Source organism: Zootoca vivipara, chromosome 7, assembly GCF_963506605.1.
Source record: "Zootoca vivipara chromosome 7, rZooViv1.1, whole genome shotgun sequence".
In the NCBI taxonomy this organism is placed as follows: Eukaryota; Metazoa; Chordata; class Lepidosauria; order Squamata; family Lacertidae; genus Zootoca; species Zootoca vivipara.
This window is the reverse complement of record NC_083282.1, coordinates 95,430,698-95,570,618: the sequence shown is the minus strand read 5'-3', so window position 1 is coordinate 95,570,618 and position 139,921 is coordinate 95,430,698. Positions and strand designations below refer to the sequence as shown.

The window sequence follows — 139,921 nt, the reverse complement described above, 5'->3', positions numbered from 1 at the left end:
GGAGAAGACATTGGCTGGGGGAAAGGCCCATGGCATGGGTGGGGGATACTTTGTTCAGAGGAGGGCGACCAAGGTGATCAAGGATCAGAAAGCCAAGCCCTATGAGGAATGGTTGAAGTAGCCAGGTATGTTTAGGCTGGAAAAGAGAGGGCTGAGAGATGATAGGAGACCCATCACAGACCCTCCAAGTGTCCCTATTAGGGACAGTCCTAGAGTTAGAGCAGCCGTCTCGGTTTCTGATTTGATCCCTGAATGTCCCGCTTTTCCATAGGATGTCTCTCTTTTCATCTGAGAAATGTTGGAGGGTATGCCACCTGGAGGGCTGTCACAGGGAAGGTGGAGCAAGCTTGCTTTCTCCTGCTCTGGAGGGCAGGACCTGAACCAATGGATTTAAGTGACAAGAAAGGAGATTCTGACTAAACATCAGGAACAACTTTCGGGTGGTAAAAGCCTTTCATCAGTAGAATGGAGAACCTCAGGAGGTTGTGGACTCTCCTTCCTTGGAGGTTGGATGGCCATCTGTCATGGGTGCTTGAGCTAAGATTTCTGCATTGGATTAGACAACCTTTGGGATTCCTTTCATAGAATCATAGAGTTGGAAGAGACCACAAGGGCCATCCAGTCCAACCCCCTGCCAAGCAGGAAACACCATCAAAGTGTTATAAAATCATATTGGGGGGGGGGGGTTTGCAGGACACCATTATTAATGAACAGAGAGGGGTGACAGAATTTGACAGCTGCAATACCCAGAATCCTGTTCAATGCCATCTTCCCTGTCTCCCCACCCCTCCAGCTAGGACTCGACCCTGCCTGAAGGAAGGCTTAAGGATCTGCATATGCACAACAGTTAGCATAAACTCACACATTTCCCCTCTCCACCTCCCCTCCGCCCAGAACAAAACAATGTTTCCAGAAGAAGGGGGGGGGGGAACCGCCCAAATCCAAAGTTAAACTTTTCTACTCAAGTTAATAATACAGCCTATTATATGTTCTCTTACCATGAAATCTCTATCCGCTGCCTCTGTATTAGAATTGCTGTTTTATATCTTAGAACTGTATATGTCAGGACTGCTACCTTTTAATTAGAAATCCCTGCATTAGGTATGTTTTCCAGGTATATTTTCTGTATGAACCCTGTATGATCCCAACCCACCTGAACCTTGCCCTACTACCACCCTATACCCATTCAAGGACACACGGACAATAGAGGGATTAGCTGGAACAACTTTATTCAAATAAATTGCCATCCTCAACGTAGCCCACCCTTCCATGGCCTGGAGGAAAACACTGCCGGGCGGACTTCCACCCCATGGAAATCGCCAGGAACTGCCCCACCTCTGCACCCATCTCGACTGATTGCCCTTCCTGCCAAACAACAGGGAGCACCATCAACGACAGGAGAAGAGAGATTGACATCTCTCCATCTGAAAGGAAAAGTCATCTCCGCACCCAGCTAATCCGATCTCCCACCCGTTGCCCTTGTCTCCCCCTCCCTCCTAGTCCAGAGATTTCCATGCATGAACAGGAGGGTATATAGGGGGACTTCACCATTTCCCGGGGTTCCTTCATTCTTTCCAGAGGCAGGGACCCTACAGCTGTAGCTTTGCATTCTGCAATAAAGGGATCAGTTTGTTTTTCCTGACAGCATCGTGTGGTCTCTGTCATTTTCCCGGCGGAGCTGAACTTAGTGCAAATTTTGGAGCTTCCGACCCGCGTCTGTCCTTCTTAAAAGGCAACGCATTTTGGGGTACATTTTTCATAACAAAAGCATCCCTGACAGATGGCTATCAAGCCTCCGCTTAAAGACCTCCAAAGAAGGAGACTCCACCACACTCCTTGGCAGCAAATTCCACTGTCGAAGAGCTCTTACTGTCAGGAAGTTCTTCCTAAGGTTTAGGTGGAATCTCCTATCTTGTAGTTTGAATCCATTGCTCCGTGTCCTCTTCTCTGGAGCAGCAGAAAACAACCTTTCTCCCTCCTCTATATGACGTCCTTTTATATATTTGAACATGGCCTTCAAGCCCATCATCCAAGTCATTGATAAAGATGTTGAATAAGACTGGGCCCAAGACAGAACCCTGTGGCACCCCACTAGTCACTACTCTCCAGGATGAAGAGGAGCCATTGATGAGCACCCTTTGGGTTCGGTCGGTAAGCCAGTTACAAATCCACTGAATTGTAGCATTGTCTAGCCCGCATTTGACCAGCTTCTTTACAAGAATATCATGGGGCACCTTGTCAAAGGCCTTGCTGAAATCAAGATAACTCTACAATCCTATGATTCTATGCAGACCTGCATAAACCTAAGGAGAACCACCTGGATCAGCCCAATGGCCCCGGTAGCCCAGCCTCCTTTCCTCACAGTGGCCAACAGATGCCCAAAGGGCAACCTGCAAGCAGGATCCAAGCAAGAGCCCTCTCTCCTCCTGTGGTTTCCAGCAATTGGTATCCAGTTGCATTGCTGCCTCCCCCTGTAGAGACAGGGCATAGCCCAGGCACCCCCAAACTTTGGCCCTCCAGATGTTTTGGACTACAATTCCCATCATCCCTGACCACTGGTCCTGTTAGCTAGGGATCATGGGAGTTGTAGGCCAAAGACATCTGGAGGGCCTCAGTTTGGGGGTGCCTGGCATAGCCATTGTGCCTCGGGGCCATCGAGAGCCTGCGAAATGTCTCTTGTGGCGCACCTGGTTTGCGACTGTGATGCTTTGCTGGGACTGGAGCACATCAGTCTGATTCCCAAAATGATTCTGACGAGGATTCACAGACAACTGGGAAGATGGTCAGGAGCAGCAGCCTGGGATTATGTCACCAGAAAATGTTTCTGCTTGATTTGATTGGCATAACAGACGGAACCCTGTGGAAACTGCCAGTCGGCAGCCAGGTCTCATTTATTTATTCGCCAAGCGACATTTTGGGACGCTTGGGAAGTTGCCCCCCCCCCACCCCCAAAGCAGATTTAGACGGAAGCATTTGAAGACTCCAAATGCAGGAGAGGAAGGAAATTGCTTTTAAATCTACCAGGCGCCCAGATTAGCTGCCTTCTGCACTTGCAGAAAAGGTTCCAGGCATAACTGGATGAAGAACCGTCTTAATCGGGCTAATAGCAAAAGATGGGGGGGGGAGTCTTAAGCAAGCAGGGGGGGGCAGGCCAGCAAAGAAGCCCCACAGAATCATAGGCCTGGAGTAGGGGAGGGGAGTTGGGTCCGGCCCAGATTTTTACTTAAAAGCAAAAAAGGAAAGACGAAGGCAAAGCAGCGAGAATTGTCCACAAAGGCCAACATTTTACAGAGACCACAAGAAAATGGGGCCTCTCCGTGGAGTCTATTGGAGCCCCCTTAGCAGCCTGAGCTGGAGACTTACAGGAAGCTCCTCAGCTTAGCAGCAATCTAAGGTGGCCCTGGGTGCTGCAGGCAGCCTGGGTGGCCCTGAGGGTGCCAGGACCGTAGACCCCCCAGGTAGGCGGGAGGGAAGCAGGGCTACTTCCCGAATCCTCCGCCTCTGCTCTTTCATGACAACTCACCTGTCAGTGAGCAATGGCCCTGGGCTCCCTCTGGAAAGGCCCCTTCCTTCCTTCCTTCCTTCCTTCCTTCCACCCATCTCTCGGATGTCTGCAAGAGAGGCTGCCTCGTGTCCTGCCATTGCAGTCAAGGAAAGCGCAGCCCTGCTCCTTTCACAATTTGCAGTCAATGGGATCCTGTGGAAAACATTATAGGGAGGTATAATTAGGGAGATGGGGGGGGGCTGGCCAGCAGAGCAAAGCACCAGCCGCCACTGGGTGGGTCCATCACTGACCATCTGCCTGATGGCAGCTCTAAGGTGAGGCCCTTTAGCCGCAGAGGAAACCTCGCTCCCGGACGAGGGATCTCTCTCGCCTATTTGGATTCCGGCAAAGCATTTGATACGGCACCACCTGGGAAATTACGGCTGGAATTGGAAAGGATGAGCATTTAATGGAGCTCCCGCCAAAGAGGCAAACAGGGACTGGGGGCAGAGGGGAGCAGGGAGCCTGGCCGGGCCAGAAAGGAGAGACCCTGGAGCCCCCGCGGGGGGGGGGGGGGAGGCACGGGCAGGGCTTCATGAGAACAGGACCTGAGCACAAGATCCCTCTCTCCTCCTGGGGTGTCTGGCAACACCTGCCTTTGGGAAGGAGGCCCCGAGAAGCAGCTGCACCTCCAGAGTCCAGGCCCTCCTCCCCTGGATGGGACAGGGACCCTTCCTATCCACCCCTCCCTCCCTCCCGTGGGCTGGTTCTCTTTGACCACTGGCTGTAGCCAGAGCAGGTGCCAGGCCAGGGCCTCCTCCCTGGCGCATGGGTGCCCTCCAGTGGCCGCCAGGACAAAAGGCTCCTTCCTTTGTTCCACCTCTGCCCAGCCAGGGACCTGCAGCAGCGACCCAAAATGAAGGGCAGTTTGTGGCCTGAGGTGGAAGAGCAAAGGACACCCCTCCCCCACCTAGTCAAGGTGCCAAGCACCCAAGGCCAGCCCAGTGCTTTGGGCACCCAAGATAGAAGAGCCACAAAACCTCCCCCCTGCCCCCACCTCCCCCCCAGCAGAGAGAATGCAACCCAAACACAATAAGGATATCCACTAGCGCCTGTTAGATTCACTGCCTCTGCCCATTGCTTGCTTATTGCATTATTGCTTATTGCAGTAAGAGCTGTTCAGCAGTGGAATTTGCTACCAAGGAGTGTGGTGGAGTCTCCTTCTTTGGAGGTCTTTAAGCAGAGGCTTGACAGGCATATGTCAAGAATGCTTTGATGGTGTTTCCTGCTTGGCAGGGGGTCGGACTGGACGGCCCTTGTGGTCTCTTCCAACTCTAGGATTATATAATTCTATTATTTGCCCCCCCCCCCGCCTTTCCTCCAAGCAGCTCAAGGAGGCATGCATGGGTGGGGCTCCTCATTTGAGCCTCACAACAACCCTGCTAGGTAGGCTGGGCTGAGAGGCGGCGACAGGCTTCCGAGGCCACCCAGGGAGCTTCATGGCTGAGAGGGGATTTGAAACCTGGTCTCTCCCGGGAGCTGAGAGCGACATTCTAACCATGATGCAACGCTGGCTCTCTAGTCACCCTCCGGGAACAGTCTTCTGGGAGCAGCAACAAAAAGGCACCCAGGATTTGCTGCCACGTCATTCCGAGCCACACCCCTGTCTTCCCCGCCTCTGGCCTTCCAGTGGGCCTGGAGGTGAGCAGCACCCAGGACAGGTGCCAGGAGGAGTCATTGGGAAGCCAGGAGCACTGCTGGGGTTGGACTAGATCAGGGGTCCCCAGACTACGGCCCGGGGGCCGGATGCGGCCCAATTGGCCTGCCAATCCGGCCCGCGACGCCCCCCGCCGCCCGCTCTTACGGCGCGCAGTGCGGCAGCGCTCTTCCGGGTCGGGGAAAAAAGCGCCGAAAATCCTTTGTGCGCATGCGTATGGGCCTCTCCCGACCCGGAAGAGGTAATTTCTGGTGCACTTCCGGGTTAGGGGAGGCCCATACGCATGCGCACAACGGATTTTCAGCGCTTTTTCCACCCTGGAAGCGCGCCGCCGCGCCAGTAAGCGCCCGTGCGCACTCCCCCGCCCACCGGCCCGCACAGGCGCACGCTCCCCCATCCTCCGGCCCGCCGCGCGATCGGCGCGGTGGGAACCGGCCCAAACGCCAGTAAGTCTGGGGACCCCTGGACTAGATAACCGCTGGGGTCACTTCCAACCTTACAATTCTAGAATCATAGAATCCTAGAGTTGGAAGAGGCCACAAGGGCCATCCAGTCCAACCCCCTGCCAAGCAGGAAACTATGATTCTTCAGCTGCAATTCTGGCTTCTCAGAGGGATAAGCAAGATGACCTTTGGGGTGCCTTTCAGCTCTACAATCGCTTTTGACCTTTGAAGCCTTCAATCTCCTAGGTGTGCAATACCTCCAGCAGCACCGCCTCTCCCCCAACACCCCCCCCCGGCACCCTGTGGTCAGATGATGATGCTCTTCCCAGGGAGGCTCACCTGCCGCCTTCCTTGCATATCTTTAGGTGCCAGGCGAAAACATTCCTCTATAACCAGGTCTTTGGCTAAGGAAACAATCTATTGACTTTTAAGGCGGGGGTGGGGGTGTTATTTTTTTGTTTGTGACTATGCTGTGTATTTTTGCGTTTCTATATTGTAAAGCACCCTGTGATCCTTGGATGAAGGGCAGTATGGAATGATAATAATAATGCCTTTCTGTGAGTCTGCGTGCCTGTGTGCGTGTGTGTGCATGGCAAGACTCGTGTGCAGCTGGGAATCCCGGCGTCCGCGCCGCTCTGCCATCTTGATCCCTTTTGCCTGCCTGCCTGCCTGCCTGCTTCGCTCCCTCCTCGAGGCCCGGATTAGAGGCGGCTGTAATTTGCTGATGACAAATATCCCCAGCAGTAAATATTTCTCCCCCACCTCCGCCTTCCTCCAGGCAGATAAGGTGGCAATTCAGTTAGTAACTCTTCAGCGGCCCTAAAAGTCTTTTGTGTCCCGGCAATTATTTACAGATAAACAGAAGAAAGCCAATAAGCAAAGAATGAGCCGCGGCGCCTGCACATGCTATAACTTATGATGCTGCGATGCTATCGCCTCCGCCGTGAGCAGCAGGCGGGGGACTCGCTGCAGCCCCGGCCAACAATGGAGCTTTTGTCCCGGCGCAAAGCTGTGCAGGCGGCAGGCTCAGCGGCTGCTGCTGGCGGTGCCAGGCGAAGCTGCAGCATCCAGGCGCCTGCAAAGAAAATCCCTCCTCCCTCCGACTTGGCAGGCTGGCTCACCGCTGCCGCTTCCAACCTGGGCGCCGCTTCCCTGGCTCCCGGCACTGTGCCCGACCTGCTGGGCTTTCCCCTCCCAGGAATGGGGGGTCGCTCGTCTTCTGAAACATCCCGGCCTGCTCCAACTGTGCAAGCAGAGCCCATGGGGAGCCAATGAATCCTGCAACCCAGAGAATCGCAGGATTGGAAGGGACCCTCAAGGGCCATCTAGTCCAGCCCCTCAGAAGTGCAGGAATTGCAGATAAAGAATCCATCTGACCTCTGCTTAAAAACCTTCAACCAAGAAGAGTCCCCGCCCCCCCGTTTGCAAGCGTTATAAGAATTCTAAGGTGCCATTAAAAAAATTTCGCATTCATTAAGTGCACAAGGTAATTGCACATTAGTGCATAAAGCACATGTCTGAAGTAGTACAGAGAGCAATGCAGCAGCCATGTGGAGCCCCCCCCTCAACCTCCGAGACCCCCTCAAGTCATGCAATGCGAAAACCTCTGGATGGAACACCCCTCTGCAAAACTGGTCCGGCAAGGATCTGTCAAAATTGCCAAGCAATCCTCTCCAAAGGGTTTATTCTCCATGAGTGAAGACAGGTCTTTGACAATGGAATCTGGAGTGAAGGTATTCACCATTTCATCAAGATGCCTCAGACAGGCCATGAAGAGCCATTATCAGGTATTGTCAGGCATCTTGATTGACAGACTTGTAAATACACTGGAGAAACATGAACTCTGAGCATAATCTGATTTGTGACGTAAATGTGGCGTTTTTTTTGGTATGGTCTTTCTGCAACAGGGGCAGGTACTATCTGAGGGTTTTAAAAATGGTCACCAGCTTTTGTTCTGGGCTCCCTCCCTCACCTCCTTGCACTGCAGAGGAGTCTAAACATCCCCAACTCCTTCAACTGTTCCTCACAAAGCTTGGTTTCCACACTGTTAGAATCATAGAATTGGAAGGGACACAAGGGTCATCTAGTCCAGCCCCCTGCAATGCAGGAATCTTAGCTAAAGCATCCATGACAGATGGCCATCCAATCTCTGTTTAAGTTAGTCCTGATGTTTAGCTGGACTGGATGGCCCTTGTGGTCTCTTCCAACTCTATGAGTCTATGATTCTATGAAATCCAGATCCTTCAACCGTTCCTCATAAGGCTTGATTTCCAGACCCTTGATCATCTTGGTTTCCAGACCCTCCTCTGCACAACTTCCAGCTTGCACATCCTTCTTAAATTGTGGTGCCCAGAGGGAGATTCTCCCTTCCCTGCCTCTCACACAGGCGCCTTCTCCAGCCCTCCATCGCCCCATCTGTCTGCAATCCCCTCCTTAACACAGAGAAAGGTAAAGGTAAAGGTAAATTGGGAAAGGAGTACGACAAGGTTGTATATTGTCTCCCTGCTTATTTAACTTATATGCAGAATTCATCATGCGAAAGGCTGGACTAGATGAATCCCAAGCCGGAATTCAGATTGCCGGAAGAAATATCAACAACCTCAGATATGCAGATGCATAGCTGCCAAGTTATCCCTTTTTTAAAGGGATTTTCCCTTATGCTGAATAGACTTCCTCGCGAGAAAAGGGAAAACTTGGCAGCTATGGCAGATGACACAACCTTGATGGCAGAAAGTGAGGAGGAATTAAAGAACCTTTTAATGAGGGTGAAAGAGGAGAGCGCAAAATATGGTCTGAAGCTCAACATCAAAAAAACCAAGATCATGGCCACTGGTCCCATCACCTCCTGGCAAATAGAAGGGGAAGAAATGGAGGCAGTGAGAGATTTTACTTTCTTGGGCTCCTTGATCACTGCAGATGGTGACAGCAGTCACGAAATTAAAAGACGCCTGCTTCTTGGGAGAAAAGCAATGACAAACCTAGACAGCATCTTAAAAAGCAGAGACATCACCTTGCCGACAAAGGTCCGTATAGTTAAAGCTATGGTTTTCCCAGTAGTGATGTATGGAAGTGAGAGCTGGACCATAAAGAAGGCTGATCGCCGAAGAATTGATGCTTTTGAATTATGGTGCTGGAGGAGACTCTTGAGAGTCCCATGGACTGCAAGAAGATCAAACCTATCCATTCTTAAGGAAATCAGCCCTGAGTGCTCACTGGAAGGACAGATCGTGAAGCTGAGGCTCCAATACTTTGGCCACCTCATGAGAAGAGAAGACTCCCTGGAAAAGACCCTGATGTTGGGAAAGATGGAGGGCACTAGGAGAAGGGGACGGCAGAGGACGAGGTGGTTGGACAGTGTTCTCGAAGCTCCCTGCTTATTTAACTTATATGTTCAGTTGTTCCATATCCAGTTCTAACTGTAGCTTCTTGTCCCACATAGAGATTTCTCAGGAGACAGATGAGGTGATCAGGCACTCCCATTTCTTTAAGAACTTGCCATAGTTTGCTGTGGTCGACACAGTCAAAGGCTTTTGCATAGTCAATGAAGCAGAAGTAGACGTTTTTCTGGAACTCTCTAGCTTTCTCCATAATCCAGCGCATGTTTGCTATTTGGTCTCTGGTTCCTCTGCCCCTTCGAAATCCAGCTTGCACTTCTGGGAGTTCTCGGTCCACATACTGCTTAAGCCTGCCTTGTAGAATTTTAAGCATAACCTTGCTAGCATGTGAAATGAGCGCAATTCTGCGGTAGTTGCAGCATTCTTTGGCACTGCCCTTCTTTGGAATTGGGATGTAGACTGATCTTCTCCAATCCTCTGGCCATTGCTGAGTTTTCCAAACTTGCTGGCATATTGGGTGTAGCACCTTAACAGCATCATCTTTTAAAATTTTAAACAGTTCAGCTGGAATATCATCACTTCCACTGGCCTTGTTATTAGCAGTGCTTTCTAAGGCCCATTTGACTTCACTCTCCAAGATGTCTGGCTCAAGGTCAGCAACCACACTACCTGGGGTGTACGAGACCTCCATATCTTTCTGGTATAATTCCTCTGTGTATTCTTGCCACCTCTTCTTGATGTCTTCTGCTTCTGTTAGGTCCTTACCACTTTTGTCCTTGATTATGGTAATCTTTGTACGAAATGTTCCTTTCATATCTCCAATTTTCTTGAACAGATCTCTGGTTTTCCCCATTCTATTGTTTTCCTCTATTTCTTTGCATTGCTCATTTAAGAAGACCCTCTTGTCTCTCCTTGCTGTTTTTTGGAAATCTGCATTCAGTTTCCTGTATCTTTCCCTTTCTCCCTTGCATTTTGCTTGCCTCCTCTCCTCCGCTATTTGTAAGGCCTCGTTGGACAGCCATTTTGCTTTCTTGCATTTCCTTTTCCTTGGGATGGTTTTCGTTGCTGCCTCCTGTATAATGTTACAAGCCTCCATCCATAGTTCTTCAGGCACTCTGTCCACCAAATCTAAATCCTTAAACCTGTTCCTCACTTCCACTGTGTATTCATAAGGGATTTGATTCAGATTGTATCTTACTGGCCCAGTGGTTTTTCCTACTTTCTTCAGTTTAAGCTGGAATTTTGCTATAAGAAGCTGATGATCTGAGTTACAGTCAGCTCCAGGTCTTGTTTTTGCTGACTGTATAGAGCTTCTCTATCTTTGGCTGCAGAGAATATAATCAATCTGATTTCGATGCTGCCCATTTGGTGATATCCATGTGTAGAGTCGTCTCTTGTGTTGTTGGAAAAGAGTGTTTGTGATGACCAGCTTGTTCTCTTGACAGAATTCTATTAGCCTTTGCCCTGCTTCATTTTGAAGTTGCATATAGAAGTTGTATATACCGTGTTTTCCACATTTTAAGACACCGTCTTATAATTTTTTTACTCAAGAAAATAAGCCTATGGCTTATTTTCGGGGGGTGTCTTAGTATGGTTCCTGCCTCCTCCTGCCGCGACCGGCGTTGCTGCTGCTGGGCTGGCAGCACCCTGCGAAGGCAGGAGAAGCTGGCCAGACCGCTGGGGGGTGGGGTAGAAAAAAGTTCAGAGCGCGTCCCAATGGCAGCACTCCTCATGCGCCACAAAAGCTACCAAACAACTGGGGGGGGGAGCTTAGAAAGGCGGCCAGAGCGCAGCCTGATGGCAGCGCTCTTCACGCACCACAAAAAGGACGCAGAAAGCCGGCTATCAGCTGGAGGGGGGTAAAAAGCAGTGAAGCGGCGGCCACAGCTTTAAATGGCTCACTAGGGCTGCCGAGGCTGGATCGCACCTTCCGTCCCGCGCCTGCGCTGCGCGCCAGGTTTTGCCCGATCCGTTGGGGAGCAGGGAGCACTCAGAATCCGGTGAGGGGGTCTTTCTTCCCATTCGGGTGCCCGAGCATCTGGAGGAGCGATCGCAAGCTCTTGGCTGGCTGGCTCGCTTTCTTTTTGTTGCTCACGGAAGGCGGAAGGGGCCAGCATGGCTCCCGCCACCGTCAGTCACCCCGCCGCCCCTCTGCCTCGGGCCATGCAGCCCACAACGTTCCGGCAGCGTGGCTCCCGCTGCCTTCAGTCACCCAGGAGGCGCAGAAGGGCCAGCGGACCTCCAGCCGCCGCTCTGCCTTGGGCCATGCGACCCACAATGTTCTGGTGGCGCGGAAGGGGCCAGCAGGGCTTCCACTGCCGTCAGTCGCCCCGGCGGTGCGGAAGGGCCAGCGGACCTCCGGCCGCCGCTCTGCCTTGGGCCATGAGGCCCACAATGTTCTGGCGGCGCGGAAGGGGCCAGCAGGGCTCCCGCCACCGCTCTGCCTCTGGCCATGCGGCCCACAACATTCTGGCGGTGTGAAGGGGGCCAGCAGGGCTCCCGACGCTGAGAGGTTTCCCCGTCCGGGCGCTCGGCCCGAGTGGAAAAAAGTCCTGGGAAGAGCGGGGAGGCTCCCAGCGTGGCTCACCTGGCGACGCGCTCAATTCATGCACCCCCTCCCATCTGGTCTCAAGCCTCTCCGAGGCTCTAAAAGAAAGCAACATGGTACGTCTTATTTTCGGGGTATGTCTAATATTTCGCGAATGCATAAAAACCCTGCCATGGCTTACTTTCTGACTACGTCTTAAAAAAGGGGAAACACGGTAGAAGTTGTATATAGAAATTTGAAGTATTTGAAATGTTCACTCCAGGCTGGTGTCCATGTTTTCCCAGTCTTCTAGTCTGGGTGTCCTTCCACACAAAAAGTCTAAGAGAGGTTCCCCAATTGCTATTATGGATAAAAGTCAACAATAGTCTTCCTCCCATCCAACATAACACCTTTACTTCCAATACTGAGAAACAATAAATCCTTGACCCTTATTCCCTTTTTGCTGTGGTCATATATTGAGACAATGATCTATGGTTATTTAAAACAAAATTTAAAAAAATCTTTCCAGTGGAGACCAATTAAGTTTATCATTGGTATGAGCTTTCATGTGCATGCACACTTCTTCAGATACACGAAAGCTCATACCAATGACAAACTTAGTTGGTCTCTAAGGTGCTACGGGAAAGAATTTTTTTATTTTGTTTCGACTACGGCAGACCAACACGGCTACCTACCTGTAACTAGAACTGTGGTTATTTACTTATACTTATTGTATAATTATTAATTCACATCCCAATTAGTTCCAGTTCCTGTTGGTCATGGTTTTCCTGTCTGTCTGTCTGTCTGTCTGTCTGTCCGTCCATCATCTATCTATATCTATCTATCTATCTATCTATCTATCTATCTATCTATCTAATCTATCATCTATCTATCTATCTATTAATGGCTTCTGTTTCCTCTTCCTCCTGGGATCTGGAGCCATCATGAATGAAGGTGTGTTTGTGTTTCTGCACTGGTGTGTGTGTGTGTGTGTGTATGGAGGAACTGGGCTGACTTTGGCTGCAGAAAGGTCCTGGGATGGGGGGGGGGGGTTGCCAGACTTGGGTAAGGGGAATACAAAGTTTCAAGGGGCAAAAGATCTACTTTTTATAAAACAACCAGCATAAAAGGTATCCCGGAATAGGTGCACCTGGGGCGGGGGGCAGAGTTCCCAGGACCCCCCTCCCGAGGACCTGGAGGACCCAGGAAGAGGCCAAGAGGCTGATTTTCATAGTGCTGGATAATTGCTCTGCCCCCCCTTCCCCCCTCCAGGCAGCTCAGCTTCTTTTCTTGTTTACTGTAATTACATTCAGAGTTGCATTGTGAGTAATTGCTTTGTGCGGTTAATGGGAGGGAAGGCGATGTGAACAGCTCGCCATGGGGGGATTATCGGGCAGGCAAGTCGGGTGGTGGGCACCCATCTCTTTGGAGACTGTGCTTACATCGTCCCCCCCCCAAAAAAAGATTCTCTTTGCACATCCTAGCGAGAAAGGATGGCTCCGTGGCAGGAGGCATCCTGACCCGGGTTGAACCCCAGAAGGTGGGGGAGGGAGGGGCCAGGGGAGCCCCCCTCCTGCTGCTTCCACTTGTTAGAAGAATTCTAAGGTGCCACAAATAAAATCCTGATGTGCACAAGGTAAACATTCTTCCGTGCATGAAGCACATGCCTGAAATAGGACACCTTGGAGTACCAAGTCACACAGAGGCAACCATAGTATCTGTTGAATGGCCAAGCTGACCTGGTCCTTGACAATGTCAAGATATTCCCAAGTTCAAAATGATGCCTCAGGAAAGGCCCTTATCAGGTACCCTGTTTCTCATATTTTAAGACATACCCATAAAATAAGCCATAGCAGGATTTTTAAGCATTCAAGGAATATAAGCCATACCCCGAAAATAAGACATAGTGATAGGCGCAGCAGCAATGCCGGCCGCAGCAGGAGGAGGAGGAAAAAAATAAGACATCCCTTGAAAATAAGCCATAGTGTGTTTTTTTGAGGAAAAAATAAATATAAGACATGTCTTATAATATGAGAAACACGGTAGTGACAGGCAACTTGATGAGAGGTGGAGTCAGGGAAGAGAGACCACTGGGAGAGAATCCGGCCTCAAACCCTGCAAAGCCTTTGCTGCCCGTCAGTGCAAGCAATATTGAGCTCGGTGGACCAGTGGTCTGTCTTGGTATAAGCTCCACCTCTCCCTTTGAGGGCTGCAAAGGTAGAGACCCCCCTCCTTCTGCCCCCCTCCCATCCCCACCTGCTTCTCAGCCCCACTTCCCCAACGCTGAGCCCCCTTTGGCAGCATCCGCCAGAGTCGGCTGGGGAGTTGAGGAAAAGGTGGAGGAGCAGCGGCGGCGGCAGCAAAGCTGGGGATGAGCCGTAATTTTTCATCGCTTCCTAATAACAGCCGGACAGAAGTAAGTGACTGGTCCGGTTCTCTCCCTCCGCAAAGATTTATCCAATCACTTTATCCGGTAATTGGTATTCCGGGGAGCAGAGGAGCCTCTGTGCCGCAACCCCCCCTCTATTTGTTTTCTGCCTGCCTCCCCCCTTTCTCGGAATGAGTAATTCTGTCCCTCACAATCCCATTTAAACAGAACATTTGCCGAGTGAATAATTAGTTACATTCAATTAGGTCTGGGCGCTCTCCTGCCTCATTCCGGGGCCAGGCCTGCCTAATGAGATGCTGCTCGCCTGACATGACGGAGCCGGCGGCCGACAGAGCCCTGGCCTGGCCCCAAGCGCTGACCGCCCCCCAGCTGGACAGGCAGGGCCTTGGATGGTCAAGGAGTGGCCCCTGCCCTCCGGTGGGACTGAGCTGCCCTCGCTCCCAGGGCAGACAAGGTAGGGCCCTGCAGCAATCCTTTATCAACCTCTATCTTGCCCCACCCCGTTGCAAATTCATCTTTGTTCTGAATTCAAAGGCTCCAAGTGCTGCAAGCTCTCCCCCCCCCCCCCAGGGGAGCCTCTCCACCCCTTGGGTCCTGTCAGAGGCCCTTTTCTGAACCTTCCCAGCTCTTTGACGAGAGGCGGCCAGAACCGCACTCAGTATTCCAGATGCGGCTGCTCCATAGATCTGCACAACGGCGTTCTATCGGCAGTTTTATTTTCATTTCCTAATGATCCCGAACATGCAGAAATCACAGCTAAGGACATCCCTGACAGATGGACAGCCAACCTCTCTTTATTAAAAAGGCACCACCTTCTGGGGTCAAAGAACCATGGAAATGTAAAAGGCTCCTCTAGTCTAGCCTAACTCCCTGCCTTGCAGGTAGCACAGCTCGAGAATCCCTGACCGGTGGCCATCCAACTTCTCTTTAACAACCTCTGGAGGAGGAGAAGCCGCCCCATTCCTTGGACTCTTGGCTTCTCTTGGGGGGTATTGTTTTTCTGAGGGGCTCCAAGAACCAGAGTGGGAGAGTTGGAAGGGACCCCGACGGTCATCTAGCCCAACCCCCGGCAATGCTGGTATTTCAACTGACAGCTGTCATTCCTGCAGGGCAGGGGTTGGACTAGATGACCCTTGGGATCCCTTCTCATTCTACGCAGCATGTTACAAATGCTGAATCTAACATTCAGTGCTAGGATTTTGCTATTCTTTACTCTGTTGAGCCCCATAAGTGGTGCAGTCCTCTCTCCGGTCCCATAGGGTTCTGCCTGGGCCAGGCCACAGGCTCCAGGGGCCAGAGAGCCCCTGAGGCTGGCCATTTCTCTGGCAGCCAGGAGGGATGGACTTCCCCTCGCCCCTTGCCAGGGCAGGCCTTGCTCCGAGGGACGTGATGCCAGCGCCCAGGTGGACCAGAGTGTTTCTGGTGGGTGCGGGAGAGGACTGCAAACACAGGAGGTTTGCAGATCCTCCAGGAAGGAGCCTGGCAGATGCCAGTTTCCAAGAGGACCCTCAGCGAGACGGGCAGGCGCTCGGCTTATGCAAACAGGGAGATGAGCTGCAGCAGAATTGACAATGCCAGGAAGCGCATAGGCTGCCTTGGAGGGGAGGAAATAAAAATGCAGGGCTGGAGAACCCCTTGCGCTCAATTCCCCCTGCTTCCCCTTCCCCCTCTCCTGCCTGCTGCCTCCAACAAGGACCCCAAATTCCCAGGCCTGGAACTACCCCAAACAGATGGGCACAGCTTATTTTGAGGCGGCTTAGAACAGATCCCCGCATATTGGAGCAGTTTGCAAAACAGACCCATTCTTGCCTTGTGGGTCTGCTGGCCTTGCCCACGTCCCATTTGCTTTCTTTGGGGAAGCGGACTCAGTCCAACTCTTAGAATTGTAGAGTTGGAAGGAGCCTAAAGGGTCTCCCAGTCCAACCCCAACAATGCAGGAATCTCAGCCAGAGAACCCTTAAGGTTGGAGGAAGTCTAGCTTTGGTGAGGTCCCTTGAGTGGGAGGGAGGCAGGGAAGGAGGGTCACTGTGGAATGACCCCCCCCCCAGGCAGGCAGTGTGGGAGACCCATGATGGCTCCCCACCCCTCATTTTCCTGCTTGGGCCCTAATCTCCAACCTATGTGCAGTTTTATCATGTTATGGAGTCGTGCAAGTGGCAGGGAGTTGCCAAGGTTAGCCAAATTCACAGAGAGGGCCATCAATAGCGACGAGGCATGGTGGCTCTGCCCTGCTCTCCACAGTCGGAGGCAGCGATGCTTCTAAATGCCAGTTGCTGGAAACCGCAGGAGGGGAGAGTTGCTCTTGTGCTCGGATCCTGCTTGTGGGCTTGGCCCTGTGAGAGGAGGGGACTGGGGGCTGGACTAGGAGGTGGCTCCCCTTGGCCAGGGGCTGCTCCCCTCTGGTCCCTTTGCTCCAAGATCTGCTCCCTGGTGGGCCCCTCCCCCATCTGTCTCAAGACTGTCCATTCTGTGCCTGCCCTTTCAGTTTTCTCTTCTTCCCCTTGGAGAAGGCAGGGAGCAGTGTTGAGGAGGGCCCAGAATATGGATTCATACGTTCTGGGAAAGGAGCAACTTTCTGACAGTAACAGGGGGTTGGGCTGGATGACCCTTAGGAGCCCCTGACAACCCTATGATTCTCTGTTGGGGCCAAGTATACTGGAGAGCCAGTGTGGCAGAGGGGTTAATATGTGGGGACTTGCCCCGAGGAGACCAGGGTTCCAATCCCCACTCAGTCATGAAGCTCACACAGCTTGATATTTTGGCCCCCCTGGGACTGCCCAAGGTCGCCTGCTCCAGCTCTGACCCACATAAAGTTCTTTCTGATGTTGAATCGGAATCTCCTTTCTTGCCATTTGAATTGGTTGGTTCTGGTCCTCCCCTCTGGAGCAATAGAAAACAAGCTTGCTCCGTCTTGCAAGCGATGGCCCTTGAGATATTGGAAGATGGCTCTCCTATCTCCTCTCAGCCTCTTCTGATCCAGGCTAAACATACCCAGCTCCCTCAAGAGTTCCTCACAAGGCTTGGTTTCCAGACTTTTAATCATCTTCGTCACCCTCCTCTGCACTCCTTCCAAATTGCCAGTATCCTTCTTAAACTGTGGTGCCCAGAAAGGGGGGGGTGACCAAAGCAGAACAGAGGGGCACCATGACTTCCTCCAATCTGAACATTAGACTTCGGTCAAGGCAACCAAAGGGCCTCGGTTTTAACCTTTGTGGTATAAAATGGAAATTATCCTTCCACACAGAACAGTGACCTGCATCTGTAAGAAACATGTGTGGGCCCAGCCCCAGAGGGGGCTGCTTGCATCTGGGGCAGGCCCCTGGGGGGGGGCTGTTTTTCTGCTTCCAAGCTGCTGTGGAGTCTGCAGAAGAAGGAGGGAGCCTTTGCAGGCTGGCCAGCGGCTTGCAACAGGATAATTATTGTTTAAATACCAGGTTTTTTTGTCACCTTGCAAGGAGGGATAATGGCACATAATTGTCCCTATTGTCAGGGCAACAGAGAGAAAGGACTGGGAGGGGCAGGGGGATGCCAAGGTGACAGTCTGGAGGCAGCAAATGCGTTGGCCAGTCTGGCAGGTTGGCGGCTGGGCAGAAGGACACAGCAGGAAGATGGGTTGGGGGGAGAGGAAGGCCCAGGCTGGGGGAGGGGGAGCACCAGGAAGCAAGAGCCAGCAGAGCCCCACCCCACTTGACCCAGAGGATCAATGGGGAAAGGAGATCATAGAATCGTAGAGTTGGAAGAGACCACAAGGGCCAGCCAGTCCAACCCCCTGCCGAGCAGGAAACACCACCAAAGCATTCCTGACAGATGGCTGTCAAGCCTCTGCTTAAAGACCTCCAAAGAAGGAGACTCCACCACACTCCTTGGCAGCAAATCGCCTGTCGAACAGCTCTTACTGTCAGGAAGTTCTTCCTAATGTTTAAGTGGAATCTTCTTTCTTGTAGTTTGAATCCATTGCTCCGTGTCCGCTTCTCTGGAGCAGCAGGAAACAACCTTTCACCTTCCTCTATATGGCATCCTTTCATATATTTGAACATGGTTATCATATCACCCCTTAACCTTCTCTTCTCCAGGCTAAACATACCCAGCTCCCTAAGCCGTTCCTCATAAGGCATTGTTTCCAGGCCTTTGACCATTTTGGTTGCCCTCTTCTGGACACGTTCCAGCTTGTCAGTATCCTTCTTGACTGTGGTGCCAACTGGACACAGTATTCCAGGTGAGGTCTGACCAGAGCAGAATACAGTAGTACTATTACTTCCCTTGATCTAGACGCTATACTCCTCTTGATGCAGCCCAGAATTGCATTGGCTTTTTTAGCTGCTGCATCACTGGAGAAGATGTGCTGGAGGAGACTCACTGAAGGCATCGGGGGCAGCAGGGCCATAGAGCTATGGAACTGTGGCATCAGGAAGGCCCCCCAAGGGCCCTCTAGCCCACCCCCTGCAATGCAGAAACCACAGCAGGGGGGGGGATTGTCAAGAGAAAGAGGACACAACTGGCCTCTCTCAACCCAAGGTGGGGGCTCTGGATACAGCAGGGTCTGCAGAGTAAAGCAGTTCCAAGGAGCCTCCCAAGGAGCCCAGCCTATGGGGCCACATTTGGCCTTTGTGGGGGCACTGCACTCCCCAGAGAGCGCAAAAACCCAGGGGGGGGGGCTCGGCTTTGCCTGCACAGCTGGAGGGAGCGATGCTTCTAAATCCCAGGGGCTGGAAACTGCAGGAGGGGGAGGGAAATGCTCTGGGGTCCATTCCTGCTTGAATTTGGGGGTGGGGTGGGGTGGGGTGGTGGAAAGGATGCTAGCTGAGATGATCCCTTGGCCTGATCCAGCAGGCTCTTCCTTTCACCTTCAGAGGGGAGGGCTGCTAGACGGCTCATCGGTTCTGCTTCTGTTCTTCTTGTGAACTTGGCATTCTTCTCGCTTCGGATTCAGCCCGCACTCAGGCGGTTCTTCCAGCTGCTGCCAAGCGGGAATCCAGACGCTGCCGCCGCCGCCATCCCTTGGCAAGCGAAGCTGCAGCGGGAGAGGCGCTTTCAGAAACGCGCACGCCCAGCAGCGACCCGTTCCTCGAGATCCGACGCTTTTCTTCCGGCTCTGGAAAGTTTACAGCACTTGAGGAGTCTGCAAATATTGCAAATCTGCGGCGCGGAGAAAGGCGCCTGCGAGTGCCAAGCAGCGAAGCGGAAGCCTCTGGCGCGCTCTCCCTCCCCAAAGGGGGTCCTGGAAGAGTCGAGGCGAAGGCACCCCTTTTCCCGAGGCCACCTGGCGCCGCGGGCCGCCCAGCCTCCTGCCCCATCGTGCGAAAGGGCCGGGGGGGCATGCAATGGTTCCGGGGGATGCCATGGCGCCCCTAAAACAAGGCCGTGGCTTTTAGCGGGGAGGGAGGGCTTGCTCAGTCAGGTGCGAAGAGAAGCTGCTTGCTTGCATACGAAACGGCCCCAGCCGCGTGCAAAACAAAGCCCCCCCCCATCTCTGCTCCCCGACTCTCCCCTCCCCTCCCCTCCCGCCCAGCGCCAGGACTTGGCGGCGCGCAATGGCCGGTCGCGTGACGAGGGCGCCACCTGGTGGTCAGAGCGACTCGTCGCTTCCAACAAGCGCCGCGGAACCGGCCCGTGGAGCGTCGAGATGCGGCCCGCCAAGCCGCCTTCTCGGAAGATGCGCCCCTTACAGGGGCCAAGCAGGCAGCCGCCGCCAAGGTCTACTTACTGTAGCTTTAAGGTCAGGGACAGCGAGCATCGGTGGTCTTTCTGAGGGTGTCGGGCTCCAGGTGCCACCAGCCCCAGCAGCCAGCGTGTCCAGTGGTCAGGGATGGCGATGATGATGGACCTTGGGGGTCCAGCAACGTCACGAAGAGCCCCACCCATGCCCCCTCCTCCTGCTTTTTAGGGAAGGTGCTCCAATCCCTAGGAAGGCTCATTCTCCCTGGCTCCTTATACTAAATCAGACCTGACAGTAAGAGTTGTTCGGCAGTGGAATTTGCTGCCAAGGAGTGTGGTGGAGTCTCCTTCTTTGGAGGTCTTTAAGCAGAGGCTTGACAGGCATATGTCAGGAATGCTTTGATGGTGTTTCCTGCTTGGCAGGGGGTTGGACTGGATGGCCCTTGTGGTCTCTTCCAACTCTATGATTCTATGATTCACTGGTTCATCTAGTGCAGTATTGTCTGCACTGACTGGCAGCAGTGGCTCTCCAGGCAGTCTGCCTGGAGATGCCCTCTGGGACTGAAGGCAGATGCTCTTCCTCTTGCCTGCCTGCTTGCCTGCCTGCCCACCGGCCAGGATATCTTCCTGCAAGGAGCATGGAACCTGTGGAGGTTTTACTTGAGGTTGTGCAAAGCACACAGCACACAACAGCCCTTCAAGGTAGGGCAGTGCCATGACTGGGGGCTGGATGATCGGCATGGGAGAGGCAGATAGGGCTTGGGAGATCTGGGTTCGAATCCCCACTCGGCCATGAAGTCCCCTGGGTGACCCTGGGCCAGTCACTGCCTCTCAGCCTAACCTGCCTCATAGGGTTGTTGTGTGGCTCTGGCAGGGCAAAGGGGCAAACTCTCCCTCACTGCCCCCCCTTCTTAGGCCCCCTCACTTTGCATTTTTTTTAAATATGCCCCTGGGTTGCATTCACACCCTCAGTGCCACATCCAGTCAGGCCCTCCATTGTTCTCTTATGACTGGCTGGAACTTCTAGATTTGTATTTCAGTTTTTTTATGGAGTTTCTATTTGTGTCAAATGCTGTGATTCTTTTTGGCATGAAGTGCAGCGTGGCACAAAAAACACCCTAAATGAACCAAGCAAGACCGGCTGCTGGGCGAGCTGGGGTGGGGTGGGGTTGTAAAGCCACCAGTCTCCAAGCTGGTGCCCTGCGGCGGTTTGGGACCAGAACTCCCACCAGCACCAACCAGCACAGCTTGGAGGGCTCCACGTTGGGGAAAGGCCGGCTTATGGGGAAACTGAGGAAGAGGCCTTTGGGGGGAACCAGGTCCATCTGGCTCAGCACAGGGTCTCTACAGAGACTCATTGCGTGCAAATGGGGGGGGGGTCTTTCCCAGCCCCTACTTGGAAATGGCGGGGATAGACCTGTGACCTTCTGCATGCAAAGCAGCTGATCTAAACTCAGCCTCATGGCCCACCCAGCAGGGAGCTGGGCTGCTGGGGGATTCCCAGCTCGCAACAAGAGCAGCCACTGATTTTCCTGCTCCCTTTTGAATGGCCCATTTTGTAGTTTTCTCAAAACAGAGACATGGCTTGCTAAGCTGCATAGCAGGAATGGAGGACCAAATCCAGCCCTGCAGGCCACCCAGTCTGATCCTCAAGACTCCTGCCCCCCAACCAGGCCACACACACAAGCCCTGATCTGCCCTCTCTAAATGGCCTTCCCTGTTATGCCTTTGCCAGCTCCCTCAGTAGCCGAGTAAGATGGTCTTCCATGAACACGGTCTTAACAGCAAGTCCATAAGTGACAGTGGAGGCCAATTCTGGATCCACACGTCCTTACACAGTGGGGACATTGGTTTCTGGGTGGGAGTTGATCACGGTGTGGATTTATAATATAATAATAATAAATTTTTATTTATACCCCACCCTCCCCAGTCAAAACCAGGCTCAGGGCGGCTCACACCAATAAAATTACAATAAAACATAAAAAGCAATTAATTAAAATACAGATTAAAATACAGTATTAAAATTTAAAATGCAGCCTGATTTTAAGTAGTCCATAAATCCAAGCCATGAGGGAGGAAAACACAGAGGTCAGACTAAGTCCAAGCGTGCATTCAAAGTCCAAAGTCCAAGGATTTGCCAAGCGTGCCTTCTCTTAGCGCATTTCTCCCTTGTGTCCTGAGTTCGAGTGTCTTCAAAGTCCATGACACCTTTGGTAAAGGCTGTTCTCCAATTGGAGCGCTCGCAGGCCAGTGTTTCCCAGCTGTCGGTATTTATACAACATTTTTAAAAATTTACCTTGAGGGAGTCATTAAACCTCTTTTGTTGACCACCAGCATTACGCTTTCCATTTTAAAGTTTGGAATAGAGTAGTTGCTTTGGAAGATGATCATCAGGCATCCGCACAACATGACCAGTCCAACCAAGTTGATGTTGAAGAATCATTGCTTTGACACTGGTGATCTTTGCTTCTTCCAATACACTGGTATTAGTCCCAGCCTCCAAACTCCCCCCCAGGCAGAAGTTTGAAATGCCCTGGCAGGGACTTCCACCTTGAGGGTAAGGCATGAAGTGGGCAGGGAGGGAAGGTTAGCCAGAACCCCCAAAGATCAGAACTACTTATATAAATCAAAATAATAATAAAATCCAGATTTATTAACAAACACACAGGTAATTCCTAATTGAAGAAGTCTGGAAAATAAATACAGGAAAAAAAGAACACACCCCACAGAATTGCACTGTTGGGTGGTATCCCCAGCGGTCATCTAGTCCAGCCCCCTGCACTGCAGGAATCAGAGTTTCCCTGACAGGGGGCCACCCAACCTTTAAAAACCTCCAATGAATCAAGAGAATCGTAGAATTGGAAGGGACCCCAAAGAGTGGTCTAGTCCAAGCCATGGATTCCCCCACCTTCCAGTGTGTTCAAAAGGTTCCTTCTCCTCCCTATCCGTTGCCCCAGCAGGCAGGTAGGTTACAGCTCACCTGGCTCCACCAGACAGAGCGCAAGCAGCAACCCTTGGGCAGATTCAGGGAAAACGACCCTCCTGCCAGTGGCTAGGAGGGAGTGACGGACCAGGCGCAGCTGCTGGGGCAACAGTTGACCTGCAGTGGCATAGCATGGGCAAAGTCACAGGGACGGCTGCCCTGGGTGCAAAATTCTTAGGTGCACAAAATTTCCAAAGGAAAAAAAAGTAAGTTGCAATAAAAAAGAGTGCACCCTCCCCCTCACACAGAAAATACTGTATCCCAGTCTTCACATAGGTGATGGCCAGTTGCCAGGATGCCCTCTGCAGGGCTTTAGAAAGATCCCGGCCAATCCCCCGTCCTGCTCGACGCTCGCAGGGTGCCACTTGGCAACCGCCAAACTATTGCCCCTACATTCCAGCCTATCGGCAGGCAGTGCCAAACACAATTGCCTTGGCCCGGTCACTGGCAACCCACGCTACATCACTGATGCCCTGTTAGGGGGCTTGAGGAGGTTGGACTAGATGTCCCTTGGGGTCCCTTCCAATTCTACGATTCTATGAAGAGGCATTCTGACTGGCCACCGCAAGGAGCAAGAGGCGTCTGGGTCACCCTTTGGCCTCTCCTGGCCAGGCAGGAACCCAAAGCCCACCCCCCACCCCCAGGCAGGAGACCCCAAACTGAAGACCCCCACACAAGGCAAGTCGGGTAGATGGGTGCTCAAAAGACGATTCAATTTCTGGGAGGAAATGAGAAGGGCAGTCTCTTTCCCTTTGAGGGTGGAGGTGGTTCGACCCACGTAGATTGACATGGCAGGTACAGAAATTGGGGTGGGCTTGTTGAGTATGGATTGCTGCTTCTGATATGAATAAGTCAAAACAATAAAATGTTTTGATTTTTTTTTTGCAGGGAAGAGAAGATGGAGGAATTGTACAAACAAGTTATTCTCCCCAACTCTCTGTGGCTGGAAGAGAACAGGAAACGTCTCCAACACAATCATATTAAAAATGGCTTATAAAAAATGGTTCCTATAAAAACCATGAATTTAGACTCTGTTTAAAGTGACACCTTTGCCGCTCAGGACAACCAGCCCAGAGCGTGGCTCCAGTAGCACCCAGAGAGGCAGAGGGCTGTGAACCCAATGCACCCCACACCCCGTATCTTTGGGGCTGCTTCCCCTACACTGCCGACCTCTGCTGGAGAAGGCCACTCTGCAAGGCTCAGGCCACTCCCCCAGCAGTCCAGTCTGCCCCCCCCCACCTAAGAGAGGGCAAAGCCCATTGAAGCTGCTGTCTGAGAGAGTGTCTGAGACCCCCAAGGGTCATCCAGTCCACCCCCTTGCAATGCAGGAATCTCGGCAAAAGTATTCCTGACAGGTGGCCACTCAGCCTCTGCTTAAAACCCTCCAGGGAAGGAGAGTTCCTTCCGCTGTGGAACAGGAGAAAGTGGGGGGGTGAGACCAGTGTCTTGGGGTACTAGGAAGAATTCCTGGTTGGCGGGGAACACACAGCTTTCCCCCCAAACCGGGAGTTTATTCAACTGCTGCACAGAAGCCCCTCGATGGTTAGAGGTTCAGGGTTTGGAGGTTCTGCTCAGCTCCAAGGAACCCTTTGGCTCACCACCAGGTGGAAGCTGCAACAGAAGCATGCCAAGGGCAAAGGGGGGCTTTGCTGCCCTAGAATCACAGTTGGAAGGGAGGGCCCCCGAGGGTCATCTAGTCCAACCCCCTGCGATGCCACCCCACCCCTCGCCTCCTGCCTCCCACTTTCTGGCAGGCAGGCCCTCTCCACCCCCACCAGGGCAACCCCCACCCACCCTGATTTTGAGAGGGGTCCAGGACAGGACAAAGCCCTGCAAGAGGAGGAGGAGGAGGGGGGGGTCCTGCAGGGAAGCAACCAGAGCCAGCAGGCGGCGTGGGCAGAGTCCAGCGGTGGGGGGCAGACACGACAGAGGCAGAGTGAGGGGGGGCTCAGCTCTGCTCCTGCTCAGCTAGGCAGCTCTCCTTGCCATCTTCCTGGGCCACAGGCTGGCCCCCAAGCAGCGTCTCTTGAGTGGGAAAGGGAGGGTCCTCTACCTCCTCAGGTTCCTGCTGGTCAAAGGGGGCCTCTGGCTGTGAAGAGAGAGGCAGGGAGGGGGGGCAGGTTCAGCAGGCAGGGACATGCAGCAGCATCCGGGACCAGGGCCTCCTGCCCGCCATTTCCCCTGCTGCCAACTGCAGCAGAAGCCCCCTCCCCAAAGGCCCTTTTGCTCACTCACAGACGCACATACCTGATTCAGGCGAGGCTTCCAGAGATCTAGGCAGGAGAAAGGGAAACAGTCAAGGCTGGATAGGGAGATCCCTGGCTGGTTCGGGGGGGGGGGGACAGGACGGGACACTACGACCCTCAGGGGAAGGGCAGCTACAGGCACTTGGGAGAAGGGAGCTCACCCCAAAGAGTGGGAAAGGAAAGCCCCCCCCCTTTCTGTTGCAGGATCCCGCTGCTAGGGGACCATGGCTGGGCTGCTGGTCAAAAGAGAGGCAGGCAGACCTACACAACACACAACATTGTTGTTGTACAGTATGTAGGTTTTATTTTACAGTGGTACCTCTAGTTACGAACGTCATTCGTTCCGGAGGTCCGTTTTTAACCTGAAACTGTTCTTAACAGTTGATGCAACTACAGTGCAAGTCATGGGCCCCGCCTGCTAGCCCGCTCCCTCAAATATCACGGGTTCTTAATTGCATTTCAGTTCAACAATTACTTTGATACAATACGTATTTTGTTACGTGTGAATGGCTTGAGACACCTATGAGGTCCAGAAATGACCATCTAGCATGTATTCAACACAAAAAAACAGCGACACTTTGTTGTTGACAAAGGACAGCTGGACATAGAAAGGGACCCGTGACCTTCAGGAGCTGAGGGCCTGCCCCCAGGGACCCCCCCCTTCAGCACTCCCTCTCAAGCACCAGAGGGTCCAGTGACTCACCCTGGCGACGCCGATGGTGGCGGCAGAAGAGGAACAGGGCCCCCGCCAGCAGCCCAAAGAGGGCCACCAGGGGAACTACCAGCAGTATGTGGGTCCTTCTGGCTTCTTCCTGGGGGGGCTGTGTCGGCAGGACACCTGTGGGAGGGTGCAGGAAAGGAGCCACATGAAACCCCCCCACCGCCAGGGCAACCAGGGCACACCCCTGTGGGCAGAATCATTATGAATCACAGAGTTGGAAGGGACACCCAAAGGCCATCTAGTCCAACCCCCTGCAATTCCCCCCCCCTCACAGTGCAGGAATCCTCTGGGACCAACCCCTCTTCCCACCCACTCCCCCCCCTCGCTGCCCCCAGCTTGGATTTGTTTAGTGGGTGCAGCCATGGAACAAACAGCCCTTAAATACTTCTGGGTCTTCTGCTCTGACCTCCTCTTTGTGCCCGACAGCAAAGGAAGACAATTAGGCGCTGGGCGAACAGCAAGGCGTCAAGCAGAGTTAAACCAAAACAAATTTAGCTTTTGCTAAAGGTTTCTTAAAGGCAGCCATTTAAAGAGTTATTGTGAAGGCTGGCTTTTTTCTTAAAGGAAAAACATCTTATTTTTAGAACACTGCAGAGTTAAAAATAAAGCGGCTGGTCCTGATCAGTGTTGCGTTTTTCATGGGAGGCCACTGCACAGCCTGCGGTGGGAGATTTGTGAAGCCCTGGGAGGGGCAGGACAGGGCAGATCCTGCCCCTCTTGATGCCCCAGGCGCACTGGGAGATCCCTGAAGTACCAGCAAATGACGGCTTGCAGGATCCGTCTCAGTTGATGCAGCCTGACCGTGTGGGCAGGTCTGCTGTTCTTATTTCTTTCTTTATTACATTCATATGCCACCTTTCAAGGGCGGCTGTGTGTGGGTCTCCCTCTCCCCGTTGAATTCGGACAACAACCCTGTGAGGTAGGTTGGACTGGCCCCTTGGGGAGGAAAGAACAGAAATGGAATAAATGATAATAAGAGTGTGGTGCAGTGGTTAGAGCATCAGACCAGGACCTGGGAGACCAGGGTTCAAATCCTCACACTTGGCCTGGAAGCTCACCAAGTGGCCTTTGGGGGCCAGTCCCTGCCTCTCAACCGAACCTACCTCAAAGGGTTGTTGTGGGGATTTAATTGGAAGGGGGGAAAACATACACACCAACCTGAGCTCCTTGGAGACAAAGGGGAGATATGAATGCAGTAAACACAAGAACAGCTGCACACAGCTTCTTCCTTCCTCCCAAGGGGGCTGCGTGAAGCAGGCCCTGCTAGCAGCCCTCCCCTGCTGCCTCCAGGCCATTCTGGATAAGAACTGAACTGTCTCTCCAGTATCACAGCTGACAAAAGGAGAAGGTATTTCCCCAGCAAGATCTCCCTTCATAGAACTGGAGAATTGGAAGGGATCCCAAGGGTCATCCAGTCCAACCCCCTGCAATATAGGAATGACAGCTGAAGAATCCTTGGCAGGTGGCCACCCAATCTCTGCTCAAAAACCTCTAAGGAAGGAGAGCCCACCGCCTCTCGGGGGAGAGGATCTAGGAGTCTTGGTAGATCACAAACTTGACATGAGTCAGCAGTGTGATGCAGCAGCTAAAAAAGCCAATGCAATTCTGGGCTGCATCAATAGGAGTATAGCATCTAGATCAAGGGAAGCAATAGTACCACTGTATTCTGCTCTGGTCAGACCTCATCTGGAGTACTGTGTCCAGTTCTGGGCACCACAATTCAAGAAGGATACTGACAAGCTGGAACGTGTCCAGAAGAGGGCAACCAAAATGGTCAAAGGCCTGGAAACGATGCCTTATGAGGAACGGCTTAGGGAGCTGGGTATGTTTAGCCTGGAGAAGAGAAGGTTAAGGGGTGATATGATAACCATGTTCAAATATATAAAAGGATGTCATATAGAGGAGGGAGACAGGTTGTTTTCTGCTGCTCCAGAGAAGCGGACACGGAGCAACGGATTCAAACTACAAGAAAGGAAATTCCACCTAAACATTAGGAAGAACTTCCTGACAGTAAGAGCTGTTCGGCAGTGGAATTTGCTGCCAAGGAGTGTGGTGGAGTCTCCTTCTTTGGAGGTCTTCAAGCAGAGGCTTGACGGCCATATGTCAGGAATGCTTTGATGGTGTTTCCTGCTTGGCAAGGGGTTGGACTGGATGGCCCTTGTGGTCTCTTCCAACTCTACGATTCTATGATTCTATGAGACCATCCCACTGCCCAAGAGCTCTTGTTATCAGAAAGTTCTTCCGGATGTTCAGCTGGAATCTCCTTTCTTGTAACTTGAGGTCGTACCCTCCGGGGCAGGAGAAAGCAAGCTTGCTCCCTCTTCCATGTGGCAACCCTTGGAGATATTTGACGATGGCTCTCCTATCTCCTCTGAGTCTCCTCTTTTCCGGGCTGAACATCCCCAGCTCCTTCAACCGTTCCTCATCAGGCTTGGTTTCCAGAACCATCCAGTTTGCCCACATCCAGACCTGGACACAGCACCTTCCAAGCTTGAGAGAAAGTCGCTCTCCCTTCTGGCAGCCCCTGCCAAGCCCACATCTCTTGCCGGGAGCTCACTCACTCACCGCAAACCACATCCGAAATGTGGGTCCCGTTTGCCACCCGGACCGTCTTTCTGTCCACACAGCTGCGGAGAGAGAGAGGCAGACTCTTCAGAAGGGAAGCCACCCATTGCACCACATGAGCATTTCGCAAGCGAAGCCCTGGCAGGTGCGCAAGCATGCGCAAGCCCCTGTTTCGGTTTGGAAGAGAGAAGCAGCGGTGCATGGAGGGGGCCTGACCGCTGCCCCCCCCCAGATGCAGATAAGCAGCTTGACTCCAAATCCCCCCACCCCACACAGAGAGCTGCTTTTCTTAAACTGGCATCTGGGCTCAGCTGCACACATTTGCATGAACCGCACGGTTAGCCATGCAGGCAACTTCCTTTCCCAGCAAGACCCGCTCACCCCGCTCCCGACTCAGGTCAGCTCACAGGGGCCCTGGAGAAGAGCAGGGGCGTCACGCAGATCCTGCCAGCGTCTCCTGCCCAACTGCAATGTGCCAGTGTAAGAAGGCAGGATGGCCGCCCCACCCCCACCCCCATCTTACCTGCTCCAAGGTTGGCATCGAGCTGTGGCAGAAGAGATGTTGGAGAAGGAGCCAGGAGGGCATGCCACGCAGACCGTGTCGTTCAGGTGGCTGGCTGGAAGGAACACGGGAGGCAGCGTCAGACGCCAGGGCCCTGAAGCATCGGGGGGGCTGGGGGGTCCATGCAGCTCCTGCAACAATGCCCCTCCAGGGCTGTCTGGGTGTGGGGAGAAATCCCACCGGCAGGGAAAGTCCAGCCGACTTCTGCACACCCCACAATCCCCAGCCTAGAATTGCACAGTTGGAAGGGACCCCCCAGGGGTCATCGAGTCCAACCCCCGGAAATGCTGGAATTGCAACAAAGGCATCCAAGGGACCCATATGATACCATGGGAGAGGATGTGGGGCTTCCCTCTGCATCTGTTCATGGAAAGGATTAGCTCGATTCATCCCTGGGATGCGAGTCTGCCTCTGAGCATGTGCAGTGTGAGTAATTCCACCACACGGCGGAGGGAGCCCAGCCCAGCCCAGCCCAGCCGCCCCTCGTGTTCCTCCTCCTTCTGGCAACAGGCTCTGCTCACCTTCGCGCTGGACGCCTTCGCCCGCTGGGCACACTCGGTTCACCCGGCAGGTCAGGCACTCCGGGCTGGAGCAGTGGGTGCCATTCCGACAGCGGCAGACGACGTTCCGCGTGGCGTCCCCTTCCGTGAACACAAGAAAACCGGCATCTGGAGGAGGGGGGGAGAAGAAGGAGGAGAGCCTTGGAGCTGAATCGGGCCCTTGTGCCATCTGAATCCGGCAGCCAAGCAGATGCAGAGCCTGGGAAACCCGCAAGCAGGGAAAGAGAGAGGGGAGGGTGGAGATCAAGGGCTTGGAAACCCAGCCTGGTGAGGAGCAGTTGAAGCATCTGGGAAAGAGGGTGCTGAGATGATATCTGAGACCCACCTTCCAGTATCTCAAGGGCTGCCACATGGAAGATGAAGCAAGCTTGTTTTCTCCTGCTCCAGAGGGTAGGACTCGAACCCATGACTTCAAGGGACAAGGAAGGAGATTCTGACTCAACATCAGGAAGAACTTTCTGGCCGTAAGAAAGTTTCAACAGTGGAACAGTCTCCCTTGGGGAAGTGGTGGGCTCTCCTTCCTCAGAAGTTTTTAAGCAGTGGTCGGATAGCAATCTGTCATGGATACTTAATTGTGAACCCTGCATTGCAGGGGGTTGGACTAGATGACCACTGGGGATCTTCCAGCTCCAAGGTTCTATGAGTCTATTACTAACTCTGGAAGTGTACACTCGATTCTGACCAAACTAAGCCTCCTGATGTATATTTTGCTCTATGCCTCTGGCCAATGAGTCCATGTGGCCCTAGGGGGCCATGAAAAAATGTGCCCTGGGCTTTGTAGACTCGGGCACCCATCTGAAACCCAAGGGGCTCGCGGGTTGCCAGGTGTGAAATATATGGGCCTTATTTCCATATATGAATTACGGTGCTGGAGGAGACTCTTGAGGGTCCCATGGACTGCAAGAAGAACAAACCTATCCATTCTTAAGGAAATCAGCCCTGAGTGCTCCCTGGAAGGACAGATCGTGAAGCTGAGGCTCCAATACTTTGGCCACCTCATGAGAAGAGAAGACTCCCTGGAAAAGACCCTGATGTTGGGAATGTTTCAATGGAGGGCACAAGGAGAAGGGGATGACAGAGGACGAGATGGTTGGACAGTGTTCTCGAAGCCACCATGAGTCTGACCAAGATAGGAGTGCCTGGCGTGCTCTGGTCCATGGGGTCACAAAGAGTCGGACACGACTAAACAACAACATTTTCCAGCTCTCCTCCTCCGCTCAGAGCCACCTCTGGAGGCAGCACATGACCAGAGTCTGTCCGGTGGTGAAGGGAGAAGGAGACACACACAGAGGACCCCTCTCCCCCCCACCCCGGGCACTTACTCTTGTCGCAATAGGCCTGTGGTGTGCAGTGCTTCTCCTTGGTCCAGCCGGCCTGGAAGTGCTGAGCCTCGCAGGCTACGCACTGCGTCTCAGAGCTCTTGGAGCAAAGCGCCTTCACCTTGGTGCCTGCAAACACACGAGGAGACCTGGTGAGCCCTGGCACCTTGGGCGGGGAAAGGGGTGATATGATAGCCATGTTCAAATATATAAAAGGATGTCATATAGAGGAGGGAGAAAGGTTGTTTTCTGCTGCTCCAGAGAAGCGGACAGGGAGCAATGGATTCAAACTACAAGAAAGAAGATTCCACCTCAACATTAGGAAAAACTTCCTGACAGTAAGAGCTGTTCGGCAGTGGAATTTGCTACCAAGGAGTGTGGTGGAGTCTCCTTCTTTGGAGGTCTTTAAGCAGAGGCTTGACAGGCATATGTCAAGAATGCTTTGATAGTGTTTCCTGCTTGGCAGGGGGTTGGACTGGATGGCCCTTGGGGTCTCTTCCAACTCTATGATTCTATGAAAGGGCCGTACCTGCAAGGGGGCAGACGCGATTCTGGCGGAGACTGGCATGGACTGGGGTGGGTGGGCAGGAAGGAAGGGGCCAGGGCTCAGCAGCAGAGCGACATCTGTTTGGCATGGGAAAATTCTTTGGAAATTCCACCTCCCTGGGAGATTCAGGATGCAGGAGAGGTGCAGTTGGCCTATGGAACTCCCTCCCACAGGAGGCAGTGACGGCCCCCAACCTGAATGGCTTTAAAAGAGGATTAGATGTTTTTTTGGAGAACAAGGCAGTTGATGGCCGCAAAACATGATGGCTCTGCTCTGCCAGAGGCAGCCGTGTTACTGAATCTCTCTCGCAGGCCACGACTCTCAGGTGAGAAGAAGCAGCTGGGAAGGGAGGAGCTGAGGGATTAGGAAAAGTAGTTTTAGAAGTTGTGTGTCTTTGTTTCTCGATTTCATCCTTTCACACTATTTTGTATATATTGTGGTACTTTAGGCACCACAGCATGTAGTTATTTTTATTGAGCCTCACTTAGTAAGTATTTATTGTAATTGTTAAGAGTGAATTTCTGTTATCATTTGCTGAGCTTTTGGGAGTTAATTTTATTGTGTACTATCATATTCTAATAGATTATTGAATATTCCTTTATTTGATATAAGTCTTTCCATTTCAAAGTTACATTTGATGATGACTGTTTGTATTAGATTAGTTTGTTATGGCCAAACTTGGCCCTCCAGCTGTTTTGGGACTACAACTCCCATCATCCCTAGCTAACAGGACCAGTGGTCAGGGATGATGGGAATTGTAATCCCAAAACAGCTGGAGGGCCAAGTTTGGCCATCACTTTAGTGTAAGGTGTCTGTTCTTTGTTGTATATTTTGAGGCTGGAAACTGCCTCAGGTACAGTAATATAGGAAGGGGATATACAAATTAAAAGTGAAAATGAAAATGAAATCCTAGTACTGTAGCTGGAAACCACAGGAAGGGAGAGTTGCTCTTGTGTTGAATCCTGATTGTGTTCCCCCCACTATGGACATCTGGTCAGCCATAGGGAGGGAGAGCAGGAGGCTGGACTTGGTGAGCCACTGGCCAGATCCAGCAACAGGCTTTTCCTCGGTTCTTAGGAGGGCAGCAAAAGCCTGGAGCCCTAGACTGAAACCCTGGAGAACCCCGGCCTCCCCAGACAGACAATCCAGAGCAAGGGAGTATCCCTTCTTCCCAAATCAGCGGGGAGGAAGCTCTGCCCTCCTCCAGCAGCCCTAGAGATGGCATCAAGCTGAGAAGGGTGGGCTTTCCGTAGCCCAAAAGTGGAAATCCCAGGAGGTCCCTTCAATTACGGAGTGGCAGACAAAGAGGTTAGAATATATGGAAATGGCCAAACTGACTTGCAGAATCTGGGATTAGGGTGATTCGAGATTCCATAAAGAATGGAGTAAATTTGTAGTGGCCGTAAAGGATAATTATGAAAATTTGAAGACACTAGCGGGAAGAAGATAAATCCTACATTGTTGTTTTTTAGTTAAAGTAGAAAAATGCATGAGTGGATGGGAGTCCAAGCTTGGCAAAGCTATTTGTTGTGTGATGTGTTGTATGATGTTAAAGAAATGAAAATGAAAATAAAAAATAAAAATTTATTTGAAAAAAGAGAGAGAAGGATGAGCTTTCCAAGGGAGAATCGGGTCCTGAGGGCTCCTTTCCCAGAATGAGGCATTCCCCCACCCACCCCGCCCCTTGCACAAGGAGGGAGGCCCACTTCCATCCCATGGCACCCCCTCCCCCCTCCCAGAGCTGCCCTGATCCTTTGGGTCCTCAGAGGTTGAAAGGGGCAGCACAGGTGAGCTTGGTCGTCCTTCCCACACCGCTCCCCCCCCCAGCGGAGACAGTGGTTGAGGGGAGAGAATGAAGGGGCAAAGGAAGCTTCTTTCTCTCCCCCCCCCTTTACTGCTGCATCTTAAGAGCCAGTGTGGCTCAGTGGTTAGAGTGCTGGGCAGGGACCTGGGAACGGAGCAGGGCTCAAATCTTCACTCAGCCGTGAAACTCAATGGGTGACCTTGGGGCTTAGTCACTGCCTGCCCCTCTCTCCCACCCTAACCTACCTCACAGGGTTGTTGTGGGGATTAACTGGGGGGGAGCCATGTATGTCACCCCAAGCTCCTTAGGATTGTTCCTCAGTTTCCTCCAGCTCCGCAAGGAGTTTAGACAGGTGGGCGGGACAACCCACCTGTAAATCATGAAGTCATAGTGACATTGTATGACTGACAGTTGGATAACCTTGCCCAGAGGGATCTGGCCCAAACAGCCCAAAGGGGTCCCCACCTCCCTCTTGTCCTGAGTGGCCCAGGTGTGTTGCTGGAGAGACAGGGGAAGGGCCTGTTTTGGACTGGGGAAGTTTTATTTCCAGAGACATTGCTGGGGGTTGGACTACATGACCCTTGGGGTCCCTTCCTATTCTGTGATCCCCAACTGGCTCAAAAGTTGTGAGAAAAAGTGCTATGGGGGGGTGGAATTTGCCCAGGTGGGCTATCTATGCAACTCTGATTTTCAGAGAGTCATTTGTATTCAAGAGAGTGTGGCACAGTGGTTAAAGTGCTGGACCTGGGAGATCAGGGTTCAAATCCTCACTCAGCCATGAAGATCTCGCTGAGTGACCTTGGGGACCAGTCACTGCCTCTCAGCCTAGCCCACCTCACTGGGCTGTTTTGAGTATTAAATGAGACGGGGTGAGTGGGGGGGAGAACCAAGCAGACCCCCTTGAAGAAAATGAGGATAGAAATGCAATAAATAAATGGGTATAAACATCCCCCTCAGCTCAAACTTCTAATCTTAACCGTATCAACTGCTTTTGAACTGTTTTAATTGGAAAGCCTTTTAATTGGCTGGTTTAGTTGTGTCTTTTAATTAAGGGGTTTTTAATGCGTGAAAGAAACACTATCGTGTGCTTTAATTACAGTACGGCTTTCCCCATTGACTTCATCATTGCAAACTGCTTCAAAGCCATTTCAAAGCACATAAGCGGCATATCACTTCATCAAGAAACAATGCTGTTGACACAATGCTGCCCGCCTCCCGTGAGAAGCCCCCCGCCCCGAGGGGCTCTTGCGCAAGGTGGGGGAGGGGGTGTCCAAGAGGAAAAGCAAGAGTTGCGTCGGCGCAGCTTATTACCTGGGCCACATTTTTGGCAGCACCTTCCCCCTTCCAGGTACTCCGTGGCAGAGCAGCTCGGGCCCTGCGGATCCAACGCCAGGCACTGCACCGCAGGAGGAGGGTTAGTCACAGCCCCATCGTCATCATCCTCACCCCCCTCCCCAGCCCCCCCCCCAAAGCCACAATCCAAGCGGCTGACCCAAGGCTTTCTCTCACTCCGGCGCTATGAGCAAAGCGCTCGTAAAAGCGCGTCTAGGCGCCGCTTGCCTTGGAAACCTCTGCCCCCCACCCCCACCCCGCCGCGTCCCCAGCCCTAGAGAGGCGGGAGCCGGCCGCCTCTTAGCCCACCCTTTGGGGTCCGGTTTCCGTGCCCAGAGAGACCCACAAGGGGGCAGCCCGCCCACCCACCCACCCTCCAAGCTGCAGGGGAGCTAAAGGGAACCTGCTTTTAATTCTCGGGGAAAGGATCATGGAAAGCCTGGCTCCAGGCAGGGTCGCTCTCTCGAGGGTCCCCAGAGCGCCGCGCTTGGGGGGCGGGCAGCGGTCCCGCCTCCCCGTCCCGTCCCCCAAGGACGCGGCTTGGCACTGCTCCGTCCAAAGGGGCCGTCAAGTTAGGGAGTGGCATAGTCGGAAGGGATCCCCAAGGCTCATCTAGTCCAACCCCCTGCGATGCAGGAATGCCAGCCGGGAGAAGAAGAGGACCGTGAAGTCCAGATTCCCCCCCCAGTGGCCAAAGGGGCGAGAGTGGTCGTGGAGGGCCCGCAGGGTTACTTTGGGGATCTAGGTTGGTGAGACCTGCGTAGCCTCCCGGGATCATGGTTGAGGATCGCTTCGGTAAATCGATCGAGTCACAACTAGAGTGAGGACCCCCGCCCGCCCCCGTCCCGGAAAAGGGCGAGGCAGCAGCTCCGGGACGAAGGGGATTCCCAGGCGCCGAAAGAGGAACTGGACCTGGATCGGCTTGGGGAGACTTTCGCCGGGACCGGCTTCAGCCCGCCCGCCCGCCTGCCCTCCCCTCGCCCAGGGGTCTCTAACTGGAAGGGAGGGCAGGGGTGGGCGCGGCGCCCTCCCTCCCTCCCTCCCAGTCCCGAATCGAAAGCGAAAGCGCCACTCACCGCCAGGAAGGCGCAGCCGCCCCAGACCGCCGTCCAGGGGACCAGGCGCCACCGCATCTCTGCTCTGGCCCGGCGGGGCGGCGCCCCCTTTATAAGGCCGGGCCGTGGGGCGGCGACGGAGGCAGAGGGGGCGTCCTCATCCAGCCAATCCGGAGTGGCGGAGCCCCTCCGAGGCGGCGCCCCCGCGCCCACGACAGACAGTCCAGGCGGAGCTCGCCTTGAATCTCCCGGCCAGGAGAAACGGAGCGGTGGAGGGATGATGGGACTCCCCGCCTGGATCCGAGGAGGGGGCGGCTCGGCGGTAGTCGGTCCCGGCAGCTTTCAGCCCCTCCGGGACATAGGAGCGCCCCTTGCGCCGCGCTTAGGGACCATTCGGAGCTGCGCCCAAATGATGCCCACCAAGCTGTCGGGATGCTTCAGCTGAGGCGCCTGCATTGCAAGCGGGCTGGGAACCCCCGCCCCGGGTTGACACCCGTCTGGCTCCGAAGACAAAGGAGGAGGGCGCCGTTGCGGGCGCAGTCAACCCCCTGGAGAGTTTGCAGCGCCTGCTGCGGTTGCAGAGATCGATGCGGGAGAGACATGTTTCCTTGCAGCTGGAGCACCTGAAGGCGCCCATCCTCACCATAGCTGCCAAGTTAGACAACTGGGCCAAAGCAAACAAGATGAATTCTAACAAGGAGAAATGTAAAGTACTACACTTGGGCAAAAAAGAAAGAAAGGCACAAATACAGGATGGAAGACACCTGGCTTGAGAGCAGTACATGTGAAAAGGATCTAGGAGTCTTGGTAGATCACAAACTTGACATGAGTCAGCAGTGTGATGCAGCAGCTAAAAAAGCCAATGCAATTCTGGGCTGCATCAATAGGCGTGTAGCGTCTAGATCAAGGGAAGTACTGTGGAACTCAAGGCTGCAGGACACAGCAATAGCTTCCAAACTAGAGGGAAATTGGAAAAATGCACAGAGGAAATGACTATTGGTGGCTACAAGCCAGGATGGCTGTGCTTTGCCTGCACCGTGGGAGGCAGCCAGGGCCAGCCCAAGACATCTGGGCACCTGAGGCAAACCACAAAATTCCCCTTGCCCTCCAAGGAAGAAAGGGTGAGTGCAGATCTCTTTCAGGAACCAGGGGGCAATTGAATCAACCTTAGATGGTTGAAGTGTCAAGAATCCTTTGATGGTGTTTCCTGCTCGGCAGGGGGTTGGACTGGATGGCCCTTGGGGTCTCTTCCAACTCTAGGATTCTATGATTCTAAGTGGCAATCAAATGCCATCGCAATCAAAGGAGGGTGGGGCAGAGAGCCTGCTCTGAATCCTGCTGGTTGGGTGCAGAGCCCAGGAGACCTCACAGGGCAGCCCCAAACATTTCCTTCCTAGGGCTGGACTAGACGGGGAGAGCCAGTGTGGTGTAGTGGTTAAGAGCGGTAGACTCCTAATCTGGGGAACCGGGTTCGTGTCTCCGGTCCTCCACATGCATGCTGCTGGGTGACCTTGGGCTAGTCACACTTCTCTGAAGTCTCTCAGCCCCACTCACCTCACAGAGCGTTTGTTGTGGTGGAGGAAGGGAAAGAAGAATGTTAGCCGCTTTGAGACTCCTTCGGGGAGTCATAAAGCGGGATATCAAATCCAAACTACTACTACTACTACTCCTCCTCCTCCTCCTCTTCTTCTTCTTCTTCTTTGGCTCCCTTGGGCTGCAGACTATCCTTATGTTCGTCTCCCCGCCAGAGTGCTCTGGAGGGAGCTGGCACCCTTGGCGATGATTTCCTCCAAGTGGGGCCCACGACACCTATCGTACCATGGACGTAGCCAAAGGGGGTGGGGGAAGCTGCCCCCTAAATAAATCAAAATCAATACAAATCTGAGGTTCCTTTCCCCCCCCCCAGCAAAAGCCTGCTTCCCCCAACAGAAATCCTGGCTCTGCCCATCATGTATTGTGCCGCTGCCTTTGGCATGAGAGACAGCATGGAAGGTGGCCTTTGGTACAGCCTCTTGCTCCACCCAACGGCAGTTGAGGGGAGCAGGGACCAATCCCCAGCCTCATGCCCTCCAAAGGGCTTGGACCCCCAACTCCGGGTCATGCTGCTTTGGGCAGATGGAAGGTGCCACGTTGGCAGGGGCTAAGGATTCCCCAGCAGAGAGAGAAAACTTGGAAGGCAGCATTGCAGGCGGTTGGGCTTGAATTGATGACCCTTCCAGCGCTATGATTCTGTGATCACTCACCCCGGCAGCCCCAGCCGGAGCCCCAGAGTGACTTGTGGGGAAGGGATTTCTGCCTTAGGGAGATGCTAGCTTTCCTCCAAATAATCTGAATTTAGAAAAGCAGGTACCGGTAGGTCAGAGTTGTATTCAGGGGTTTTCTGTTTCACTTTGGCTCACAATGGACCCCTCTGGGCAGCCTTAGGCTACAGGGCAGCCAGTTGCCCGCTGGTGCAGGTGGGGCCTCTGGGTCAGGGCAAGGAAGCCAGCTCAGCTGCCTCCAGGGCAGCAGGAGGTGAAGGAGGCCCAGGGCTGTGCAAAGGCATCAGCCACGGGGCACCATCCTCCTGGCAGGCCGCCTGAGCTAGCCTCTCTCCTGAAAATGAAGGAACGAACCAATGGGAGGTTTGCAAGAAGCAGATCCAGAAAACTGGAGGGAGATGAGCAGCAGGAGATTCAAGACAAACAAAACAAGGTCCTTGTTTGTTTATTTCCTGGGCAAGGATGGCTTGAGTCATGGGCGTACCCAGCGCGGGGCAGGGGGGACAGTTGCCCCCCAGAAGCAAAAAAAAAGCAAAAAAATTAAATGGTTATGGCCCGGACCTCTCCGCTGCGCACGGGAGAGCCCAGTGAGTGACGACGAGCGGCCACGGCCCTCCTTTGGCAGGACAAAATGGGGGGTGCCTGAGGAGCTGAGCTGCGGCGGCAGCGGCTGCCTTTCCACCCCGGCACGAGCATGCGGCGGGAGCGCGTGGAAAGGGGGAGAAGGGGGCGGTGGCAGCGGGGGATGGGAGGTGGGAGGTGGGGGGCATGCTCCCCTCACTCACTCGCTTGGCGGTGCCAGCTGCTGGATGGGTTGCGGGGGGGAGGCAGGCATGGAGGGAATGCACTCTGCTCGACTTGGTGCCGCTGCGGCGTGCCTGCTGATCAGACTTAGTTCATATCTGTGGGCGGGGCTCCGTAGCCCCACCCATGTTCCCACTTTGTGGCCCCTCCCCTCCCGTGCCTTGCCCCCCTAGTTTTGATCCTGGGTACACCCGGTCCAGAAAGAGACCGGTCCAGAAGTTGTGGAAACCAGGTTGCTGAGTGGAGCAGCTGGAGAGGCAGAGATGAAGAAAGAGTGCAGGGCCTGAGACTTTTTAGTTTAGACGAAAGGCAAGTGAGAAGAGACGTGCAAAGTTTTATTATTATTATTATTATTATTATTATTATTATTATTATTATTATTATTTGTACCCCGCCCATCTGACTGGGTTGCCTGGCATGGAGAAAGTAGACAGGGAAGTTTTTCTCCCTCTTTGCTAGCGCTAGAACCCACGGACATCCCGTGAAGCTGAAGGCTGGGAGATTCAGGACAAATGAAGGTCCTTCTTCATGCAGGACATAGTTAAGCTGTGGAACTCCCTCCCACAGGAGGCAGGGATGGCCACCAACTTGGATGGCTCAAAAAGAGGATGCAACAAATCCATGGAGGATGAGAGTAGCTCTCCGTGGCTCCTAGCCAGAATGCTCTGCCCCCACAGCTGGAGACAGCAATGCTTCTGAAGACCAGTTGCTGGAAGCCACAGGAGGGGAGGGTACTGCTCTTGTGCTTGGATCCTGCTTATATCTGCTTGGCCACAGTGTGAGAACAGGATGCTGGACAAGATGAGCCATTGGCCTGGGCTGTTTCTAGATCTGCAAGATCATTGAGGTCATCAGGGAGGTTTTTACTCATGGGACCAGACCCTGCAGAATATTGGGGGGGGGATTCAAAAAGAGGCACGGCTGGGGATGTCCTAGGGGAAGCACCTGCAGAGATTTGCTTCAGATAAGGACACACCTTCTTGTGCATTGGGGGGGGGGGAATCAGGTAGCATATTCTCTCTTGCACCTGACCTGCTGAATGTGCTCTGAGAGTGAAGGGGATCCGAAGGGCTCTGGACAGGCCTTGCCTTGGAGGAGGGGGCTTTGTGCGCCCCCCCCCCCTCCAGACAACCTGCTTGTTGACCATGCAACCTGATTTGCTTGCAGGAGGCTTACATGGAGCTGAGGTTACAGCCAGTCTTTATTGAGCATTCGTTCGGGTTTGTTGGTGGGGCAGTTACATGGCAAGGAGCTTTCGTCCCTCAATGCTTTGCCTCTAAATGTTCCGAGAGCCAGGGTGGTGCTTAGAGCTTTGGACCTGGGAGACCAGGGTTCAAAGCCCCACACTTGGGCATCACGAAGCTCCCTGGGTGACCTGGGGAGCCAGTTGCTGCCTCTCAGCACAGCCTCCCTTGCTGGCTTCTTGAAGGGATTAAACCAGGAGAGGGAGAAGCACGAAGCGTGGCTGCCACCTGGAGTTCCTTGGAGGAAAAGGTGGGATATCAATGCAAACAACATCACCATCTCACATTCTTCCTGGTTTGCTTGTGGGATGTTTTCACAGTCATATGTTCACTCCACACTTTCTGTTGCATTTCCTCAAAAGTTTCCAAACCTTTGAAAAAAGTGGCTTTGTTTTGTTAGGGCACAAAAATCCACTTTGTATGTGCAAACCTCAGCTTCTGGTATTCAGAGGGCTCCTGCCTGCAAAACCGTGACCATTGGGAGGCACAACTGGCCAGTGGCGTAGTAATAGGGGGCAGGGGGCAGCAGGCTGGACGGGGCTGCCGCGCGACGTGGAGGAGAAGCTCTGACTGCCTCACTCTGCAGCTTGCTTGGGGGGTTTGCTGCGGCGGCGCGGTGCATGCCTCCTGTGTGCACATGCGCTGTGCGCCGCGTGCCCTGCGCACTGTGGCACGTGCATCGTGCGGCATGGCGCATGCCTCCTTTGTGTGCATGCGCCGCACGTCATGACTCATGCGTCGTGCATCATGACGCATGCGTCTTGACGCGCGGCGCATGTGCACGACGGACACCCAGTCCGGTGGCGGGGTGCCTTCGGATTTGCCGCCCTGGGCAGCCAGGCAGCTAGCTACGCCGCTGCAACTGGCCACTCTGCTTAGGGGGAGTGACAGTCCCGACGCCTGGGAAGTCCTGTAGCCAAAGGGCCAGAGGCGTAGGAATGGGGTGCGGTGGGTGCAGGCCGCCCTGGGTGTCATCACTGAGCGGGGTGACAAATGGCAAAAAGATCTATTTCAAAAATAATAATAAAGATGTCCGAGGTAAGGGACGCCACGCTGTGCTACTCCTGCCTGAGCATGGAGTGACTGAGGGAGAGGCTGGTGGTAGTAGCAGTAGCAGGAGGAAGGCTAATAATAATAATAATAATAATAATAATAATAATAATAATAATATATTTATACTCCACCCATTTATACTCCACCCAATAATAATAATAATAATAATAATAATAATAATAATAATATATTTATACTCCACCCAACCACTCCTGTTGCCGTCAGGACACTTAGAGTGAGCGGCTGGAGGCCAGGGTCAGGGGGCGATCTCTGAAGGCTCCAAGTGGCCAAAGATGTCCTGGAAGAGAAGGAAAGTCCACTCCTTCCAGGGGGGGTCTCTGGGGGACAGCTCCGACCCCAAACACCAGGCTTGTCTTTTCCTAAGCCAGCAGAGTCCTCCTCTCCCGGGGATGCACAACCCTTCCCCCAAAGCCCCTCTCTGCCCCTCCCTCCCCACGGGGGTCCCTCACACCACCCACCACGCACAAGAATGGCTTGGGCAACCTCCTCCTTGGAGCGCTTTAGGGTTCAGAGCCCCCTGAGCCGAGCCGCCTGGCAGTTCTGGGTGACCTCCAAGAGGAAGAACTGATCTTCCTCCAGCAGCTGAAATGCAAAAGTCAGGCTATCAGTTTCATCTGAGAGTGCAGTGGGGGGGCAGGTCTGAGGGATCCAGTCCCTGCTCTTGTTTTCTCCAATGCTCACCCCTGGGGCAGGGATGTGGAACCGCAGTGAGAGCCAGTGTGGTGTAGTGGTTAAGAGCGGTAGACTCGTAATCTGGGGAACTGGGTTTGCTTCCCCACTCCTCCCCATGCAGCTGCTGGGTGACCTTGGGCTAGTCACACTTCTCTGAAGTCTCTCAGCCCCACCCACCTCACAGTGTTTGTTGTGGGGGAGGAAGGGAAAGGAGAATGTTAGCCGCTTTGAGACTCCTTCTGATAGTGATAAAGCGGGATATCAAATCCAAACTCTTCGTCTTCTTCATCATCTGCAAAGAGAAGGCCATGGGAAGAGGTGAGTTCGTCCCTGAGCCCCTGGCAAGGCTATCCCAAGAGTTTTCTCCTGGATTCCAAGTCCTACTACATGGGAGGGACACCCCAGGCCTTGGGGGGCAATCCTGGCCTCCTGCCCCCAGAACATGGCTCCCCAGAGGTGCCCCTCTAGCTGACAACTGCCCCCCCTGCCTTGCCCCGCAGCCCAGCCCCCTGCTACCTCCATTGGACCCCAAAAAACGGGGTGGTCACGGGGGGGTGGGGGGTGGTTTCCATACGCTGGGCCAGATGGGTCGTGGGTCGGATCCAGCCGTCTGGCTCTTTGCATCTTTGGACTGGCTGCCCCCCATGCCCATTCCTGCCCTCCTCTGTCTCAAAAAGGATAGGATAGGATAGGAGAGTTTATTGGCCAAGTATCAACCATACTTGGAATTTTGCTTTGACTACACTATTCCCCTCACAATACAACATCACAGCGAAAAGACCCCATACCACCAACTGGCTTCCCTTCCGCCCACAACTACAGATTCAACAATTTGATGGCACAAGGAAAAAAGCTATTCCTGTGCCTAGATGTTTTTGTATATAGAGTCCTGTACTGACGTCCGGATGAGAGTAAATCAAACAGGTGATGACCAGGATGCGAAGGGTCTACAGCAATTCTCTCTGCCCTCTTCCTGACTCAAGTGGCATAAAGTGTCTCTATTGGAGGCAAACTAGCACCAGTTACCCTCTCTGCAGTTCTTACTGCTCGTTGGAGCCTCTTCTTATCCAGCTTAGAGGCTGTACCATACCAGACAGTGATGGAATTACAGAGAACAGTTTCAATAGTACCTCTAGGAGGTACCCAAGGAGGGCCACTTGCTGACCTGATGCCCCGGGCTGCTCCAGGCCTTGCTGCCCCCCCCCCCGTTGCTGCAGCAGATCAGGAGCCTCAAGCACCGGCTGAACCTAAAAGAGATGAAGCAGAGAGAGCGACTCAGAAGCCGGCAGCTCCAATTCTTGGGGGGTGTCTGTGTGTGAGGAGGGGAGTCTGGCCCAATTCCTACCATCTCTCTGCAGTTCAAGTGACCTGAAAGGGCATCACCAGAGCTGGAAAGAGGCAGCCCAGAGCACAAAGGGCTGGCAGAGAGAGAAATAAAGGAAGGCCCCAAGTGCTCTGGGTTCAAGAGCTCCAGCCCAAAGGAAAGAGAGAAGCATTGCCAGCTGTTAAAGGGCTGCTCTGCCCTTCCTGGAGAGGGAGGAGACCCCTAGGAGGGACCCCCAAGCCTCAGGGTGTCCCAGAAGAGGAGCAGAACATGAGGAAGGCGGTGGAGTCTTCCTTGGAGCCAGAGAGACCCCCAGGAAGGGGGAGAAGGCTGATGTCGTAGGACAGCTGGAGAGATGCAAAATGGAGCCAGGCAGAGGTGTAGCGGTTGGAGGGCTGGAGTAGGGGGATCTGGGAGAGCAGGGTTCAAATCCCCACTCAGCCATGAAGCTCCCTGGTGGACCTTGGGCCAGCCTAGCCTACTTGGCAGGGCTGCTGTGAAGATAACAATTGGTGGCAGGGAGAACCATGAAGGCCACCTTGAGCTCCTAGTAAATGCAAATGATGAGAGGGGAGAGAAAAAGGAGAAGGCAGGGAAAGAGTATGGAGGGGCTGAGCTCTCTGGAGAAGATTGGCTGGGTCTATTTCCAGAGAGCCCAAGACTGTGCAGGGGACCCCAGGACTCACCCCCCACCCCCAGAGGACCAAGAGAAAGGGAAGGAATCCTACTTACAGTCTGCATATTTTGTTCACGAAAAATTCCCACCCTCCTCTCTAAGCTGGGTAACTATCTAAAATGCCCACCCAAGCCTAACTCTCACCCCAACCCCTACACTTACCCCTAACTACTCCTCTATGCACAAAATATATACCAAATGTGCACAAAATAAAAATGTAAAATAAAGAACAATAAAATAAAAAGTAAAATAAAGGTAAAGGGACCCCTGACCATTAGGTCCAGTCATGGACAACTCTAGGGTTGCGGCGCTCATCTCACTTTACTGGCCGAGGGAGCCGGTGTACAGCTTCCAGGTCATGTGGCCAGCATGACAAAGCCGCTTCTGGCGAACCAGAGCAGCACATGGAAAAGTCGTTTACCTTCCCACTGTAGCGGTTCCTATTTATCTACTTGCATTTTGATGTGCTTTCGAACTGCTAGGTTGGCAGGAGCTGGGACCAAGCAACGGGAGCTCACCCCGTCACAGGGATTCAAACCGCCAACCTTCTGATCAGCAAGCCCTAGGCTCAGTGGTTTAACCACAGCACCACCTGGGTCCCAAAAAGTAAAATAAAAGTGTTGAAATAAAAAAGTCAAATAATAAATCAAATCAAAAAGAAATAAAATCAAATGAATGGTCCATGGGGTCACGAAGAGTCGGACACGACTAAACTAAAATAAATCAAAATCAAAATAAATGAACACCTGTCCTGATTGTCTCCAACCACCACCAACTCCTCTCTCTACTACTCAACTCGCCTCACTACTAACCCACAATGGCTGCTTGCAAGTCTGTGGCTTTTAAGGGAGAAGCAAGAGATGTCACAAAGGAGGGCAGGTCCTTGTCACCGTGGCAACCCCCCCCCCACCTGGACCTGGCCCCTCCTGAGAGGTGATGCTCCTCTGTCGGAATTCAGAGGCACCTGCTGTTCTGCCTGCAGCCCCGTTTCCAAAGGGAGACCTTCCCCACATCCTTCGAGGCAGGCTAGGTGTCTCCATAGCGCAGGATTGGACCATCTGCTTGGCATGCAGGTCTTCTGTCCTGGGCTGCATCTCCCGGGGGGGGGGCTGGGAATGTCCCCCCCCCCATCTGAAACCCTGGAGATCTGCTGGCAGTCAGTGCAGGCTAGTTGAAGGAGGAGGATATTGAGCAGCTGGAAGGTGAGCAGAGGAGGGCGACCAGGGTGATGAAGGGTCCGGAAACCAAGCCTGATGAGGAACGGTTGAGGCAGCTGGGTTTGTTTAGCCTGCAGAAGAGGAGACTGAGAGGAGAGACTGAGAGGAGCCATCTTCCAATACCTGAGGGCTGCTAGAGGGAGCAAGCTTGTTTAGCCTGGAGAAGAGAAGGTTAAGGGGTGATATGATAGCCATGTTCAAATATATAAAAGGATGCCATATAGAGGAGGGAGAAAGGTTGTTTTCTGCTGCTCCAGAGAAGCAGAAGTTTAAGGGGTGATATGATAGCCATGTTCAAATATATAAAAGGATGTCATATAGAGGAGGGAGAAAGGTTGTTTTCTGCTGCTCCAGAGAAGCGGACACGGAGCAATGGATTCAAACTACAAGAAAGAAGATTCCACCTAAACATTAGGAAGAACTTCCTGACAGTAAGAGCTATTCGACAGTGGAATTTGCTGCCAAGAAGTGTGGTGGAGTCTCCTTCTTTGGAGGTCTTTAAGCAGAGGCTTGACAGGCATATGTCAAGAATGCTTTGATGGCGTTTCCTGCTTGGCAGGGGGTTGGACTGGATGGCCCTTTGTGGTCTCTTCCAACTCTATGATTCTATGATTCTGCTGCTCCAGGGGGGTGGGCAGGAGAGGAGATTCGGACTAAACATTAGGAAGAACTTTCTAGGACATTGGTGGACTCTCCTTCCTTGGAGGCTTTTAAGCAGAGGGTGGATGCCAATCTGCGAGGGATTTAGCTGCAATTTGGGGAGCGCATAGCACTGGCCTATTTTACAGGGTTGTTGTAACCACACAGGGCTGCTGAGCATCCAAAAGTGCCTGTCAATTAACAACTGCCGCAAGGATTCTAGTAGCAAGAAATTGGAAAAGATCGAATGGCAAACTAAATTTATAATAAGAGTATTTACAGCTAGCAAGGAGAACTGGGACAGTGAGAGGAAACTCAGCACAAGATGTTCATAAGGAATGGAAAAGAATTAAGGAATATCTCAAAGGGTGCTGTGATACTAAAGGTTTCCTGGCAGATATCGAATGAGTCTTGTGATAGAAGGAAGTATTATAAATAGTTTAAACTAAGATAAAGGAAAATATTAACCAGAAACTCTGTAAAAATTCTTGATTTTCATTCTATATGTTCTTTCACATACACCCCCTTATAGAATGTTTGTACGGTATGTTTGTTTTGTGTGTATTTTAAGGTATTTTCTTGTTTAATAAAGTTTATTTAAAAAAAATTAGAAAAAGTGCCTGAAAATTGTTGAGATTTCCATTTCATTGTGGGGAACAGCTACAGCGCAGCAGGAGGTGTCCCTCAACTTCCTTTTTCTCTCTCTCCTGCAGCCAAAGGGGCTGGATTACCAAATAGGCAGAACAGGCACCGGCCTCACACTTTTTCAGGGTCCCGCGACAATGGATCAAAATAATATTGATTTGATCTTGAAAGAAAACGACAATCAAGCTTTCTTAGTTCAATGTGATTCCAGCGTGCACACAAGGCCTGCCCCCTGCCCGGATTTTGACTGCCAAGGGGCCTCCACAGGGTTTAATCCGGCACTGCCCCGTGAACGGCCCAGTATACCTGAAGGAGCATCTCCAACCCCATCATTCAGCCCGGACACTGAGGTCCAGCGCCGAGGGTCTTCTGGCGGTTCCCTCCCTGCGAGAAGCGAGGTTACAGGGAGCCAGGCAGAGGGCCTTCTCGGTGGTGGCGCCCACCCTGTGGAACACCCTCCCATCAGATGTCAAGGAAATAAGCAACTATCTTACTTTTAGAAGACATCTGAAGGCAGAGGTGTAGGAAGGGGGTGTGGTGGGTGTGGTCTGCCCCGGGTGTTTTGTGAGCCCTATTTATTTATTTATTTTGAAAAAAACCCTATTTTTTGTCATTGTCACCCCCCTTAGTGATGACACCCAGGGCGTACTGCACCCCCACCTCCTTCCTCCACCACTGGCTCTTCTTGTATTTTAGGTACCGTAACTCTTTAAGAGTGGAGGTATATCTGCACTGGTGCTTGTTTTTTGCAGTTGTACTCACACAGCAACTCAGCTACCTGCAGTCCACATCAACAGTAGGCTGCAAACTAGCGAAATTAAGCAAAAAATAAAATAAAATCTAGGGGACGACAGAGGACGAGATGGTTGGACAGTGTTCTCGAAGCTACAAACATGAGTTGGACCAAACTGCGGAGGCAGTGCAAGACAGGAGTGCCTGGCGTGCTCTGGTCCATGGGGTCACGAAGAGTCGGACACGACTAAACAACTAAACAACAACAAAATAAAAATCCATTCATAAGAAATTCCCATCGTGAAAAACAGGTTTTAAGGGCTAATGCTCACAATGTTAAGTAAATAAACCAGAAAATAACACTTGCAACTGTAAGTATCTTATATTTCCTTCTTTGAATGATTTCAATGTGACAAGAAATTTTCCGCACCGGGTACCACCTGACCTTGCTACGCCACTGCGAAGGGCCTGGCTGTTCTTCCCCTGCAGGAGGGCCCGAGCACCCCCCTTGGCCTTTCCCCACAGAAGCTGTGTGGCTCTTTTCCCCCAGGGCTTGGGTGACGCAGCTCTGGATTTGCCCTGAGAAGCTTCTGAGGAAGGGAAACCAGACCATCATGCAGGGGGACAGGAAGCCAGCCGAGACCCAGCCCCAGGCAGGAATTTCCAGCTGCCTCTTTTGAGCTGAGTGAGCTGGGCTGAGCAATGATAGATGTAGCCCTCCGTGAGAGCTGAGGAACCCCGGACTGCCCCACGCCAGACAGCGGAGCTCGTGGGGTGGGGACCCCATTTTCCTGCTGGCCTGGCAGCGAGGAGGAGGAGGGAGGCCTGGCCTGCGGTTCTTCAGGTGAAAGCATGCCTTCGTTTCATGTGCACGCTGCTTTTCCACACAAAAAGTCGTATCCAGAGCTGAGTTTCAAAACCAGACACTGCAAAAGGCAACTTCGTAAAAACATAGCAAATAACAGGACATTCCAAAAGCATCGTTTTAGTGTTGTAAATATAACCAGAATGCATGAACATCATCCAGCACCCCCTAGCCAAAATAACAAGGGAGCTTGACAGTTCCCCCTCGCTCCGAGAGACACCCCTTCCCATGATGTGGCTCCAGCAAGGAAGGGCAACAACCACGTGCCCCCACCCTGCTCAGCAGAAAAGGCTGCTACCTTCCTCCTTCCTGGCAGCCTGCCAGGGGGTAGGAGGCAGAGGCCCAGGAAATGGGGAGGAATTTAAGTTAGGGAGCCAGCCGTTGTGTAAAGTTAAAGTGATGGACCAGGGTTCAAATCCCAGCTTGGCCATGAAGCTCAGTGGGCGATCGCGGCCGCCTCTCCCAGCCTAGCCTACCTCGCAGGGTTGGGGGACAACCATGTCCTTGCCACCTTGAGTTCCTTGGAGAAAAGGCAGGAACAAAAGCTGCAGTAAATAAAGCAAGTTGTGGGGGGTCTTCCTTGACCTGATCCAGCAGTAGCTCTTCGGAGTCTTATGTTTTGTGTGGGCTGCCTCAGAACTGGGGGGGGGCAGCAGCAGTGGCAAAGGTCGCCTTCTCCCCAGGCCACCCCCCTCTGTGCCCCTGCCTTGCCAGGTTCCTGCCCGCCTGGGCTGTGGCCTTGAACTCTGGCAATGCCTCTTGCTTGCCTGCATGGAAGACAAAGAGAGGGTTCTCCCCTTGCCAGGGCGTCCGCTCTTGCCGACTTGAGCTGGAAAGTGCTGGAGCTGAGGGCCCACTCCAAGCATTCAGCTTCTGTATATGAACCCTTTCAAAACATTAACCTTCCCAGGCCAGATGGAGAAAACCTGTGGGATAATCTGGATAATTACTATCGGATAGTCAAGTCAACATCACCTCCTGGCAAATAGAAGGGGCTCCATGATCATTGCAGATGGTGACAGCAGTCACGAAATTAAAAGACGCCTGCTTCTTGGGAGAAAAGCAATGACAAACCTAGACAGCATCTTAAAAAGCAGAGACATCACCTTGCCGACAAAGGTCCGTATAGTTAAAGCTATGGTTTTCCCAGTAGTGATGTATGGAAGTGAGAGCTGGACCATAAAGAAGGCTGATCGCCGAAGAATTGATGCTTTTGAATTATGGTGCTGGAGGAGACTCTTGAGAGGCCCATGGACTGCAAGAAGATCAAACCTCTCCATCCTGAAGGAAATCAGCCCTGAGTGCTCACTGGAAGGACAGATCCTGAAGCTGAGGCTCCAATACTTTGGCCACCTCATGAGAAGAGAAGAATCCTTGGAAAAGACCTTGATGTTGGGAAAGATGGTGGGCACTAGGAGAAGGGGATGACAGAGGATGAGATGGTTGGACAGTGTTCTCGAAGCTACGAACATGAGTTTGACCAAACTGCGGGAGGCAGTGGAAGACAGGAGTGCCTGGCGTGCTCTGGTCCATGGGGTCACGAAGAGTCAGACACGACTAAACGACTAAACAACAACAACAGTTAAGTCAACAGCGCTACTTTTCCAAAGTCCAACCACTGGCCTCTTTCCTACAAAAACACTGGGTGACAACCAAAGGGCAAAAGTACCTACATGACAGTCTTTCCTGTGCAGTCTTTATTATTATTATTATTATTATTATTATTATTATTATTATTACTGAGCAAAGGCAGAAATTTGCATTTTCTGCCCCACCCATTTTTGTCTCTGGCCCTGCCCCCCATGGATGCGGCCCTCAGAAAGTTGCCAAGGGAGGAATGTGGCCCTTAGCACCCCCCTGTGATAAATGAACAGACTTTCCAGTAGCACCTTAGAGACCAACTAAGCTTGTCATTGGTATGAGCTTTCGTGTGCATGCACACTTCTTCAGATGCACGAAAGCTCATACCAATGACAAACTTAGTTGGTCTCTAAGGTGCTACTGGAAGGCATTTTTTAATTTTGTTTCAACTACGGCAGACCAACACGGCTACCTACCTGTCACTAAAAATACGGAAGGGAAATCAAAGCACATCATAATTTCCCCAAACAGTAACAGAAACACTTCTTAAATCCAACGGGTTGCTGTTTGCAAGACAGAAGGGGGCTCACCCTGGGAATCCCTCCTGGCTTTTTTCTTCTTTCTTGGTGCTTCCCAGACAAAAGTCCCCCCCCCCCCCGGTTCTAAAGGTCTTCCCAGTCCATGTAGCTTAGTAATTTCCCAAAACATAAAAACCCACCCCTAAGATTGTCACAAATGAAAATCAGAGTTCCTCTTTGCGGCTTCAGCAAAGTATTGGTCTTTCTTGGAACTTGCTGGTGCCACAAGAAGACAGAGTCCCAGAATTTGGAAGGGACCCGAGGGGCATCTGGTCCACCCCTTGCCAATTCTGGAATCCCATGGAAATAATCCCTGGCAGGTGGCCACCCCTGTCATCCTCAGCCCCCCACCTCACATCTGCCATTGGTCATTTCCTTTGGGCGTGGGGAAAAGATATTTATATGTACAGTGGTCCCTTGGTTCCCAAACTTAGTCTGTCCTGGAAGTCCGTTCCAAAACCAAAGCGTTCCAAAACCAAGGCACGCTTTCCCATAGAAAGTAATGCAAAATGGATTAATCCATTCCAGACTTTTAAAATCAATCCCTAAAACAGTAATTTAACATGAATTTTACTATCTAACAAGACCCTTGATCCATAAAATGAAAGCAATAATCAATGGATTGCAGTCTCACAATCAAACCATCAGTAACTGAACTGGGTTCCACACAGGCACAAAGACAGAACAAAAAAGAGCCACAAAAACACAAAATAAATAGCAAAAACAGACAGACCTCAGAGTAACACTCAAATTGGAAACGTCACATTCAAAATGGAGCATGTTCTGAAAATAGTTTGCAAACCAAGGTTGAACTGTTTGAGAACTGCCTACCCAGAGCAGCCCAACATTTATTTTATTCCCTTCCTGGCATTTGTAGTCCATCCTTCCTCCAAGGAGCTCAAGGTGGACATTTGCAGTTGTCCCTCCCCATGGGGGGGGGAGGTGAGGCTCAGAGGCAGTGACTGGCCCCCAAAGCCCACCCCCAGTGAGCTTTGTTTCTGAGTGGGGACTCAACTGCCCAGCACTCCAACCATTAGGCCACACTGCCTCACCCGCCCTCCATGGCAGCTCTGGGGCTGGAGGTTTTGCTGCGTCCCCAACCCCCATCACCCCCTCCAGGAAACCCCCTCCCTAGGCCAATCTGGGCCCAAGGGGCCACCTGCACCTCTCTAGCCAGGGGGAGGTCTATCTATACCCCCAGCCCTTTCCTCAGAAGACGTTCAAGATGACTCACAGGCAGAGCAGTCGCAAGGTGGGGGGGATCCCCCGTTCCCCCCAAAACCTCACACTTTGGCGCTTCCGCCCCAGGGCAGCTTGCAGAAGAGCATCCCAGAATAGTAGGGTTGGAAGGGACCCCCAAGGGACATCTAGTCCAACCCCCGGGCATGCAGAAACTGCAGCCCAAGCATCTGTTTAGGGAAGCTTTTAATATTTGATGATTCTAGATTCAGGTAGGTAGCCCTGTAGGTCTGACACAGTCGAAATAAAGAAAGAAAATGTCCAGTAGCACCTTAGAGACCAACTAAGTTTGTTCTGGGTACAAGCGTGCACACTTCTTCAGATACCCTCTGATACTTCCTCAGATACTTCTTCTTCTTCTTCTTCTTCTTACTATTATTATTGCTGCTTGACAGCTTCAAGAAAAATGCAGAGAGCAAAACCAACCCCTGTATATGGCATTTATTGACCTGACTAAGGCTTTCGACACTGTAAATCGTAATGCCCTGTGGACTGTCCTTCTGAAAATTGACTGCCCAGATAAATTTGTGAACATCATTTGGCTCCTCCATGATAATATAACAGCAACAATCGCAGATAACAATGGCTCTCAAAGTGAACCATTCACAGTGGGATCAGGTGTTAAACAGGGTTGTGTTATTGCCCCATCTCTTATTTTCATTGCCCTGATCCTACACTTTGTCGACAGGAAACTCCCCACCGGAGTAGAAATCATATATCGAACAGATGGAAAGCTCTTCGATCTGAGCAGGCTGAAAGCAAAGAGTAAGGTTACCATCATAGAGCTTCAGTAGTAAGGTTACTTCCGTCATAGAGCTTCAGTATGCTGATGACAACGTAGTGTGCGCACGCTCAGAGGATGACCTCCAAACCATCCTAAATATATTTGCAGAAGCTTACGAAAAGCTTGGCCTATCACTCAACATCCAAAAAACCAAAGTGCTGCACCAACAAGTACAAAATAACCCCTTTCTGCAGGGCCACAAATCCAACTCAATGGTGTAACATTGGAAAATGTTGAAAACTTCTCCTACTTAGGCAGTTACCTTACCTTGTTTACAAAGCTATTGTACTACCAACCTTGCTATATGCTTGTGAAACATGGACCACTTATAAATGCCATCTCCAACTCCTTGAAAGATTCCAACAACGGTGTCTCTGAAAAATTTGACACATCACTTGGGAAAACAGGTAAACTAATATCAGTGTACTGGAAGAAGCAAAGATCACCAATGTCGAAGCAATGATTCTTCAACATCAACTTCGTAGGACTGTTGCAGGTAGGTAGCCGAGTTGGTCTGATGTAGTCGAAACAAACAAACAAAAATCCTTCCAGTAGCACTTTAAAAGGTAAAGGGACCCTGACCATTAGGTCCAGTTGTGACTGACTCTGGGGTTGCGCGCTCATCTCTCATTATTGGCCGAGGGAGCTGGCGTATAGCTTCCAGGTCATGTGGCCAGCATGACAAAGCCGCTTCTGGCGAACCAGAGCAGCGCACGGAAACGCCGTTTACCTTCCCTCTGGAGCGGTACCTATTTATCTACTTGCATTTTGACGTGCTTTCGAACTGCTAGGTTGGCAGGAGCTGGGACCAAGCAACTGGAGCTCACCCTGTCACAGGGATTCGAACCGCTGACCTTCTGATCAGCAAGCCCTAGGCTCAGTGGTTTAACCACAGCACTACTGGGTCCCCTGAGACCTTAGAGACCAACTAAGTTTGTCATAGGTTTGAGCTTTTGTGTGCATGCACACTTCTTCAGATACACTGAAACAGAAGTCCCCAGACCCTTATGTATAGTCAGAGGGGGGGGGGTATTGATGGACTGGTCATGTTGTGCGGATGCCTAATTATCATCTTCCAAAGCAACTACTCTATTCCAAACTTAAAAATGGAAAGTGTAAAACAAAAGAGGTTTAAAGACTGTCTCAAGGCAAATCTTTAAAAATGTAGTATAAACACGAACAACTGGGAAACACTGGCCTGCAAGCGCTCCAACTAGAGAACAGCCTTTACCAAAGGTGTCATGGGCTTTGAAGACACTCGAACTCAGGACGCAAGGGAGAAACGTGCTAAGAGGAAGGCATGCTTGGCAAACCCTCACCAGGATCAACTCCCACCCGGAAAACAATGTCCCCACAAGCAATGTGTGGATCCAGAATTGGCCTCCACAGTCACTTACGGACTGGACTCACTGTTAAGACTCGGCTACAAGTGATCGCCAAAGAAAGAAGAAGACTTATCTGAAGAAGTGTGCAGGCACACAAAAGCTTATACCCAGAACAAACTTAGTTGGTCTCTAATATTTGATGAATTATTGTATTTTAATATTTTGCTGGAAGCCGCTCAGAGTGGCTGAGCTGATAGATAGATAAATATTATTATTATTATTATTACTACTACTACTACTAAATCTCTAGCCCTGGTATGGCCTGGAAACACACGCTGTGTCAAGAAACGAGCTCCCAGCCCTGGGGGAAAAAAGGACAGGCAGCATTTTTCAAAAGGAAAAATCAGATTAAATCAGGAAATTACACTACACCCCATAAAGAAATTGAAGGCAGCAGGAGGAGGGCGGCCCGCGAAGGGCTCCCATGCGGCCCCCGACCCTCGGACGGGCCGCGGAAGGGAGCAGCGCGGCTCGCGCGCCCCCTGCAGGACAAGCGAAGCCGCTGCGGCAGAGCCGGGACGGGGCAAGAGGCGGAGAACGCCACTGGCTGGAGGGCCGGGGGGAAAGGCGGGACCTGCGCTCCCATTGGGTCGCTCGCCGCGAGAGGCCCGCCCTTCCCGCCGTGCTCTGCGTGCTCGCGTCTGGCGTGGCCCCGCCCTGCTCCGCGCGTGCGCTGTGAGGAGAGTATCAGAGGCCGTGCGCCACGCTCGCTTCGCCCGCTCGCCATCGTCGCGGCCGCCGCGGAGAATCCGGTGAGTGGCGCAGGCGGCGACCCCGACCTCCTCCCCCCAATGTCCCGGCCCGGAGCCACCCGCCCTTTTCGCCTCGTCGTCCTGGGGGGGCCCCGTTGCCTCGGCAACCCCCGCAGGCCCGCCGCTTGTGCGCGTGCGCAATCCGTCGCGGGAAGGAAGCGGGGGGAGGGGGCCGAGGGGGCGCGCGCCTCTCTCCGTCTCTCTCTCTCTGTCTCTCTTTCTCTTGCACGCGCATCCCGTGGGCCCCGCCCTCTTCTCGCGACGGGGGAGGGGAAGGTGGGGTCGCTTCTGCGGCTGCGCGGTTTTGCGGAGCCGGACTTTTATTCTGGTGGGGGGGGGGCGAGAGGAGGTGGGAGGCGCCAAGACGGTCACGTGGAAGTGGAGAGAGCGATTGCACCCCGAGGTCATCCAGCCTGGTCCCGTGCGATGCGGGAATCGGCAGCTCGAACTTTGCTGGCACGAGAACGGGAGAACAGGATGGGTGCCGACCCAGGAGGAATGGGTCTCTTCGGCGCTGGCACTATAAGGGAACAAGGCGATCAAAGACTGTGAAATGTTTTAAATATCCGTACAGTATAAACAAGCGAACTGATTAGCAGGACTTGAATAAATTCAGCAGCATAAGACGAAGTAGGAGATGGAGAGTAGAACTTGGAATATGCGGGAGAGAGGGAAAAGGAAAGATACCAGAGAAGGAGAGGAATGGAAGCCCTTAGGGCAGGGATCCCCAAACTTGGCCTTCCAGATGTTTTGGGACTACAACTCCCATCATCCCTAGCTAACAGGACCAGTGTTCAGAGATGATGGGAGTTGTAGTCCCAAAACATCTGGAGGGCCGAATTTGGGGGGTGCCTGCCTTAGGGTGTTCTGTGTTGAGCCCTTGGATTGTCGTGGTTTCATTTTCATTTTTCTCTTTTCCTTCTTTACTTTTTTTTTGAACTGTATGTAAAAATGCAAATGAAAAGGAATTGGGACTAAAGAATAATATAATTATTGAGTTGGGAGAGACCCCCAAGGGTCCTCTAGTCCAACCCCCTGCAGTGCAAGAATCTCAGCTCAAGCATCCAGGACAGATGGCCATCCAGCTTCTGCTCAAAACCCTCCAAGGAAGGAGAGTCCACCACCTCCCCAGGGAGTCCATTCCACTGTACAGCAGCTCTTTCAGTCAGAATTTTCTCCCACATGCCTATAGTCGGAATGTCCTTTCCTGCAACTTGCCTAGTCCAGCATTGGGTTCTCCCAGTGGCCAGATCCCTGGCAAATGCAGACAGCCGTCCCACCTCTCTGCTTAAGAGCCTCCAGTGAAGGAGAGTCCACTGCCTTCCCAGGGAGCCCCTTCCACCATAGAAGGGCACTTATCCTCAGGAAGTTCTTCCTGGTGTTTAGTTGGAATCGCCTTCCTTGCAGTTGGAGTCTGTTGCTTCAGGTCCTCCCCTCTGGAGAAGCAGAAAGCAAGCTTGCTGCATCCTCCAGGAGACAACCCTTCAGAGATTTCTCCTCCAGGCTAAACTTACCCAATTCCCTCAACCATTCCTCACAAGGTTTGGTTGCAGACCCTTGAGCATCCCACCTTGTCCCTAGTCCTCTTAAACTGGGGTGCCCAGAACTGGACACAGGACTCCAGGTGTGACCAAGGCAAAATAGAATAGTGCTAGATTCAGGTAGGTAGCCGTGTTGATCTGACACAGTCGAAATAAAAACTATTGTTTTTTCTGCCATATGCAGAAATACAGGATCTCAAAGCAGCTGTCTTATTACACAAGAATATCAGAAATAGACTTGAAAGAGAAATTGCTGAATTATTACTAAACTGAAAAGTATGGAGAGACCTGGTCTGAATAGAGCGTCTCATTACACATGGGAAAGCTATTTTTTGTCATTGAGTCAATCCCCTCCCCACCCTCCCACTATATATAAGGTTCTGGTGACTTCCGTTTCAGTGTATCTGAAGAAGTGTGTATACACACGAAAGCTTATACCCAGAACAAACTTAGTCGGTCTCTAAGGTGCTACTGAACAATTTATTTATTTATTAGACTAGTGCCATTACTTCCTTTGATCGTGACGTGAGACCTCTGAGGTTGTTGTTCTTTAGCTGTGATTCCTGCATTGCAGTGGGTTTGACTAGATGACCCTTGAGGTCCCTCCTAACTCTACAGTGCTAGGATCCCCTTTTCTACCCTAGTGAAACACTTTCCATTATTTGTGATGGAAAGGTCTCTGGTCCCCTGACATGATGCTCCATGTAGCTCTGGAGAATCTTGAAGCCTTTTGAAATCCCCATCCATCAGGAAGTTTGGCCTGTGATTTTTTGTTAGCTGAGGAAGGTCCTCCCTTATGTCTGCTTCCTTTGCTGCTGAGGTAAAAAAGGCGCAAATTGCTTCAGGCCTAGCTTGCAAAGTTACGTGGTTTTACAGAAATGAAATATTAATCACACTTTCCAATTAGATGAACTGGTTGGATTTTTAAAAAACCAAAAAAAAACACCCTTCAATAACAAATTCATGCTGTAGCAATTTTGGAATTAAAAGTCCTAGAAAAAACTAGAGATGTTAGTGTTAGACTTTTTCAAAAGAGAAGGACCAGGATGCAAGGTTGACAAATAGTTCTGCTAATTTCTCAAGCTCTGTGTGCGTTTTGCTGGTTGCTGGGCTCCCCTGGCAAAGTTCTGCTTTGGATAAGGAATTCCCAAGTTGTGTTACTTTCTTCGTTCACAATTCTGGACCCAACTAAATGTGACAATGGGGAGGTTTGACTAAATCTTGTCTTTCAGCATATGCAAATAGCATCCCGTGAGCCAAGTCAGAACTGCTGGGAGCTGAGCATTCCTTGGCATTCCATTTTCCATATCTCTGTCATCATGCCTTGTTGCAGTCTCAGTTGTAGCCTGTATGCAGACATTTTGCAAACTCGATGAAGAGATTTGGCAAAAATGGGCGGCCCCGAGAATGCTTTGTCCCAGAGGATGCATAGTCCGTTATTACCTGTTGGCAGGAGGCGGCAGAGAAGGCAAGCCAAGAATCTGTGACTTGGCTAAACTGTTAAAAGTTGCAAGTGGAAATGCTGAGCTGCACTGTGGTGAACAGAAGGAAGGGTGTGTCAGTTCTTTGCACAAATCATATCTAGACCTCACTATTGTGCAGGGACACCAAATCACATTTCTGTAGGAAGAAGGTCAAGATGAACATCCCCGGAATGTAGGCAATAAGTTGTAAATATTAAGGGCCAGCAGAAAAATGGGATGTTGGGCTGCCCTCATGGGGCTTTATTAGGAATAGCATTGTATTTTGTCATAGTCCTCACTATACCCACTGAACTGGGAGCTGTAATTTGTTGTGGAAAACGTTGTGTCTACAGAATTCAGGAGCTGCTTTGGGCTAATACTGTTGAGTTTCTTGTTTGCTTACCTAAAGAACTACTCTATTGAAATGTGCATTTGGGTTTCATCATTTTCAACATTAACTAGGAACATAAACATTCTGAAAAAAGCCAACATTGCCAGCGTACCTACTCTTTCTCCCCCATGTCCAATTTTTCTGCACTGGGGGAGGGAAGCCCTTTGCCATCTCTTGGACCCCCACCTCTGGAAGGCTAGAGCCAGACTCGGATCCCCTCACAAGCTGAAATCACTGTAGACAAGTAAGTAGCACGGCTTTTGACACAGAACATTTTGATGCGTCTGCAGCCCTTCAGGAGCAGAAGAAACACTCTTCTCATAAGCTGCCTGCCTTTGATTTCAGATGGGAGGCAGCCTGTCATCTTGCGTGGGTACGAAAGAGGGCAGGCGGGGCGGGGCAGGGGGGCTTTGTCTCTCTGGCGTGCTACTCAATAAAAGATGCTGTGGACCTTGACCTCCAAGAGTGTTTTTGGCTCTGCCTTTGTCATCTTTTGGCTGTTCAGCTCTCTCTGGGTGTCTGTCTTCAGTCCCCCCCCCCAAATCCACCCCAGCAGTGTTTAAACTTTGTGCCAGTATATTACACCGAGCCCCCCCAGTGTTCAGCCTAAGCTGCTGCCCTATCGTGGACTTTGTTTTTCAAATCCTGCATGGATTCCCCATGGAAAAGGCAGTTTTCAGATCTTCAGTGCCAGTCCTCACAGGTAAGCTGAGGCATGTGAGGCATGTTGGGGGGGGTCCTTTGAAGAGCCCTTGAAGAAGTCCCTGGACACCTTGTGCCACTCGAGTTGGGCGAGAGCCAGGCGAGAGTGTTGATGGAGCGGAAACGGCTGCCGTGTGATGACTGGCAAACATGCAGTTTGACCTGGAGGCTGGATTGCTGCCAGAATCCTCCCAACAGCTCCAGAGGTGGAAGGAAAGGAGGGGAGTAGCGAGCTCGGCCTGGCTGTGGAGCAAAGCAGGTTGCATGGAAGAACAAAACGTCCGCCAGCGGAAAGGCTGCAGCCCAGTGCATTGGATCCTATGTAGTTCCAGATTTGTACACGCTTCCCAGAAGGCAATAGGTTCTTCAGCCACTCAGTAAAAATGGAAGAGTGAAAGAGAAGATGCCAAGGAGGGTTTCAAAGAGTTTTTGCAAGCAAATTTCAGGGTTTCAATTTATGCCGTTCGACATAATGAGCAGGAAAGAGGTGAGAAGATACAGTTGATTGAGGGTCAGCGTACAAATGTGGATGCTTGAGATGTTTAAGAGAGATCTCATGATGGGACAGGAGGCAGCCTGGTGGTACGTTGAATGCGCAGTACACAGGGTTAGAGCGGTGTGTTAAAGGGCCCACTGAGGAGTAGCGCCTCCACAGGGGTGGTTCTTAATCGGATATTGCCATCGTCTTGCCTCGGGGCCCGATCCATCACTTTCTTTTCAGACCCGAGAGTGAACTGCGGCAGTAAACACATTAGGATGACATGGGACCCCAAAGCACAGGATCTCTTCCACCGATTATGTAAAGCAGAAAAGGCAAGTAGGCAAACTTGGAGGCACTCGCAGCCTGAGGGGCATGTAAGAAAAGGGGCAAAGGGACTCTTTCCAAAGCAAGGCTTTTGGTCTGACCGGCAAATGCACGGCACATTCAGACATTACTAAATTTAAGGGCTAGACTTGGCTGTGTGGAAATAGCACCAACCCTCTGCTATTACCATCTAATGCGAGGTTTAAAAAGGCCATTATTCTGAAGGGACAGCCATTTCCATAGGAAAATATCTACTTGTGAATGAGTGGGAGAAAGGGGTGACTGGATGCCTGGGCTTCCTTCCCCCACTCCCCACAAAAAGGAAAGTTGCCGTATCTTCAGGGTTACGTTTTCCTTTTGCTGCAGAAAAGCATTACAGGAGGGCTGGTTCTTCTTAGGCTTTGGGGAAATGGACATTTTACAGGGAGCTGGTAAGCTGTTGAAAGGGTTGCACCTCCAAATATTTTATTCTAAATATTTCCTATGTTTTCTTCGATGGTGCTATGCAAGTGATAGAAAAAATTGTAGGGATTGTTGGCTGTAATATGTATCTGATTTTCCCCCAGTTCTTTTTTAGAAGTTTTTTAGAGAATCTTGGCATGCAGGATTATAACACTGATATCTCACTCTAGCTAATCTAAATAAAACTATAAAACTATCAAGTTCGGATGTGTTTTTTAATTGTACCTTTCAGTGGTTAAAAATACAGAACGCGTTGATAGCCACACTTTTATACCCAACTCATCAAAGAAATGGGCTAAAGCATTTCCCCGTTTCCCAACGTGTGTGTGTGTGTTTTTTTTTGGGGGGGGGGGTAAACAAACTGCACCTGCTCCAGGGCTGTTTTCTTTCTCCCACCCAACTTTTTTTTGGGGGGGGGAGGGAATGTGTGTTGGAAGAAGGTGGCTTTTGACCCTGTGGACCCGCAGCCTCTCCTGCCCATCTCCTTTTCCGCGCGCTCTGACTTCTGAGATGCTCCAGCCCCAGGTGAGAGGGAAGCCTGTACGGTCGGACCTCCCTCTCTCGGGTTGGGCCTCTCTTGGTTTCTCCTGAGATGGTGCTTGCTGTGACTTCTGGGTGCATCGTCTAAAAGAAAAAAGAATGAAAAGGTTTCCCTCTTTTCAGAACATTGCTTTATGCATGTGTAACTTGATTCAGGTCTGGTTGACAGCCCTGGGCATTATCATGTTGCAGCCCAGTAGTCTGGTCTGGAGATGTGTGTGTTCTCTGCCCCCCGCCTTCATTTCCAGCACCTGCATTGGCCTTGTGGCGTAGCTCCAGCACCCTCCCGTCCCTTCGGATCCCTTTCTTCCTGAGCAGTTGTGTGCTGAGTGATGATGGCTTTGGGAGCCCAGCTTGCTTCACAGCAACAGGGGGCGGGTGGTTTGCCTGGGCTTTGGCCTGTTTCCAACCTGTGGCTCTGGGGCAGTTGGAGCAAAAAGCTGGCTCCTTCCTTCCTGGAGCTTGCAATTGGAGGATGCCGTCAGTCGACAACTTCACTGTACTGTATTCCTGATGCAATAAAGGATGTTTCCGTGATAGCACCTCGTGGCGTGGTCTTCCTTGCACCTTCTGGCCGCCTTTGAACTTTGATGCTTTCTTTTCAATATGCTGACGATCTTTTCTTTGTTCCATAGCATTGAACAGACGGGTTGATTATTCTTTTCAGATATTAATAAAGCAGCGGGAAGAAGAAATATGAATAAGGCTCCTTCAAGGTCCAGCCCAGCACGAAGGTAAAGTACCGAGAAGCATCAAGTTCCCCTAGGATTTTGGGCTCAGGGCACAAATGCACCTTCCTCCGCGGACGGTGGAGCTTCTCCTCGGAAGGGAATCCCACAAGGATTCTGCGATTCTTCCTGGTTGCAGCCTTCCAGGCGGCAAGACCGTTTTGCCGCCAGGCTCCTCCCAAGCTCGGGGCAGGGTTGCGGGCAAGGAGTGCTGCAGCCTGTGTGACCCCAGGGCGTCCCTGGCGAGCGCCTCGGAGTCGAGAGCGTCCTTCGGGCTGTACCACGAAGGAGAGGGCAGCAAGATTCCTTGCGCCCAGGGGCAGAGGCTGCATGCCGGGGAGCGCTTCCTCCCCCCTCCCCATGCTGGCATGCTTTTCCGTTGCATCGGCATTGCCCCCGAAGAGAGGGGCACAGATAACATCATCTTGGCAAGAGGATTTTCCTGTCCTCTCTTGGCACTGCGTCACTGTGTGCCCATCATGCACGGGCACTTCTCTTGGCATCAGTACGGAGCTGTGCACAACCCCCAGACCTGGCGGGCGCTTCTGCTAGTTCAGGAGCCGGGACATCGCTGGGGTGCCAGTGGCCAAGGCGCAAGCAGAAGCCGGAGCATCACCCTTGATGCTAGCGCGCTGGCGTGCACCAGGGCACTGCTTTGCTCTGAGCGCTGTGGGCAGAGCGCACGCGAGGGGCAGGCATGGCATTGCTGTGGGTGGGAGGAAGGGATGAGTGGAGAAGGGGGCCCATGGCCACAACTTGCCTGAGCTCTGGCACTACCAGAGGTCTGCCTGTACCTCTGGAGCCTGGCGAGGGCGTTCGCAGACCTACGTGGGAGGAGGGTACTGGCTTTCTCCCCAGGGAGGTGCCCTTTCTGGCTCTGTGGCATTTCTTGGGCTCCCCTGTCAAGAGCGCAGTTCAGCTGAGCTTGCTGAAATCCATTTCAAATGCCACTCGTATGAAGCCTGAAGATAACACGAGAAGCGATGCTGCCGTCCCTCAGCCTGGGGAGAACGAAGCTTGGGAACTGAAATAAAGAACCGTTGCGCAGTGCTTGAGTTCTTGGTAACTTGGTTGGCCCTGAGTAAAGGCCCTGCGTCCAAAGGGTGCTGGTTTATTGCGTACACATCTTCAAGAGCTCCGCTTGGCTCCAGACGAGTCGTCCTCCCGACTGACTGTCCCACTTCCTTAACTTCTCCCAGGCATTCTGCCTGTGCTCCTACTTACCGTCCACAAGGTTTGTTCCGTAAGATGCGCTGCTCTGCTGTCCGGGACCCCCTTCTTTTCCGAAACCTGAGAGCTCCCCTCCTGCTGTACCTCCACCGGCCGTCACTCACTTCTTTTGTTTCCTGGTCTTGTTACACCTCTGTGGTTAGAAACAAATCCCAAGGGAGCTTTCTCCCCTGACAAGCGCCGAGCCCAGCCCAGCGGTGGATGTGGTGGTAGAGCCCATGGTCATTGCAGGCTCACTTCAGACCAACACAAAGATGTTGGGAGGGGGGGGGGGAAAGCCCATCTAGAAGATTAAGCTGAGGGAGTGCTCGATGCTGATAGGCTTGTGCGGGAATTGACCAAGGCCCTGTTGTTCCTGGGGCGATAGAACGATCTGGGCTGCACCACTGCGAAGCCGCCTTCATAGGAATTCTTCCCTGCACACAGAAAGCTAGGTGTTGGAAAGGGGGGGGGTTGTATGTGAGGAGAGGATCTTCTTGTGGGAAGGAGTATTGGGTCATGCGTCCCCCGCCAGTCTTGGAAGCAGGAGGGCCCAGCTGCAAGTGGGGCGCTGGGGTGAGAACTGGGCCAGGATCCCTTTGCTTTGTGAAGCCAGGCTGCGGGCAGTAGTAGTAGTAGTAGTAGTAGTAATAAATTTATTACATATACCCCACCCATCTGGCTGGGCCTCCCCAGCCACTCTGGGCGGCTTCCAACAGAGTATTAAAAACACAGTAAAGCATCAAACATTAAAAGCTTCCCTAGACAGGGCTGTCTGTCTGCTGTTCCTCTCCAGTGTTCCTAGACTCTTGTTCCAGGAGGGGCCTTGCCCTGGCAGTTGGGGACGACTCCCGCTGTCTAAAGAACTTTCCCCGGTGCTTCTTGCAGAGATGCCTTGCCCTACGGAGACAGAGATGGACGACGCGACCGCTCTCCGAACCGCCACAGCCTTCCGAGAGAAGCGGACGAGAGCCGGAACGGCAGAGATTCCCGGGATGCGCGGGCGAGAGATGTGCGCAACAGTGGCAGAGAGCCGAGAGACTTCCGGGACCCCAGAGACCTAAGGGACCCTCGGGACACCCGAGAGCCGCTCTACGACCAGTACAGGGAGCCTCCCTACAGGTAGGCATGACCTGGGAGCCCCCTGGAGTGGCACAAGGGGGTGCAAGGGGTGGGGGGTGCTGTTGGGAGTGGCGTTTGGCTGCTGCAGTCGGAACATGTCTCCCCATGTCTGCTCTGCAGGAGAGAGGAGGGCTATGACGGCTATTCGCGCCCGGACGACTATTACCGGAGGAGGGATGACCAGTACTACGACCGCTACCGAGACCAGTTGAGCACCGAAGGTGGGTATTGGATCCGTCCTGTCCTGTGGTGCAGGCTGGGGGGAAGCGGGGTGGGCGGTCCTGCCAGGAAGGGGAGGGGGCCGGGCGAGACCCTTTGCCTTGATCCTGGTGTCTCTTCCCTCAGAGCGCAGGAAGCGGGAGGAGCGGCGCCGGGAAGAGCTGTATCGCCAGTTCTTTGAGGACATCAAGCGGCGCATTGATTCGGAGCGGCCTGTGGACTGCTCAGTGATTGTGGTCAACAAGCAGACCAAGTAAGAGCTTGTCGGGGGGGGGGAGGCACGGCCCTCGTGGCCCTCCCAGTTGCTGCTCCTGCATGTTGTGTGGCTGTTTCTAGGCACGTGGCATGACGCCCTCAAAGCAGGCACACACCATAAAAGCAGAACGAGACGCCAAAGCGCAGGCTCTACAAGTAGTAAACGAACCCAGCAGATTCTGACAGAATCAAACCGCCTCTACAAATGCTGAACGCAAGGGAGCCATTTCATCAGATATGAAGTAGATCTTCCCTACAGTGGATGCGGACACAGGAGGGGGCATGGAGTGACCCTGGGGGGCTGGGAACACTTTTGGCTTTGCTGGCCAGATCCTTGTCAGATTCTAACCTTGTGGGCCCCATGTGACGGGTGGACGGAGCCACCCAACTGTCAATCACCTGACATCACAATGACATTGGGTGATGGAGTGCTGGGACTTCAAAGCACCACTCTGAGCTTGCAAAGAGCACTTGAGGTTTCTGCTTTCCTGCGCATGGGCTGATGGGCAGTTGAGCCAAAAGCTGCTTCTCCAGTTGTTGGCTGTGTGAGTGAGCAAATTCCTCCCCCCCCCCCGGCCAAGCACTCACTTGCCCAGCTGATCCATCTGATGGGTAGCAGAGCCAAAGCCTGCTTTCCCTTGCTAATGCAGAACACGTCAACGCTCCCAGTGGCCCCTTGGCAGCCATGTGCCTACCTGCCAGCACACCTGACGCCACACGGGATGTCAAGTGTGGGGTAGGCAGGTGTGGTTTGGGGGAAAGGACCTTGCGGTCCAAATTTGAACCCCTGGCCGGCCATGTTTGCTCTACAATTGGAAGATTCCTTACTCCTCCAATGCCTGTACTCCACCTGGCGTATGATGAGGAAGCAGAGAGGGGCGCTGGCAGTTCAAGGCTCAGGCTCAGGTGCAGCGTCTTCTGTTTTGCGCAGGGAGTATGCAGAGTCCGTGGGGCGCAAGGTGCGCGACCTGGGCTTGATGGTGGACCTGATTTTCCTCAACTCGGAGATGTCTTTGCAGCAAGCCCTGGACGACGTCAGCAGAGGGGGCTCTGCCTTTGCCATTGTCATCACCCAGCAGCACCAGATTCACCACTCCTGCACTGTCAACATCATGTTTGGCACCCCGCAAGGTAGGGGGGCCAGGGAGTGGCTGCAGCTGCAGGCAGGGCTTTTCCAGGAGACACTTGGGCAGGTGGCTGAGAGCACAAGGGTGGCAAGCGAGGGGCCGCTTCTTCCCACAAAGGGGGCTTACGAAGGTGTCTACTTTGGGTCTCCTGGCTTGTGAGAGCTGGAACCTGTGTGTGTTTTCAGAAGAATCCTAGAACCGTAGAGTTGGAAGGGACCCCAAGAGGCATCTAGTCCAACCCTGCCATGTAGGAATCTTAGCTAAAGTATCCTGGATAGATGGTGTTCCAACCTCTGCTTTAAAACCTCCCAAGGAAGGGGAGCCTATTATTAAAAGGAAAGCCCCCCCCTCAAAGCAGGGTCTCTTTTCACTGTCTCTCGCACAAATGTGTTTCAAATTGAATTGAAACTTTGGAATTTCCTTTGCAAGAGGCAGGCAGACGGCAGAGTTCTCTCGAGTGGCAGGGGAGGCTTCCGACTGCAGGGAGAGCAGCTCTCGGGAGACCCGGCCGGGAGGAGGGCTTCTCCTGCCGCTGTTTCTCTGGCGCCACGGGTGTTGCTCACGCATGACCTTCCCCACCTCAGAGCACAGGAACATGCCACAGGCGGACGCCATGGTGCTGGTGGCAAGGAACTACGAGCGCTACAAGACGGAGATCCGGGAGAAGGAGCGTGAGGAGATCGCCAGGCAGGCCGCCAAGATGGCCGACGAAACCATCCTGCAGGAGCGGGAGCGCCCCCAGCAGGGGGAGGAGGGGTCCCGCGGGAGCCACCCCCCGGGCATCCAGACGCTCCTGAACTTGCTGTGCGACAACCGCTACCTGACCTCCGAGGAGACGGACAAGATCATCAACTACCTGAGGGAGCGCAAGGAGCGGCAGCTGAGAGCCACCACAGACTCCCCCCATCTGGGTAAGTTCTTTGCCAGGGAGATGAGAGGGACGCCTGCCCCCCCCCGTCTGCTTGAACCAGGGCTACTGTGTTTGAGCCCCCCAGAAGCACCGGGGGGGGGGCAGTTGGGGCTCCAGAGACTTAACCCGGCCTTTCCTTCCCCACAGCTTCGCACGCCCGGCAACCCCTCGGAGCCTCTTCCGGGTCCTCTCTGGGCACCTCGGCCGGCCTGAGCAGCACCCAGAGCTCACAGGCCCTCTCTTCGGCCCCCGTGGTCTCTACCCCACAGCAGGAGCTGCAGGCCAAGATCCTTAGCCTTTTCAACAGTGGGGCAGCCACGGCTGTGGCCAACAGCAGCTCGGCCCTGGGAGCCTCCCCAAACACCGGCTTCTCCGCAGGGCCCAGCACGCAGAACCGGCCCAGCGCCACCGGCAGTGGATTGGGCCAGCCTCAGCAGCGGGCCCCGGCCCAGGTCCCTCAGTTTTCCAGCCACGGGGGTCCCGTCAGGGGGGCAGGCCCTCGGGCCGCAGCTCCTCAGGCCTCGCAGCCGCTCTACCAGAACCGCCCGCCCGCCCCCAGCAATGCTTCCGCCTCCAGGCCGGCGCCGTCTTCCGGGATCAACTTTGACAACCCCAGTGTGCAGAAGGCCCTGGACACGCTGATCCAGAGCGGGCCGGCCCTCACGCACCTGGTGAACCAGACTGTGGGGCAGGCGCGGGCCGCCCCTTCCTCCCAGCAGCCGCTGGGCTCCTACCACCGGCACTACTGAGGCCAAGGGCAGCTCTCTCTCGCTCTCCCACCTCCTCTCCCCAAGGCTCCCCTTTGTGCATGCCCCTTCCCATGCCCACCCTCCAGGAGGCCCCCCTCCCTCCCTGGAGCTCTGCCACCCCCTCTCCTCCTTGGGCCGGAGGGGGCTGATGCAGGCGGAGAGCCAGAAGGGCTAAGGCGAGTGGAGTCCAAGGGAGACGAGAGATCTCTTCCTTCTTTGCTCTGGAGCCCCCTCCGTTGAGGGAAGCTGCCTGTGGACTTCATGAGCCAGCCCCCCCCCGAATTGCTTCTTTTCAGCAACAGCCATAAAAATGCAGCCCCAGGCTCTGCTGTGCAGCCCCAGGCCTCCCCTGGAAGAAAAGGGCAAAGGGATGTTTTCTCTATTGGGTGTTCCTGTTGCCCCCTTGATTTCATGTTGTACAAACTTGAATTTCCGTTGGAAGCGGGGTGTCTGTTCCTTTGCAGCCGGAGAGGCCTACTTGCGGGGATTATTCCTCCCCCCCCCCCCATTTCTGAAGCTGTAGATGTTCTGTTCTTGAATGGTTTTGTCATGTAGATTCCTCTGTATTGTTAACTGGAGGATGCCACTTTTTAATTAAAAATATATATATATACACACATATATGCATTAAAAGAAAATGCTTGTGGGTCTTTGCAGGCTGTTCCTGATGCCGCCGGGGGCCCTGAATGTGCCATGCCTGCGTTGGGCACCCATCCTCATGCCCCCGATGTCTTGGGCTTATTGCGAGAAGCGCACTTCTTTTCCCAAAGCGCCGCAGAGGAAGGTGTGCAGCTCAGGGGGTGTTTTCTCGTAGGTCAGGGCTCCCTCCCCCCAACCCCCTCTGGGGAAGAATGACAAAAGAGCCAGAGCTCAGGCTCCCCACGTCCACCTCCAAGACTGAACTCTGCATGAAGGGCCAGCGTCGCTCTGGGGCGAGACACCTGCCTTGAAGGCAAAAGGCCCTGGATTCGGTCCTTGCCAGCAGCATCTCCCCAGGGAGATCTGTGTAGAACCAAGAGCACCCTCACGGGGCTAAAGGCCAGATCCCATGTCAAGCGCTTCCTAGGTTCCTAATGTATTTAACGAGTGTGTCTAAAGTTTTCATAAATGCCCTTGGGCGTATTAACCTTCCTCAATCTTTCTGCCTTTCTTCCAGCGCATGCAAGCCAGATCAGGGGCTCCCAGTTAATTAGTTAGTTAATTACTGAGAAGCCCCTGTTTTTCAAAAGCCAAGCCACGGACCCTCGGCTTTTGAAAATGCCAATGACTATGGTAGAGTTACCTGTGCAAAGCAATTTTTTTGACGAAAATGTGGGGTGGCCCCTAATAAGCAAAAGATTGGGTGTATACTTAAAAACAAACCATACAATTTGTGATATTACCACAAATTGCCTATCCCCAAGCAGTAGGAAAAACTTCTCCATTGCTCCGCTACAACTGAATAATAATTTTAAAAAGCAATTGTGTCCCTGACTTGCCAAGTGTTCTATATGCCAAAGGCTAGCTATATATGAGAATATTCAAACATGCTATTCCTTACTTGCAATCCGTGATGCTTAGCAGCGTATGGTTCTGCTAACTGAAGGATCTTGCACCTTTAAGACATAGGTCAGGGCTTGATAAATTATTGGGGAAGACTGAGTAGAAAGCAGCTGGAATTTAGTGGCATTGATAGTTTTGTAACGTTGGCCGTGTCGCCAGCCAGGTACCCACACGGGAAACCAGCAAGCAGGATTCCAGCCCCAGGGTGCCCTCTGCTTCTGTGGCTTCTGATCATAGGCAGAGCGTGGCCATGATGGCTAGAAGTCCCCACCCCGCCCCAACCCTCTCCATGGACCGTCTAGGGCAGGGGTCCCCAAACTTACCCGGCTTCGGGCTGGTTCCTCCGGCGCCGATTGCGTGGTGGGCCGGAGGGCGGAGGAACACGCTCCCATACGCACGCACACATGCTTTTTCTGGTGCGGCGCCGGAAATGGCTTCTGCGCATGCGTATGGGAGCATGTTCCCCCGTCCTCTGGCTCACACATGTGCACAAGCTATTTCTGACGCCGTGCAGACCCAGAGATGGACAACCGCACCGCAATGCGCCAGTAAGAGCGGTCGGCGGGGGCCACACAATTGGCTCGCGCGGGCCGCATCCAGCCCCCAGGCTGTAGTTTGGGGACCCCTGGTCTAGGGACACAAGCTGGTCCCCTGCCTTGTTGCTACAGGGGCAGCTTCCTATATGTGGGCAGGTGGTTCTGTGTTGGGAGGCTGCCCCATTGCTTGGAAATCTCCTAGTGTCTCTCCCCACCCCCCTGCCTGAAACGGGCTCTTCCCCAAAGGAGGCTTGTCTTGCGGGGAGAAAGGCGCCCCTTCAGGTTAGCTCTGCCGTCTTGAGATCAAGTCCTTTGGGAAGAACGTGCACCGAGAGCCCCCAGCCCAGGATTTTCATTCTGCTTTTTTATTTATATGGCTTGCTAAAACGGTTTTCTAAACATTGGGCAATAATCGTCAAAGCTCCTTTCAGTGCTGGGGCGTGTGATTCCCCCCCCCCCCCGCCCCCTGGCATCAGCAGAGTCTGGGCTGCTCCTGCTGCTCCAGAGAAGCGGACACGGAGCAATGGATTAAAACTACAAGAAAGAAGATTCCACCTAAACATTAGGAAGAACTTCCTGACAGTAAGAGCTGTTCGGCAGTGGAATTTGCTACCAAGGAGTGTGGTGGAGTCTCCTTCTTTGGAGGTCTTTAAGCAGAGGCTTGACAGGCATATGTCAAGAATGCTTTGATGGCGTTTCCTGCTTGGCAGGGGGTTGGACTGGATGGCCCTTGTGGTCTCTTCCAACTCTATGATTCTATGCTCTCTAGGCTTGTTGCAGTGCCTGAACCCCACTCAAGAGCAGCTCCGTGCAGGAGAAACAGAAGCAATCCCTGTGGCACTGTGACATTCCCCGTGGGCAACGGCAGCCCATTTCTCCTCCGGTGGAAGGGAACAGCAGCATTTGCCCCAGCCAGGAGAGCCAGTCCCTCCCTGTGGATGCCAATGCAGAACGGCAAAGGCCTCTTCCGCCCCATCCTGCCCCCAGGCTGGAATGCCAGGTCTTCAGCAGCTGTATGTCAGTCCCTGCCTTGTCTCCCCTCCCTGGGCCTTGTGAGCTGGGCCAGCGCAAGCTGTCGGGAAGGCAAGTCCAGTTTCCTCCCAGGCCTGCTCAGCACCGGTTGACTACTTGTAAAAATGTAAGAACCTAAGGTGAGCCTGGCTCTTGGATCAGGCCAGTTGCCTACCTAGAACAGCGTCCCCTTCTCTTCCTGGCCTGTAGGAAACCCCCAAGCAGCACTCCAGCACAAAAGCCTCCCTTTCTGCATCTGCATAGCTCTCATGACTGGAAGCCCCAGGGGCCCCCCTCCTCCAGGACCTCACACTTCCAAAGGTATCTACAGTGAGGGGGGGGGAGTATTTGATCCCCTGCTAAATTTGCTCACTTGCCCTCTGACGAAGAAATGGTGTTTCCTGCTTGGCAGGGGGTTGGACTGGATGGTCCTTGTGGTCTCTTCCAACTCTATGATTCTATGACCAGTCCATAATTTTAATGGTAGGTTTATTATAGCTGTGAGAGGCAGAATAACAACAGGAAAAACCCCAGAAACCCAGAAGACAAAAGTCAGAGATTGATGTGAGTTATAATGAGTGAAATAAGTACAGTATTTGATCCCCTTTCAACCAGCCAGATGTCAACTACCTGGTATCTTCAGATTAGAAGCACCTGCTGTAAGGGAGAGGTCTTACCTGTAATCCCAGCTCGTTGCAGTACCTGTACAGCAGATTCCAAAGTAGCCCCCATGACCAAGACCAAAGAGCTGTCCAAGGATGTCGGGGACAAGATTGTAGACCTGCACAAGGCTGGACTGGGCTACAAGACTCTTATTGCCAAGCAGCTTGGTGAGAAGGTGACAACAGTTGGTGCAATAATTCGCAAATGGAAGAGACACAACATAACTGTCAACCTCTCTCGGTCGGGGGCTCCATGCAAGATCTCATCTCGTGGAGTTGCAATGATCAGGAGAATGGTGATGAAGGAGCCCAGAACTACACGGGGGAACTTGTCAATGATCTCAGGGCAGCTGGGACCATAGTCACCGTGAAAACAGTTGGTAACACGCTATGCCGTGAAGGACTGAGATATTGCAGAGCCCGCTGAGCCCCCTCGCTCAAGACAGCACATGTACAGGCCATCTGCAGTTTGCCAACGCACATCTGAATGACCCAGAGGAGAACTGGGTGAAAGTATTGTGGTCAGGTGAGACCAAAATCGAGCTCTTTGGCATCAACTCAACTCGCCGTGTTTGGAGGAGGAGGAGGAATGCTGCCTACGACCCCAAGAACACCACCCCCACCGTTAAACATGGAGGGGGGCATATTATGCTTTGGAGATGTTTTTCTGCTAACGGGACAGGACACCTTCACCGCATCGAAGGGATAATGGACGGGACCATGTACCGGTATCGTCAAATCTTGGGTAAGGACCTCCTTCCCTCAGCCAGGGGTCGAGGATGGGTATTCCAGCATGACAATGACCCAAAACACACGGCCAAGGCAACAAAGGAGTGGCTCATGAAGAAGCACATTAAGGCCCTGGAGTGGCCTAGCCAGTCTCCAGACCTTAATCCCATCAGAAATCTGTGGAGGGAGATGAAGGTTCGAGTAGCTACACACCAGCCTCGAAATCTTACTGACTTGGAGAGGATCTGCAAAGAGGAGTGGGACAAAATGCCTCCTGAGATGTGTGCAAACCTGGTGGCCGTCGGACATCTGTAATTGCCAACAAGGGTTTTGCCACCAAGTACTAAGTCAGGGGACAGCAAACTTTTTCAGCAGGGGGCCGGTCCACTGTCTCTCAGACTTTGTGGGGGGCCGGACTATATTTTGGGGGAAAATATGAAGAAATTCCTAAGCCCCACAAATAACCCAGAGATGCATTTTAAATAAAAGGACACATTCTACTCATGGAAAAACATGCTGATTCCAGGACTGTCCTCGGGCCGGATTTAGAAGGCAATTGGGCCGCATCCAGCCCCCGGGCCTTAGTTTGGGGACCCCTGTAGTAAGTCATCTTTTGCAAAGGGATCAAAGACTTATTTCATTATAATGCACATTCATCTCTGACTTTTGTCTTCTGGGTTTCTGGGGTTTTTCCTGTTGTTATTCTGTCTCTCACAGCTACAATAAACCTACCATTTAAATTATGGGCTGGTCATTTCTTTGTCAGAGGGCAGGCGGGCAAATATAGCAGGAGATCAAATACTTTCCCCCCTCCCTGTAGGTGGGTGACCATTGGTGCCTCCTGCAGCAGGGAGTTCCACAGGTTAACTATGTGCCGCTTGAAGGAGGACTGCGCACATGCAACATTATCCTCCAGGACATAAGCAGGCCGCCCGCAGCCAAGGAAGGGTGTAATAAAATCCTTTTTATTGCATTTTGTGCAGACAGGAATCTAGAAAATAAAATACAGTAGAAGCGTCAACACAAGCAGTCAACAGAGGTGGAGCCACGACCCCATGGATATCTATCGGCATAGAGAACAGCGCGGGGTGGGTGGGGGTGGGGCGGTAGCCAGGCAGCCCACGGAAACACTCGCACAAAAGTAGAGGCAAGCCTAAAACGCGTTCCTTTGGATCGGCAACCTGGTTTATTTACAAGGAGGAAACTGATCGGCATTGCTTTGCACACACAAATCCCTAGAACACAAAAGCCTACGATGGAGGAGCTCACGAAAGCTATCGAAATATTGCACTCGAATCAAGAGTCACTTGGATGGACGTAAAACAGGTTAGCTACGGTGATCGGATTATAAAGGTTACTGGATAAGCCGACTGGTGGGAACATTCATTAACAAAGATATTGCACATGGAGCATGGGGGGGGGAGTGTGTTTTAACCAACACAAATAGGGCCTCTGGGTCCTTCTCAGAAGCAGCATCTCCGAAGGACTGGGACTCCCCAAGGAGCGAGCCTTGGGCTGGAGAGCCCTTCTCAGTGCGCACATTGGGGATTGTTGAAAATTACTTCTTTCTCCTTTTTTGCTGTTTCTGAAGCTGGTCCCGTTTCCGCTGCCCCCCCCCAATCACAAGAGGACCCTGCATTCTCCCCGGGCGGACGGGGCTGAAGGAGGCTCCAGGGGAGAGCAGCACACGGACACACACACACACACACACGGGGGCCAAACGTGCGGGGTCAGAATGGGGGGTGTAAACTCGCATGCAGTGCCGTCTGCTAACCGTGGCCCTCTCCTGAGGGACTGGGATATATTGGGGGGGGGAGTGGGGCTGCTGGGAGGGGAAGGAGTTAGCCATGCGGCGGCAGCAGCTAGGAGGCAGCCGTGCTCAGGGGAGAAGAAGATACCTCCCCCAGGCTCTCTCGAGGTGGAGGGGGGGTCAGTCACACCCTCTGAACACCCCGCATGGAAAGTGCACCAGGAGGTGCAGGCGGCGGCGGGGGGGGGGGGGAGATGGAACCCCACCAGGTGGGTGGCGAAGGGGCAGCTGCTAGGGATGCAGGCGATGGGAAGCGGTGAGCCCTGCCTTGCGGGGGTGTGGACTGGAGGACCTACTGGATCTTTTCCAACGTGGGGGTGGACTCTCCTTCCTTGGAGGTTTCCCAGCAGTGGGCAGGGGATCGTCCGACAGTGATTCTCAACCTCTGTTTCCCGCACGCCGGGGGGTTGCCCTAGATGACCTTGGGGGATCCCTCCCAGCTCCTCGATTCTATGCTTCTCCAGCTACAGGCTGGCCCTAGGAGAGGAGGTGGGGAGGCGCATGGGGCCAAGCTGCCTGGTGGGGCGCAGGGCGAGGGGGACGTGGAGAGTTGGAAGCTTAGCAGGCTGCACTCGGAAGTGGAAGCTCAGATCGGCTGTGAAATAGGTTCAGGTGGTTCTGGCCCTTTTCCCTGATAAGAACCCGAAGAAGCTAAGAAGAGACAAGTGCACAAAGGAGGAAACAGCCGCCGGCGCCGCCCGGTCTCAGCGGAACTCCCTGCCACTGCACGGCACAGCGCTCGTGGAGAAGTGCGCAGCGCCCGCTCGCGAAGCCGGTCCAGGCCTGGCTCCTGGCCCCGCCTGGGGGAGGGGGTGCCTTAGCCCCCCAGCCCCCCACCCCACCCGCTGGATCTCTCTCTCTCTCTCTCTCTCTGTCTCTTTATGTATAGACTTTCATCTCGTTTCTGTTCCCCCCCCCACATAAATATGACCCCTTTAAAAATACATGTCCTGTGCTATTTACAATATATACAGCCCCACATCAGGCAGAGCGACGTCCCTCTGGCTTCGGAGGACTATTCACATTGGTTAAAAGCCCCACAGCAGACACTGGGGGAGGGAGAGGGAGAGGCTGCGTTTCGGGGGGGGGGAGGTGAGGCAAGGGAGGGAGGCTTTGTTGCGATTCCTGCATTGCAGGGGGTTGGACTAGATGACCCGAGGGATCCCATTTCAAACTCTACGATTCTAGGATTGGGGGGGACAGAATCCCCCCAAAAGCATCTTAGCCCTTTATTGAGCCAGATGAGAACTGGGGGGGGAGGTCATGCAGGCAGGTGGGGGGGCATTAAGTGCATCCGGCTGAGGGAACCTGCCTCCCCCAAGGGAGAGACTGCAGTCCCAGAGGGGGCATTTGGGGAATGTCAGTGGGGGGAAGGGGCCACAGAAGCAGGAGGGTGGCAAGAGGGGCCCCCGCCACCACTGTGGCCCTTGGGGGGGGGTGCCACCTGGCAGCCCAGCCCCGTGGGCCGGGAGAGCCAGTCCTAAAGTGCAAAGGGGCTGTGGACTTGCAGAGGCCCCCGTGGGGGTCTGTCCTGTCTCCTCTCCCATCCTTTGGGCAGGAAGGAGGAAACGCAGACCCCAGAAGGTGTCGCTTCTGCACCCAGACGGGACAGACAGACCCACCTCTGCAGCCTGGGGCCCCTCTGGGCGCGACGAGAAGAGCAAAGTGCAAAATGGCTGGCGGGTTTAGAGGGGCTTGGCGGTGGGGGCGGGGTACAAGACGACCCTCTTCCCACTCTACAACTCTGCCATTCTAAGCCCAGGCAGCCTGCAGGGGATCAGCAGGAGTTGCCAGGGCCTCCTGGGTAAAAAGGGCAAAGCAGGAGGACAGGGGGTTGGACTAGATGACCCCGGGGGGGGTCCCTTCCAACTACAATTCTACGATTCTATGAAAGCTGCCCAGCCCCCCTTGCTTTGGGCCCCAGAGGGGGCTTGTCTTGGAGGTGGGTTGCTTCTGCCCCAGATCAGAGGGGCAGGGAGGGGAGAGTCCAGCATCGGCAAGGAAAGAAGCATGCTGGTGGCCTCGGCTGGTGCCCTCTCCCCACCTTGGGGGCTGGTTTGGGGGGGCGGGGGGAGCGAGGAGCACACCCGACAAAAGGCAACGATAGAAAAGCAGGCAGGAAGAGGGCAAAGGGCTCGCCGCATTCGAGTCTCCGGCCTCCCGGGGAAGTCATTTAGCTGCCGCCGGCTGCCCTCTGTCCCACGGCGAGCGCCGGCCCTAGAGCCGAGGTCGATCTATGGGTCAGCGGTAGCAGCCGTGCCGCTGGGCGGGAGGCGGCAGCCGCGGTGCTTGGATGGGTGCGCCTGGCACTGCAGTTCAGGTGCGGAGAGACGAGTGGAGCGGCGTTGGGCGGCAGGCCCTCCCTGCTGGCTCTCCGGGAGAGATGGGTGCGGAAAGGGGCAGGCGGGGCTCTCAGGCGGGGCACAAACCTTCGGGCAACGGCCTCGGCCAGCTTCTCAGGAGTAGATGGTGATGACCTCCCTGCCGCCACCGCGCACCAGCAAGACCCGGTCGAGGTGCTCCGTCAAGACTTCCAGGAACTCCATGTCTGGGGAGGGGCAGTTAAGGAGCGGAGGGGCACCCAGGGCAGGCACAGAGCAAAGGCCCCCACCCTGACCCTTGCTCACCCTCCCCACCCTCGTCAGAAGAATCAGGGACCTTATTCTCTCCCATTTGGGGTTCTAAATGCCCTTGTCTGCAGCTTCCCCTCCTGCGTTGCCCTTGCCCCCCTCAAAAGGATACAGTTCTCGTCCCCCTTGCGGTTCCGGGGGGGTCCTGGCATGTTGAGCAGCACCAGCTTGGCATCCTTGGACTTCTTCACGATGGCCTCGTTGAGGCGAATGGCGGTGTGCATCCGCCGGACGTTGGCCTGGTTCCTGCAGAAGACGGCGGGCGGGGGCCTGGTCACTTGGCTCCAGAAGCCTCCTTTGACCCCACCCACCCACCCGCCTGCCCAAGCCCAGCATTGCCCTGCCCCAAGACAGAAGGCAGAGGTGGGGCAGGAAAAAAGCCCGGCCAGAGGCACCCTGAGCCCCCCCGCTCCCCCCCCCCGCGACACAGAGCAGAGCAGCCCCAAGCAAAGACTTACAAGGTCTCCCACTCCCTGGCAGCGTCAGGCAAAGGAAGGAGGAAGAGAGAGAGCTGGTCATTTAGTACCTGGTGCCCACCACCTCCTCCTGCCAGAAGGCATGCCAGGCAACCTCCCTCCCTTGGCACCAAGCCCCCTCCCCTCTGCCCAGCAGCCCCCTGGTTCCCTGTACCCTCAGCACCTCTCCAGCCCCTGCTCAAGTAATGCCCCGGCAGGAACCAAAGTGGCTCCCTCCTGCCCGGGGGGCAGAGGCTGTGGCACCGGGACTCACGGCTTCATGCTGAAGAAGTCCTTGATGCTCTCGGGGCTGACGGGACTCTTGGCCTTGTTCTTCTCGGCCAGCTTGTCTTTCGTCCAGGTGAGGTGCACCTTCTCCGGGGCGGCTTCCGGCTCCGGCTCTGGCTCCGTTTCATCCCCCGGAGACGGGGAGCAGCTGGTGGCGTTTGTGTCATGGATGAGCTGCACCTGGGCAGAGGAGGGCGGCAGGAGAGGTTGGAGTGAGGGCATGGACCCACGGCAGCCCCTCGCAAGGCAGTCCTCAGCCCCAGTCAGGATGGAGGCCATGCCCCTTGGAGAGGCTGGATGGCCAAGTGTCCTCCTGCACTGCTGGGGGCTGGCCTAGAGTAGCAGTCAAATGCAACATTTCCTGTTTGCCCAGAGTGGACACCTTGAAACAAAAAATAAATAAAAAATTCCTTCAGTAGCACCTTAGAGACCAACTAAGTTTTTATTTTGGTATGAGCTTTCGTGTGCATGCACACTTCGTCAGATACACTGAAACAGAATCCACCAGACCCTTATGTATATTCAGAGGGTGGGGGGTGGGGTGATGGGAATGGGTGATGGGCTGATGGGAGTGGTAAACCTGTAGATGGCATCAGAAACCACAAGACAGAAAAACCAGTAGGAGAACACTTCAATCTCCCAGGACATTCTATACAAGATCTCAAAGCAGCTGTTTTATTACAGATAAATTTCAGGAACAGACTGGAAAGAGAAGTTTCTGAATTGGAACTCATTACCAAGCTTAAAACCATGGAGCCACCTGGGATGAATAAAGACATTGGATTCTTATCTCATTATGCATGATCAAGCTTTCTTTAGCGCCTCAGCCCTTGCTTCCCCCCCCCAGGACCAATTGCAGTCAACAACATTTCCTGTTTGCCCAGAGTGGACACACAGGGGAATGTTGGTCCAGCCAGGAGGACTTCCTGTCACACCTGGTCTGGAGCATCCTCCCCCTGTGTGTGACCAGGTAGATGGGCCTGACCCTGGGAGACCCCTTCAAAGGGCTGGACATGCAGCCATCTTCCCCTTTCCTTTCACTTTTTCACCTTGATGCCTTTTTGCTGTGTGCTGGCTCTCAGCCAGCCACACTTGGGCTCATCCCTCACAAGAGGATGAACCCCACACCTTTCTCTGTAACTGTAACTAAAAGCTAAAGCATGCCTTCAGGAACAAACTGTGAACTGAATGTAAGTAAACTTTGAAACAAAAAATAAATAAAAAATTCCTTCCAGTAGCACCTTAGAGACCAGCTAAGTTTGTCATAGGTATGAGCTTTTGTGTGCATGCACACTTCTTCAGATACACTGAAACAGAAGTCACCAGACCCTTATGTATAGTCAGAGGGTGGGGAGGGGTATTACTCAGAAGGGTGGTGGGAATGGGTGATTGGCTGATAGGAGTGGTAAACCCGTTGACTGTTAATGACTGTTAACGTCAATGAATTTTTTTTATTTTTTGTTTCGACTACGTCAGACCAACACGGCTACCTACCTGTAATAAGTAAACCTTATCATTCATTTTAAAGAAGACGGTTGTGTCATTATTGTTTTTAAGAAGGAACTAAAGGGGATTTACTAGGAACAATCCAATCTGGACAAGCCATATGATTCTCACAAATCCCTCAACTAGCTTCCTGCTATGCACAAGGGAATGTGCTCTGCTACTAGCTCACTAGTGTGAGTGAGGAAGGACAGTATTTAATCAATATATCCTCTCCTACTATCCTCAACATTCTCACATAATTTAATATAAGCACTATTCTTATAAGAGCTGTCCCCCCTTCCCTCCCGCTGCCTCTTGCTCTGCCCCTTCCGGCCATTTGAGCCTGGACCCCCAACGCCCCCCTGGGCAACCTCACCTCTTCTTCAGGCTTCTCCTCGTTGTCGCCCACCTGCTCGTCGGGGACATTGAGGCGCAAGCGCGTATTGGTGGGGTTCTTGCGCCGGATGGAGCCGCGTGACTCGTCCGTGATGCTCTGGATCTGGGGAGCAGAAGGGAGAGGGGAGGCCACTGGCAAGGGATGGGTTGTGCCGGGCTCTGGCTGTGCGCCAGATCTTTTATCTGCTGGACGTCCAGCTCATCCTCAGGCTCCTTGTGGGCAAGATGCCAACTCTAAAGCTCAGATAACATGCACAGCTTTCTTTATATCAAACCCCTCCTCTGTCTGAACATATCCTTAAAATGCCCTGTGTCTCCATCCCCCCCCCTTGTGAGAGATGCTTTAGGGTGGCAGTCATTGCTGGACAAGAGACACTGAGGTCTGTGTAGTGCCAATTATAGTATACAGGGGAAGAGATGTGAAAAAGATTAAAAACAGGACAGGTAAAAGGAAGTCCTTCTTTACACAGTGCTTAGTTAAACTAGGGCAGGGGTTCCCAACAAAATTTTCTCGAGGACCCCTCATCGAGCCGCTATTGTGACAAGGACCCCCATTAATTCCTAATCCTAAATCTAATTCCTAATTCCTAATCTAATTTTTCAAGTAAGCTTAACACTGATCTTGGAAGGGTTAGGTTCAAGGGACGCCGACGATTTAGGTTCAATGGACACTGACAGGATCGGTTCGAGAGTCACTGACTTACTTGCTTGAACATCAAATGCATTATCTTCCTCTTCATCTGTAGGCCTTTGTCGTTTTAACGAACCACTTTTAAACCAACGGTCCATTTTTAACTACGCGAACTGTAGCTTCCGCGAAAAACAACGCTTTGTTTACAAACACTACTGTTTTGCAAAGAGGCAGCGCGCGCCAAGGAGGAGGGAGGGGAATGGAGAAGACAGGGTACCTGCGCAGTAGCGCACAAATGAAGCCGATGCGCGCAAAGCATCTTGGGGAGGTGAGCATTAGTAGAATGCGTGCGCTGCCTCTTTGCAAAACAGTAGTGTTTGTAAAGCGCCACCTAACGGCATACAGCAGAACTACTGCCTCTATCTAATTCTAGTTTTGCGCTAGACTCTGTTCATGCAGGAAGCGGCCAAAACAAAAAATCTGTTATCATACGAAATATATTTAATATTTTTTTTATTCTAATAGCATCTTGCGGACCCCTCTGGCATAGCTCGCGGACCCCTGGGGGTCCGCGGACCACCTGTTGGGAACCACTGAACTAGGGAACTCCCTTCCACAAGAAGCAAGGATGGCCACCAGCTTGGATGTTTTTAAGAGAGGATTAGAGACATCCATGGAGGATGAGAGGCCTGGGGGGGGGGATACTAGCCAGGCTGGCTCTGCTCGGCCTATAAGTGGGTGGGGATATTGCGGCCCAGCAGCCCCACGGCCACTTACCTCGCGCTCCCTCTCCGTCTTGGTGAGGTGCATCTGCTTGAGGATCTGGGAGCGCTGCTCCATCACCAAGGTCTTCTCGTAGGTGTAGGCGGAGATATCACTCTCTTGCTGTGGAAGAGGGAGAGGGTGGGACTAGGGGACTCCTTGGGACAGCTGGCCGGCCCCAGTGAGAACCACGGTGCTGGACTAGACAGGCTCCTGGCCGGACCTAGCAGCCGGCTCTTCTGACGGGCCTTACCATCTCCACGACTTCCACCTCGGCTGTGATGCGCAGGTGGTACAGGAAAGTGGTCAGGTCCTTCTTCATCTGGATGCTGTTGTCGTCCATCTGGGCCACGGTGAAGATCCGCATCTTGCACTTGCGCCAAACCTACACGGGAGGAGAAGGGGTGGTGGAAGCACTGAGCCAGCGCACAGCCGGCTCTGCCCAGCTCAGGGGACTCCTTCTTGGGACAAGGCCGGGCAGAACATGGAAGCAACAAGAAATACCAATGCAGATGAAGACGATGGACTATGTGGAACTGGAGAAGCTGACTGGGAAAATCTGAAACCAGCATGATCCAGCTTTCCAAAAACGGGTAAATTTGTACAATATTTGAAGGATCACTGTAAGCAATTAACAACACTAGCAGGGTGTAAGGGGGAGGGATTATAGAGAACCCCCCCCCCTCTCATCAGGAGCAGTCCGTCTCCAAGCAGCCATGAAAGTGCGGGGTCTGAAGGGGCTAGTCAGGAGACGGAGGGGGAGTGCCAGGTCTCTGGCAGCATGGGAGAGCCCTTACTCCTCAGGCGGGAAGAGTGGACAGGGAGAAAACAGATCGTAGACCCTTCCCCCCGACACCGGAATTATGGAGGAGGAGAAAGGGGAGGAGATTCACTGTCCCGAGGCTTTTATGTTGGTCTAAGTTGCAAAAAGGGGCAGTGCCAGATTCTGAAACGGAATGAGAAGACACGAAACCGACAGCTCACTACACTGTAAATAAAGGTAAAGGTAAAGGGACCCCTGACCATTAGGTCCAGTCGTGACCGACTCTGGGGTTGCGCGCTCATCTCGCATTATTGGCCGAGGGAGCCGGCGTATAGCTTCCAGGTCATGTGGCCAGCATGACAAAGCCACTTCTGGTGAACCAGAGCAGGGCACGGAAACGCCGTTTACCTTCCCGCTGTAGCGGTTCCTATTTATCTACTTGCATTTTGACGTGCTTTTGAACTGCTAGGTTGGCAGGAGCTGGGACCGAGCAACGGGAGCTCACCCCGTCACAGGGATTTGAACCGCTGACCTTCTGATCAGCAAGCCCTAGGCTCAGTGGTTTAACCCACAGAGCCACCTGGGTCCCTACCCAGTAATTTACAACATGCACCAATAAAGACTTTTGAAAGACAAGTATGTGGAAGGTCGTTACTCAGGAGTAGTCGTAACAACCCCTGACACAGGGTTTTAAGAAGTCTTGTAATGACAATGATCATTACCTTTTACATTTGCTTTAAAAATGAGATGAGTTGAATGAGAAAAGCATAAAATGGAAGATGTATAAATGCTATAAAAATGAACTTTGAAAGCCATGAGGTGGGCGGGCAGGAAGTTGATAGGCTCATATGAGCAAAAAGTAGAGTGGATAATATGGATGTGTCTAAATATTAAAAATGGAAATGCAATAAAAATATTATAAAAAAAGAACATGGCTGCCTTCCTCCCCAGCAGCCACCGGGAGAGGCTGGAGCTCCAATACAGCCATTTGAGTGCTCATGAGGAGAGTGGATTTGCTATAGGGTGTCCCTGCTGAGACCCCTGCCCTTGCTCGTAGAAGCATAGAACGGCAGAGTTGGGCAGGTACCAAGGGACCATCTAGTCCAGCTGTCCTGGACTGGTTGGACGCAGAGGAACGGTGGGAGGAACCACCAAGGGGAACCCCCAAGGGAATCATAGAATCATAGAATCATAGAGTTGGAAGAGACCACAAGGGCCATCCAGTCCAACCCCCTGCCAAGCAGGAAACACCATCAAAGCATTCCTGACAGATGGCTGTCAAGCCTCTGCTTAAAGACCTCCAAAGAAGGAGACTCCACCACACTCCTTGGCAGCAAATTCCACTGCCGAACAGCTCTTACTGTCAGGAAGTTCTTCCTAATGTTTAGGTGGAATTTTCTTTCTTGTAGTTTGAATCCGTTGCTCCGTGTCTGCTTCTCTGGAGCAACAGAAAACAATCTTTCTCCCTCCTCTATATGACATCCTTTTATATATTTGAACATGGCTATCATATCACCCCTTAACCTTCTCTTCTCCAGGCTAAACATACACAGCTCCCTAAGCCGTTCTTCATAAGGCATCGTTTCCAGGCCTTTGACCATTTTGGTTGCCCTCTTCTGGACACGTTCCAGCTTGTCAATATCCTTCTTGAACTGTGGTGCCCAGAACTGGACACAGTACTCCAGGTGAGGTCTGACCAGAGCAGAATACAGTGGTACTATTACTTCCCTTGATCTAGATGCTATACTCCTATTGAGATGCTATACTCCTATTGAGAAGGCCAGAGCTTACCTTCCAAGTCCCGGATTGCAGAATCCGGGACCGGCAGCCGTGTGACACCGGAAGTTGCGTCGACGTAACTTCCGGTGTCGCTTTGCCCTTCTATGGGCACCAAAAATGGCCGCCGCCGGCTTCGAAAGTCGCTTGTACGCATGTCAGGGAGTGTGTTGACGCAACTTCCGGTGTCGCTCCGCCCATCTATGGGCACCAAAAATGGCCGCCGCCGACACCGGAAGTCGCGTCTATGCACTTCCGGACATGCGTAGCTGCAACTTTTGAACCCAGCGGCCGCCAATTTTGGTGCCCATAGAAGGGCAAATCGGAAAGAAAAAAATGGCCGCCGGCAAGAGAAAATAACGGAGAAAAACGGGAGACGAAGTGATACGGGGGACCACCGGGGAAAGGTAAGTAAAAACGGGGGTTTCCTGGGGAAAACGGGGTACTTGGCAGCTATGGGCCAGAGCCCGGGGGTGGGACAACGATGAGGGGTGAGAGGGAGAAGAAGGAGCAGACCGGGAGGAGGAGAGGTCGAAAGCTGAAGAAGTAACAGGACTTAGTGAGCAGGAAGAATCAGAGGCAGAAGCTGAAGCAGGAGAGGAGGGCCAGACATGATGAAGAATCACAGGTATCTCCCGCCCCCTGCTGCCATGAGCTCCCCTCCCCCTGGTCTCCCAGAACCAGAAGAGGAATGAAAAGGGTGGAGGAGAGATTGGCGGCATGCAGGCACAGCCTCAGATTGCTTGGGGAAAACCCTGGAGAGGAGAAGGAAGGTGGGGATCTTTGATCTCAACAGCTGATTTCCATGGAGTTAGACCACCGAGAACAAGCTGTTCTGCTCATTAGGCCTGACACTCATCCAAGTCAAGATCGTGTTTTTGCTAATGCAGTGGTTGCAGACGGGATCCATTCCGGAGGTCTGGCCAGATCCCGAGGTTTTTGCTACCGGAGAGATCACTTCTGCGTGCACGTGCAGGGCATACTTCTGCGCATACGTATAAGCAGTCTACTGCTTCTGCGCATGTGCGCGCGGCAAAAATCCGGAAGTATTTTTACCGCTTATGTATCCCAAAGTTTGCATAACTGGAGGGATACGTAAGCAGAGGTAGGACTGTAAAGAGTTAGCTCCATCTTTAAACTGTGTGATTACCGACCGGCACCCTCCTGTGGCACCGACCCCCCGCAGTGCAGGGATCTCAGCTCGACACCCCCTTGTGTCTCCCCGGATACCTTGTGTTGGCGCAGCAGGAAGGGCAGCAGCATCAACATCCCTCCGTCATGCACGATCCACCAGACATCAATGTGGCCCTCTGAGAAGCGTTCCGAGTTGGCCGGGAACATGGCCAGGTTCTTGGCCACCAGGAGGGCCAGGTGCCCAGCGGTGGTCTCTCGCACGAGCTCTGTGGGGCGCAGGCAGGGAGAAAAACATCACCCACAAGAGGCGGACACAGCAGGACCCCTTGAGCTGAGGGGGGCAGGAACTGGAGCCACAGAGGAGAGGGTGGACAGAGAACCAGCACTCAAAATTTACACATTTTGCACTTGTGACCAAGCGAAGATGCCTGGGTGCCAGGACGGCACCTGACGTCTCCATCATCTGGAGGTGCATGGCTGGGGATCCTTAGATCTAGACTGTTTTCACACTCTAGTACCCCATTCTGTAAAATTCTATCTAGACCAGGGGTTGGCAAGCTTTTGGGGGGCCGGCCGGTTCACTGCAGCACAAACTTCCTGGTGGGCCAGTGTGTGCGTGTGTGCGCGCGCATGTGCACATGGCTGAGGGGATTCTCTCCCCCCCTCTTCCCCAGCCCCTCCCAGCCCCCTGACTACGTAGGGTGCTGCCGAGAGGCAGAGGCTGGCAGCAGCAGCGTTGGAGGAGGAATGAGCAGCCCAAAAGGGCTGCTTTCGGGCTGCTCGTTCCACCACCGCCACAAGTCTCTGCCACTCGCAAGGGCAGGCACAGGAGTTGTGGTTGGCAGAGCGGCGGCAGCACGAGCAGCGGGGGGACGGGACGGGACAGCTTGCTCCGACAAGGGGCTGCTGGAAATGTGCTCAGCCAGCTGAGCCCAGCCCTCTCCCTCCTCTCGGCCACACGTCACAGTGAGGGAGAGGGGGCGAAATGTCGTGGGGGGGGGAATGGCACCTGCACTGTGAAAAAAAACACCACAGATTCCCCTCGCCGATCCACGGAACCGGCCCATGGGCCTTAGGTTGCTGACCTCTGATCTAGACAATCGGAATGAATTTCTGGAACCAAAAAGGTGCGTTGAAAAATACAACTTTCAAACCATCTGTCCCCAAAATGGAACCAGGTTTTGGCGACCGTAATTCTGGTTAAGGAGCCACTTGGTGCCTCGCTTATATATCTGAGTTTCTAACACTGCAGAGAACCCTAATGTGAACAGAGAACAGATGAAAGGAAGTGATTCTTCCTGCAGCGCATCCTTAATCTTTGGAACTCCCTCCTGCAGGAGACAGCAATGACCACTAACCTGGATTGCTTTGGAAGAAGGTTGGGCCAATTCATGGTGGGGGGGAATGGGCCATGGAGGGTCACGCTCCCCACCCCCAGCAAGAGGCAGCAATGCTCCTGAGTACCAGTTGCTGGAAACTGCCAGAGAGGAGAGCGCTGCTCTTGTGCTCAGATCCTGCCTGTGGGCTTCGCTGTTTGGCCCCTGACTCAGCAGGCTCTTCTGAGGTCCGTAGGACCCCTCTGCCCTCCCAGCCCCCCGCCCAGCGCGTACCAATGAAGTTCCTCCAGGTCTGGTGGTCTTCCTTGCTGCGCCAGTTGCGAGGCCATCCCACCAGGACGCTGTTGTGCTGCAGCCCCCCCAGGCCGCTGGACTGGATGAGGTGGGACACCCCGTCCCGCACGGAGGACGACGTCACCACCTGGCAGAAGCCCTTCACTTTCTCCGCCTCCATCAGCCGCCGGATGGACTGCGAGGGAGCAAGGGGGAGAGAAGTTGGAGCCCCTTCCCAACCGAGAGCAGGGATTGGGACCCCGCAACCCCCAAGCCCAGGAGTGCCCCTCTGCCCTGCTCACCTCCTCTGCCCGCTGGACCTGGTCATGGTTGTCCAGGAAGGTGCCCTCCAGCACGGAGCCCACGATGGTCAGCCCCTTCCCCGCCTTCAGCTGGTTGATGAAGGAGAGCAACTGCGGGTGCGCCACGTTCTGGTCCTGATCCACGCGGACAAGCACCAACAGCTGCGGCCTGGGAAGGGGGAGGCAGGAGTTGACGCTGGCTGAGCCCTCCTCAGAGTAGACCCGTTGGAATGCAGGGAACCAAGTTCACCACAGCCATCAAGTGTCAGGGGGTCTCCTCTTGAGTAGGGCTCCTGCCCGCTCTCGCTGCCTCTCCTTCCCAGTCCCAAGTCCCCTTCCTCTCTCCTGCCTTGCCAGCCCCCTCTGCTGCCCCATCCCTTAGGGATCATAGAGCAGTCAGGTTGGAAAGGCTCCCCAAGAGTCATCTAGTCCAGCCCTCTGCCATGCAGGAATCACAGCTCCCCTCAAGCCCTCCTCGCCTGTTATGCCTGTTGTGGTGGGCAGCTGACCCAGGGCCCCTGGCATCTCACTGCCCAGCAGTCTTCTGACAGGTGCCCCCCTGGTCTCCCTCCCTCTCCCTCTCCCTCTCCCCACATCCTCCCAGGCACGATTCTTCTTCCGGTCAGTCCTGCTCCCTTACCTCCAGTTCTTCGTATGGGGCGGCCCTTCCTCCAGGCGCAAGAGGGCATAACGGGCTGCGCTGAGGGACAGGCCCCGGATCCCATCGCCCCACTCCTTCTCCGCTCTGCAAAGTCAAAGATCATCCTCTGAGGCCCTTCTGTGTGCTCCTCCTCCACATGAGAACAGGGCCTATTCTGTGGTGGCTCCCTCTTTGTGAAATGCTCTCCCCAGGGAGGCTTGCCTGGCACTTTCCCTTTGTCTTTAGGTGCCAGGCAAAAATGTTCCTCTTCAACCAGACCTTTCACTGATTCAACTATTTGGGGCCTCTTAAGAGTGTGCGGTGTTGCTTTTGTTTGTTACTAGGTTGTGTATTTTTGTGTTTTGATATTATTATGAGTTAGGATTTAGCCAGAAGTCTGATTAAACTTTGCCAAACATGGAACCCCCCCCCCCCTGGAGTTACTTGTGCTAAGGAGCCAAAGAAGCTTGGTAGAACTAGCCGGATGGGCCATTAGCAGGGGACAGACAAACGCCAGTGATGACCATCAAGGAAACCATCAGAGGGCAAGACTGCCAGGCAAGGGGGAGAGGAGGGACCCCTTCTTTGTGGGGTGCTGGTGCACAGAAGCCAAGGCCAGGGGAGCTCCTTGCAGTCGGTTTGAAGCGAGAAGGAGACGGAGGGCAGAGGGAGAGAGGCAGAGGGTGGCATTTTGCTGTCCTTTGCATCCAGCGCTGACCCTCGTAGGAGGCTAATGCGCTGCAATCCCTCCATAGAGGAGCATCAATAGAGTGAGATATCCCAGAAGACAACACAAACCCTGCCTGGGGGATATAAATGGAATAATGGGGAGGGAGGGGTCAGGAAAGGTGGAGGAGAAACCACCACCGCCCCCTCTGCCCTGGAACTCGCAAAGCAGTGGAGTGAAGGAGGAGGCTCCCTCCTAAATGTCCTTTAGGATTGCAGAGCTGGAAGGGACCCTAAGGGACATCTAGCCCAACCCCTGCAATGCAGGGGTCACTTGGCCTGGCTTCTTCCCCCAGAAAAACACCCGGCACGACCCCTTAGCCCCCGACCCGCCAACTTACCCTCGATATTCAATGTATTTGTAGATGAGTCCGGCAATCAGCATGGCCACAAGCGCATAGTACCAGGAGCAGATGAACATCAGGGCCAGGCAGAGGCTCATGCCCAGGAAGGAGAGGGTCCTGTGGGCACCGGGGGGGGGGAGAGCTGAGCTGAGCCCAGAGGAGTACTGGCAGCCACCCAGGTCTCCCTTGCCAACAGGAGGCTCCTCTCTCCATTCGGGACCACCCAGGGCCATCTAGGCCAACCCCCTCACTGCACCCCAGGAAGGGCAGCTAAAGAATCCCCAGCCCTTCACCACTCACCAGTGGTAATACCGAAACCGCGGCCGCCAGTTGGGGGTCCTCAGCAGCGTCTGCACCGCGCAGGCCAGGTTGACAAACATGTAGCACATCAGGAAGAACCTGGGGGGGGGAGGAAGTGAAGGCCTGAATGTGGGGGGAGAAGGAGAGAGGCTCACAGCCACCCCTTCCCAGCGCCTGGCAGGAACTGTCTCCCGTGGGGTGGGAGGGGGGGCAGCACTGGCAGGCAGAGGAGGGGGTGCCCGAGCTTGGGCGATGCTCAAGACATGGAGAGGGGGCAGTCTGGCCTCTTCCTGGGTGCTGGAGAGAGACCCCCTGCCCCGTGTTCTCAGGTGGGCCCCAGAGATCCCAGGAGGGGGAGGGGCGTACATGGAGAGGATTGGGGCCACCTCGTCCAGGGAGGCAATGAGGATGCCTATTTCGCAGATGCAGGCGGTGAGCAGGAGGGCCCAGGTGGGTTCCCCGTTGGCCTTGCCGTGCCCAAAGACCTGCGGGGAGAAGAGAGAAGGGTCAGGAAAGGGGGAGGGGGAGACACCCCTGGGAAGAAATGGCTGCAGCACCTGGGACCTTTTGGGTTGGAGAAAAGGCGATCGAGAGGCAGCACAAGAGAAGTTTTGTGAAATGACGGCTGGCCTGGAGAAAGTGGAGAGAGAGGGAAGGCTCTTCTCCCTCCAATGAAGCAGAATGGGGGGAGATTCAGGACAGATAACAGAAAGCCTTTCCTTACGCAGTGCAGAGTTAAACAAGAGTTAAACATTAGGAAGAACTTCCTGACAGTAAGAGCTGTTCGGCAGTGGAATTTGCTGCCAAGGAGTGTGGTGGAGTCTCCTTCTTTGGAGGTCTTTAAGCAGAGGCTTGACAGGCATATGTCAAGAATGCTTTGATGGTGTTTCCTGCTTGGCAGGGGGTTGGACTGGATGGCCCTTGTGGTCTCTTCCAACTCTTCTATGATTCTAAGAGACAGCAATGGCCAAACATTGGTTGGCTTTAAAAGCGGGTTAGGCAAATTCATGGAGGAGGAGAGGGCTATGGGTGGCTCTACTCTGCCTCCAGCAATGCTTCTGAATGCCAGTTTCTGGAAACCACGGGAGGGGAGAGTCGCTCTTGTGCTCAGATCCTGCTTGTGGGTTTCCCTTTGGGGTATCTGGTTGGCCCCTGTGAGAACAGGATGCTGGGCTAGATCCAGCAGGCTCTCCTGATGTTCTTATGATTATGCATTGACAGCAGACCAGCAGATGAGGTCCAGATCTGTCCCTGTTTGGCCTCCGCTGCCAGAGCAAAAGACAGTTCCTCGTTCTGGGGTGCAGCCAAGTCTTCCAGGAGACGATCCGAAGTCCCCTCTAATCTCTCCTGCTCCATAATTTGAGCCTTTTATTTTTTGCAAAATCACACGAGGTTTTTTTAAATTCCAAACTTTGCTCAGCTCTTCATGGTGACACTTTTCTGATTTTGCCTCCGCGTTTGTTTCAGCAGAAAGGCAATGCCAAGTTGTTCAAGGTGCTTAAAACAAAAATGGAGCTCCAAAAAGGATTTCTCTGATCTGAGTGAACCAGCAGTCAAAATGGCAAATGCAATCCAGTGTGATCAAAAGACATTTATTTCACAAATACACGCATGGAGTTTGAACTTGCAGTGACTGACCAGGAAGGAGCCTTTGAGGTTGTAGTGACCAGCTCCATGAAAATGTCACCCCAGTGTGTGGCAGCCACGAAAAGGGCAAATTCCATGCTAGGGATCATCTGTCATGGATGCTTTAGTTGAGAGTCCTACATTGCAGGGGGTTGGACTAGATGACCCTTGGGGGTCCCTTCTAATTCTACGATTCTATGGAAATAAAACTGACACTATCATAGGGCTGTTAATACAAATCTATACACTTGGCGCGCTGTGTATAATTCTGATTTATGGTTGGAAATGGAATGAATGGGGAGGTCACAGCTCTACAACACATGGGCAAGAGCTCTGGGGGTGGGATGTCCTTGCTAGGTGGGCCCCAGCTGCCCCCCAACACCAGCCCCATTGCCTCCTTGCTCTCCTTCTGCCGTGGGGCCCCAGGCAGGAGTCCAGACAGCCCCAGCCCCCCTGGCAGCTGAGGAAGCAGCTTTGGGTAAGAAGCTGCAGGGGGAACGACGGGGACGAGGACCTTGTAGCTCCTTTCTCCAGAGCACCTTGCGAAAAGTGTTGAGCGGCAGACAAGGTGGATGGGGCAGGTGCAGCGGAAGCAGCTGACACCTCTGGCTCCTTGAACGGGACACCTCAAGGGCAGGAGGAGGCGCAGGAGCAAAGGGGGGTGGGGTGGCGTCCAAACCCTCACGGCTCAGCGAGGAGGGGGCTGCGGGAACCGAGCACGGGGGGCACTGCAAGGGCGGAAGAAGCAGCAAAAGATGAAGGCATGTGGCCAGCCTCCTCCTTCCCTTCTCAAGGTGGGATCAGATGTTCACTAGGACGAAAAGGCAGCTGGACCGCCCCAGACTTCCTTTGCTGCAGTACTGTATCTGCAAATCAGCTTACGAACATAAGAGCATAAGCAGAGTCTGCTGGTTCAGGCCAAAGGGAGCCCATTTAGTCCAGCCTCCTGTTCTCACAGGGGCCGACCAGGTGAGGGCAACTCTCCCCTCCTGGGCTTTCCAGCAACTGGTGCCTCCGACCTCAGAGCCAGAGCCCTCTCCTCCTCCCCCTTCAGTTTGTCCATCACTACCTTCTGGGGGAGGGAGCTCCATCGCTTAACTATGCCTGGGCTTCTGGCGCACTGCTGGAGACGGGCACGAGGCTAGACCCAGCCTGGCTCAAACCCAGCACGATTCCCGCTCTGACCTCAGCTGAGCTGATGCCTCCACTCGAGGGGCTTCACTATCCAACCAATTTGATTTGAGAGGAGACGAGGGGACAGGTGACCTTGGAGATGCGGGCGCTGAGATTGGCAGGGGAAAGCTGCCTGTTGTCAGGGGCCCTGGGCTTCTTTTCTTTTGTTTCTGACACCTTGAGATGTTTCTGTCGGAGGCACTTTGAGGGTTGCATGTCGGAAGCCCCGGCTCAACCACGAAGCTCCCTGCATGGCCTCAGGGACAGCCGACCTCACAGGCCCTGGGGGGGGGGGGGATGCAGCCACGGCTCAGGTGGCTTTTAAAGGGACGAGATACAGGGATGGAGAAGTAATTGCTATTGTTATATTTTGGCTATTGTTGGGAGTATATTGGAAAACTGATTTTAAAAAATACGGAAGAAGAGCTACATGGATGGAGGAGGAGGAGGAGCGAGAGCTCTTCCGGGTGCCGTCAGCAAAAGGGAACTTTCAGGCTACCTCTGAGGATCAGTTTCTGGGAATTACAGTTTCTGGGAATTACAGGAATTCTCTTTGGCCTCTTCTGGATGCCTCTGACTGGCCACAGAGGCAGCAGGAGAAGCGCCTGCTGGATCAAGCCAAGGGCCAACCTGCTCCAGCCTCCTGTTCTCCCAGTAGCCAACCTGTGGGAAGCCAGCAAGCTAGATCCGAGCAGGAGAGCAACTCTCCCCGCCTGTGGTTTCCAGCAACTGGGATTCAGGAGCCTGGCTGCCTCCGACTGCGTGGGCAGAGTAGACCCAGCCTGGCTAGGAGCCCTCCAGGGCCCACTCCTCCGTGGTTTTGGCTAATCCTAGTGAGGAAAACTCCTTGGCCTGATCCTGCTGAGGGTGCACCCTGTCCAACCAACTGCTTGCTGTGTGCACACGCACGCACGCGTGTGCATGTGTCTGTGCCCATGTGTGTGCGAGAGAGAGGGGTGCCAGGAGGGGGCACAGGAGTGGAGGCAGGAAAGCCGACGTCTCCTCCTATTAACCAGCGTGGCTCGTCCCTCAAGTGAAGACGGCAAAAGAGGCAGCTGAGGAGGGAGTTTAAAATTAGCCGCGAGTCCCTGTCGGCTGTCGGCTTGGATTTGCGGAGATGTGGCTCACTAAGTGTGCCGAGTGCACTGAGAAACTGGGGGGCCCACAACCCACACCCAAGCCAGCTTCACCAGCGCACACACACGCACGCACGCACACACACACACACACACACACACACACACACAGCAAATCAGGCCAAATCAGACAGGGCAGCTGGGCCAATTGCATCTCTATCCCACCTGCTTCTCCAAGGAGCTCAAGGTGGCCTATGGGCCTCTGCCCCTCCTCATGTTAATCCCCACAAAAACCCTGAGAGGGAGGCTAGACAGTGAGGCAGAGACTGGCCCCCAAGGACTGGCACTCCTGGTGAGCTTCATGGCCGGGGGGAGGGATTTGAACCCTGCTCTCCCTCCCAGGTGCTGGTCTGACCCTCTAAGCCAGGGGTACCCAGACTTACCCGGCTTTGGAGGGCAGGGGAGTGCGCACGCAGCGGGCCGGAGGGCGGGGGAGTGTGCACCCGAGCGCATGTGCACACACACATACTGGCGCGGTGGCGCACTTCCAGGTCGGAAAAATCGCCGAAAATCGTTTGTGTGCATGCGTATTGGTTCTCCCCCGACCCGGAAGTGCACCGGAAATGACCTCTTCTGGGTCGGGAGAGACCCATACGCATGCGCAAACACGATTTTCGGCACTTTTTTCTGATCTGGAAGTGCGCTGCCATGCTGCGTGCCATATGAGCGGGCTGCAGCAGTGGGTGGCAGGGGGCGTCGCGGGCCGGATTGGGAGGCCAATTGGGCCGCATCTGGCCCGCGGGCCATAGTCTGGGGACCCCTGCTCTAAGCACTGTGCCGTTCCCACCTTTTCCTGCTACTGTACTAGGAAAAAAGACCTCTCCACGTCGGTTGCAATAAACAGTCGGAAGCAGTTATTTAAAAGGGGAATTAGAAACAAACATTAAAGTTACATTATATAAATACACACACATAATAAAGAGTATAAAACATGCATACTTATTAAAACCACTTCTCAAGATTATGGGTTAAAGTTATGAGCCTGGAAAGTGCGCTGGAACAAAAACATTTCTAGCCCATAACAGGGCAGTGAAAGGGAGTTCCAAAGAGTGGGGCCGATTTCTGGAAGTGTGAAATTAGCATCATGGGACAGTTGCAGAAGTTGGGGGGGTGAGGCTGCACAGAGCGACCTGATGGCATTCCCCCACTTCTACATTCTGCAGGAGGGGGAAGGGTACTCACCAACACACACAACCCCCCCCCAAAAAAAACACCTTCACCACAACTCGTCCTTGACTGCACCAGGAAGGGTCTTCCTAACTGTCGCCCCCCCCCCCCCGCGTCCCCAGCGGAAGGGAAGGGACCCCCAGGCAGGCACTTACCCGCAAGAAGGGGACGATGCCGTCGCGAGAGATGGCCTGCAGCAGGCGAGGAGCCCCCGTCAGGCTCTGCAGCCCAGCTCCGCAGGTGGAGAAGAAGGACCCGAAGACAATGACCCAGGGGGAGGGCCAGGCCAGGGTGCCCACCACCAGGTTCCCACTCACGGCCTCGCCAAACCTGGAGGGGCAAAGGGGCAGGGCTGAATTGGCTGGCAAGCTCTGCGTTTCGTACATTTGCACCTTCAGCGCTCTGGGTTTGGGGGTTTTGATTCTAGGGTTCTGTGCTTCTATGGTTTGCTGAGAGCTACTTTTGGACACAGCACCTCGTGGGGAAAGCGGCACGTAAGTAAACTCAGTGGATCAGTTGGTCACCTCGCCTGCCCTCTGCTGCTCTGAGCCCCATCCCATGTCACAGAGCAGAAGGCAGAACGGCCTCCTCCGGCCTCGTTTTATAGAATTTGCACACCGCTTGATTGTAAAAAGATAACCCTCAAAGCGCTTTACAAAAAAGTTACAGCAATAAAATCATCCGTAAGAAGAAGGAATAACAATTAAGGCTTTCCAAAAATGAAAATAACAATGGACTAAAAAGAGAATGAAACTTTGCAGAAAGCCTGTGTAGAAGCACATCCCGGGCCGTCAGGAGGGGTTTGCCAGCGCATTCTGCCCCCTTTCTCCAGAGTGAGCGTCTTTTGGGCCGGCACTCCGGCTCTTGACTTGCGCCAGATCAGAAACGGGACATTCTGGGATCCAGACAGAAGCCGGGATTGGCTTCTGTGGCCCGGGATGTCCCACTTAAAATGGGACATTTGTGGAAGCAGAGGGTGTCAAGAAAGGCCCCGCCTGCTCCCCCCTTTCCCCAGGTCCTGAGGAACAGGCAGGACTTGACCAACTAACTTGGACTTTTCCTGGCCAGAAAGAGCCAGGGCTCCCCCTCCCATGGGAAGGGAGCTGGACGGGTGACTAGGAGGGGCCGCCTGTGCAGCGGGTTCCCTCCAGCTCCAGGGATGCAGTAAATTGGAATCCCTACATTGTTGGGGTCAGGGTAGGATCAGTCCAGATTTAGAGCCCCAGGGCTCAGGTTTATTTCGGAGTCTACACGGACCTTCTGCTGGCTCCCTACGCGATGGCCAAACTCTGGGGATCAGAATGCCCCCTCCCTGTGCCCAGAGGCTTGGCATTTGGGCAACTGGAAGTTTAGGGCTGGAGCTGGAAGTGACTGGCGCACTCTCCTGAGGTCGGGGAGAGACTCAGCGAGAGCCTGGCCTGCCCTGACTCTCTGAGTATCTCACAAGGGATGTCCGAAAGGGAACAGCTTTGCAGCAGCGGAGCATATGCACGCACTGCCCAGGGCGGACGTGCCCCCGTGGGGGACGGGGCATGGAGGCTGCCCTCCCAGGCGCAGGATAGTCGCCCGCCTGTGACTCCCAAGCCTCCCCCGAGCTGTCAAAATGAAGGGGAAGGGGGGGAATTCCGGCGGCAAAGCAGCGCAGCTCCCCACTTCCCCCGACGGCTCGGGGTAGGCTTGGGAGTCTAGGGCGGGAGGCATGCCAAATGTCACCCCCCTCAGCGAAGACACCCGGCGTGGGCAGCTCCCACCACACACCTCTTCCTCCGCCCCTGTGGCTTTGGCACATCCCAGGCCCTCTCCCAGGAGTCGGTGGGAGGGAGGGTGGCGGCAGCAACTAGCAGAGAATAAGACCCACTGGCAGCCCCGCAGGTCTGTTGTGTTGCACTTGGCAAGGGAGTGGGCAGGAGAGGCTTCTCTTGGGTCCCTCTCCATCTCAGAGGGCAGCAGCATTGGGGAAGGAGGGGGGGCTGCTTCTCCCCTTAAGCGAGAGGCCAGCAGGGACCCCTGGACAAGGTTGGCTCAGGATCGGGGCAAGAAGTCCCTCCTTTCCTGGCAGCCACCATAGCTGTGCCAAGCCTGCAAGGCTTATTAGTACTAATTTTATTTCCATTTTTAATTTATCTTATTGATTTGCTAACAAACCTAAAGTGCAAGCGTGGCTTTAAAAAAGGAATCAAAGACTGAACCCACAAAGCGTCTCAGTCTGAAATGACGAAAGCGAAAAAGAAAAAGACACAGCACAGCCGCAAAGCAGGAGAGGGAAGCTTCAACTGGCACAAAGATTCCCTTTGCAAAGAATCGAGATTTTTAAAAAATAAATAAACAAAAGCATTCTCCAGCTGCGTGTCCCATCCTTATAAAGGTTCTGTGTGGCCCTAAATGAGCTGGTGGCCCTCAGTGACCACGCGCCTTGATGTTTGTATAGGGAATAAAGCCATTAGTATTATGACCCAAAAATGTCAGTGGCGGCTGCAGCAGCACCTTGGGTGGCCTAGATAGGGGAAGGGCAGCCTGCATTCCTGCTGCCAGGAGGGAGCTCAGCACCACAGGCAGCGGCCGAGGCTGGCATCCTGCTGGGCGAGAGAGCAGGGAAGCGGGAGGGGTCCATTTGCGGGGGGGGGTTGTCAGGGTGGCTGCACGAGGTGCAGGATTTTCTGTCTTCCAAGGGCTTAGCCGGGGGTCCCTCTGAAGGCCATCGTCCTGCTTTGCTTATGCTCTTTATGTTGCACATTGTGTGTTTTAGGCTGCAAACCTTCTCTTGATGGAGGACGGCATATGCATTGATTATTATTTATTAAAGTTATATGCCAAAGACCACAGGGCAGTTTGCAACAAGAGAACGCAAATTAGAAAAATAGCAATGTTATCTGAAGATCCTTGTGTTTCCCACAACAATAGCAAAAAACAATATCTCACCACAGACATGTTTAAGGAGGCTGCAGAATGTTTAATCAACCCGAGGCCTGGTATTATCATTTTATAAATTATTATTATTATTATTGTTGTTATTGTTATTGTTATTATTATTATTACGCCAGGAGGCCAGGGGTCCCCCAGCCCAGAGAGACTTCCTTGCTCCCCTCTCGGCCACAGAGAGAAGAACACTCACTTGTCCCGGAGCACGACACCCTCGATGCAAGCGCCAAAGAGGATGACGGAGCTGATGTCTGCGGGAGCGTTAAGGAAGGAATCAGCGGGCAGTTGGGACTGCTGGAAGCTCTGCCTGGTCCTGAAGGATGCCACCTCCCCGGGGGGGCAGGCCAGGGGGAATCAGGGCAAGTGCTGGCATGGGGCATGGGGGCGACAGAAGGGCGGTTTTTGGTGAGAGGGGTCACCTGTCCGAGATTATTTAGCTGCGGTTCCTGCATTGTAAGGGGTTGGGCTAGATGACCCTTGGGGGTCCCTTCCCACTCGACAACCCCATGATTCTCTGCTGCCATTGGGGCCGCTTGCTGTCTTCCTTCTTGACGTGGGAGCTCTTCCTCCCTTGTCTTTGGGTCAGCGTCCCAAAGAGGCAAAAGAGGAGTGATGCATTTGAAGGGCTGGTCTGAAGCCAAAGGCAAGGAAGGCCTCAAAGGGGCCCAGGGAACACCCAGAAGGCACCTATTTATTATTATTTGCTTATTTCATAAAATTTATATGCTGCTTGATTGGAAAAACAGGCACCACCTCAAAGCGGTTTACAAAGAAAAAACAGTAACAATGAAAAATTAACAGCAACATTTAAAGATTGTTTTTGAAAGTGAAAACGACAGCAGAGCAAAAACAATTAACTCTCTAACAATTAACTTTTTAACAATTAACTTTCTATCTGAGCTTGTCTAAAGAAAAACGCTTTTAGCCGGCCCCCCAAAAGTGCCTGCCTGGTATCAATAGGCAGGGAGTTCCAAAGGTCGCATTCTTACACATGCAGAAGGGATAGTTATGTGGCAGCTGCAGCAGCGCTGCTTGTGCAGATCAAAACGATCAGGTGGGCTCATGTGGGGCAAGGCGAAGATCCTGTCCCCATAGATAGAGGCGCCCCCCGCAATATGGGCATAGCGGCTCCTGGCCCATCGTGTGCTGGTTCCCTCTTTTCAATATGTGTGTGTGACACGGAGACAGGTTTTTTGGGGGGGGGGTCTCACTCTGGGGCATCAAGCCAGCAGCCCCTGAAATGGCCCCACAGGTATGACCTGCGCCACCTGCCTGAGCCCCATCTGGGGCTGCCGTCAGCAGAGGGGCGCAGGACCAGCCAGCCCGGTTCTCCAGGCCCCCTGCCTCCCTCTGGGAACAGGGGCAGGCCGAGCGGAGGCAAAGGATACAGACTGCGGACGTGGTGGCGATGGCGAGGATGGTGCCGGTGGGGATGGACTTCTGAGCGTCACGCAGATCTCCAGACCTGTTGGAACCAGCCATGATCCCTGGGGAAGAGGGAGGAAAAGGTCAGTTGGAAGGGACCTCTCAAGGTGATCTAGCCCAACCCCCTGCAATGCAGGAAATACAGCTCAAGAATCCCCGACAGATGGCCACTGAGTCTCTGTTTTGAAAACTCCAAGGAAGGAGAGCCCCCCACCTTCCCAGGGAGTCTTCCCCCCTGTCAAACAGCTCTGATCGTCAGAAAGTTTCCCCAAACGTTTAGCTGGAATCTCCTTTCTTGTAACTTGAAGCCATGAGTTCGAGTCCTGCCCTCCAGAGCAGGAGAAAACAAGCTTGCTCCACCCTCCACGTGGCAGCCCTTAGGATATTTGAAGGTGGGTATCATATCTCCTCTCAGGCTCCTCCTTTTCAAGCTAAACACTTTCCCAAACTCACCACTGGACACCTTATTCCAGGTGAGAGGAGATGGTCTGGGGGCAGAGGCCCCTTCCTGCATCCTCAGAGAGGAGAGGGTGCTTGAAGAGGAAGGGGCTGGTTGGCAGGGGGAAGGGTCAGGGCGCAGGGCGGGGCTTCCAATTCTGGTGCCCAGCTGAGCCCTCCGCCAGCTTCCCTCTCGGGTGCAGGTGTGAGACCCCTTCCTCTCGTTATGGTGCCCTGTGCCTCTGCCTTGCAACAAGGTCGGGTCAGGACCGGGGCTGCCGTGGGGGCTCCCTCTGCGGAAGCATTGCAGAACAGAACATTGTCCCCAAACCCCCCCACAAAGGGTTTTGTGAGGGACACGAGGGGAAGAGGCTGCAGTGTCCGGAATATCAGCGAGGAATTTGGCTCAATTCAGGTGCTAATGGGAAGCGGTCTCATCTGCACATTCCAAAACTATCTGCTGACCGAAACTCAGCCCTCCTTTGAAATCCACCTTTCTCTGAATTTTGCAATGACCTTCTGCAACCAAATAAGCTGCACAAAATTTTGTCTATTCCGGAAAAGTTTATGCAATGCATCGGCTAGTGAATATTGTAGAAATGCATTGTGTCAGAGGAAAATGCAAAAAAGTGTGTGCTAGCGAAAGGGTGTACTGAAATGCTCATCAGTTTTCATGTTTCTTTGTTTTTTTGCTTTTAAAAGAACACCCCCCCCAAACTCCTGCAGAAATGTGAAGGATTGAGTCTCACATGGGACAAAAGAGAAGCTGAAATCAACAGGGTCACTGACCCCTGACCTTTGCCCCAAAGGTTTTGCACTGCTCCCTCCCCAGGACTTGAGGAGTGGGCTGTGGGATGACCCTTCCCCTGCCCTCCCCGGTGTCTGGGGGCTTGGGAAGCAGCCCACCCCCCAGCCTCTGAACTGGGGGGGGGCTGCTGCTGTGCATCTCAGTCCTCACCTGCCTGGGAAGCTGCCAGGGTGGGGTGTCCATCAACAGGGGCGGCTCACCCATTCGCCCTAGTGGCGCAGGGCGCCGAGGGGTGCTGAGGGGTGCTGCACGGCGGCCTTCCTTTCCCTCCTCCTGGACGCCCGCCAGCCGCACCGCTCGGAGGAGAGAGGTAAACGAACGGAGCAGGGGCACTAGGACCCTGTTCCGCTCAGCAGCGGAGCTTTCCTTTTTTTTTAAAAAAGGGGGGCGCCCGAGGGATCTGCACCAGGGCGCCCGATGACCTCAAAAGGCTACTGTCCATCAAGATGGCCCGAGATCCAGGGCTCCATTTATTGTGTTGGGGGCAAAAAGTAGGGAGGTGGGATCAATTACGTCCAGCCCCTAACGTCCCCAGCCCCCAGATGGCCTCCTAAAAGTCGTGCCTGGTGGGAGGGACAACTAAGAGCTGGAGGAAGCGCTGAGCCCCTGAGGCCTACTCCTTCCCCAGGCACCCTCCTCACCTGTGCCTCACCTGCACCCAGGTGTCCCCCCCGCCGGAGTCCATTACCTGTGACTGAGGGGAAGTAGATGCCCACCAGGAGGGTGAAGTAGGAGGTCATGTCGCTGAAGACGTAGGGCTGCTCCATGTCCAGGGGGGCATCTGCGGGGGCAGCCGACGTCATCCCAGACTTCTCAATGATCACCCCTTTCGGCAAGTAGGTGCTCCAGAGGTTTTCTGCGAGGGGGAAAAGCCATGAAGCAGGGTGGGTGGGTGGCTGCCATCTCCAGGGGGTGGCCCCACCCTCTACGCCTGTGGAGGAAGGCCCCCCCAACCCACCACCAAGTCCCACCCCCCCGGGCTGGGTTTGGGCACTGCACAAGTGGCATGCTCCCCCTCCGCCTTCTTGCCAGAAATGCCACTACCCCTGCCTGCCCCCAGAGCCAGTCTGAGGCCTCTGCCCCCTCCATGCCACCTTGCCCCTCCCCCTCTGGGCAAGCACCAGCAACTCACCTGCCCAGAGGTCAGGGAAGTGCCCCTGCCCCACGGCGCTCTTGGCTCCTGGTGCCCTTACGGTTTTATGGGGCACCGCCTTGATAGGTTTTTTTTGTGGGTTTACAGATATTCTTAGAGAACTGTGCCCCCCTCCCCATCCTGGAGACACAGCCATGGGAAAGCTGAGAGCCAGCGTGGTGTAGTGGTTAGAGTGCCGGACTAGGACCTGGGAGATCAAGGTTCAAATCCTGATTGATGCATGCAAACAGCTTCTTTATTCGCCTTGGGTTAAGGCATTGTTGGGGGAGTGTTGGAGGGGGTATTGTTGCAGATGATACAACATTTTGTATCTTTATTTTGGATTCATGTGGTAATTGTTCAATTTGGTTGTTTGCTTTTTGAAGTTTTGTTTATTATTTATAAAAACTGCTTTTTTGTTTGTAGTTATGTATTCTTGTATATGTTGTAAGCTGCCTTGAGCATAGTTTTAACTTTGGAGAGGCAACATACAAATAAAAGGATTGACTGATGAAATTCCCTGGGGGTTCCCACCACTGCTCAGCTTAGCCTACCTCACAGGGTTGTTGTGAGGATTAAACAAGGAGGGGGAGAAAAGGCCACCTTGAGCTCCTTGGAGAAAAAAAGGGGGATATTCAGGCAATAAATGAATAGAGCTCTCCATCTGCCCAGGCCCCCCCGCAGCTTTTGGGGCTCCCCATTTGACACACACACACACCCCGGTCTCTCCACTGATGCCACAGAGAGTCCTCCTACCTCGGATGAGGCCGGAAGCGGCTCCCGGGATGCCCTCGATCTCGGTGACATTGTTGAGGGCGAAGTACTCATCGCAAGAGGCGTTGAGGAAGCGGGAGGAGCAGAAGAGCCCCCAAAGCTGGGAGCCGATGGTCTCGTTGCCCTCCTGGACCACCTTGGTGCACGTGTCGAAGCCATCGCGGGACAGAGTCCGGTTGCCCAGCAGGCAGATCCTGGGGGGGGGGAGCAGGGAGGGGTGGGGGGTTCACCTCTTTGCTACCTCCTTGCCAGAGGGGCCGCCCGGCAGGTTCTTGCCCCTTCCCCACCCGAAGGAGAGGAGGGATTATTTATTGACTTATTGATAGAGTTGTAGAGAGCCCAGTGGGAAGGGGAGTATTGAATCATAGAATCATAGAATCGTAGAGTTGGAAGAGACCCCAAGGGCCACCCAGTCCAACCCCCTGCCAAGCAGGAAACACCATCAAAGCATTCTTGACATATGCCTGTCAAGCCTCTGCTTAAAGACCTCTAAAGAAGGAGACTCCACCACACTCCTTGGTAGCAAATTCCACTGCCGAACAGCTCTTACTGTCAGGAAGTTCTTCCTAATGTTTAGGTGGAATCTTCTTTCCTGTAGTTTGAATCCATTGCTCCGTGTCCGCTTCTCTGGAGCAGCAGAAAACAACCTTTCTCCCTCCTCTATATGACATCCTTTTATATATTTGAACATGGCTATCATATCACCCCTTAACCTTCTCTTCTCCAGGCTAAACATACCCAGCTCCCTAAGCCGTTCCTCATAAGGCATTGTTTCCAGGCCTTTGACCATTTTGGTTGCCCTCCTCTGGACACGTTCCAGCTTGTCAGTATCCTTCTTGAACTGTGGTGCCCAGAACTGGACACAGTACTCCAGGTGAGGTCTGACCAGAGCAGAATACAGTGGTACTATTACTTCCCTTGATCTAGATGCTATACTCCTATTGATGCAGCCCAGAATTGCATTGGCTTTTTTAGCTGCTGCATCACACTGCTGACTCATGTCAATGGAAATAGAGACACACACCGCTCCCACTTTAAACATCATCATCATCATCATCATTTATACCCTGCCCATCTGGCTGGGTTTCCCCAGTCACTCTGGGCGGCTTCCGACAAAATATTAAAATACAATAGCCCTTCAGGTATTAAAACACCTTCAGGTATTTATACTTTAAAGTGAGGATTCGCAAGGAACCTGACGCCTTTCTGTTAGCTATCGTCAGACCAGAGCTTCTGAAGGAATTGTTTAATTTGTTTCTGTATGCTATGACAGCGGCAGAAATAGTGTATGACTGTGCAAAAATGGAACGAAGAAGCTCTCGTGAAAGAAGGCTGGCTTAGGAAGATGATGGGATATATGCCGAGATGTCGAGACTGAGAATTAGGGAACAAAACAAGGGCAAAGAATTCTTGAAGGAGGGAAATATTTTGAAAAAATATCATGGTTGTGTTTAAATGCATGCAGGATTTGAAGTATGGCAACAGATGAGAAACTGTGGTTTAATAATTTAGAATTAGGGACCCAGGTGACTCTGTGGTCTAAACCACCGAGCTTAGGGCTTGCAGATCAGAAGGTCAGCAGTTTGAATCCCTGCGACGGGGTGAGCTCCCGTTGCTTGGTCCCAGCTCCTGCCAACCAAGCAGTTCGAAAGCACTTCAAAGTGCAAGTAGATAAATAGGTACCGCTTCGGCGGGAAGGTAAACGGCGTTTCCGTGCGCTGCTCTGGTTTGCCAGAAGCGGCTTAGTCATGCTAGCCACATGACCCGGAAGCTGTCTGTGGACAAACGCCGGCTCCCTCAGCCTATAGAGCAAGATGAGCATGCAACCCCAGAGTCGGACACGACTGGACCTGATGGTCAGGGGTCCCTTTACCTTAATTTAGAATTAACATATGTAACGGATAAAAGAGAAGTAACCCTGCAGCTTTATAAGGGAACGAAAGAACACCATGGAAGGTCAATGGGGAGTCAAGGGATATGAGAGAGAGGTTTGGATGGTGTTTCCAAAGAATTTGTAAAATTTGGGGAAATTTTCATAATAATAAATAATATTTTAAAAAGAAATGGAGGCCCCTGTTGGGCGTGGGGTTCTTCCTCTTTGGCACTTACGGGAAGCTGGGCGGGTCGATGGCCGACTTGATGACTCCGGCGTAGATGGCCAGGATGGAGAGGATGACACAGCCCAAGAAGACCAGGGCAAACTTGTTGACGTACTTGACGCCCACAAAGACCACGGTGGCCATGCAAGTGAGCACACAGGTCCCGTAGACGCGCATGTTGTTGAGCATGGCAGCCGCTTCTCCACTGGCGTCCTCGGCCTTGAAGATGGCCATCGGGGGGAAGATGTAGGCCTGGCGGAGAGGAAGGAAGGAGAGGCGAGTCAGAGGAAGGCAGAGCATCACAACATTGTCAAAATCTGTTACACTTTTCCACAGTCTTCTTTTGGTTCCAGCGACTTCCCACCAATTCCATATAGCTCTGTCTTTATCTAGCGCACTATTCATCTCTGTTTTTTATAATTACTTATTAAAGATATTGTACTTTCTTAAACTTATTCAGTAGACTACAGAAGCTATTCAAAGGCTGCCACGGACTTCATGCTATTACAATCTTTAATGTAACTTTTAAATAAACTCCATTTCTTAAAAAAATACTTGGTCTGCATGGTCTCTTATTTCTCCTGAAAGCTTAGCCAGCTCTGCGTATTCCATTAATTTTTGTTGCCACTCCGACTCTGATGGTATTTTCCCTCCTTTCCAATTTGTGGCTATTAAAATTCTTGTGGTCACTGTCATGTGTAAAAATAGCTCCCTTACATTCTTTGGTATGTCAAAGACCTAATATTCCAAGAAGGGAAGCCTCTGAGCTGCTGTTTTTTTATAAACAAAACCCTAAACATTTTTTAAAGTTCCATATATATATTTCATCCCAGAATTCCTTAATGTTTTTGCATGCCCACCACATACACAGCGTAGATCTCACTCACCAGCAGAATCTCGATGGTGCCCAGGATGTACATGGCACCTGCAAAAGTGGTGCCCAGGTAGAAGCAGAGCCCCACAGCGCCCCCAAACTCAGGGCCGAGCGAGCGGGAGATCATGTAGTACGACCCGCCAGCTGGAGACAGACGGAGAGAGAGAGAGAGAGTTAAGCTTTCATATACACATACCGTAAGCATAAAGTAGCCCCAAAACTTGCGCAGGAGCGACATGCTGGAGATCTGAGTGCCAAGGCAAAATTGCACAAAGTCAGGAAGACCCAACAGAACTGGTTGTGAAGGTCCCATGAGATCTTGTGGGGTCATCACAAGATCTCGGATGGTCCCTTCCCATTGGTTTTCCCTCCCCGCCCTTGTTTATTTTCCTGCCAGCCACACAGAGCTGCAATTGTGCAAGGAAATCACAGGTAAATTGCAGGTCTGCTGTGCTTCATCTCTCTGCTGGCGCAAGTCTGGGGAGCTAGTGAGGCCGCAATAGGCACCTGTGGGGGACATGCAGAAGTCCAGGATCCGGTGTCCCGTCAGGGAGGCAGAGGCAAGGGGGCTTGGAAGGGGAGGAAGGTGGCACCAAGGCGCTAAGGAGTGCCAAAGGAGACCCCCCTCCCCTTGGTCCAGGGCTCTGCATTTGTAGGTGGACAAACACACAGACACACAGAGACTCTACCCACCTGGCACAACTCCATTGGTGGCAATGGCACTCATGGAAATGGCTGTCAGCATTGTCTGTGAGGAGGGAAAGGCAGAGAGGTTGGAGAGGGGCCTGGACTTGCAATGGAAGAGGATTAGAGCTGCAGAATTGGGAGGGACCCCCAAGGGCCATCTAGGCCAACCCCCGCAATGCAGGAATCCCAATCAGCGCCAGGTTGGCCTTCCCGGGTTTACTTCTTCCCAAGGCATATCAAGGCAAGACCCTCCGTTTCCCCCCTGGGTTTTTTTTGTCTGGCTCCTGGATGATGGAGAGTGGAGAAGGCACCGGGGGGGGGGCGTCACTAGGAAGCCAAGGGCCAGAGGGAACCCCAAGCAGGACAAGGCTGCCCCTGCCCAAGAAGCAAAGCCAGGAAAGTGGCCCCAGGAGGCGGAGATGGATGGAGGCTGAGAAGCAGGTGATGGTGAGAAGATAAGGCCATTCGCACCTGTCAGATATCAGTATTTTGTATGGCAGCACTTGCACCGTGGAACTCCCTGCCTCTTGACATCAAGCAGGTGCATTTGTTGTGTTAAAACACCGTTGTTTGGCAAGCCTACCCAGGCATTTAGGATCCTGGTGTATTTTTAGTTTATTGCTGGTTTTAATTTTTTGAAGGTTTGTACTGCTTCTACTAGGTAATAATCTTACTGTTCTGTGCTCTTTTTTTGCAAACTGTTTTGAGCTTTCTCTATAATCAAGTAAAATGAAAAAATTCCTTCAGTAGCACCTTAAAGACCAACTAAGTTTATATTTTGGTATGAGCTTTCGTGTGCATGCACACTTCTTCAGATACACTAGAAACAGAAGTGTCAGACCCTATATATATACAGAGGGTGGTGGGGGTGGGTGGGAATGGGTGGTGGACTGATGGGAGTGGTAAACCTGGAGATGGCTGTTAATGGCTGCTGATGGCTGCAATTAGTCCTGGGCTGAGGTGCTAAAGAAAGCTTGATCATGCATAATGAGATAAGAATCCGATATCTCTATTCATCCCAGGTGCTTCCATGGTTTTAAGCTTGGTAATGAGTTCCAATTGGTAATGATTTCCACCTCAGCCCAGGACTAATTGCAGCCATCAGCAGCCATTAACAGCCATCTCCAGGTTTACCACTCCCATCAGCCCACCACCCATTCCCACCCACCCCCACCACCCTCTGTATATATATAAGGGTCTGACACTTCTGTTTCTAGTGTATCTGAAGAAGTGTGCATGCACACGAAAGCTCATACCAAAATATAAACTTAGTTGGTCTTTAAGGTGCTACTGAAGGAATTTTTTCATTTTGCTTCGACTCAGACCAACACGGCTACCTACCTGTAACTAGATCTATAATCAAGTAGTATATAAATGTTATGAAATAATAAAATAATAAAAAATAAAATAATTAAAATAAAATAAAATTGGAAGAGCCTTCTGGATCAGACCAAAGGGGGACCATCTAGGTCAGCATCTCACAGTGGCCAACCAGATCATAGAATCATAGAATCATAGAGTTGAAAGAGACCACAAGGGCCATCCAGTCCAACCCCCTGCCGAGCAGGAAACACCATCAAAGCATTCTTGACATATGTCTGTCAAGCCTCTGCTTAAAGACCTCCAAAGAAGGAGACTCCACCACACTCCTTAGCAGCAAATTCCACTGTCAAACAGCTCTTACTGTCAGGAAGATTCCCCCAAGGGAAACCCACCAGCAGGATCCCAGATCAACTTTCCCCTCCAGAGGTTTCCAGCAACTGTGAATGCAGAAGAGAGCCCTCATGGGCTGTTGGTCATAAAGGACATCACTCTTATTTTGAGAAGCTCAGAGACTCTCAGGGTCTGGGAAGCGGCTTCCCCTTGAAGCCCACCCCTGGCCTGTGCTGCTGAGACCCCTCCTCTTGCAGGGCCCACCCCCATTTGGCCCTTGTGTCCCCCTGGAATGGGGGCCACATCTCATCCAGCCAGAAACCAGCTCAAAGGGGCCAGGGGGTGGGCACAGGGCCAGATCCACACTCCCCCTCCCATCAGTCACTGTGTACAGCACAGCGCTGTTCAAATTTCCCTTTCCTTGATCCCCAAAAGGCATTCGGAAGAAAGCAACAGCGAGGATGCCCATTTTCCAGAACAGGCTTCCAGGTCCAAGCCGAGCACTGCACCATTTGAGAAGTGTTGCAGCTTAGCTGCAGGGCTTGCGACACCAATTTCTATATTCTTCAGCCAAACGTATAGGCTGCTAGATTTGAAAAACAAAAAATCTCTAAGTGGTTTCATAAAACAATACTTATCAAAAAAGAAAACCCACGAAACCAACAGACTCCAAAGAAAGAGGCAGCCTGAATGAAGTGGTGCAAAATATAAACGGAAGCAACAGAATTTAAAAAGAAGTAAAATTCCGTGCCTGGTTAGGCTTGTGAAAATGACTTTTGGCATTAGCTGGGATTCCTGCATTTCAGAGGATTGGACTAGATGACACATGGAGCCCTTCAAAATGGAGCGCTCTGAGATTCTGTGATTTGTTTCAATGAATCAGCCTTTGCAGAACCAGCCCCCTGCCCTGCCCTCCTCCTTCCTGTTGGGGGGCAGGGACTTGAGCCCAGGGCTTTAGGGCTGCCCCAACCAGCCAGAAGGGGGTGTCTCTTGGGGGCTTGAGGGCAGGTAATGGGGTGGGGGAGAGGTGGGGGTTGAAGCAACTTGGCAACGCTGCTTCCTGGGGACGGCCAGGAGATGGATGGGCTGAGCGGTGCCTTTGGGGTAGGATGCAGCTGGATGAGTCCCCAGGAGGCAGGCTGGGATTAATCAGCCACCAGAGCTCAGCTTCCCCGCACCGTTGCCCATCCAGGCAGGTGTATCCATCCCCAGCGCCAGCAGCTGCCTTCCTCCTGCCTTCCTATGCCTGGCCTGGCTGCATCCACCATTGGCACCTAGAATCCTAGAATCACAGAGTGGGAAGGGACTCCCAAGGGTCCTCTAGTCCAGCCCCCTGTAATGCAGGAATCACGGCTAAGGAATCCCTGACAGGTGCTCCTCCAACCTGTAATCTACCTGCCTGCTGTGTCAACCGGGACAATTTATTGGAGGAAGGAGTAACCTTCGGCTGTATTTATTTTCTGGACTGCAGTTCTGAATTACCTGTGTATTTTTTACTAGATCTATTCTGTAGCTTTGATCTCTCTCTCTCTCTCTCTCTCTCACACACACACACACACACACACACACACACACACACCCCAAATTTACAAAATCACAAAACTGAAGAGCTGGGTGGGAACCCAGGGATCATCCAGTCCACCCCCTGCAATTTAGACATCACAGCTGACGGGGCCACCCAACCTCTCTTTCAAAACTTCCAAGGAGGGAGAGCCCGCCACCTTCCCAGGCAGCTTCTTCCACTGGCAACCATCCCAAAGGGCAGCTGTGAGCTTCCTATGTGACCCCCACCCCACCCCCACCCTGGGACGGAATGTGGGCATTTCAAGGGGCTCCTTATTTCGAACTCCCTTCCTTAAGTTTCCGGCCTGAGCGGTGCCTGGGCTGCCAGCCCTGAGAAATCCTGCCTGCCTGGTGGAAACGTGAGGGGGGCCCTCCTCCCCTCCCCGCTCTGCCCATCATGGGGTCCCCCAGGAGCGGGTGACTCACGCAGGAGCAGCAGAGGATGACCATGCAGAAGGACTCCAGGATGCCCGCAATGCCAACGACCCACGTCAGGCGGAGGAAGAGGATGACGCCAAAGATGTTCTGCAGGCATGGCAGGTAGACGCCCATGAAGGTGCCCATCTGGGGAGCCTGTGAGAGGAGGGAGCAGAGAGGGGGGTGAGGCACCCGGGGGTGCTGAGCAGGCTCAGGAAGGAAGGAGCAGGCCAGAGGAGCCGGAGAGGGGCTTGCTTCTCCCCACCGGAGGGGTGGCTGGAGGAGCCTGCGCTCTCAGAACTGCCCTCCCTCATCCTGGCAGAGCAGTCTCTTCCCCCTGGCATGGGGCAGAGGGAAACATCAGGATGGAGGTCCCTTGCCAGGCTCAGCTGCTCCAAGGCTGTGCTGGGGGGGGGGGGTCAAGGAGGGCTCAAAGATTCCTCAAGGCCATTCAAACAAATCCTTTCTTCCTTGCTCGCATTTCAACACTTCTACAGAAAGCGGTAACAACTGGGGGGGGTGTCACACAGAGCGGGGGCTCAAAGTCCCGTCAAGAATAATATCTTTGTTTATTCACAGCCCACTTTTTTCTCCATGGAGCGCAAGGGGGGGGACATGGTTGCCTCCCCATCTCATTTAATCCCCACAACAAGAATCTCCAGGATGGCCTCTTCCCATATAACCAACCTGGACCCTGAGATCATCGCCCGAAGTCCTTCTTCACGTGCAGATATTGAGGCACGTGGTGACTCTGTGTCACCAGGATTTGCACATGTAAGACTATGTGGAACCTTTATTCTCAAGAACGGTGGATACTTTGATTTGTATAAATCTTTATTATTTGCAAAGGGAAGACTTTCCTGTCCCTTTGGAGCCGCTCTGCATTTTACACTCTTGTCCTTCTTGGCTGTGTGACACTTAATGGTTTGCATGTTTAAATTCCTTGTCCCCGCCCCTGCCCCCTGCCTATATTTGCACTTCATTTTTTGTTGAAAACCTATTTTGTTTTATTTTATTTTTAAAAAGAAGAGCAGAGCCACGGAGAGTCCACGGGCAGCCCAGCCCCTGACCCCTGGCATCCTGGAAAGGAGGCACAAACTTGGGGTCCAGAGCCTGCTGTACCCTTGCCAAGACCCCCTCCGCCCCAGGACCCCTCCCCAGCCTTGCCTCGGGGGCCTCCCTCCCAACACCCCCCTCCCCTGAATCGCTCACCTTGACGGGCTTCTTCTTGGCTCCATCGTTGTTCTCTGCCTCCTCATGCTCCCGGCTGCCCTGAGGCAGGTTGGTGTAGTTGGCCAGGCCGCTGAGCATGGACGATACCATGGGGATCGTGTCCATTTCCTCCTGTGGGGCAGAAGGAGGAGTGGGGCTGAAGTGGGGTTCTGCACATTCTCCTTGGCCCACAACTCCCTCTCTGCTCCCCCCCACACTCTGCATACCCCATTTCTCCCTTGGCTGTTCACCCCTTGAAACGCAGGAGATGCTGCTACCTCAAGCTGTTGATCTAGCTAGGCCAGTGCTGCCTACTCTGGCTGGCAGCGGCTCCCCATGGTCTCAGACAGAGAAGGCAGAGGTCTTTCTCATCACCTGAGCCTGTTTGGAGAGGCTGGGCTTTGAACCTGGGACTGTACAGAAGGACATAAGAGCCTGCTGGATCCAGCCAGTGGCCCATCTAGTCCAGCAGCCTTTTCTGACAGTGGCTGAACCCATGGGAAGCCCACAATCTGAGCACAAATGGTATTCAGAGGTAGGCTGTCCCTGGGCATGGAGGTTCTGCTACCACAGAAGAAGGGCCTGTGGATCAGGCCAGGGGTCCAGCTAGCCCAGCATCCTGTTCTCACAGGGGCTGACCAGATGCCTAGATGGGAAACCCAGAAGCAGGATCCGAGCAAAAGAGCCACGCTCGCCCTCCTGCAGTTTCTAGCAACTGGGATTCGGGAGCCTGGCTACCTCCCACTGTGGAAGACATCCCAGTTTGCATGCCTGTTCTCTTCCTTCATATCTGTCTACTGCCTCCTGGGGGGAGCGAGTTCTGCCCTCTAACTCTCTGTGTTTCCCATCCTGAGTCTGCCTACATTCTGCACGCAGGACGCCTGCTCCCCCCGCCAGCTGTGGCTCCTCCACCCCAAATCTTCCCTCCCCGATTCAGGACACGCCCAGCTCACCTCAAACAAGGCCATGTTTTTCGCGTCATATTCCTTCCCCTTCTCCAGGTCTGTGCTGTTGATGAAAGGGCTGCTCTCCTTGGGGTTTCCATCGCCTGAAGGGGGAGAGAGAGAGATCCATCAATGCCAGATGCACGTGGCCATTTTCCTGCCCCTCCCTCTCACCTATGTTGCCCAGGCATTGCCCCCTGCTTGGCACCCACATTGCCCCCTGCCCTTGCCTGTTGGAAGCCCGTCTTCATGGTCCACCTGTTGCAAAGCTCAAGGCTCTCCGTCCACAGAGCTCGAACACAAACGGAGCAGAGCGCACCCCCAGCTCTCTGTGGCCTCCCACCAGCAGCACACACAGTTGGCAGGGACCCCGGTGGTCCTCTAGTCCAACCCCTGCAATGCAGGAATCTCAGCTAGAGAATCCTTGGCAGGGGGCCATTGAGGAGAGGCCATGTGCCCAGTGAGCTTCATGGCCAAACAGGGATGTGAACCCCGGTCTCCCAGGTCCTAGTCCAACACTCTAACCACTAGGCCACACTGGCTCTTAATTTCACTTACAGACCCTCCCAGCATCCCTATTTTCCAGGGACAGTCCCAGATTTACAGAAGCCATCCCGGTTTCTGATCTGATCCCGGAACGTCCCGCTTTTCCTTAGGACATCTCTATTTTCATTGGAGACGGGTATGGAGTTATGTAACTCCCGAGCCAAGGAGATAAGTGACTATACAACCTTTAGAAGACGTCTGAAGGAAGCCCTGTATAGGGAATGTTTTAAAAAAAACGTTCAATGTTTTATTATGTTTTTATATATGTTGGAAGCCCCCCAGATGGGTGACATACAAATGATAATTTTTAAATCAAAATATAAACAATAATAAACCGTAAAATTATATTTTATTTTCCAAAATAAATCCTCCAGTAAGATGGAAAACAATGATTGTTTGGGTATGCTTCCACTATTTATTTCTGTAGTGCCCCCCCCCTCCCTTGAAGCCCTCAGCATATGCTTGTTTTGCTTACTGGTTCACCCAGCCCCGATTCAGCCGTACAAAGTGGGTTTCCCCAGGAGGAAATTGGGGGTGGGCCTCATCGTGGTATAGCATTAGCTGAAAAAGAAGAGGAAACGCCTTTGCATTCAGAGGAGATCTTCCTTTCTGAAGGCCAAGAGTTTGGCTCATCTAGCTTTGCAGGGCAGAAGGTGGACGTGTATTTTTGGGCCGTTGGGAAACTGCTTGGCAGAAGCAGGGGAGGGAGGGAGGGAGGGAGGGAGGGAGGGAGGGAGAATCCAGAAGGTTTGGCCTTAGCAGCCAAGTTCTGGGTCAAGATTTTTGAGCAGTGCAAGTGCCGCAGAATGAGAAGGAAGATCTCTCCTTCAAGGGCTAGAACTCCGAGAGCTTCCCTTCTCATCTAAGACTCCAGTGGAGCCCAAACACTCGCAGATTTATTCATTTCATTGTGCAACAGAACTTGTTCCATTATCCTGTTTAACCTGAATTAACTTTGTGCAGGATTTATTATTATAATAATAATATAACAATAATTTATTATTTCTACCCCACCCATCAGAAACAATGGCTTCGACCTTAGCTTTCCTTCTGAGGCTCAGATCCTCCCTTTCCTGCCCCCTGCAGACCCCCCAACATGTGGGGAGAGGGAGAAAGCCCCATTGCACAGCTGGGGTCCTGCCTGAGCACCACTGAAGACAATCCTAAGCGCAGGTCTTCCTGTTTCCCCTGAAGCTAAACGGGTCAGCATCTGGGTCTGGTCAATGTCTGGACGGGAGACGACTGCTTGGCAATCCCACTGTATTTCCATGCTGTGAACTGACCTGTGGTCTTTGGATGAAGGGCAGTATACAAATTTGATATATAAAATAAAAAATAATAAAGTAATAGGCAAATCAATAAATTGAGGCAAAGTTTAGGGCTCCTCCACATTCCCACTTGCCCCATGCTTAGAGACCGTGGGCCTTGGGGGAGTCTACTACTTAATAATAATAATAATAATAATAATAATAATTTCATTATTTATACCCCGCCCATCTGGCTGGGTTTCCCCAACCAAGCATGGCTCCACTCCTTTCACAGGGAAAACTTACTCTCTAGCTCTCAATCGGAGCAAACATCAGTCCAGAGAAAACCTGAATTGCTGTTTGCTCCGACTGAGTGCTAAAGAGCAGTTTTCCCTGGGGGACAGCAGTGGGGCAAGAGGTAGGGTGGGGGAACTCTTAGTTCCATGATGGGGGGAAAGTGGGACATAAATGGAAAATGACAAATGGGATTCAGAAGCATTGCTGCTTCGAGCTGAGCCACGGAGAGCTCTCTCTGCCATGAATCTTCAGCTCCTTTTGTAAAGCTATTTAGGTTGGGGGTCAACACTGCCTCCTGTGAGTGAGAGTTCCACAGATTAACCACACGCTGCATGAAAAAGGACTTTCGTCTGTCCTAATCTCCCAATGTTCAGCTTCCCTGGATGCCCACAAGTTCTGGTGTTCCGAGAGGGAGAAAATGTTCCCCTCTCCCTCTCCCTCCATGCAATGCAAAATTCTTTAAACTTTTATCATGCCACCTCTTAGGCTGGGGGGGGGGGGAAGAGAAGAGCTTTCTCTGTACCATGCTTAATTGTATAATTGGGAGCTGCTGCTTTGCAAGTGGTGTGTGTGAGAGAAAACCAGTCGCTTTGCATGAATACAGGAGTTCAGAACTTCACGATTTGCCTCAGTTTCTCAGCCTTCCTTTTTCCCTGAAGAAAATGGGTTTAAATAAAGAGGAGGAGAGAAGCTCAAAAGGGGTGTCAGTCAGAGGACCTGGGGCCTGGCAGAAAATACCAGAATATACCCTGCTACGAGGCACTTCTCCGACACAAAGCACTCAGTGAACTGGCAGAAATTGGAACACATGGAGTTAAGTGAGATCCCCACTGCTCAGAGTCTGGGGGCTTTGCACTTGCCTCCTTGGGGGCCCTGATCCCCAGGTACGTCCCTCCTGATTGGAAGAAATGTTCCCCCTCCGACAGGCATTGAGCAAGTTACAGGTAGGTAGCCGTGTTGGTCTGCCATAGTTGAAACAAAATAAAAAAATTCCTTCCAGTAGCACCTTAGAGACCAACTAGGTTTGTCATTGGTAGGAGCTTTCGTGTGCATGCACACTTCTTCAGGTACACTGAAGAAGTGTGCATGCACACGAAAGCTCATACCAGGCACCCCCAAACTTCGGCCCTCCAGATGTTTTGGACTACAATTCCCATCTTCCCTGACCACTGGTCCTGTTAGCTAGGGATCATGGGAGTTATAGGCCAAAACATCTGGAGGGCCACAGTTTGGGGATGCCTGGCTCATGTTGTTGTTGTTGTTCAGTCGTTTAGTCGTGTCCGACTCTTCGTGACCCCATGGACCAGAGCACACCAGGCACTCCTGTCTTCCACTGCCTCCCGCAGTTTGGTCAGACTCATGTTGGTGGCTTCGAGAACACTGTCCAACCATCTCGTCCTCTGTTGTCCCCTTCTCCTAGTGCCCTCCATCTTTCCCAACATCAGGGTCTTTTCCAAGGATTCTTCTCTTCTCATGGGGTGGCCAAAGTATTGGAGCCTCAGCTTCACGATCTGTCCTTCCAGTGAGCACTCAGGGCTGTTAAGAATGGATAGGTTTGATCTTCTTGCAGTCCATGGGACTCTCAAGAGTCTCCTCCAGCACCAATGACAAACTTAGTTGGTCTCTAAGGTGCTACTGGAAGGCATTGAGCTGCCAGAGTCATTTGCCACAAGGCCAGGGCATGATCTTGCAATTAAATGGGGTCACTTGTCCTTACATCATTCTGTGCTTTATTGTAGCCTCTGCTGCCCAACGGAGGAGGCTGCCTGGTTTTCTGTTTCTCCTTGCAAGGACACTGGTGTGGCTGAGGGAGCTCCAGGGCTGGCCTGATAAATAGCTCTGACAGTCCTGCCCTCCTGGGAACTGCAGCTAATTGTTCTCCTGTCCTGGGGCTGAAGACTCCTCCCAGGGCAACAGCCAGCAACTGCCTGCGCCATTCTTCACAGCAGCCAGCCATCCAGCCTCTCTCCTGTCCTGCTGCCCTCTCAGCAAAGGAGGAAACTTTCTGGTGAGGCTTCATTCATTGCCTTGGCATCTCTGGGCAACTGAATCTGACACAAGAAAAGCCTGTCTTCTGGACGAGACCAAAGACCTGCCGACTCCAGCATCCCACTTCACATCAGATCATCTAGTCAAACCTCAACCCAGCCCAGTGCAGGATTTGGAGTGCAAGATAGAAGTGTAGCACCTGTGACAGGTGGGCCACCTGGCCTCTGCTGAAATACTACAAGCTGAACATCAGTCCACCGTGTGATGCAGCAGCAAAAAAAAACTAATGCTATTATGTTGTTGTTGTTTAGTCGTGTCCGACTCTTTGTGACCCCATGGACCAGAGCACGCCAGGCACTCCTGTTTTGCACTGCCTCCCACAGTTTGGTCAAACTCATGTTCATAGGTTCAAGAACACTGTCCAACCATCTTGTCCTCTGTCGTCCCCTTCTCCTAGTGCCCTCAATCTTTCCCAACATCAGGGTCTTTTCCAAGGATTCTTCTCTTCTCATGAGGTGGCCAAAGTATTGGAGCCTCAGCTTCAGGATCTGTCCTTCCAGGGAGCACTCAGGGCTGATTTCCTTAAGAATGGATAGGTTTGATCTTCTTGCAGTCCATGGGACTCTCAAGAGTTTCCTCCAGCACCATAATTCAAAAGCATCAATTCTTCGGCGATCAGCCTTCTTTATGGTCCAGCTCTCACTTCCATACATCACTACTGGGAAAACCATAGCTTTAACTATACGGACCTTTGTCGGCAAGGTGATGTCTCTGCTTTTTAAGATGCTGTCTAGGTTTGTCATTGCTTTTCTCCCAAGAAGCAGGCGTCTTCGTGACTGCTGTCACCATCTGCAGTGATCAAGGAGCCCAGGAAAGTAAAATCTCTCACTGCCTCCATTTCTTCCCCTTCTATTTGCTAATGCTATTATAGGATGCATCAACAGAAGTCAAAGTCCAGATCAAGGAAAGTCATAGTCCCACTCTATTCTGCCTTGGTCAGGCCACACCTGGAGTCCTGTGTCCAGTTCTGGGCAGCACAATTTAAGAAGGGTGTTGACAAGCTGGAAGGTGTGCAGTGGAGGGTCTGGAAACTAAGCCTTACAGGGAGCTCTTGAAGGAGCTGGGGATGTTTAGCCTGGAAAAGAGGAGACTGAGAGGAGATATGATAAGCCTCCTTCAAATATCTTAAGGGCTGTCACATGGAGGATGGAGTAAGCTGGTTTTATTCTCCTCTGGAAGGTAGGACTTGAAGCAATGGCTTCAAGCTACAAGAAAGGAGATTCCAACTGAACATCAGGAATAATTTTCTAATAGCAAGAGCTGTTATGGATGTTTTCGTTGAGATTCCTGCATTGCAGAGGGTTGGACCAGATGGAATTCTATGATTCTATGATTCTATGAACTGGGCCCAGAAACAAATAGGCAGCCAGTGCTGTTGGGCCAGGATCCATGCAAAATGCTCAAACCCTCTTTCCCCAGTGAGCAACCTGGACGCTGAATTCTGCATCAGCTGAAGTTTCCAGAGCGTAGACGACATGCCTCACCTTGTGCCCCGGAGTCCTCCTGTCCTTGCCTGGCCATGGGCGTCTCTCCCCCCTCCCCGCCCCCTGACTGCCCTTTCCTCCTCCTCCAGTTCCTGATCCTGCTGCCTTTCCTTTCCCAGCTCAGTGTGGCATTCTTGGTGACCATGAGGCAGGCAGGGCTGTCCAGAGGCTTCTGACTGCAGCCACGCCAGGTTGGCAAAGGGTATTTGCATTCCCTTTCTGAAAATGCTCGTCCTATTAGTCTTTTCCACCACCACTCAGTGAGCTGGTGGATTCACTGATCCTTTCCCCCTGAACAAAGATCTGTTTCCTAGATAAGCTGCTGTCCATTGTAGCACCTCCCCCCCCCCGCCCTTTTTAACACTTCATTAACATTCATTTCCAGCATCATCTTATTCCTTGTAATCTGCTTTGGCCTTTCATGCTCAGGGAAAACATGACCTCGTTTCATTTCATTTCAGGGCTTCTGGAGGGAGGGGCTGAAATTGAGCCTCCCATTCAAGCCATCCGGACACAGCAGAGGCAAATCATTCAGAAAAAAAGGTTGGCTGCTCAGTTCTACTTAAAAGAATAACTCCATTAACCACAATTTCGCAAAATCCAACTAATTGGAATTTTGGGCATTTGAGATAGAAGAAGAAGAAGAAGAATGGATATAGTTGCTAAGCACTACCACAGTGCGTGTTAAATTTAGATTCAAGAATATCCAGACACAAGCTGTGATCCTGCGCACACTTACTAGGGGACTCCCTCCCACAGGAGGCAGTGAGGATTAGACAAATTCACAGAGGAAGAAAGGGCTCTCTGACTTTTAGAAGATATCTGAAGGCAGCCCCGTTTAGGGAAATTTTTTAATGTCTAATGTTTTACAATTTTTATGTGCTGTAAGCTGCCAGAGTGGCTGGGGAAACCCAGCCAGATGGGTGGGGTATAAATAAAGTTGTTGTTGTTGTTGTTGTTGTTGTTGTTGTTGTTGTTGTTGTTGTTGCGTGGGGGGGCAGGAGCCCATGGTCCTGGATGCATGATTTTGAGCTGGCCCGAACCAGGAATCCCCAAACAGGGATCCCCGTCCTGCCCTACCTGCCCCTGGGGGTCTCTGGGCCCAGGAGTCCAACCGGCCCTCGCTGCCGCACCCCCCGGCCCCCTCGCTGAAGGGCCACCTGGCCAGTGCCCGTTCACTCCTTGCTCAGTGAGCTGCCACAGACGGAGGCAGGCAGGCAGGCGGCATCGTGTAGCAGGACAGAATCCCCAACCAAGAGGAGCTTTCGCAAGCCCACCTTCCCAGCCTGTTCAGCTGGCTTGGTCATTGTCCACAGAGTGGAAGAGGGCAGGATCCCCAAGGATGTGCCCTATGGGGAGCTGGCTTCAGGGACCAGGCCCGTTGGCAGACCAACTCTGTGTTAAAAAGATGTCTGTAAACAGAGCCGTCTTAAGCAGGGGTAGGCAACCTAAGGACCGTGGGCCGGATGCGGCCCAATCGCCTTCTCAATCCAGCCCACGGACGGTCCAGGAATCAGCGTGTTGAGTAGAATGTGTCCTTTTATTTAAAATGCATCTCTGGGTTATTTGTGGGGCTTAGGAATTTGTTCATATATATTTTTCAAAATATATTTGGATTAATTGTTTAAATGAAATTTGTATAATTTGAGAATGAATTAGATGTTAAAATTGGAAAATCTAATAAAAATGTTGATTATATATATATATTCCAAAATATAGTCGTCTGGCCCACCACATGGTCTGAAAAAGGTTGCTGAACACCCGTGGTCCCCCTACCCCTGGTTGCCCAGAGTTGTCGACCTTTTTTTAGGGGGGGGGCTGGTGAGACACGGGTGGCAGAGCTGGCCTGGCTGGCCGCCTCAGCACCAACAGAGGCGGCAGCAGCAGAGCAAGACCGGGGCTGGGAACCGGGGGGGTGGAGCAGAGCCCAGAGCAACAATGGTTGAGCCCAAGGCAGTGGCGGCTGAGCAAAGCCGGGCACCTCATGTGAGCAGCATGCTCTGGGCGGGCCTTTCAATGGCCTGCCAATCCCAGACGCACAGGAGGGCGGAGCTGGCTGGCTGCCTCAGCGCCTCGCTCGCCCACAGCAGAAGAGCTGTGGTGCTCCGATGGGCTCTGCTCTGCTCAGCAGCGGCTGTTGGCTCTTCCCAATCCCCGGACTCCAAATCTTGGCCCCAGACTCTCGGCCCGGTGCCCCTGAGAGCCTGGCGCCCAGGCGCCCCGCACCCCTAGCGCCTATGGGTAAGACGGCCCTGTCTGTCAATAGGACATGAAGATTGATCACTCATGCCAGGTGGGAATTCCTGGCAGGCGACCATGGTGCCTGGTGGGGGGCCCAGGTCCACCACCCTCTAGGTCTGCTTCTGGCCAGCTCTCGGGGATTCTTTGTGATTCCTGCATTGTAGGGGGTTGGACAATACGACCTTTGGGGATACCGTCCAACTCTACAGTTCTGTGATTCTAGATTTCACCAGCCATTCTCCTGCCCGCATCCTCAAGCTGCAACAAATAAAACTGATCCCACACCCTGCAACTGGACGGTCCCCTCGGGATCTCCCACAAGCCTGAACCACCTGCCCCATCAGTTTAGCAGAGGCCCAAGTGATTCCCCCCCCCCTCAAAGTCATTTCCGACTCCAAGCCCTGCAGTTCCATTATGTGGGAAACCTCTGGAATGAGGGGGTACTGCAGTTAAGGGTATTGGAAGAGAGACAGAAATGGACTCAGCATCCATAGTCCTTTTGGACCAAAGAAATGGGTGACACCTGGCTTGAGAGCAGTACATGTGAAAAGGACCTAGGAGTCTTGGTAGACCACAAACTTGACATGAGTCAACAGTGTGATGCAGCAGCTAAAAAAGCCAATGCAATTCTGGGCTGCATCAATAGGAGTATAGCATCTAGATCAAGGGAAGTAATAGTACCACTGTATTCTGCTCTGGTCAGACCTCACCTGGAGTACTGTGTCCAGTTCTGGGCACCACAGTTCAAGAAGGATACTGACAAGCTGGAACGTGTCCAGAAGAGGGCAACCAAAATGGTCAAAGGCCTGGAAACGATGCCTTATGAGGAATGGCTTAGGGAGCTGGGTATGTTTAGCCTGGAGAAGAGAAGGTTAAGGGGTGATCTCATAGCCATGTTCAAATATATGAAAGGATGTCATATAGAGGAGGGAGAAAGGTTGTTTTCTGCTGCTCCAGAGAAGCGGACACGGAGCAATGGATTCAAACTTCAAGAAAGAAGATTCCACCTAAACATTAGGAAGAACTTCCTGACAGTAAGAGCTGTTCGGCAGTGGAATTTGCTACCAAGGAGTGTGGTAGAGTCTCCTTCTTTGGAGGTCTTTAAGCAGAGGCTTGACAGGCATATGTCAGGAATGCTTTGATGGTGTTTCCTGCTTGGCAGGGGGTTGGACTGGATGGCCCTTGTGGTCTCTTCCAACTCTACGATTCTATGATTCTATGAAATATAACAATAAAACACAGAATACTCTGCCTGGATATAGCCAGAGGCCAATATTAGAAGAGGAACACGACATTCCTCTGACTAGTAGGAAACAGAAGAAACTGGGGTTGGCAATGCTCAGAGGAATCAGCCTTGGTTCATGGACACGAGAGTCAGGTTTATGCACAGCCTGAGTCAGCTACAGTAAAGTTTAGGGTCTCAGGTTAATACAACTCTTTAAACTAGATTTTACATAATTGGTGAAAAAGTTAATAGAAGTATTGCTAGATATATGCTTTGTTGTTGTTTGTTGTTTAGTCGTTTAGTCGTGTCCGACTCTTCGTGACCCCACGGACCATAGCACGCCAGGCACTCCTGTCTTGCACTGCCTCCCGCAGTTTGGTCAAACTCATGTTCGTAGCTTCATGAACACTGTCCAGCCATCTCGTCCTCTGTCGTCCCCTTCTCCTAGTGCCCTCAATCTTTCCCAACATCAGGGTCTTTTCCAAGGATTCTTCTCTTCTCATGAGGTGGCCAAAGTACTGGAGCCTCAGCTTCACAATCTGTCCTTCCAGGGAGCACTCAGGGCTGATTTCCTTAAGAATGGAGAGGTTTGATCTTCTTGCAGTCCATGGGACTCTCAAGAGTCTCCTCCAGCACCATAATTCAAATATATATATGCTTTAGATTGTCATATTTTAGTACAGGTGCATATCCAAACAAGATACTATATTATTTATGTTTCCCTTGTCCTTAGTGTTACAGAATCATAGAATTGCAGAGTCTGAAGGGACCCCCAAGTGTCATCTAATCTAACCCCCTGCAATGCAAGAAGGAATAACACATGTCTTAGAATAACACACACCTGCCTTATGGGAACACAGGACAGGGGTGCTCTTAAACTCGACAGAGCATGTCCTAATCTGCCCTTGATGTACATGGATGGACCTGGAGCTAGATTATTTTTTAAAACTACTTGGTTCACTTCTCTGACGGGCAACCGCCAAATATTTCGCATTCCAAGATGTGAAGGAAAAGAAACTATTAGAATTACCTTTCTTCCCATCAACAAAAGGTAGGTCCTATTTATTAAATTGTAAGTCATCTCACACTGAAAAGAACATGTCCCATTTCTTCAAAATGCTTCATTTTTCAAGGTTTTGCAGCTGGGAAATGTACACAAATATAATTTGGTGACTAGTCAATAAGGCAGTGAAAGGCAAGGCTGGGGTCCTCTAAACACTGAGCTAGGAGGGTGACACTCTGCACTCAGGGGCACTGACCCATAAGAACCAGAGCCTGCTGGATCAGGCCAATGGCCCACCCGATTCAGCATCTCCTCTTCTCACAGTGCTCACCAAGATGCCTGCAGTAATCCCGCAAGCAGGATCCGAGCACAAGAGCAGCCCTCTCCCCTCCTGCTGTTTCCAGCAACTGGGATCCAGAAGCATCACTTCCTCTGACTATGGAGGCAGAGCAAGCCAGCCTGGTTAGAAGCCATCCAGGGTCCTCTCCTCCTCCCTGAATTTATTCAATCTTCTTTTAAAGCCATCCAGGCTGGCAGCCGTCTCTGCCTCCTGGGGCAGCGAGTTCCAGAGATTAACTATGCGCTGCATCAAGAAGTGCTTTTTTCCTCTCTTTTACTTCTGAGTGAATATGCATAGGATTGTTCTGCCAGCAAGTCTCATCACAAGACAACTTCGCATCTGAATTAACCATGCTCCTAGCCCTCTGCTTGCCAAATGCCTTTCATTTTGGGAGCCTTTTGCCCCTGTCCAAGTCCCGGGGAACACGATGAGCATCTCTCACTGATGGCAGCACAGAGTGGAAAAATGCACCTCGCTTATGAAATTTTGATGCGGAAGTTCTCCTCTGCTTGCCACGCATGAGCACACACAAACCCACCCGCACCAGTCTAAAAATGCAACATTCAGAGCCCCGGGGGGGTGGGGGTGGGGGGAGGCCCAAGTGTACATAACAAGCCAGCCAGCAGGATCCTTGTCCGCATGATGCTTTGCGCAGAGCTCTGAGCCCTGTCATGTTCGCTTCCCCCCCCCTGCACCCGCCTGAAACATGCAAGCACCCTGGGGCCCCCAGGGGCATGAGAAGAGCACAATATGTAGCCAGAGCTGCACAGAGAGACCCAGCCAGAGAGAGAGTCGAGGAAGCAGCCACCCAGATGTTAATGGGCAAACATCTGAAAAGCAGATTGCGGAGCCAAGGGCAACCGGTTCCAACATCCCCCCTCCCCTGGTCGCTTGTGGCAGATGCAGGGAGAGAGGCTCCTGGGATCCTCTCCCCACAACCCCAGTCATTGGGGACAGCCTGGTGAAGAAGCAAGTGGCAGGGGGAGGGAGACTCCCTGGGGGGGGCAATCCAGGGGGACAGCCTGTGGCCAATGGCAGGGGACTCCCAGCCCCTGACTATCTCCCGAAGGATGTGGGGAGGGGGACTGAGGCCAGGGAGGGGGCAGGCAGGCAGGATTGGGGAACCAAGAGCCCATCGAGAACAGCATTTTGTCCTCACAGTGGCCAACCAGATGCCCATTGTGGGAGAGCCACAAGTAGGATCTAATTCTAAGCTCAAGAGCAACTCTCCTCTCCTGGGGTTTCCAGCAACTGGGATCTGGAAGCATTGGAGGCAGAGCCGAGCCATCGTAGCCACCCTTAGCCCTCTACTCCTCCATAAGTAATAAGTATTATTATTATTATTATTATTATTATTATTATTATTATTATTATTACTCCACCGATCTGGCTGGGTTGCCCTAGCCATTCTGGGCACCTTCCAACACACATAAGAATAAGAATAAAAAAATCAAACCTTAATAGTAACAATCTGATCCAATACAGAAAGTCAGAATAACTTTAAAACAAACAACTTATATCAAATAAAGCAAGATTCAACAATCCATTAGAATCCAATAGCAATCCTCTTTCAAAGCCGTCCAAGTTGGTGGCCATCCCTGCCTCCTGTGGGAGGGAGTTCCACAGTTTAACTCTGTGCCGTGTGAAAAAGGGCATCGCTTTATCCACCTTGAATCTTCCAGCACTCGGCTTCTTTGGACGTCCACAAGGTCTAATGTTTCTCTGTCCACTTTCTCCATGCCATGGATGATTTTATAAGCTTCTAAGATCATTATCCTCTGGTGCTGCTGATCTTTCCAGGGCAGAGAAGCTTTCTCTAATTCCCCTTAAGACCGCCCCCCACCCACCCCACCCCGACCAAGCCATCCCTCCCTCATCTGTGTCCTCAGGGAGCAGAAGGGAGGCTGGCCAAAGGGAGCCCACGCTCAGCTTGCAGTCAGGGCAGCTGGGCTTGGCAGCACCCGGGAGAGCCAAATTCACGGTTTGCTCACTCGTAGGAGGCCACGGAGCAGGGCCTGTGTGGGACAATGTCTCCAAGGAGCCGTGAGGCAGACGAAAGCCCAGTTGTGGCTGAACTTTGCAGGCAGCAGGAACCAGGAGAGAGAAGGAAGGGTCCGAGATGGATGCGCATGGCAGCAGCACTGAGGAATGAGGCTGGCAGGGCCCCACAGCCTCTTCCAGGGATGCCAGAGCCATCCCTCAGCCAACCTAGAGCCTGGGCAGAGAGGAGTGGCAGCCAGGGCCCAGCCGGGAGGAAGGGCAGGCAGAGGAGACCTTCCTGGAAGTTGGAAGGGAGAACTTCTGGGCACGATCCTCCAAAGGCAGCCTCAGGGATGAGATGACACAAGCACAGCTCGATTCTGCCCTGGTCAGACCCCAGCTGCAGTCCTGTGTATAGTTCTGGGCACCCCATTTTAAGAAGGACATTGACAAGCTTTCTCATGTTCAGTTTGGTCAACCGAAGCAGGCACAATCTCCAGACCCTCCCAGTGTCCCTGTGTTCCAGCGACAGTCCCGGTTTCTGATTTGATCCCAGAATGTCCTGCTTTTCCTTAAAGTAAAGGTAAAGGGACCCGTGACCATTAGGTCCAGTCGCGGATGACTGGGGTTGTGGCGCTCATCTCGCTTTATTGGCCGAGGGAGCCGGTGTACAGCTTCCGGGTCATGTGACCAGCATGACTAAGCCGCTTCTGGCAAAATGAGAGCAGTGCACAGAAACACCGTTTACCTTCCCGCTGGAGCAGTACCTATTTATCTACTTGCACTTTGACATGCTTTCGAATTGCTAGGTTGGCAGGAGCAGGGACCAAGCAATGGGAGCTCACCCCGTCTCAGGGATTCAAACTGCCGACCTTCCGATCGGCAAGCCCAAGGCTCAGTGGTTTAGACCACAGCGCCAAAATAGGACCTCCCTATTTTCATCAGAGAAATGTTGGAGGGTATGCAATCTCTGGTCCTGTTAACTTGCCAGCTCCTCTTCTGGAAACGGAGTGCACAGCTTGCTTAAGTGCTCCTTAGAATCACAGAACAGAATCATAGAATTGTGGAGGTGGAATGGGTCCCCCAGGGTCCTCTAGTCCAACCCGCAGAGGTGCAGGAATGCAGCCTGCTCCCTCCTCTATGGGGTAGCCCTTCAGATATTGGAAGAAGGCTCTCCTATCTCAGCCTCCTCTTCTCCAGGCTACCTCCCTCAACCGTTCCTCACAAGGCTTGGGGTTGGGTCTTCCAGCCCCTTCATCATCTTGGTCTCCCTCTTCTGCTCACGCTAACGGCATTTTTAAAGAACCAGATCAACTGAATTGGTTTAAATAAAAAAGATGCACATATTGCAAATCCCCAGTGAAGCTGCAATTTGAGGCTTCTGAAGGAAGCTCCTCTTAACTTGTATTTTCGAAAGGTCTGCTGGATTGAGAGCAGGCCAAGGAGGAGGGTGACCCCCAAAGCGCCTGCTCCGTCTTTTGTGGTACCGGGGGGGGGGGGTGAGGGGGGGAGGGAGGGGGTGGCTGGCCCTGCCCTGACATCTCCTCAGCCTGCGTGGTGGGGATGGTCCCTTAAGACACCTAAATCCCTGAGCGTTTGGCTTATTCACCCCCACTGATTAATCAGGGGCACATTTAATCTGCAATTAGAGCATTAGTTGGCCAATCATACTGATAAACTGATTAAAGCGCTCAGCCTCGTAAATGGATTTGCCTGCCTCTGCGGGCAGCTGTGCTGTGGGGCGGGCGCGGGGGGGGGGTGTCCCTTCCCTTCTCTGGACACCCCCCCCCTGAACTTGCTGCCTTTTTCCTGCTGAAAAGAACGGGGGTGCCTGGCTGGGGGATGTCAGATAAGAGACCTTTCCCCAGCGAGGAAGAATGCTTGGGGAGGCAGGAGGCAGGGGCTGCGTGGCGGGGGGAGGCTTTTGCGGACCCCCACCCAGCCCGTCTCCACACGGCCACGCAGGCCACAGCCATCCCCATCACTAGGTCGGTTTCCATGGCAACCCAGAACAGGAGCACGGGCTCCCAAGGCTCTTATGTAACAATCTAGCTGGCCAGGCCCCTGGGACGCACCACGGCCTCCCTCCTAGGGGGCGAGGGGCAGGAAGCTGGGGCTGGGGACCCCTTCACACACACACACCCCGCTCCTGCGTCTGGGTGCCCAAAGGACAGAGGGAGGAGGAGGAGCTCCTTCCCCCCCCCCTCCCAGGCAAATCTCTTGGCTCAATCTGAATCACAGCACTGCAATCGGCAAGGCAACCGGGCTGGCTTTGTGCATCACTGCTCTGCCTCATCTGCTCACAGTCGGTCTGCGGTGACTCCAGTCCTGGGAGCATAGGGCAGGCGGCCGCTGACCACCCTTAAGCCAGCGGGAGGAAGGACACTCAGAGGCAGGCAGACAAGCCCCCAACCCACCCCACCCCTCGTGTGAAGGCAGGACGGAAGCTCAAGCCGGACTGTCTGCGCTCTGCAGGCTGGACCTCGATCCTGAAAGCGGGGAGGATTTCAATTGCTCTCTGCACAAGCTCAGAGTTGCTTGGCACTGAAAACAGGTGACTCCAGGCACAGACGAAGCTCTGGATAGAAACGAAGCTCTGACAGTAAGAGCTGTTCGACAGTGGAATTTGCTACCAAGGAGTGTGGTAGAGTCTCCTTCTTTGGAGGTCTTTAAGCAGAGGCTTGACAGGCATATGTCAAGAATGCTTTGATGGTGTTTCCTGCTTGGCAGGGGGTTGGACTAGATGGCCCTTGTGGTCTCTTCCAACTCTATGATTATATGATTCTATGATTCTAACTGTGATATCTGGGGTTTGCAAAGGGCTTCATGATGCTTAAAGCATTTTGCATTAGATATTTCAGGAGCAACATTCATAGAATCATAAAAAATTGAAATAAATAAGTATGCCACCCTATACCCGTAGATCTCAGGGCAGGCCACAACATAAAATTACAATAGAAACCCAAAATAAATAATAAAAATAGGAACAAAAACAAAGCCATGATCCCCTCCCCTCCCACAACACATTGAAAAGGGCCTCAGATGTCAATCAGCTAAAGGTCTGGTTGAAGAGGAACGTTTTCCCCTGGCGCCTAAAGAGAAATCTATCACAATAAATTTATCACATAAGTCTGTCCATGGCTCTGCTCTGCCTCCACAGACAGAGGCAGCAATGCTTCTGAATACCGGTTGCCTGTGCTTGGGCTGAAGGGAAGCCATGTGGAAGATGGAGCAAGCCTCTTCTGTGCTGCTCTGGAGGATAGGACCCGAAGAAACAGACTGAAGTTGTGAAAAAGAAGGTTGTGACTCAACGCCAGCAAGAACTTTCTGACAGCAAGAGCTGTTTGACAGTGGAATGGACTCCCGTGGAAGCTCATGGCTTCTCCTTCCTTGGAGGATTTTAAGCAGAAGTTGGATGGCCCTCCATCATGGTTGCTTGAGCTGAGATTCCTGCATTGCAGTGGGTTGGACTAGATGTCCCCCAGGGAGCCTCCCAACTCTACAATTCTAGGATTCTATGACTAGATTGGCCACTGGGACAATTCAGCAGCACTCTTGTGTTAGGAAATGTTTATAGCAATAGCCTATCACCCCAAAAGCAGAAGAAGAAGAAGCCTCACACCCCAGAATCACAGGCTGCAGCCGTTCTGGGGTCCAACACCACTAACCTCTCCCGTTTTGCGAGTTTAACTGTAATCTGTTAAATTTCTTTGACGGGCACTAATCTGAGACAAATAGTGACTTGAGTGCCTTTTTGAGATTATTCTGATGGGGCCAGATGGCCTTGGATGTTCCCTGGATGAGGAGGTGTCTGTTGGGTTATTTATTTGTGTGGTGCTATAGCCCAACTCAGAGAAAAAGAAGAGCATCGTTCAATTAAAAGCTTGGAATTTCCCCACTTACTGGCAAGCCCAGCCATGGAAGCGGCATTCGTCCCTGCTCATTTGGGGACAGGGTGGGTTTGGGGGTGGGGAGGAGGTGAAGGTGTCCATGTGGTCACAGCAAGATCAAAGGAAGTGCCTCAACAAATCATGCACTGCAGGGGGTTGGACTAGATGACCCTTGGTGCCCCTCCCACTTCTTCAGTTCTCTGGTTCTAAGAGCACCAGCATGCCATGCCAATGTTCCCTCAACCAAGGCAAAGCCACATGCCAGCTCAGCCTCTGGCTCACGGTTAATCTGTGGAACTCCCTCCCACAGGAGGCAATGGTAGCCACCAACTTGGATGGCTTTGGAAGAGTATTGGACAATGCTAGAATTCATGGAGACGGGAGGGCTATCTGTGGCACCTTGTGGGCTCTGCCATGCTTCTGAATGCCAGCTGCTGGAGAGTTGCTCTCATGCTCAGCTCCTGTTGAGAACAGGATGCTGGGCTGGATAGACCACTGAGTGATCCAACAGGTTCTTCTGATAGTCAAATAAGTGGGGGAAGCTCAGGACCCTTACTGCAGGACCCTTACTGGCTCCAGAGCCATAAAACCAGCAGAGGACACACACACACACACACACACACACACACACACACACACACACGGTGAGTTCACCTGAATGGAAGTTAAGTAGCCCTACTGGGAAGATTTCAACGTAGTGCTAAGCCTCATGCTGTTCTCTCTCCCCAGACCCAATATGGGGGAGCACACAGTAGAGAGGGAAAAGCCCCATTGCTTCCTTAGCAGATGCCCCCCCCCAGCCCAGTCCAGCCCAGTTCTACAAGAATAATCAACAGTTGCTTGCATTCAGCTGACTCATGGCTGAACACGGTCACCCAAGAGACCCCCAGGGAACATCTACTCCAGTCTGGCCCAACCCAGCGCCCTGCAGGTGCATTGCAGGGGGCTGGACAAGACGACCCTTGGGACTCCGTCCAACTCCATGGTACTATGATTCAGGATTCTGTGAAATGTGAAAAATAAAATCCCCCAAACTGCTTGCCCAAGAGTAGGATTTCTTCTAGGCAAGGTGCTCCTAGGATCCTTTCCTTGAAAACGTGTGCAGGGAGAAGGCACAAATTGCTGCAGGCAGGTGGGAAAAGAATTGCCTATTAAAGATACCAATCTGTTTCCATATGCCACAACTGCAGCTAGAATATTGTTAGCAAAATACTGGAAGACACCGAAGATACCTACAGTAGAGGAATGGCAAATGAAAATGTTGGACTATATGGAACTTGCTGACCTCACCGGAAGACTACGCGACCGAGGAGAGGAGAAGACGGAAGAAGAATGGAAGAAATTTAGAATATATTATAAAAAATATTGTAAAATTGATATATGAAAAGAAATATAAGCAATTGTGTATGTTGCAGGTTGAAAACTAAGGGAGATATTTTTTGAAATATAGAATAGAACTATATAATGGATCTTAAAGTTTAAAGAAATGGAGATAATGGTAATTTTGGATATAAAATATGAATAGAACCTGCGAGAAAGGATATACAATGAATCGCTCAATAGGGGGCACGAGGAAGTCCACGAGGGAAATTAAGTTAGATTTATTGATTACTTTGATTTCTACATTCACTATTTTTCTTATTTTTCTTTTTTCTTGGGTATATGCTGTAAATGTTTGATATGGTAAGATATGTTGTTTTCTTTTTCTTTATAAAAAATTTCTCAATAAAAATATATTTTAAAAAAACAAATTGCTGCAGGCAGCTTGTTCTGGCCGTGAGCTGGCCTGCTCTTCTAACATCGACTCTAAATCTACCTTCCTGAGGTTCAAGCTGCTGCTTCCTATCCTGTCCTCAGTGGGGAGGAGGAAACCTGCTTTGGAGGACACCAGTCAAGCATGAGGGGAAAGTGGTCGATGCCACCCCCCTGGCGGAGGCAGAAGACGGGGGGGCGCAGGATGCCTGAGCCCCCACCTGCACTAGGCACTTAAAGCAGCATCATCATAAAAAAGCCATGGCTTCCCTCAAAGAATCCTGGGAGCTGGAATTGCCAAGGGTGCTGAGAGGGACGCAGGTGGCGCTGTGGTCTAAACCACAGAGCCTAGGGCTTGCCGATCAGAAGGTCAGCGGTTCGAATCCCCACGACGGGGTGAGCTCCAGTTGCTCGGTCCCAGCTCCTGCCAACCTAGCAGTTCGAAAGCACGTCAAAGTGCAAGTAGATAAATAGGGACCGCTCCGGCGGGAAGGTGAACGGCGTTTCCGTGTGCTGCTCTGGTTCGCCAGAAGCGGCTTTGTCATGCTGGCTACATGACCTGGAAGCTGTACGCCGGCTCCCTCGGCCAATAACGCGAGATGAGGGCCGCAACCCCAGAGTCGGTCACAACTGGTCAGGGGTCCCTTTACTTTTAAGGGTGCTGAGAGCTGTGAGGTGGTCCCTATCTCCCTCTGCCTGCCTCACAGAGCTACAATTCCCAGAATGGCTTAATGACCAGTCCCTCTTCACAGGGAGGGAAATTGGCAGTTTGAAAGTGGCATGCGGCGACCCACAGCTCAATGGGATCAGGCTCAGCTATGGCCTCTCGGACTTGGTCTCCCCTCCTCTTGCCACCGCTGCTGAAGGCTGCCTGCTCTCCCTCCATGGGAAAAGGTGGCCAAGCTCTATCCCTGCTCAGGCCCATCTCTGCTTTCTGCCCAGGGACCCCCCTGCTGCCCCACTCTGCTACTCAGCTCCTCCTTCCCCAGAGATGCCCCTGGAAGGGGTGAGGCTGCCCACACGGCCTCCTGGAAAGTGTGCCCAAGGCCTCGCATTGGCAGCCAGGAAGGGTCTAGGCACGCAAGCTTCAGAAGCTGAGATCATTCTAAAAAATTTTATGCATAACAGGGAAATGTGCAGTCGTCTTAAGAGGATTGCTGGCTGTTACCGTGCCTTGCACTCTAAAAAAGCACTTGCCTTGTCCCTGTTTCTGGTTCCCTTTGGCTCTGCATTCCTGGTGACTCTTATTTCACCGTGCTGTGGAGTGTGGGTTATGTAGCTCCTTCAAGTGGGGGTTGGGTGCGGGAGGGGGGGGGTTGTTCAAGGAGAAAATAACACCTTCCCCACTTTGGCAATCGCAAGGAGAAACTTGGTGCCCTTTCGAAACAGAGGATGGGATTCTCAAGGCTGCGTGCAAGCTGCTATATTCGGTGCAAGGGAGCAGTTTCCTTCCCCCTGTTCCTGAGCATTTACTGTTTTACACACACACACACACACACACACACACACACACACACACACACACACACACTGTTCCCAAACTGTCTTTCTGAAGGCCCTCCCCCACACTTGTCATCTCTGCTCTGGGAGAGACAGGCAGCGCTGCAACTCTGCCTGAAATGGATCCAGAGCCCAGAAAAGAGCGAGCTGCACTAGGAGCACAGGAACATCAGAACAGCCTTTGGGACAAAGCCCAAGGGGCCCCTCCAGTGCGGCATCCTGCTCTCACGGTAGCCAAGCAGATGACCCAAGCACAAGAGCAGCTCTCCCCTCCTGCGGTTCCCAGCAAGTGGTGTTCAGAAGCATGGCTGCTTCCAAGTGTGGAGGCAGAGCAGCGCAGCCACTGTGGCTGGGAGCCATCGACAACCCTCTCCCCCTCCGCGGATTTGTCTCTTCTGGTTCCTTGGCTGAATCACATGCTGCATGGAGGGGCTTGGAGCCCAGGTCTCCCTGGGGTTGCTTGGGCAGCTGAATGGATCCTGCCCACCACCTCTGCCCCCATGTGCGTGCCCACACATGCCCTGGCGCCTTCACATTCCCCCTGCCACACAGTTTGCCCCCCCCATGGCCATAGGTGCCTGAAGGGGTCCTGCTTTCTCCCCAAGTGGGGGCTTCCAGCACACTGGGCCTCCCCCAGCCCTTGTCCGCACATAAATGCCGCATAACTGTGGAGCAGGGCTATGGAGGAGGAGACAAGCCTGGCCTCCTCTCCACGGAGCATTGATCCACGGAGCATAAAGGGAGTTTGGGGCATGAAAGGAGCACAGATTGGGACATGGGGCCTCTGAGTCAGGCTCCGGGAGCCCCCGACGCATTTCCGGGCCGTAAGGAGTTAAGCGCCATTCGCAGTGGGGTCCCAAGTGATGGATGGCTTCTGGCTCCGTCCGGAGAGCATTTTGCCGCAGAGGGGCTGACGCTTTCTCCAACATCCCGGCACCACACACCGCTTGTGATCCGCAGGAATGGCAGCAGCAGGGGGGAAAGGAAGCCCATTGGAGGGGAGCAGAAAGGCCCCTTTTTTGTGTGGACTGGCCCGGGGGGGGGCAGAGTAAGGAGCCTAGCAATGGGGCACGGGGTAGGGGGTGGCACGCAGGTTTGGGCTCCAGCCTGCTCAGTCTTTGCCCCAAGTGGGGCCCTGGGGTCCTTCTCCTGCGTAGCCAGACACTTTCTCTCCCAGCCTGGGGTGAGACCTTCCAGGCAAGTGGTCTAGAGGGCAAGGGAGGCATTGGAGCCTCCTCAAAACACAAAACCTTTCTCCCAAATGCTGGGGTTGTGGGGCCTGTGGATTTGGGCAGCCTGGGGCCCTGGACAGGCTGCACCCCACATTGTGCAATGGGGGGGGAGTCAGAGGTGGCTCAGAGCAAGGGCTGCATGTGATGGGGAAGGAAGGGGTCCAGGTGGAGGGGGCCCCATGGGGCAGGAGTGTGTTTCCGGAGGGGAAAGAAGCGTTTCACCCAGGTGACTGTGGAGAGGCCACGGCAGAGCCAGCCATCCTCCTCCTCCTCCTCCTCAGCAAGCAAGCAAGCGCGCCGACGTCTCTTTGATTCATGCTCAGCGCTGCCTGCCTCCCTCCCGCCCTCCCCAGGGATCACTCAACATGAACCGGCCTTTTAATTTTCTGCGGTGGCTGGCAAGGCTGGCGGCTGGATCGCTGGCAGGGAAACAACAGCCCCAGTGCGAAGATCAGATAATCCTCAAGCCAAAGCAGGGAGGGAGGGAGGGAGGAAGTTGCACAGGGGGGGGAGGGAGGGAGGCAGCAACAAGAGGCTTTTGCTCCCTCCCTCCTCCCCCAAAATGGTCTGGTCTCCCAAATCTTTTTGGCAGGGGTGGATTAAATGAAGCATACAGGCCCGGCCGCACCATTAGGCAAAGTGAGGCAGCAGCTTCAGGTGGCCTTGGATAAGAGGCAGGCGGCGGCAGCAATTGGGAAGCAGAACCGCTTGGCACCCATTCAGCCCGCCTGCTGGCCTGGGTGCTGTCCTATCACCAGAATGGAAGGGAGAGCCCACTCCCAGCCCTTGGCAAGGAGGTCATCGTCTCCTTGGCCTCAGGTGGCAAAATGCCTTAGAGGAGCAGGCGAGAGGGGCGGGAGGTGGCCAACGGGAGACTTTCCACATATAAAACAGGATTGGAAAAGAATACAGAGGAGGAGAGGGCGATCAGTGGACACTAGCCAGGATGGCTCTACTCTGCTTCCACAGTTGGAGGCAGGAAATGCTTCTGAACCCCCATTGCTGGCAACCGCAGGAGGTGAGAGCTGCTTGCGGGTTCCCACGGGCACCTAGTTGGCCCCTGCAAGATCTATCTTGGCCTGATCTATCAGGTTCTTCTGATGTCCTTTTGTTGTTTTTCTTGTTGTTTAATAGAACATCTTGAATTTGTTAGTCCCCTTATTCTGCCCAGAGCAACTCAAAGCAACTTCAAACCAGCAAAAGCCCAGCAGGTTACAACGGGGGCAATCGAGTGGCAGGAGCAGCCCCTGACGTTTAGGTGAAGCCCACTTTTAATAATCCTATTGCCCCTGTTCATTAGACTATCATCCGGGGGCAGGGGGCCCCTTTCACGACGTTGGATTTCAATACCAATGAAATGCCCAGCGTGCCCTGGCCACCCTCCCCAACTCCTGGCCAGCCTGGTTCAGCGTTGCCCAAAGAAAAGCCAGTCTGGATGGTGGAGGGTTCTTGGCCTAAGCCCCAGCAAGGAGGCTGGAACACAGGGCCCTTCGAGTGGCCAGGAGAGAGTGGTCCCACTGGGCGAGGCCTGGAAGCATCCTGGTGGTGTCACCCATTAGATTCCGTGCTAGCAGATGGGGGAAAGGCCCACAAAAGCCCTCGACCAGAAAGACCCAGTCAGCCAAAGGACTTTCCCTTTCTCCCCACTGACCACCTCCTCAGGTCGCCCTTGCCTTCCTTCTGGGACTTGGAAGAGAAGCAAAAGGGAGGCTTCTGGGGAGAGGGGCTGCAGGAGGAACCATCCAAACTCCTGGCTTCCTACCAGCAGCCAGCAAAGTCCCCAGCAGGCTCCTCATTCTACGCTGCTGCAGCCCTCCCCCCCATGCCCCCCCTAGCTCCCTGCCAGGCCCCATGAAGGCTTCCTCCTCCCCACTTGCATAAGGAGTGGGGCATCCTGCCTTTATTTATTTATTTATTTATTGATATTTTTATTGGTTTTATAATAACAAAGAAGTAAAAAAGAAAATAATAATAATAATAATAAATTTTTATTTATACCCCGCCCTCCCCAGTCAAAAACCGGGCTCAGGGCGGCTGACACCAACAGAACCACAATAAAACATAAAAACAATTAATTAAAATACAGATTAAAATACAGTATTAAAATTTAAATTTAAATTAAAAAGAGAACAAAAAGAAAAATACAAGAACAAAAATAAAAAACAAAGCCATACAAAATCATAAGCACATTTGAACATTGACAACATTGAAATTAACTTTACATAATCGCATGTTGATCAAATACAATTCTTTATCTCTATGAACTTCCTCCTATCCTCCCTTCTACGTTTCTATTAATAACTAATTCAGCACTTTCTAATTCTTACCGCCTTTCACTCCATATCTCATTCCCTCATGCGCTTTGCAAAATGCTGCTGCTCAGAACCATGCATCCATCTTAGAACTGGAAGGGATCCCCGAGGGGTCATCTAGTCCAACCCGCTGCAATGCAGGAATCACAGCTGGAGAATCCCTGGAGAATGACCACCCACCTTAACAGCCTCCAATGAAGGAGAGTCCACCATCTTCCAGGGTCGTCTGTTCCACAGTCGGAAGGCTCTTGACATCAGAAACATGATTCCTAGTATTTAGGCCCTAAGGAAAGGCTTTGCCTCCCCCTTCCAAGAGCCAAGCTGGGCTTGGAATTGTGTTACCAAACTGCCCTTATGCCAGTCGAGGGTAGGCAGTTTCTGGCCACCCATTGGGGGCACAGTCCACCTCCTGGGAAGCATAGCAATAATAATAATAATAATAATAATAATAATAATAATAATAATAATAATAATAATTTATTTATACCCCGCCCATCTGTCTGGGTTTCCCCAGCCGCTCTGGGCGGCTTCCAACAGAAAAATAAAGCACAAGGCACCCAGTTGAGCCTTCTCTGCTGGTGAGTGATGGGCCCAAGCGGCAGATCCCTGGCAGTGCCAGCCCTGAGCCCAGAACTGCCCACGAAACCACGTAGCAGATACTGGGGGGGGACTGGTGCTGGGGTCTCCTGCTGGATGGACTGGACTCTTAACTGCAACTGACCTGCTCTACACAAGAAGGCAGCTACTGAGGAAGATGGGGGTGTGTGATGAACTGCAAAGGGGGGGGGCTGCCTGGCTGTGGCTTTCTGGTGGCCCTTTTAATTCATTTGATCATTCTGGAAATCTGCTCACCGCATCCTTTTAGAACCTCCCGAGGAGATGCACAATGTTGGAGGGATGTGAAGAGCAGAGCTCTGGCTCCGACTGCAAGCTCCACATCAGTCATCTGTAGCCCACGAGTGTTTTAGCTGAGTGCTGCCTCAGTACCACCACCCCCAAAAAAGCCCACAGCCTCTTCTGCCCAAGGAGGCCTTTCTGCTTTGTCCACTTGCCCCACCAGCCAGCCAAAGGCTCATTGGAAGTTCTTTGCCCCCTCCTACAGCAGGCCTGTGTCCCCCAAGGCCCCCCGTCCTCTACAAGGGGTGCCTCTTGACCACACCAAGAGCAGAATGAGAGGCTCAAGGCCCCATTTGAAGATAAGCACTCTCACCAAGCCACACGTCCACCGGAAGCTCAGCAAGCTGTTTGGCGCAACACACTCTCCCCCAGTGGCCCCAGATCCACTTCCCACTGATCCCTCCCTGCGGGCTAAAGGCTCACAGAGGAGTTTTCCCACCAGTTTCCCCCCAAATTCCCAGGAAGGAGGCACCCCTCAATAGCAGCAGCCTACATGGTGATTGCACTTCAGGGTGTCCAGTGTGGTCCTCTCACTTTCTCTTTGCTGTGATCCTGACAAGAGCCTCGTAAGGTTGATTATTACTGCTGTCTCCATAGTTTAGACCCATCAAAGTGCTGAGGATACTTTTGCCACCTGCGTATCTGGGACCCCCTGGCTACCCTGACCCCTACATTCCTTTGTAAGGATATGTGGGGGGAGGGCAGACCTTTGCAAGAAGAATGGAAGCAACTGTGTTGTGGGACCCAAGAGATGGGACCCAAGCTCCACTGCAAAGCTGCGAAGGATGCTGGGGGCTTCAGCAACACTCCTACAAACACACAAGCACACACCCTGTAAGCTGGCTCTGGGTATCCATTATCTTTGCTAGGCCTTTTGCTACTGGGTTCAGAGTTCAAATCTTGCAGGGATCCCTGCACTGGCCTACACTGCAAACAGCAACTGTGGGCACAACTTCTCTGGTTCCCCTCCTCCACCTCGCACAAGGCAACTGTCATGCACAGGGCTTCCAACTTGCCAACAGCTGACAGCCGCCAGGCGCCTTCTGGGAAAGTCATTACGCTTTGCCATTTAGACCATGCTGGGTCAAGTGCTAGAGCACAGTGCTGGGATCGGCCCCGGGTGTCACTACAGAAAGGGTCCTGCAGCGAGCCCTTGGTTGGCGCACAGTGGCTGGGGGCCAGCCCATACGTGGGGCAGGCCCCTTACGCAGCCTCCACCAAGCAAGCAGCCACTTGGTCAAGAGTGGCGACACCAGCCTGGCTCTGAGATGTGACCAAAACAGGGCCTCTTGGGGTGGCTGTGCCAGCCTCTCGAAGCTGCCCTTGAAATGGGAGCTCTGCACACCAGCGACGGCATCAAGCCACGGCCAGTCCAAATGAACAGTGACAGGCAAGGAGGCGCCTGCATTTTAACCTTCCCCCTCCCTGACACACAGACATGCCATGCAGCAGCAGCTGCCAGGCTCCTGCAGCAGTCTCTGCCCCCTAACCCCTGCTGCAGCCAGCCCTACACTGCAGTCAGCACCTTCCACTCCTTGAGGGATGGGGGGCGGGTTGCAGAGCAGAGGGGGAGGGGGGCAGAGGGAGACAGTGCCCAGAACCTGATTGCAAGGAGGAAAGTGGGACAGAGGGATGGAGGCTCTCTCCCCCCGCCGCCGCCAGTCAGCTGGTATCTGCTTTGGCATTTGCCATCCTGGCACCCTCCCATGCAGATACCTGCAGACCATAACTCCGCACTGTGCCCAGGCTCTGCCAATGGGCAGGAAGCTGCGTCTTCATCTCACTCTCAGCCTCACCAGCTTCCTGGTTTGCAAGCAACCAAAAAAAGAGCACCAAACACCCCAACTAAAGTCTTGGGGCACCCTGGGATCTGCATGGGGCCACTGTCCGTGCCAGAGGCAGAGGGTGGGCACAGGGGGTCGTGGGAGGAGGGGTGCGCAGCAGGGGGTCTCGGTCCAAGCGCTCTGCTTCGAAAGTGGTGCGTCTGTGCTGGCGCTGCATTGAGCCTGCAGTACCGGAGCCGTCACCAAAGCGGCAGGCAGGGAATAAACAGCCCCCACCCGCGAACAGCGCAGCCCCAGCATCCTCGGGGTCTACAGCGGCGCAGGGTACAGGCAGGCGAAACCAAGCCCCCCTCCCCCCTCGGCTCAGGCCTGCGAAGTGGGGGCGCTGCTCCCCTCTCCCTCCTTCCCCCACAGTCCCGTCCCTTGCGCAAGAGCGAGTCCCGCGCAGCCCGCAGGGAAACTTCAGCACCACGGACAGAGGCGGGAGGTGGGTGAGGCGGCGGGACACTTTGCCGAGGGTCTCCTCCTGTCGCCCGGCCCCGGGTGGGAGCTCGCTCGCTGGAGCTCGGGCCGGGCCAGCCGAGCAAAGCCGAGGCTGTCCCGGGGTGCCCAGGCGTTGCATGTGGCCGCGGCAGCCTCGGGTGGGGGGTGGGAAAGCTGCCTTCGCAGAGAGACAAGACTTGCACCCCCACGGACCTCCGGCTGCCCCCCCCCCCCCGCTGCCTGCTTCCCACCTCACCAAAATGTCTCCCGAGAGAGTTGCCATCCCCCCCCCAACACACACGCACAAGGGCGGAGGGTTGGCGGACCGCGGCGCTCGGCCAGGCTGGACGGCGCCCGCATTCCAGCACCCTGGACAGCGGCGGCGGCGGCGGCGCATTCCTGCGCGCGGCTCCGGCTCCCGGGCCCGGCGAGAGAGCGACGCTGCGCGGCTGGCGGTGCTCCTCCGCCGAGCAAGAGAGCCGCCGTTACCTGGCGCAGGCAGCGCTCGAGAAGGGGTGCGCGATCCTGCCGGCCCCCCCCCCTGCCCCGAAGCGGGACCCGGCCAGCCAAGCGAGGCCTCCGAGGGCTGCCTCCAGGCTTGAGAAGTCCCCCCGGTGGCCCCTTACCTTGGCTGGCGCCCCCGTCGCCGTCCTCGCAGTCCGTCAGGTTGTTCAGCATGGCGCCCGCCGGGGCTGCCTCGTCCGAGCCTCGCTTGCCTCGGCTCCCCTCGCCTGCCTCGCGCGCCGCTGCAGTGCGGAGCAGAGCCTTCCCCTTCTCCGCCGCCGCCGCCGCTGCCACTCAGCCCCCTTTCAGTTCATCGCGTATTCAAAAGGCATCTTCTCCGTCAGGCGGGCGAGCGGAGGGGGGGCGGTGGATGAGCTGAGGTGGGGGGGGGGGCGCCGAGGTGTAAGCGAGCTGGGAGAGGAGGGGCGAGGAGCGTCCGCCGAACTGCTCGCCACCTCCGAGGGCAGCGCAGATCTGAGTCGGCGGCGGAGGAATTAGGGCATCTCGGGGGCTGGCACTGCGGCTCCCCCCCCCGCGCAATCCGCCTGCGCGGATGCCGCCTCCTCCTCTTCCTCCCCTCCCTCCCACCCCCACCCCCGCATCAGCAACCCAGCACCGGAGATAAGTTTTTTTGGGGGAAGGAAGGTAGGCCTACTTGTTTACCCAACTGTAACCCCCCAGCGACGCGCACGTGTCCGCCTTTCCTAAGAGATGGGGCAGCGACAACCCCTGGTTCGCAAGACATTTGGCTCGTGGGAATGCAGGCAAGCAGTTTGAGCCGCAGGTCACGGTGCAAAGCGCGAAGGGCCTAGAAGTGGAAGGGGCTTCAGGGAAAGCACCCACCCACTCACAGGACTGGCAGGGGCACTCCCTCCTGCCCCAAATCATTCCTCAGAGGACGAGAAGGCAGAAAGAAGTGCCCCCCCCATGCCAAATGTTGAGCTCACCCCAGACCAAACTGATTCTCCCAGCCCCGCTTGCCTTGGTGGGAAGGAACTTGGCCCCAGAACCGTCCTCATGGTTGCCAGTCAAGAATGCCCCCTTCCCATCACAAAGCCCTGGATGGTGATGGGTCACACTGTAAGGAGCCCTCGAGTGGGTTCCTCATAAGCGCCACAGCCCAGCCCACAACGCCCAGGTGACTCTGCTCTCTCCTGCCTGGGCCTTGATGGGGACTGAGCCCCAAAGGCGGCACATCATTCATAAGAACACCAGAAAATCAGGCCAGGGGCCCCTGTAGCCCAGCATCCTGTTCTCACAGTGGCCCAGCAGATGCTCCAAGCACCAGAGCCCTCTCCTCTCCTTTGGTTCCCAGCATCTGGGGTTCAGACCTATTGCTGTCTCCAGCTGTCAAGGGCAGGGTAGCTAGGAGCCATCAACAGTCCTCCATTTCTCTAGGAATAAAAGGGATCGGGAGGAGCTCCAAAAGGACCTCCCGAAACGGAGTGAATGGGCAGTAAAATGGCAAATGCAATTCCATGCAAAGCATGGGGGTGGGGACCTCCTCCAGGATCAGTGCCATAGCTGGGGGGGCAGGGGGGAGCCTTTTTTCTTTTCTTTTCTTTTTTGCCCTGGGTAAAGCCTCCAGAGGGGCACCATTGGGGCTCCCAGCCTGTGTGTGTGTACAGCACACAAATGTCTGGTTTAGCCGCTGTCCAGGGTGCTGGACTAGTTCTTGGCCCCTGCCTTGATCCAGCCGGCTCTTATATTCTCAGGAGCCCAGGCAGGCAGAGCCTACAGGCCAGGCTTGCGGTGATGCCGGAAGGAAAGTTAGTTGGGAGTTCATGTCTGTGTGAAAGAGAGGGGGTGGGGCTGAGGCAGGGAGCTGCCTCCCAAGCCAGAGATGCTTTACACCATGGGCAGCTGGAGTTCATGTGGGTGAGTCCTGGCAGCGGGAGGGGGGAGGGGGGAGGGCGCCTGGATCCCAGCACGGATCATGGCAGACGCTGGCACTCATTACTCCTTGACGGCTGTAATTAATTGTTTGCTTCCTCCTGGGCCTTGGCCAGCTGCTCTGCCTTCCCGCCCACTCCTCTCCCCCTCGCCCTGCGGCACGGCCAAGGCTCCCTATTCCCTAGCTCCAGTGGGATCTGCTGCATCCGTCCAGGGGGCAAAGCGGGCAGGTGCCGACACTGAGGTCCGGGGACACCCCAGCCACAAGAGGCACCCACTTGGAGCTGCAGAGGGGGGCACCGCAACACCACCGATTCCTTATGCCCGGTGGTTGTTCTCTCTGGGCGTCAAAAAGGGAAGGGAATTCACAATAGGTGAGGGGGCACACACCTCTGGGCTTGCACAGGCTGCCCTGCCCATGGGCAAGAGTTCAGGCTGCAAGCAGAGCCCTTCAGAAGCTGACAGTGCCAGCAAAGAATACAAGGCATCTTTTTGGAAAGGTGCTGTGTGAAAGGGGGTTTCTGAAACCCAAAGGAATAAAGGAAGTTTTAGAGATGTTCCTGGCCACCACTAGGAAACTCAGGGTTGCTGGTGGGTGTGAAGGGGGTGGGACTCCTACCCCCCCTCTCCATTCTGCCCCATCTGGGAATCCATGTGCAATTTACCTGTGGACGTGCAGGAGCCTGCAAAGCCACACAAATGGGGCCTTGGCAAGAGGGGGGTGGAGGAGGCTGCTGTGAGCCCCCCAACACCCTTTTGCCAACCCAGAGCCAAAGGCAGAAGAAGTGGGCTCCCTCCCTGTACCTAAGGAAGAAAGCTGCTAGCTAGCAGTATATTTATTTCTGGAGGTGGGCCGGGCACAGGCAGTGAAAGTGGAGGCGATGGGGAGGGGGGAGCACGTGAAAAGCTGCTAATCCTCTAATCCTAGGATTATGGCTCCATTTCAAGAGCCTCCGTCACTGCTGGCACAGAGTGGGCAGCTGTGGGCCTCCTCCGCCCCAGCGTGTGGGGCTCCCACGGAAGCTGCTCAGTTTCTCCCCACACCCCCTCGGTGCTGAGCCTGGGGCAGCAGGGAGCCTGGAGCAATGGGAGCTGGGCTAGGACACCATAGGGGGCAGCCAGAAGCTGTGAGCCACAAGGAAGCAATGGGAATCCCTTGGGACTGGGTTCCATATTCATCTGTGTACCTTGAAGTCACATTCCAAATGGCCTCAGACCCCTCCCCTAAAATTTGAGGGTAATTCTAGTGGGCTCCCCTACAGACCAGTTGTATGACAAAGACGATATAGTTAAAGCACAATGAACACGGGGGCGCTAAAATTGTTTATAACTAGTGTTAACTTTTTATTATTATTTTATTCAGGCATCCTTGCCCACAATGGCCAAGTGGCCTGGATCTGGCCCACTCCATTCAGCAGCTGGTAAGTTAAATACGAACAGCTCTCCTCCCAGGCAAACGTTCCCAGAAGCAGCAGCTGGCATGCCCTGTTGCAACCAGCCAGGATCCTGACCCTCCATTGCTCTGCTTCTCCTCCTTTCCTGTGAACACATTTCTCTCTGCTATGAGTGCTGACAAGACATGGTTTCTGCATCAGCCACCATCTTTCAAAGTAACCCCACAAGAGCTGCCCACATCAGAACCAAAGTCCAACCAGTCCACCATTTCCCAGCAGATGCCAGCCAGATGTTGTCTGGGTGACTCAGAACCAAGTTGTGTGTGTGTGTGTGTGTGTGTGTGTGTGAGAGAGAGAGAGAGAGAGAGAGAGAGAGAGAGAGAGAGAGAGAGAGAGAGAGAGAGAGAGAGAGAGAGAGAGAGAGGCCTTTTTTCTTGCTGTCCCCAGTCCCTAGTAGTCAGATATACTACCTCTGCACATTGTGGCTCTGCTGGGTCAGGCAGAGGCCCATCTGCTCCAGCATCCTGTTCTCACAGTGGCCAACCAGATGCCCCAAAGGGACACTTGCAAGCAGGATTCAAACACAAGTCTCCCCTCCCACCAACTGGTTTTCATGCCGGATCACCTGCCCTCCGTAAGCCCCTAAGAGTCACTTAGGCTCCTTCCCATCACAACATCTGCTGGATAATCAACCACAATGGAACCACCTTTTTCTTGAGGAGGGAGTGGGGTCTGCACTGGCCACTGTGGCTGCCTGGTTTGGGACACGTTTCAGCCCGATGTGCTGCTGATCCACAACCTGTGAGCTGAGCACCTGTGAAAGTGACTGGCTGCTCTGTGCCTGGGAGTCCAGCAAGCCATGTCTTCCCTCCACTGTGCGGTTCATCGTGTGGCAAGGACCAGCTCCCCCTCTGGGCCGCCTGCCTAATGAAGAGTTCTGTGACAGTCGCTCCTCCACCAGCAAGGGAGGCTGCTCTGATAAATGAGATCATCGCACCTATTTTGCACCTCACAATGCACAGGGCTGCCAGTGTGTGTGTGTGTGTGTGTGCACGCGCGCGCGTGTGCGCGCGCGCCTGGCAGAAAAAGGACAGGGGAGTGTGAGGCCGATAAAACTGCAAGATGACTGAGAAGGCACAAGCCAATCTCTCACACTGAGCCCTAGAGGTGGCCACCCCAAACAAAACCCCAAGCAGGGATTAAAAGGAGCAGAGGGGCCCTTTCAGGCTGGTGGTGTGTGTGTGTAAGGGGGAGAGAACTGTGGGGGCAGCCCTTTGTTATGGAATCTGCCTGCCCCCTTGATACCAGATGTATCTCCAAAGGAAAAGGGCAATACAGCTGCTAAAGTTG

The 139,921-nt window shown here is 53.2% G+C and overlaps 3 protein-coding genes across 4 annotated transcripts; 1 reads left to right on the top strand and 2 right to left on the bottom strand.

Moving 5' to 3' along the window:
- Positions 1–22,182: 22,182 nt before the first annotated feature.
- On the bottom strand, positions 22,183–35,368 carry CD40 (CD40 molecule). 2 transcript variants are annotated; one of them, XM_035124222.2, is made up of 9 exons: positions 35,266–35,368; positions 34,169–34,253; positions 30,510–30,635; positions 29,149–29,295; positions 28,589–28,682; positions 28,066–28,127; positions 25,483–25,684; positions 24,781–24,806; positions 22,183–24,622 (listed from the first exon to the last, which is right to left on the bottom strand). In XM_035124222.2, exons 1-9 carry the CDS (start codon positions 35,320–35,322, stop codon positions 24,606–24,608), a joined length of 816 nt encoding a protein of 271 aa, XP_034980113.2. In that variant the 5' UTR covers positions 35,323–35,368; the 3' UTR covers positions 22,183–24,605. The 2 variants fall into 2 exon arrangements, with proteins under 2 accessions (XP_034980113.2, XP_034980112.2); XM_035124221.2 differs by having other exon boundaries at positions 25,483–25,617.
- Positions 35,369–53,645: 18,277 nt separating this feature from the next.
- Positions 53,646–68,435, top strand: NCOA5 (nuclear receptor coactivator 5). Its single transcript, XM_035123074.2, has 8 exons — positions 53,646–53,716; positions 60,288–60,354; positions 62,446–62,679; positions 62,800–62,900; positions 63,025–63,151; positions 64,085–64,284; positions 64,865–65,191; positions 65,338–68,435. The coding sequence occupies exons 2-8, from the start codon at positions 60,317–60,319 to the stop codon at positions 65,937–65,939; spliced, it is 1,629 nt and encodes a 542-aa protein (XP_034978965.2). The 5' UTR covers positions 53,646–53,716; positions 60,288–60,316; the 3' UTR covers positions 65,940–68,435.
- Positions 68,436–73,758: 5,323 nt separating this feature from the next.
- Positions 73,759–135,471, bottom strand: SLC12A5 (solute carrier family 12 member 5). The gene is made up of 26 exons (XM_035123826.2): positions 135,407–135,471; positions 108,528–108,622; positions 107,575–107,706; positions 106,372–106,518; positions 102,736–102,790; positions 102,056–102,186; positions 101,179–101,420; positions 99,052–99,263; positions 97,852–98,019; positions 95,881–95,979; positions 94,686–94,743; positions 91,729–91,903; positions 86,838–86,956; positions 86,472–86,570; positions 86,169–86,288; positions 85,102–85,206; positions 84,462–84,630; positions 84,160–84,355; positions 82,646–82,815; positions 79,130–79,261; positions 78,892–78,999; positions 77,464–77,586; positions 75,589–75,782; positions 75,318–75,332; positions 74,972–75,105; positions 73,759–74,777 (listed from the first exon to the last, which is right to left on the bottom strand). Exons 1-26 carry the CDS (start codon positions 135,456–135,458, stop codon positions 74,686–74,688), a joined length of 3,342 nt encoding a protein of 1,113 aa, XP_034979717.2. The 5' UTR covers positions 135,459–135,471; the 3' UTR covers positions 73,759–74,685.
- Between the last annotated feature and the right edge of the window lie 4,450 nt (positions 135,472–139,921).

Excerpts from the sequence above, each read along its gene's own strand:
- NCOA5 (XM_035123074.2), top strand. The coding sequence starts at position 60,317 with ATGAATAAGGCTCCTTCAAGGTCCAGCCCAGCACGAAG. Across the intron at positions 62,901-63,024 it reads AGACCAGTTGAGCACCGAAG|AGCGCAGGAAGCGGGAGGAG; the intron begins GTGGGTATTGGA and ends CTCTTCCCTCAG. Across the intron at positions 63,152-64,084 it reads GTGGTCAACAAGCAGACCAA|GGAGTATGCAGAGTCCGTGG; the intron begins GTAAGAGCTTGT and ends TGTTTTGCGCAG.
- CD40 (XM_035124221.2), bottom strand. The coding sequence starts at position 35,322 with ATGCGGTGGCGCCTGGTCCCCTGGACGGCGGTCTGGGGCGGCTGCGCC. Across the intron at positions 30,636-34,168 it reads CTGCCAAAAATGTGGCCCAG|GCACCAAGGTGAAGGCGCTT; the intron begins GTAATAAGCTGC and ends GTGTGTTTGCAG. Across the intron at positions 28,683-29,148 it reads CGAAGGCGTCCAGCGCGAAG|CCAGCCACCTGAACGACACG; the intron begins GTGAGCAGAGCC and ends TGTTCCTTCCAG.
- SLC12A5 (XM_035123826.2), bottom strand. The coding sequence starts at position 135,458 with ATGCTGAACAACCTGACGGACTGCGAGGACGGCGACGGGGGCGCCAGC. Across the intron at positions 84,356-84,461 it reads AGGTCCAGCGGGCAGAGGAG|TCCATCCGGCGGCTGATGGA; the intron begins GTGAGCAGGGCA and ends GCTCCCTCGCAG. Across the intron at positions 74,778-74,971 it reads CCGCAAGGGGGACGAGAACT|ACATGGAGTTCCTGGAAGTC; the intron begins GTATCCTTTTGA and ends GCCCCTCCCCAG.